Source organism: Podarcis erhardii, assembly GCF_964252035.2.
Source record: "Podarcis erhardii genome assembly, chromosome: 7".
NCBI classification, from domain to species: Eukaryota; Metazoa; Chordata; class Lepidosauria; order Squamata; family Lacertidae; genus Podarcis; species Podarcis erhardii.
The window spans coordinates 66715342-66859009 of record NC_138511.1 but is presented as its reverse complement, the minus strand read 5'-3'; the positions used below and the strand labels follow the sequence as shown (position 1 = coordinate 66859009).

Below are 143668 nucleotides of genomic sequence, written 5' to 3'. Positions count from 1 at the left end.
CATACCTCTGGACAACCATGGGGTCCACGTGGCCCTCTGCCTGGAAAAGGTTAGCCAACTCTAATGCAGGACAAAGAGCACAGATTCTTGCAGGCCTGCTTCTTGCAGTCCTTTTTGTAGCAAAGCACACCCCTCCTTTTCACCTGGGAAAAGGATCATGTTGCAGGAAACCAGCAGGTAGAATGACCCCGGCATTTGCAAAGCAGGGTGAGAGCTGCACTTGCTTCACATTCAACCTACACAATTCACTAGCCTCCTAAACATCAAAATGATAGGTGCCTGTTTAATCTCAGCTGATAACCGATTCCAGAAGGCTGTAGCTGCAAGACTCAAAGCCCAGGTTCTAGGTACAGGCTAAGTGCACCTCTGGGACATGTGGTACTCCCAGAATTCTCCAGCTGAGGGGGGCAGTTGCCAGCTAGGGATATATGGGGTGAAGAGGTCCCTTAGCAAACGGGACATGGAAATCAAAGGGAGAATCCTGAAAGGAAATTTCCCCATTTATAGTTCATGCTTTAGCATAAAACGCAAAGCTGTAATTCAAGAGCAGCTAACCTGCGGCCTTCCAGACACTGCTGGGGTATAGTGCCATTCTCCTTGACCACTCAAGGTGGGGCTGTTGGGAGCTGGAGGGCCATAGGCTGGCCACTCCTGCTGTAATGTTAGCAGTATGGGAAGTAGAGCTCTGTTGGATCAGACCAAAAGCCCATCTAGTTTAGCATCTTGTTCTCAGAGTGGCCAACCAGGAAGTCCACAAACCTCCCAGCAACAGATATTCAGAGGCATATCCATGGCTTAGGACTGGCACCTGCATGCAGCTTAACCCAGAAGCTGCAGCTAGTGCAGAATGCAGCAGCTAGGTTGGTTGTTGAAGTATTCTATTGACACCATATAACACCTCTGCTGAGGGAGCTGCACTAGCTAGTGGTACAGTTCAAGGTTTTGTTTTAGCATTCTAAGGCCTAAAAAACTTGAGACTAGGATCTGGAAGGAAGACCCTTGCCCAATATAGCCCTACCAAGCTACTGCTCTGCTCAGATGCAATAGTGTTGAGAGTACCAAATGCCTTAACTTGCACTAGAAACCAGACTTTTGGTTCTGCAGTTCCATTTCTCTGGAATCAGTTCCCAGCCGAAATCAGTCACCAGCATCAAGCTGCCTAGGCACCTTCCAAGTACATTTTTGTTTCAGAAGACTTTCTTTGAGGCATGACCCAGTCATTTATGCAACATCAGTTTTATATCTGAACAAGATTTTTGGAGCCCGTAGGAGTGGCTTTATTGTTTTTAAAGCTTGACATTGACTCTCAACATTTAGCCCTGATCTGACAGCTCCTTTGTTCACACTGGAATTCCAGTACGTGATGCAGGACTGTATATCTTCAAATGTATTTTTATTCTAATGGTTTAATGAAGAGAGATTTAGATTCCACCCCCCTGAAACGCAAAATCTTTCCTGAAACTGTACAACAAAATCCCCAGAGCCAAAGTGCTAAATTATTTCTAAACAAGACCAAGCAGAGCAGGAGAGGTGGATCTCACTCTTCCAACCTCATGGGTAATTTCAGTTCACTGTTACCTGCCAGAGCATGAAATCGCTAAGTCTGACTTCTCCGGAAGTCCTTATTAGGATGTCTGGATGAGGAGATTTACAGGTATACAGGCACTTGTCGATCAGCGACTCTGATACATCACTAAGAGACACAAAACTTAAATTAGGGAGCCAATGTTTATCTACAAAGTGGAATGCACATTAGGTGGACCATGAAGACCTTCTGGATCAGGCAAAGAAGAAGAAGAGGCCCACTTATTCCAGCATCCTCCTCCACACACTGCAGCCATGCAGATGCCTATGGCAAAACTCCATAAGTGGTACACGTGGGTATCAACCCTCACCTGCTGTCGCTCCTCCAACTGGTATCCAGAGGTTTACTGTCTCCGAATTCAGGGGTAGCCTACACTCATCATCATGGCTAGGAGGCAGTGGTGAGGCTCCTAGCCATGAAGACTAGAAAGACGGCACCATGTGCTTATTTCTGCACCTCTGGATCTTAACTTTAAATGATTCCATCCGAGTGCCAATCTCCTTAAAGAAGAAAAGGAGGACACAGAGAGCAGCATGGCCTACCCACTTAGGAAACTGCCTTCCCCAAGAAGCAAATTCCAAGCATTTTTCTGAAAGCACTGAGGACTTTGTTTGAACTTGCTTTGGGTGGTAAGGAGTAAACTGACACAAGATACATTTGATAAACATGTTTCATATACGATCAGACTCATTTTATTATTGTTTCTAAAGTGTGGAGCAGATTCTAAAGGGCACAAGGGAGATGTGCCCTTTATTTAGAGTTTCTAAACTCCAAAAAACAAACAAACAACTCTTGAATCTATACTAGCACTATGCCTAATTGCCCATTCTTTGTTTATGGCACTTATTTTTCTTTCTCATTTCAATACTACTTTTCCGCCAGAGAAGAATGCACCAAGTAGGTGAAGAAGAAATGCAACACAGTTACAACCACAAACACAAAAAGGCAATACAAAGTGTACCAGCATTTAAGACCATGACATCTGTAAGATCATAAACCTAAAATATATCCACTTGTGTTTTGTCCTCACGCCCTCCAGAAACTAGAAAGAACAGGGAAGTTCTAAAGAACCATCTCAGTGCATGGAAAAGCCTTGTGAATAAGAGTAACTAGCATGCAGAATGTGTCACCAGCCTCCTGGCAGAGAGAGAGATGGAGAATTCTGCTCATCCTCTTCCAGCCTGATTTGGTTTCTTGGGTTTCTGTGCCAGGTGTGGAGCTGCTCCTCCTCCTTCCCCAGTCCACATTTGCCTAAATGGAACTCCACGTGCTTGCCTACATGCAAATCCTTATCACCTATGGCTACCAGACTCATGCTTAAATACAAGGCTAGCACAGGAGGATGGCATGTGGTGAGCCTCTTGAGGAGCAAAATCCACAAGAACGGCACCACTGCTAAGGTGGTCCCGCTCCATGCATCCACTGATGTAAAAATTCCTATGGGTCTCAATGACCAGAATACTTTTGTATGTGGGGAAGGCCCTACTGCATCCCAATGGTCCTCCAACCCCCAAAATAGTAGTTTTGCAACTGTGCCCAGGTGGTGGGTGTAGAATGCAAGACATTCCCGGCTGACACTGATCAGTCAGCAGCTTTCAATACAATCCACAATGCTATCCTCCTGAAGGGGCTCTGTGAGGTGGAAGTCAAGAGGTGCAGTATTGTGGTAGTTCCAGTCCCATCTGCAGGACCACTTCCAGAATGTAGCACTGAGGGACTTTCACTTGGCCCTGAAGCAACTGTGCTGCCGAGTTCCATTCTGTCCCCCATGAGCTATAGGAAACAGCTAGGAGGGGGTCTTATGAGGATTTGAGGCTTGAATAGCTGAAAATCAGTTTTCATTTAGAGAAAGGATGGGGAACCTCAACCCTGAGGCCAAACACAGCCCCATTCAGGCCTCTTAGTGGCTCTTAGAGGCTCTAAGACTTGTATGGCTCAGGAAGGGGTGCAGCCTGAGACATGTCACCAGCACTGCTTAGCAACCTCCTATTGAGTACCCAGCAGTCTGTTTCATGTTGTTTGTTGTAGCATTTGCTTGCTATGTGTTTCTTTTGTTTTTCAAATAGTTTTGCTTGGTTTCAAAAAAGCTATATGGGCAGGTACAGTGGTGCCTCGCAAGATGAAAAGAATCTGTTCCGCGATTCTCTTCGTCTAGCGGTTTTTTCGTCTTGCGAAGCAAGCCCATTGACGGCTTAGCGGATTAGCGCTATTAGCGGTCTAGTGGCTTTTAGCAATCAGCTGTTAAGCGGCTTATCAGCGGAACAGCTGATAAGCGGCTTAGCGGCTTAGGAAAAGGGGGGGAAAGCGGAAAAAACCCGCGGGAACTTGCAATATTTTTTCGTCTTGCGAAGCAACCCCATAGAGAAATTCGTTTAGCGAAGCGCCTCTAAAACGGAAAACCCTTTCGTCTAGCGGGTTTTCCGTCTTGCGAGGCGTTCATCTTGCGGGGCACCACTGTATTTGGGACGGAAAGGTGGCACACTGATTTTTAGTACACGTGACTTTGGTTTGGTCGCACTGGCGCGGGCCTCAGGCCCCTGCAACTATGATTCAGAATGAAGTGTGAGAGGTGGAGGGGTGCCGAAATTTGGCATCACGCAGGGGACTGCTGAAATTTGAAACCCCAAGATCCACCACTGCTTCTCTAAGAACATTTAAGGGGTTTCAGAATGGCATTGGACTTCTTCGGGAAGGCCCAGAGAGTTGCAGTGGAGAATGTAGATGAGGAAGAGGTGTAGGTCACTGGGAGTAAGTCAGCGTGATGCTGGTGGACTACAATCCCATTATCTCTGACTGCTGGCCATGCTGGCAGGGACTGATGGGAATTGAAGTCCAGAAACTCCTGGAGGGCACCATGTAGGCTAGCCTTGCGAAAGTATTATTATGGCTGTGTACAAACAGACTGGAAAACTGTAATTGGCATGAGCTTTCCTCCTGCAGCCTGAGCTTTGCTTTCCCCAACCTTTCCCTAAGGGACTCAAGTCCTGACTGCCAGCTTGTCCTTCCGCTGAGGCTTCAGATTTCATGACTGCTTTGTTTGCATTTCCAAGAGCCTTGCGTATTTATGCCCTCCAATGTTTGCTTAGTGCTTTAAGGTTGCTGGTGTTTTTTGGATTATTTTTTTGTTTTTTTAAAAAAAGGTTTTCATGCTTTGAAAACTGCTCTTCATGATTGACACAATGGCCAGCCAATCAGTGTGCAGGAATGTGCTCCAAGGAGTGGCGGTGGCAGCAGCATGGGGATGGGAAAATCTAGCTTCATGTGGGCACAAGGGCCTGATAGTCAGCACTATGATGATCCAGCTCCTTCTGCCAAGCCTAAGGAACAGAGTTCAACCTGGGACTGAAGATGGTATGCCACAGAGTGGATGCTTCCACAGCAGCCCCATTGCGGAAATCAAACATGCAAGGTTACCTGGGTTGAAGCAGTCCTTCTTCGACTCCCCAAGCCAGCTCTTTCACTGCATTGCTAATCTCTTGTCTTGATGTGTATGCAATACCAATGTTCAAAAAACACCTTTTAAAAATAAAGAGAGAAGAAAAATGATGCACCATGTTAAGGAAGTTTTCCTCCCTCTCTTATCATACCTGAACTTGAGTTCATCCAATTAAACTGATAGTCTATTCTGAATCTCCTCCTAAAAGGAAGCTGAAAGGAAGTTTTTAATGCTCGATGCTTTATTGTATTTTATATATTCTGTAAGCCGCTCAGAGTGGCTGAGGAAACTCAGCCAGATGGGTGGGGTATAAATAATAAAATTATTATTATTATTATTATTATTATTATTATTATTACTACTACTACTACTACTACTACACAATTAAAGGAAGTACAAAGGGTACATAATGCACACAAAGCCAAGATATGGACAGGCCCAGGGTTTCTGATACAACTGCAGAGAGATTATGTACAGGGAGTGGCCTGACTTAATACCTCCCTGCCCCATTTTGACATTAAATACAGACATGCACAATGAGAGTAATGAATGATCACTTGGTTTTTGTTCAAACATCTGACAAACATGCTCCTACTGATGTTCTGTTTGCTTTTATGGTCTTGTGACAACTCCAATAAAAACCATGCTTTAAAATGGCAAGACTTTGCAACAGGACTCACGTGTTGTAGTGCCTTGTTGCCAGCACAACTTTGGCAATTAGTTCCTGGATATCTTTCGGCAGGAGGGGCAGGTCCCCAAGGATACGAACACACACACCGTGTCTCTCCAAGTTCTCCCTAAAAGGGAGAAGAGGAAGAGGATGGAGGAATTTGACTAACACAACAGACAAGACAAACCCCAGCAATGCCAGCACGTACAGTATACAGTCATTATTAACCGACACTCAGTTATTCAGAGATTCTGCTTACATCTTGCAACAGGACACGTGGAGGAGTGGGGGAGAGAAGAATACAAGTCACAAGGGTTTTCCACGCAAGCAAGAGTTGGATCTGCGGCCACGTGAACAATGACAAGACAGCAACACATTTGAAACTGTCCTGCCAAAAGCTCCAAAGATGTTTACTATATCATCCAGCAGCCATGATTTCAGCTTACAGTGGTACCTTGGTTCTCAAACGCCTCGGTACGCAAACAAATTGGAACCCAAACTCTGCAAACCTGGAAGTAAGTGTTTCAGTTTGCGAACTTTTTTCGGAAGCTGAACATGCCCCGTTTTGAGTGTTACGCTTCCGTTTTGAGTGTTATGCTGACGATTTGAGCGCCACACTTCTTTTTTGAGTGTTACGATTCTGATTTGAGTGCCACACTTCCGTTTTGAGTGTTACATTGTCTGTCTGGTTTTGCTATTTATTTTGCGTTTTTGTGGCTCTTTTTTGTTTTGTTTTTGTGACTGTGTGGAACCCAGTTCAGCTGCTGATTGATTGATTGATTGATTGATTGATTGTGTGACTGCAGTACATTGTTTATTGCTTTCATTTTATGGATCAATGGTCTCGTTAGATAGTAAAATTCATGTTAAATTGCTGTTTCAGGGGTTGTTTTTAAAAGTCAGGAACGGATTAATCCATTCTGCATTACTTTCTACAGGAAAGTGCGCCTTGGTTTTGGAACGTTTCGGTTTTGGAATGGACTTCCAGAATGGATTAAGTTTAAGAACCAAGGTTCCACTATACTTTAATAAGCTGTGAATGAACAGCAATGAAGTGTATTGTGTGGGTGTTGGTTTTTCAAACCCATTGCATGGGGAAACATTAATTAATTTAGTCTACTGACTTTTACAAGAGGGGACCAGGGTATCTACACAGTTGCACTTTGCTTCAGCCTAGGGTGGAAGGCAAAGGTGCTCAATCCTGCCATCGCCAGGCTCCACTGGCTAAGAGCCCCAATAAAAATTATTGCCTTCAGGGTCCCAACTGAATGCCCACTCTTCTTAGACGTAACCTGAGAAAAAAATCATATAATCAGGTTTACACTACAGTAGGAAGAAGGCTGTTCATACCCAAAGTAAATTATATTTACTTTCATCTTGGTCTAAATTGGAGAAGCTCCCCCAAGATTCTAGACAATTTAATATACAAATTAAGCACCTTAATTGTTTCACTTCAGAGGAAGGACACACACTGAAGCTCCAAGAGTGCTGTTTGGGTCTCTGTTTACTTCCTTTACTGGCTGTCCCTCTTATCAGTTACAGATAGGTAGCCGTGTTGGTCTGCCATAGTCAAAACAAAACAAATTCCTTCCAGTAGCACCTTAAAGACCAACTAAGTCAGTTCTAGGTATGAGCTTTCGTGTGCATGCACACTTCTTCAGATACACTGAAACAGAAATTTCCAGACCCTTCTATATAGTGAGAAGGTGGGGAGGGGTATTACTCAGAAGGGTGGTGGGAATGGGTGATTGGCAGATAGCTGTGATGAGCCTGTTGACGACTCTTAACGACTGCAATAGGTCTTACAGGAAAAAGCAACGGGTGAAAAGGTGAAAAATGGCTTTGTCATGTATAATGAGATAAGAATCCAAGGTCTTTGTTCAGACCAGGTTTCTCCATGGTTTTGAGTTTGGTGATAAGTTGTAATTCAGCAGCTTCTCTTTCCAGTCTATTTCTGAAATTCCTTTGTAGTAAAACAGCTACTTTGAGATCTTGTATAGAATGTCCTGGGAGATTGAAATGTTCTCCTACTGGTTTCCCTGTCTTGTGATTCCTGATGTCCGATTTATGTCCGTTTATTCTTTGGCACAATCTTGTGGAGTAGGTTACAGCGATTATCCCTATATAAACAGCGGTGGGAATGGGGTTTGGAGCTTCCCCCCAAACCACCCACTGAATTCATGACAGCTGACTAATCTGGGGATATCCTTGTTCACAGCTCATTCTCTTAACCATCATGCTACCCTCATCTCAATGATAAATAACTTCAGTTTAATTATTTACCTGTGTTTTATTTTGTATTTTATTATGCGATGAAGGACAGTATATAAATTTTATTATTAAATGATGATGATGATGATAATGATAATAATAACAATAATAGGTAGGAAAGCCTGTGCCCCTCCAGATTTATTTAAACCCCACCTTTCTTTTATCATGGCATACATGAGGTTCTCAGGTGGTTATCCATCCAGGCACTGATCAGAGCCTTGCTCAGAATCTGCAAGATGGTGATCCTCATGTATTTTCAGACCATACCCAGAGGCCCTGTGGGCACCAATGGTTGGGGCTGAGGGAACTGAGAGTCCAGCATCATCTCTAGAGAGACCTTCTATCAAGTATAGCCATACCTCGGGTTAAATATGCTTCAAGTTGGGCGTGTTCGAGTTGCGCTCCTCAGCAACCCGGAAGTAACGGAGCGCGTTACTTCCGGGTTTCACCGCTTGCGCATGCGCAGACGCTCAAAATGACATCACGCGCATGCGCAGAAGTGGTGAAAAGCGACGCGTGCGTGCGCAGACGTGCCATCGCTAGTTACGTTTACCTCTAGATGCGAACGGGGCTACGGAACGGATCCCGTTTGTATCTAGAGGTACCACTGTATTTCTTCAGGTCAACTGTGTGTTTGAGAAAGCAGACATTGTTGCAGTCTGTGGAAACTCGATTCCTAATGGCCATTTTCATCCCGATAATAGCACAAGGATATGGAATAATCCTCCAAACTCTCCATAGTCCAGCACAGAACTGAAAAGAACCCAGTAAGTACCCACTACTCTAGTTTCTTTCTGCTGCTCTATCAATATACACTAATAGTCTATTTGACCCAGTAAAATTCAAAACACAACCACATTTCTCTTTTTATCCTGGTACCACTAACAGCTGTAATACAGTCAAGCAGCAGCTATTCACAGGAAGACCCCTAAAAGCTCAGGCTAGTTTTATTTTATTTCATAGTGCAAAAATATGCAGAAACATGAATAATATACCTATAAATAATATTCCTCCAGCTTTCTTAGCTTAATTTGTTGCAGGAAGTTAACAGTGGGACAACGAAAATAGATTTTATGCGATTTAATGGTAGCCAAGAGACTGATAGGGATACATGATCTCCTTTTGATAATATAACACTTGCAACTGATGAACAGATATGTTTACAGACGTAGACTCTGCTTGGATAAATGATAATATTTGGAATGCATTTATATAAAATGTGGTAGGCTATTAATATTTACATTAGTGTTAGAACAGTATCAAATTTATAAAAGAATGTATGGGTCAGGGTATTGTTGTATATATTCATATATCCCCCCCTCCCTTACAGAGTTTTGTGCCTTTTTTTGTTTGTATCACTTTATTGCTTTATAATTTAAAACAGTTCAATAAAATATCATTAAAAAAAAGATTTGCTGGTAAACATCCCCTTGGTTTGTTGCAAGAGAATGGTATGTAAATAATTTTATAATTATGAATTAATAAATGTTAGAAATGATCACAAAAATTGTAATAATTTTATGCAGGTCTCTTTCTTGCTCTCATATTATCACCACAGGGGTTAATTAGCCATAATGTTTATGTGATCAGCACTGCTTTGTAACTGGCCCATGCATGTACATTTAAGCTTTTAATTGTCACAGTCTCTATTTTTTCCATTTTAATTCCCTCCAACGTCACTGTTGACCAGATTATCTTTACCTCCATCCACCATCACCCCACAATGTGCCTACTATGGCACTTCACAAAGTAGACACTAATCTGCTAAAGCTTATGCCCTTGAAATTATATACTGAAAATAAAATAAATGGATGAAACTTTGGGAAGGTATTGTTCCAAAAATAAGTTAAAGTGCAGCAATATTCCATATCCTCAGTTACTAATCTGTCAGTTCACAGAAACCTCAGCCATTTCCCTGTAGAATTATACAAAAATTTTAGTCACTAAGGAGACTGACAACTAGTGTGACATTTGTTTCCATATGTACCTACCAAGACTCTAAAGATCTTCACCTGAGGTCTTTCTCCAAATTACTAGGTGAAATGTGGCAGGCAGGTAATGAAGATGGGGCCTTTTCAGTGGTGGCACCTCAATTATGGAATAATTCCCCAAGATGTTTACCTGGCAACCACCTTGATATCTTTTTTTGGCAGCAGCAAAGACCTCTATTTCCCCAGGCCTGTAAATTTGTTTAAACTGCTAAGCTGTCTTTCTCTCTCCACCAAATGATTTTATGCTGCTTATATAGGTTATTATTGCTTTTATTCAGTGGTATCTTTTTTATTTTAATAAAAGGAATATTTTGCTTAGGTAAACTGGCTTGGGAACATTTGTGGGAATGGCAAATTATAAATATGTAAAACAAATAACCAAACCCTGCTTCCAACAGTTTGCCTTTGAGACAATACAAAAAAGCTACTTTAGAATCAAGTATATTTACTGCAACTTCCCCCACCAGGGGCAAAAATCATGTTCTAATGCAGGATGAATTCATGGGTTCTTTCCAACTGACTTTTACTCAGAATGGACCCATTGAAATGAACGGCTTTGACTCACTTAGGTCCATTAATTTAAATCGGTTTGTTCTGAGTAAAAGTCAGTTGAATACAATTCAATGTTTCCTGCTGGTGACAGAAGTGATGACTCAAGTCAGGCCTAACTTTTAAATGCATGCAGAAATACATCATGTTCCTTAACAGCAAATGAGGGCAACCTGTGGCCCTCCAGATCTTTGCTAGACTACAACTCCCACCATCCCTGACCATTAGCCATGCTAGCTGGGGGTGATGGAAGTTGGAGTCCAATGACAACTGGAAGGTCTCAGGTTCCCGGCCCTGGACTTGCAGGTTGCGACGGAAGGTTAGAAAGAATGAGCTTACTGTTCTTCTAGAAGACGGGTAAATTTTTGCCTTGCCATCTCCATCAGGCCTTCCACTTCTTCCTGGGATCGCTTGAAGTTCTCAATACTAAAGGCGTAGACTGTGACTTCCCGGATACCCAGACTCAAGCACCACTGCAGTGTCTGTAGAAAGGGAGCTATTTATTCAAAGCCAAAGTGACAACAAACTAGTCACTAAAACTAAATTTTTGCTTTTGGGTCGCCCTTCATCAAAGAGCTCTAGGGTGGGTTACAGAAACACACGCAAACCTCTCTCCCCATTTGATTTACGGATGTCTGCTAAATAGGTGGTTTTTGCTTCCTTTTTGCTCATCAAATGATCTCTCCAATGACCACTGGGGTGCCACCACTGGAAAGGCCCTCTCCCTTGAGATTACCCACCTCAATTCATCCAGAGAACCCAAAACAAACCCCCTGAAGCTTTTAAGGTTCAGGTAAGTACAGAGGGGAGAAAATTGTATATAAAATAACTTGGTCCCAAGCCATTTAAGGCTGTAAAGGTTAAAGCCAGCAATTTTAATCTGGACCTCAAAAGGAAGAAATTGAGGCCAGGCAGACAGAAAAAAAGAACAGGGAACAGGGTGATTAGACATACACATTTTGACCTAGCCAAGGCAAATGTGAACCAAGTCTTGAAGCCACCATCTTGGCCTTTGCATCCTAAACAGCCACTTGTCTAGAAAAGGTCCTCCTCACCTGTGCTAGTTTTGCAAATCCCTGTGAATGTCCTTCTATTTTTTTCACTTTGTGTTTTTGAGCATAACGGCGGTTGCCATCCATGATGAAGGCGATGTGCTTGGGCATTGGGCCTGCCTAAATGCAAAAGGGGGGGGGGAGAGAAAGCAGAGAAATGATAAGCTGTCAGAAAAATGATAATCAAACTCAATTTCACCTTAAGCATGTACAGTGGTGCCCCGCAAGACGAACGCCTCGCAAGACGGAAAACTCGCTAGACGAAAGGGTTTTCCGTTTTGGAGGCGCTTCGCAAAACAAATTTCCCTATGGGCTTGCTTTGCAAGACGAAATGTCTTGCAAGTTCCTGCGGGTTTTCCCCCCTTCCCCCCCCTTTTCCTAAGCCGCTAAGCCGCTTATCAGCTGATCCGCTGATAAGCCGCTTATCAGCTGATCCGCTAAAAACCGCTAATAGCGCTAATCCGCTAAGCTGTCAATGGGCTTGCTTCGCAAGACGAAAAAACCGCTATACGAAGAGCCTCACGGAACGGATTAATTTCGTCTTGCGAGGCACCACTGTATCATGAGCCAGGGCAGAGATCAAAGGTCAGCAGAATCAGGCACCTGCTGACAGCCCACATTCAAACAAGAGCCACCTGAACCGGATCCTCCTATTCTTGCTTGTTCACCTGTGCCTCATTCTGGCCCAGAAGGGATGAGCAAATAAAGACCTGCTGCCCACTGCTTGTCTGCCCACTGGTTCTGTCTGGCAAGCAAGCAGGTGGTAGCAATAATAAGTCACAGCAATAGAGGAGAGTGGGTAGACTGTATTGCTAATGGCCTCCCAAACCAGGACAAGGCATGAACTCAGGCTTGCCCTCCCTAAAGGTGAGCACAAAGTGGGAGGGGGGGCGGCCCGAAAATAACAGTTGTGTGCAGAGTGCAGGAGCAAAAGCAACACAGATTAAGTCAGCAGTACACCTTTACCCCCCCCCCAAATTACAGGTTTTTTAAAATAATAACTGCTGAGTTTTAGAACAAAAACACAGAAACTGAAAGGTGGTCCAGACCCTAATCCTGGCAGATCTAAGAGCACCATAGGACAGCCTTGTTCATATGCTCATAAAGGTTGGCAACCTGCAAATACACACACACACACACACACCCCAACCTGCTGAGGAATAGTGGAGGAGGAACAGGGAGTTCTGTCCTCCTTGCAGGAGCTCACATTGTTTCTGTGCTGGGTGCAGAGGACAAGCAGAGCCAACCAACCCTTCTCCACCATCCCACTCACTTATCTGCAGGAAGGAAATTCCTTCCTGCCTATGGCCAAAAGAGCTATCCTCTACGGCAGGGCTGTGGAACATGCAGCTCTTGGTCAGGCAATATATGGCCCTTAGCCTAATACCATGTCAGGTGGGAAGCCTGAAGGGAGGAAACATATGGAGTTCTGAAAGTGACCACTACAGAACTTAGAGAATAGTAATTTGTCTGTCCCCTCGGCAGTACACTATTGGGTGGGGGGAGACAGAGGTGGGTGCCCCTGCCTATATTTAGCTCTGGCCCATGAGAGATCACTGGCAAGAGAAGGAATGCCACTGCAGAAAAAAAGGTTCTCCAGGAGAGACTCTAGGACCAGAATTTCCAGAGGTGTTCCCCTATAGCAGAGGTGGGAATCTATGGCTCATGGGCTTAATGAGACCTGCCAGGCCTCCCCATTTGGCCCATAAGGCTGTTCTGACCAAGCATGCCCACCTAAATGTCATATATGACATCGCGATGTGCGGTGCTTTGCAAGATCTCATGGCCTACAAGATAGGGGATCTAGGTTGCTGGCAGGATTCAGCTCTTCACCCTTCAAGCCCTATAGCATCATACATGCAGCAATACTTCTAACACTCACATGCAAGCATCCAAATCAAATAACTTGTGATAGCATCAGCATAACACTTACCTTTATCACACTGGCACAGAATCTCTCCAAGATGGACAAATCTCCTTCTTTTATCCAAGACATGGTCCTCCCTTTTCAAGCAAACTTTTTTAAGTTGAAGAGAAAGGAGAGCCTGAAAGTTATAGGAAGAAGAAAAAAGTTTTCTTCATCCTTATTATTAATTAAATTTCTATCCTGCCCTTCATCCCAAAGAAGCCCAGGATTTGGGGGGTGGGAGTGGGAAACAAAGCAGTGAAACAAAATAGTAAAACAATAACATCAAGAACATCTAAAAACAGTCACATATCCTTCGAGTTAATACTGAAGGTCTACCAGGCTTGCACGTTGAGCACACTGCTTTATGGAAGTGAGTTGTGGACAACTTACAACTGCCAGGAGTGATGCTTCAACACCTTCTACATGAGCTGCATCAGGAAGGTTTTGGGTATCACTTGACAGGACAGAGACTCAAACAAAGATGTGCTCTCCCAAGCCCACATTCCCAACATGTCAACACTCTGGTCTCAGTGACATCTACACTAGCTTGGTCACGTCTACAAAATGGAAGATGGCAGAATCCCCTAGGGCCTGCTCTATGGGGAGCTGGCTTTAGGCACCAGGTCAGTTGGCAGACCATCTCTGTGTTACAAAGATGGCGGCAAAGGTGACATGGAGGCTGGCAACATTAATCCCACCATATGGGAATCCTTTGCAGACAATTGCACTATTAGGAGACAGTCAGGTCGTGTATCCATAGCAATGACCAGAGGAAGAATTACTGCTGGGAGGAGTGCAGAGAGAAGAAATGTTGTGGTGCACCTGCAGCAGCACAACCGGACAATTTCATCTGTCTCTACCCAACAAAACATGTCTCTCCCGTATTGGTCTGTACAGCCACAGCAAGTGCTGTAAGTCTCCAATGGTTTGACTTTACCCACAAAGGTGCACTCTTCCATTGTCTCCCAAGACAGGCGGATGCCAACTAGAACAACTAACTGCTGGGAACAGTTATCTTTCAGCCATCAAATGCCTTTGTGAACAGGAATGTTTTAAAATACAATCTGAAGACACTGGAATTTTGGGACACAGGGTCATCTTTGGATGAACATGCATCTTACTGATCCATAACAGATGAAAGTTCTCTGGTTCTCCAGCTGTTGTTAGACTACAACTCTCATCATGGCCAACTGCTCACTATACCGGCTGGTGCTAATGGGGAGTCCAGGATCTGGAGGCCCCCAGGGTCACCATGCCTTGTTTCACAGCAGTTATGGAGGAACCTTTGCAGTTTTATTGATTGTAATATGATAGAATATTAGCCCAGTGTATAACCACAGAGCCTAGGGCTTGCCGATCAGAAGGTCGGCAGTTCGAATCCCCGCAACAGGGTGAGCTCCCATTGCTCGGTCCCTGCTCCTGCCAACATAGCAGTTCGAAAGCATGTCAAAGTGCAAGTAGATAAATAGGTACCACTCCGGCGGGAAGGTAAACGGTGTTTCCATGCGCTGCTCTGGTTCGCCTGATGCGGCTTAGTCATGCTGGCCACATGACCTGGAAGCTGTACACCAGCTCCCTTGGCCAATAAAACGAGATGAGCACCGCAACCCCAGGGTCAGTCATGACTGGACCTAATGGTCAGGGGACCGTTTACCTATACCGTTTATTAACCTGGCTTTTAAGATCCACCTGCCTCTATGTGCTTTCAGGTTTTTTTGGATTTCTGTTTCAATTGCGTATTCTTACGCAAGGCAATTTTCATGGAAGAGCAATATATTTTAAAACCCTATAATAAAATTAATCTCTGCAGAGGATGGCCCTGCCATACTAGCATTGCTAATTGTGCAAGAGTCCATGGGCATGTACAAGGCTCATGGGCTCCTATATAGTACTGCCCACAAAGCTTTTGCCACCCTTTATGTGCAAATAAAAAAGAATTCAGAACTAACTCCTGCAGCAAAGCAGCAATTCCTCATGTAGCCAGCAAGGCTGAAGAAAAAGACGGTTTAATTGACTATTGTTGCACCAACCAGTTGCTGTGGAAAATAAAGTTTCAGGGTGCAATTCTGCAGTACTTACCTGGGAAAGTCCCACTGAACTCAATGGAGCTGAATAGACATGTACTGGATTGCAATGTCAGTTACATAACTCCTCCCTCAGTAACAGCAACCCCTCTAGCAGTACTGGGGCAAAGGGGGAGAAGGCGTTCTGCCTTCTCTCTTAGCAATAATTGTTTCAGTGGTTTGAAGGCTGTTTCTCTTCTCTTGGACAGTGCCTTGTCTTTATACATTTGCCCAGCAGCCATAGGAGACCTGGAACTCCACATGAAGTAGGAGGAGGAATGCAGTGCCCCGTCCCTCCTCTGCACTCAGCACAGAAATGTAGTAGGTTGCTGCTAGAGGGACGAAGCTATTCATCCTTCTTCTGCCAACCCCCAGCAAGGTAATAGGGTGTGCATTTGGTTTTGGGGCAGACTAATAACTTTAGTGGGGTTATTTGGAAGGCTGCTACTGGGGCAGTGGAAGGAAAAGGCTGAGGTGGGGTTAGAACACAGCAGAAATGGAGGGAATGCTGTACTCCATAAAATAAATAATGGCGGCTCCCTGTCTGTGGAATGCTCACCCCAGAGAGGCATGTTAGCACCATCACTATCTGTTTTAGGTGCCTGGCAAATACATTTTTATTCACCCAGACCTGTGGACTTGAATTTTTTGCTTCTTTTAGTAGAGCGGGGTTGAGTTGGATCTTCTGTTTTATACATAATACAGTGGTACCTCAGGTTAAGTACTTAATTTGTTCCGGAGGTCTGTACTTAACCTGAAACTGTTCTTAACCTGAAGTACTACTTTAGCTAATGGGGCCTCCTGCTGCTGCCGCACCGCTGGAGCACGATTTCTGTTCTCATCCTGAAGCAAAGTTCTTAACCTGAAGCACTATTTCTGGGTTAGTGGAGTCTGTAACCTGAAGCGTATGTAACCCGAGGTACCACTGTACTCTACAGGTGAATATTTTAGGTTATTTTTCCTCTTGTTTTTACACTAGCTTTTAAATTTGTAGGTCAATTAATGTTCTCCTTTCTGAGAAAAAGTGACTAATACTAATAAAAGTGACATAATGATAATTATGACTATACAGTAGTAATATAATATGAAGACTATATACACCCGTAACTCAGGATAACACTTTGTGCATCTGATAAAACAAACTGTGGTCCATGAAAGCTTATGCCATCATTAACTTTGTTTAAGGTGCCGCATGACTTTGTTGTTCTTGCTGCAACAAGATTAACACAGCTAGAAATATGATGGAGGTGTTAGTCATCAATATATCAGTGTTTCTGCCTTATTTTTTTAGCTCTGTTTACTGCTCTTGAAAGCCACTTTGAGAATCATTTGGAAAAGATGTCTAAAAATAAACTTGAAGAAATGTAGCCTAGTTTTCACTGAAGTGGCAAACCTAGGAGTGTTCCACTTCAGATTACAAGGCAAGATCTTTCACATTATTGACTGCTCCTCCCCACAAATAATGATGATACAAAACTCCTTGCATGCAGAAAAGTAGCACATCAGAAAGAAGCATTCTAGCCCAGCCCTCTTTCAAAATATATATTTTTGGAGTTTCTCTAGCCATTCCTTGTATGAGTTTCTGAACACACCCAGGAAGTTCCTGGTCTATGCATATGGATTATTTGGCAATATGAAAAAGGTAGTGGGAGGAACTTCTCTAAAGATGTCGGTAAACTCCCCCATCCTTCTCATAATTACTGAGGGTGTTGGGAAAAACAAGGTATTTCATCAAAAGAGGAAGATGTAATTATTGTCACCTCTCCCATGACAGGAGAAGGAGGAGAAGGTGAAGGGGGAACCCTACCTTTAAAAACAGAAATCATAAAGCAGGTTCATTTTCATGGCCCAACTAAATGAAGAGAAAACAAAATAAAAAAATTCCTTCCAGTAGCACCTTAAAGACGAACTAAGTTAGTTCTAGGTATGAGCTTTCGTGTGCATGCACACTTCTTCAGATACACTGAAACAGAAGTCACCAGACCCTTCTATATAGTGAGAAGGTGGGGAGGGGTATTACTCAGAAGGGTGGTGGGAATGGGTGATTGGCACATAGCTGTGATGAGCCTGTTGAACACTCTTAACGACTGCAATAGGTCTTACAGGAAAAAGCAAGGGGTGAGAAGGTGAAAAATGGCTTTGTCATGTATGATGAGATAAGAATCCAATGTCTTTGTTCAGACCAGGTCTGAACAAAGGTGCTACTGGAAGGAATTTTTTTATTTTGTTTTGACTATGGCAGACCAACACGGCTACCCATCTGTAAATGAAGAGAGTGGAAGCAAGACATTCCCACTTAGGCCCTACTTCCTAGTGCTCTCTCTCTCTGTGTATAGGTAAACAAATATACACATAACCACCACACATGAATGACCATACTTATCATCAATATTTATATCCTTCCTATAAAGTATCTCAAAGATGAAACCCTTTACAGTTGGAACAGATTCTTCCTTATTCCCTAGTATGTTCCAGGGTTTCTGAAAAAGTGCTTAACAGTTCAACCCTATGCATATCTACTTAGAAGTAGGATATGCTGTAATCCTAGGAACTTACCTGTAAAGTCCAATTAAATGGGGCTTACTTCTGAGTAATGTAGGATCATGTTATTCTTTCATGGGTTGTTTTTTTACATATAGTTGGACTGTTGAGGGGGCAGATTAGGGAGGGAGAAAAACTGCAACCTTATACCCACTTATCTCAGAGTGAGACCCAGAATGGGGATTACTTTCCATATAGAGTTGTTCTATATAGAGTTGTTCTCCAGCAGTAGCATCAACGAAAGAGTAAAAACAATAGGATCATGCCCTGTAAGAGACTTCAGCTGTCAGCCTAACCCCACTTACCTGGGAGAAAGGTCCATTGAATTCAACAGGACTTACTTCTGAGTAGGCATGCTTAGGATTGCAGTGTGACCAATTAGGAACAATTTACAGGAACCCAGAAAACAACCTCATACCAAGCCAGACCCTTGAGCCACCTAGCTCAGCTCGTCTACACTTGGCTGGCAGTGGGTTTCAGGGGAGTCAGTCTCTCCCAGCTCCACCTGAGGACACCAGGGGTTGAACCAGGGACCTGTTCCCATGCAAGGCAGATGTTCTACCCCTGAGCTATGATTCTCCCACTTCACCAGATTCATCAAGAGTCAAGCCCATCCCAGGGAACAGCGCTGTAGACCACAAAACCTCACACCGCAGTTTATTCGTTCACCTTTTAAGGCACCACCAAAACTCTTTGGGCACTGCAACAGGCGAATCCTTTTCCAAAAGATGAACATACGGTTCACCATGTCACCCACGGAAACAAACTAAGAAAAGCCATTCGACCTGGAAGAGGGGCCCTCTCTCTTCCCTCCACCTTGAAAGGGGTCCCTCCCAAGACGGAGGGGGCACTGGAACCCCCCAAACCCCCGCAGGGAGCAGAAAGAGCCCCGATCCTTCTTCCCGCCTAAGAAGGGCTCCTGCGTGTTTGTCTCTACAGGGCAGTCGCTCCAAAGGAAGCCCCGCTGAGCTTGACCAGTGGGCGCTCCTCTCACTCACCCGCCTGCCGGGTCTGAAGTTGCACCTCTTGGCGGCGGCTGCTCTGCAAAGGAGCGTGACGTGCCCTTCCGTATATGTCACGGCGACTCGACCCGCCTTCCGAGTTACGTCACCGTCTCGGAAGTGCGCGGCGAGCGCGCGCCCCTTCGCACGAGGGGAGGAGGATTCCAAGGCCTGGCCCCTCAGAGAAAGAAGGGAGTGCGCGTGCGCGCGTTTGGAAATCTCCGGGCCGAGCGTTGAAAGATTCGAATTGGAACGCTCGCGTTGCAGCTGCAACGGAAGGTGCTCGAAGAGGCTCGCGATATTCTGACAACAGCAACGGCGCTGGCATACAATAAAAATTTAGCTTAGCATATGCGTATGCATCTTATATCTATCTAGAGCTTTGTGTGTGTGACACGAAAATCGGTTCTAAATACTGCAGTGCAGTATTTAAATTCTGCAGTGCAGTATTTAAATTCTGATCGTAAAAATAATAGTGATGATAATATTATTCTGCTTGATTTCAAATCAGCATTAACACTTAGTCTCGATAATAACTGGAAGTGCAGCCAGAGGTGAAACGATAGGTATAAATGGCGGATAAATGGCAAGCTGACCTTTGTTCACCAGTCTTGAAGTACAGGCGAATCGCGTGGCATTATCTGTAGCAGCGACTGCCAGCGCCACCCGAAGCCTGGCTAGATCGTCGGTGGTTTTAGAAAAAGAGTATCGGGAACAGACAGCCCGTCAATCCCATAGTTTGCTCGAAGTAAGTCTCGTGGAGTTTAATGGTGAAAACTTGCATAGGGTTGTAGCCAGCAGTATTATCACCGCTATCGTTATTATTTACTGTGTCTTTTAGGTTAACTTCTTACAAGTCAATGTGCAAAATTCAAAATCAGTAATAAAAACATGATCAGTTACAGTGTAACGAAATAACATTAAACAGCGCTGCTAAACAAAAGTTACCTTAAAACATACCAGGATATAGATTAAAAACTACAAACAAACCCTAAAACCAAGCCAAGATATAACAAAGCAAATGCTTTGTGTGTGTGTAATTATTATTAAGGATTTTCTTTTTTAAAAAAAAGATTATTTACTATGAATAATTAGTTCTTCAGTTTGCTTGTTTTCCTGTTCATGCCCAATATTTTCTCCCTTTTTTATCGGGTTCATTCAGGAGTCACCAATCTTTTTACACCCATTGGCACACCGGGATTTTTCAGTGAGTGCTGTGGGCACCAACCCCTCTGGTCATTTCTTTCCCCCCACCACCATGTGAGACACAAAAAGAACATGCACACCACACACTTCACTTTTCAAAGGATTGAATAAAAGGCAGATCTAGCAGAATTAATCTGAGCACATGGAGCTGAAAGAAAAAGAAGTGACTCTTCCAACTTTTTTCTTCAACTCTGTTCTTTTTGAGGAAGAAAAACGTGACTATCCTTTAAGAGTGATTAGATGGGGCGGTTCAGAGGCTTCATGGGCAATAGGGAAGACCTCAGCAGTGGTGGACTTTGGGCTCTTAAATTTCAGTGTCGCCCTGTGTGATGCTAAAATTTGGTGTCCCCTGCCTCTTGCATTCTGTTTTACAGCATTGTTGTGCTGCTTGGCAGCACTGTGCCCAGTGCAGCAGCACTGGTTGTGCTACCCTAAAACCGCCTCTGACCTCAGTACAGTATCTTGAAACCCACACTTGCTATGTTGGCAACCCCCTATATCTGATAGCAAGCATATGTGCAGGACACTGGTTTTCTTAACATTTGTATAGGGCCTTAGAAAATTTGGCATTTTATAACTAATGATCTGTATTTTCTGAAGTAACCCAGCTGTCAGTCTGCGTTAAGAACATTGATAAGTGATAGCCTGAATTTGGCAAGCATGTAAGAAAGGATGTAAAATGTTTGGTTTACCTTCAATGAAACTTCAGGTTTCTGTCAGTCTCTGTCTTTGAAAAAGAGCTTCCAGTGGCTCCTTTTGAATACCACAGGGCTAGGGACCCTTTGACCCTCCAGACGTTTTTGGACTCCAACTCCCATCAGCCCCAGCCTGGATAGCCAATGATCAGATGACAGGAGTTGTAGTCCAACAGCTTCAGGAGGTTCATTACCTCTAGAAAATTATCAAAGTTCAGACTTAAGGCTGCTGGCAAGAAGGGCTCTCCACTGCCCACTCTTCTTCTGGTGCCTTAAACAGCCAGTAGGCAAGTAGAATTTCAACAGGGATAGCTTTTTTTCCAGCATGGAGAGGCTGTGCTATGGGGAAAACTTTATCTGCTAAAATCTGTCTGCCATGTAGTTGCTAATGCACAGGAGCCTTGCCAAGGGGGGAAATGTAAGAACTCTAATTATTATTATTTTAATTATCACCTATTGTTTGATTAATGTGTACTTCATTCATTAGCATTTTCAAATAACCTGCAATTATGCTTTACAATTCTTGTTATCTTGCATCCTCTTCCAGTGAAATCGATTTACTGGCTGGGTCATAAGACCAAATTCCAGAACAGTAACCGTCATATCCTTGTTATGATCAAAGCAACAGATAAAGCTAAGATACAGTGAGTGATTTCTTCAACCACTACTCCCCTTTCTTTCCAGTCTAAATCCAAATCATTCTGAAACACTCACTCCCCCTAACAACCTTGAGTAGAACTTAAGATGTTTCCCATTCAAGCCTTGACCTCTCTAAAACAAAGTGTTGTATACGATTCTAGTCCTCAGAGCAGACCCATTGAAGTTAATGGGCATGACTAAATTAGATTCAGTCATTTTAGTGGATTTACACTGAGTTGAACTTAGTTGGATACAACCCTAAAACTGAATAAATTATTGCCTCTATCACACTTTATTTAATTTATCCGCTACATGAAATAATGGCATTTCATCTAAGACATGGTAGGGATGGAATGAGGGATTGGAAGGGAAATGGAAAGCAAGTAAATTCAGATATTAATTCTTCGTAATGTTCAGGGCTTGCATTACAATTCAAGCAATTTTAATTGATTTATCATAGCAGTTTCCATTGGTTGATAAAATGGGGAGACAAAGACCAAACAGTACATATTCCAATTGTTCTATGCTAGTTAAACTTTAAAGAAAAAAATATGTATGTGAAGTTAAACATGAAGTTGAGGTTAGCTTTTCATTTTCATCATTATTAATTGTGTCACAGACAGGAAGTTCAAGGAGCTGAAGTTACAGCGGCGCATTTAAAGTAACTGTGTATAAGCAAAATTGTACGCAAAAATATTATATTAGGACAAATTCACACTAAAACGCAGGTGAATGTTCACAAGGGCTTTTTAAAAAAACAAACAACCCTGCAGATTAATGTGGAGAATTGAATTTAGAAATCAAAAGAAACTGAAATAGACAGATTTACCCATCCTTACACAGAACCTTCTATATAAGGTGCACAAAGTGGTAACCTCAGTGGACAGAGAGATGATGTGGGGGAGGGAATATTTTTACACAGCCCATAGGTGTGTCCCATTATGATGAAGAGCACCAGTAAAAGTATAAGCCACTCAGAAGAGTAAAAGATCCAGTCCGAATGGGTGTGTGGCCTGCTGTCATGCAGCAATGAATTGGGAAAGCATCTCATAAGCACCTAGAGAAGAACAATTATTTTCCGTAGTGAGTCGGCCACTCCTAGATCCTATTAAACTTCAGCCTGATTATTTCAAATGTGGGTGATCGTGTGTGTCACCAATATGAGCAGTGAAATCAGTGATTTAAATGGAATAGAATGTGAGAGCCAGTTAGCATTTTAGATTAGGACTGGGGAGACCCAGGTTCAACTCACGAAGCTTGCTGGGTGGCATTGGGTCAGTAATTCACTTTTTCAACCTATGTACCACACCATGTTTTGAGCAGGCATTGAAAACAGTACAGTGGAACCTCGGTTTTTGAATGTAATCCATTCCGGAAGACCGTTTGACTTCCAAAACGTTTGAAAAGCCTCAGTACAATAGGGAAACTCACAACGGAAGCCATGTAGCATTTTTGGCTTCTGAAAATCTTTCAGAAACCGGAGCAGTTACTTCCAGGTTTTCGGCGCTTGAAAGCCGAAACATACGACTACAGAGGAGTTCAACAACCGAGGTTCCACTGTACAATGAAGGTGCCTGAACAACATTAACAGGCAGTAAGTTCCAGAGAACAGGTGCTAGGGTTGCCATATTTCAAAAAGTAATGTTCCTGACACACACAAAGTGCATTGCCATACATCTGGCTTGCCATAATTCCTCCCTGGCGCCATTTTAGGCAAGCCTAACAGGTGCTGCCCCACTATGAACGTTCCAAGTGCGACAACAGGGATCATTCAGTGTTGAGCATAAGGGTTAATTATGTTAATGTTAAAATCCACTAGCCAAGGCCAGGGGATGGCTGGTGTTGCTTAGAGACCAAAGAGACATGGTCTCTGCCAAGGTAACACATGCTCCAATTGGATGTGTAGTTCTGATGCAATTTCCCCCGTATGTTTAAGCTAAACGGCTCACTGAACTAAGAAAGATAAAATCTTTCGGTTCCTTTCTCTTAATATTTTACAGTACTTTTGCTGTTTCCTCAGTAAAGTGTTTGTGTAGCCCTTGGAATCTAACCCATCACATAAGATGTGATTCCCCTTTGCTTGTGGGGTGGGGCTCCTGCACACCATTTACTGCTCTGCCAATTGCTTCATATGAAACGTCTCAGAGACATTTAACAATAAAATAAAAAAAATCAGCAATAGCAACCCATATGAAACACTTCCTTGTATACAAATAATTAAAACCATTTACGGTAATATATAATATACATATATATAAAATACAATTACAGCAATTTCATAGATAAAAGCACAATTAAAACAATTTGGTGTATAAGAACCATTTCAAATCCAATACAGATACAGACTTGAGCTGGCCTTGAGCATGAGAGTTTGGTGACAAACGTAATTAAAGCAACATCACTGCCACACAGACAGTGTGGTTTCTGTCCTTCTGGAGCTGTTTTAATAGATGCAATCTGTTTTGTAGCTGGAGCTCATAGAGGTGTCGTCAGCCCATTGGGTGATGGAAGGGGCAGGTTTGTCCTCGCAGTTTTGCAAGATGAGTTGCTTGGCAGCTGGGACTGCTTGGGGAAGTATTTACTCGAGGGTTACGTCCTATAAAACTGGCACATACCCCACCAGCAGAGTGAAGGAAACCTCAAGCACCAAATTATATACAGGTCAAAACTACACCAGAAGGCTGCCGTTGGTGAACACTCCCACATCATATACCCAAGGGTGCCAGATGGCTGTCTGCCAGTGTTGGCTCCAGGCTCTGGGGAATCCTTGAGCAAGGTGTTCTCAATAACCCTACCCTGCCTTTCTTCCTCATGACTGTTCAGGACAGGTCTAAGTTCAGGACAGGTCTCCACATTTTTACATCAGTCTAAAAAAATTTAAGTCCTCATGAAAATCCTGATTATTTTCACTAATATATGTATTTTTATGCACATTTTACCTTATCATGTGCATTTTTGTATCAGTTAGCTGGAGAACCGCGTTGCTAAATTCACAGAAGTGCACATTTCACAGAAGTGCACATTTCAAAGATGGCTGTGTTTTGATCCCCATATTGTTTCAGAAAGTGTGAATTAGTTAGCTTTACCTTCAAATGCAAACTTAATCAAATCTCTCTCCTCCCTACTTCTGAGACAGCCACCATTGCTGCCCTCTGCTTTTGGGGGTCTCTCATTTGCCCACTTTCCTCACTCTGATGGTCTTATTGGTGATTCTGGCCTCCTTCCCTCCAAATCCTGACAATTCCAGACCTTCCGCATCCTCCCATCCTCTTGCTTTTCTATCTTTGGAGTTCATTCTTTGGAACCTTGTAGATGGGTTCTTAGTATTATAAACAGATCATTCAGATTTCAATACAGTGGTACCTCAGGTTAAGTACTTACTGTAATTCGTTCCGGAGGTCCGTTCTTAACCTGAAACTGTTCTTAACCTGAAGCACCACTTTTGCTAATGGGGCCTCCTGCTGCTGCCGCGCCGCCGGAGCACGATTTCTGTTCTCATCCTGAAGCAGAGTTCTTAACCCGAGGTAATATTTCTGCGTTAGCGGAGTCTGTAACCTGAAGCATATGTAACCTGAAGCGTATGTAACCCAAGGTACCACTGTAAAGCAATTTTAGTGCTAAAACTGAAACGATTCGCCTTCATGTCTCTTCTCTCGCTCTCATCCTTCCACCTATGCATCTCTCTTCTTCAGTCTGGACTTAAGACTAGAAAAATGAGAAACAGGAATAAGCCAAGAAACTGAAATGGATCGATTCCTCCATCCCTAATCCTCAGACACTTTGCTCCCACCTTTTACTTTTCAAAGGCATCCGACTCCTTCTTTGCCACATATGTTTGGAGCAGCCTTCCAGAACACCTGTGTGATGACACCTCTCTCTTACTTCATTTAAAGCCCTACTTTGAACCCACGTTTCCCATCAAGCCTTTGGCACAACGCCTATTCTCCACACCCTATGTAACTAATCCTAATCAAGTGGAGCAGAAAAAATTGCATATTATTTCCCTTGCCTCCCATGTTGAATTTTAGAGATTGTAAGATCTTTAGACAGGCAACTAGCCTCTTGCATTCTGTGAAGCACTGCACGCTGTAAATACTATGGAATAACAACAACAACAACAACAACAATAGGGTATCAAATTGATGCATCTCATCAGAGCAAAGATTTCTTGCTGAACAGGACTTTGACCAGCAAAGCACTGGTGAAGAAATACAAAACTCCATCTGTGCGAGGAAAATAAGGTCACAGCCACACCATACATTTAAAGCTGTCTTATACCACTTGAGTGGGATGCAGGTGGCGCTGTGGGTTAAACCACAGAGCCTAGGACTTCCTGATCAGAAGGTAGGTGGTTCGAATCCCTGCGATGGGGTGAGCTCCCGTTGCTCGGTCCCTGCTCCTGCCAACCTAGCAGTTCAAAAGCACGTCAAAGTGCAAGTAGATAAATAGGTACTGCTCCGGCGGGAAGGTAAACGGCGTTTCCGTGTGCTGCTCTGATTCGCCAGAAGTGGCTTAGTCATGCTGGCCACATGACCCGGAAGCTGTACACCGGCTCCCTCAGCCAATAAAACGAGATGAGCCCACCCCACCCAACCCCACAACGCAACTCAACTCAACCCAACCCAACAACTCAACTCAACACAACCCACAACACAACCCACAACCCAACCCAACCCACAACCCAACCCAACAACTCAACCCAACCCACAACCCAACCCAACAACTCAACTCAACCCAACCCAGTCCAACCCAACCCAACACCCAACCACTCAGCCGCAACCCCAGAGGCGGTCACGACTGGACCTAATGGTCAGGGGTCCCTTTACCTTTACCTTTATACCACTTGAACAGCCATGGCTTCCCTCAAATTGTCTGTTTATTTGGTTGTAAGTTGCTAATAATAATACAACAACGGAACTGTAATTTGTTTATTGGGCTGGGCTGGGAATTGTAGCTCTGTGAGAAGTCTCCATTCAGCATCCTTAAACTACAGTTCCCAGGATTCTTTGCATGGGGGATGCCATGACTGTTAAAGTGATACGTGAGTTTTTTAAATGCATGACATGGATGTGAACATACAGGATTTTTTTTGGAAATTAGAGCTTGTTTGGTGACAGATATTTTCAGAGGGGGGAGTGTGTGGGGGTAGTAGTAAGAGTCCTTTCTGAAGAGGACACACAAAAGCAAAGGAAGCTGTGTTAGTCTATGGGGTGGGCAGGGGGAAAGAATCTAAAATTCACTCATGGTCAGGCAACAATTTAGGACTAGCCAAAGTGTCACAGAACAATGAGCTGCATTTTCCAGAAGACTTAATCTGGCTGGATGTTAAGCAAAGCAGGGCTGAGAGAGGAGGGGAAACAGTTTAATGAAAAACAGAGCAAGTAGAATGAGGGCTGAATTTCACACACCCCTCCACAAATGCTGCTGATCCAGTTTGCCTCCCTGTCTCACCGTGGCTGTTTTAAAAGCAGTTGAGAGGTGCAATCATGGATTTATTTTATTTTGCATTTATTTTGACTCTTGGATACTTCTCAACACCAGGGGGCAGGTGTGGCGGATTAGTCATCTATATGTGGATTTATTTAACAGGCTTTAGAAGCTTCTTTATTGTATAAACCTACAGGCAGTTTACATAAAATATACATTAAAATTATCAATAAAAGTCCAAAGTTAAAATGAAGCTAACCTAAAGAAATGAACAAAAATCAAAATATCAATAAAAACATGCATTATAAAATAAAACTGCATGTTAAAATACACGCTGACCTTACGTATCTGTGTAGACTTGCCTAAATAACAAAAAAAAAAAAGCAGTTAAAAAAGCCAGAACTTTTCCTATAAAGCAAGGCATAATCTCCTTGTGCCATGCTACCCATGCCTCAATACCAGAAGGCCATGAGAAATTAAAGCATTTTTAGAAGTGTGGGTTAAAGTCCTAGGCTTGTATATCCTCTAATTCAGGGGTCGGGACCATTTCCCAGCACAAATGGTTTCCTCATCGGAAGCCAGGGAGGAGGTGCATGCCAGTTGTGGGTGGGGCAAAATGTCTTGGATCAACTCAATTCTTTCATTTATTTGGGCTATTTATAGCCCACTTTTCAGCAGAGACTCTCAGAGTAGCATACAATAGGAGAATAATCACAATTTATAAGCAATAAAACATGGAAACAATAAAAACTGAAATAAAACAAGACACAGCTGAGCGATACAATAAGGTAAAACGGCAACATTTTAAACCCCAAACACGTAAAAGGCCTGGGAAAAGAAAAAAGGGTTTCAATGGCATCATCACTAACAAGAACCACCAAGGCTGGTTCTTGGGAGTTATTTCCAGAGTTAGTGGCTACGTAGACACCATACATTTAAAACACATTTTCACCAAAGAACCCTGGAAACAGTAGTTTACCCTTTACAGAGTTGCCATTCCCAGTGCCCTTTAAAAAAACAAACAAACTACAATTCCCAGAATTCTTTGGGGAAGTCAAGTCATGTGCTTTAAATGTGTGTTAAATACGTACAGTAATACCTCTGGTTACGAACCGTCCTCCTTGTGAACGCTTCGGGTTATGAGCTCCGCTAACCTGGAAGTAGGTGCTCCTGGTTGCAAACTTTGCCCTGGGATGCGCGCGCAGCAGGACGCCCCATTAGCAAAGTGCACCTCAGGTTAAGAACAGTTTCTGGATAAGAACGGACCTCCGGAACGAATTAAGTTCGGAACCCGAGGTACCACTGTATATGGCGTGTACGCAGTCAGCAGCTTCCATCCTGCCTCTTACTCACAGACTGCCGGGGCAGCCGTGACCCCAACATTTAGTCTGGTTGTGTCGGCAAAGACTCTCTCTTAAAACAAAGGGTGTAGCTCATTGCTGGGAAGAACGCAAACTGCCTGTGGGGGCTTGGTGAGCAGAGGGCGTTGTGCTGACCAGCTGCCCCCATTTCCCTCAGGATGATGGCCTCCACTAGCACAGCAGCCCTGACAGGATCAGGCTCTCCCTCCTCCAGCTGGTCGGCATGCGGGCTGAAGTCAAAGCGGTCAATCATGTCGTTGAAATGGCAGAGCTGGGTAGGCGAGCAGTTGGCACACGGGTTAAGCGGGCAATATCCCCGCCGGTGCACCTCCAGGCTAACCCAGTGGATGTAGGTCTTGAGGCAGCGGGGGCAGTGGTGTAGGCGCTGGTGATCGTGGAGGCGCTGGTGGAGTTTGAGGTGGATGTGCTGGGTGAAACGGCTGTGGCATAGGCAGCATGCATAAGCCTTGATCCCAGAGTGCAGGCGGAGATGGGTTTTGAGGTTGCTGGTACTGCTGAAGCGTTTGGGGCAGACCTAGGGGAGAGATTGGTTCCTTGTTAGCCCAGGCACTGGTGCACTATGGGAAGGAGAAAGCCCTAGACTGGCTCATCTGTGCTTAATTTCCAGAACGATGCGGTTCATATTTAGCCTTGAGCTTGCTCCTTTACTTGTTAAACTTCAGAAGAGCAGCCTGCTAGGAGCTCTTTAGCATCACTGAGGTGCTGCTTTCCAACAATCAGCTGGAAGTGGAATTAAAAACGGTAATTTCCTCATAGCGCTTAATAGAGCCAGGGCTCAGAATGAACTAGTTTGATTTAATTATGCTCACGGAATTACCGGTAGTTCAGAAATCTCTGAACTATACCTGAAAGTACTGCCCACATGCCAGGTGAACTGAATTTCAGTTTCGGCTAGAACTATGAATGATTTCTAGTTCATCTTCAAGTTTATTCTCTTACATGTGGTTTCCCCCTCTCTCTCGTTAGGCTCTTTGGGCCTTTAAACTTAAAGATCATAATCATTGGGAAAAGGAGATTAAACCATCTACATTCTACTGTATGTATATTTTGATGTTCCCTTAGTCTTCTTAAGCATACAGTGGTACAAACGCTTCAGGTTACAGATGCTTCAGGTTACAGACTCCGCTAACCCGAAAGTAGTTCCTCAGGTTAAGAACTTTACTTCAGGATGAAAACAAAAATCGCGTGGCGGCAGTGTGGCAGCAGCAAGAGGCCCCATTAGCTAAAATGGTACCTCATGTTAAGAACAGTTTCAGGTTAAGAATGGACCTCCAGAACGAATTAAGTTCTTAACCAGAGGTACCACTGTATTTTATACTTCACTGCAGTGACTTATAACATTCTGAATGCAGGGAAAAAATGAGCAAGGATTATTTGGATCAACTTGACTTGAATTGAACTGGTTTGTTTTGTAAAGGGATGTTCATGGATGTTCTCTTTTGGACATGTTGATTTTGAACTAGTTTCTTTTTAAAGTTTCCAAGCTCTGAGTATAGCGTAATTCAGCAGTGCCTTTCCTTGTGGTCATACGAAGAAATAAGACCCACATGACTTTTATTAGAAGCTTTCTCCTTTTGGTTTCTAGTCCTAATTGCTTACAAATTCAGTGTGGCCCCAATGAATCACTGGTGAATTGCATGATAATTTGTAGGTTTCTATTGCCTGCTGAGACTTTTATTTCCTGCTGCACTGTAATGCAACCAAAGCCGTGTACAAATATAGAACTTTTAAAAAAAACCATGGATACAGTAAATCAAATTAAAATGCAACACACAAATACAACAATCACATATGATAAAAGAATTAAGGAGGTCTGAAATTTGAAGAAAGATTTGGCATGCATTTCTTACACTTAGATATTGAAATATTAATATGCCTAATAAGCTAATGATAAAATTAAGTATGATTTGATGGCCTGTGTGAAAGTGAACCAGCTGGACAGACACTATCCCAGGCCCTGGCCCTAGAATCTACCAACTGTGTTTCCAGTATTGAGGGACCAGAGAACAGCTTCCCACTCCATATTTCCAGCCTTATGGTTTGGACAAATTCATATTGACTATCGGGAGAAGGAGAAAAAACTTCTCCCTCTCCACTCCATGTATAATTTTATATCACTATCACTTTCCTCCTTAAACACCATTCCCCCCCCCCAAAGCCCCAAATGCTTTCCATACACACATATCTCCAAGGGGCCAAATGGTCTCCTGGCCTTTTAATGAGGAAAGAAAGTGCCACCTACCAGGCACTTGTGTGGCTTCTCGCCTGTGTGCACCAGATGGTGTTTCTGCAGGTGAGCCAGCTGGGTGAAACGTTTTTTGCAGACCTGGCACTGAAAAGGCTTCTCACCACTGTGCACTCTCAGGTGGACCTGTAGGAGGAGGACAGTTCAGTGTGAGCTTGGAAGGGATGGAAAAAGGGGTGCCTAAAAGGGTGTCTTTAAGAAAGAGAGACATAGAGAAGGGAACAAAAGCGTTCAGTTGTGGTTTGGAACAGAGGAAGCTGCTTTAATACTGAATTGGACCAGTGGCACATCTAGCTGATAGGCAGCGGCTGGCCAGGGTTTTAGGCAGGGAACATTCCCAGCCCTACCTAGCAATGCCTCGGATTTGAACCTGGGATCTTGCGCAAACAGGGCAGATCCCCTGCGACTGAGTTATGTGTCTTCCCCCAAAAGAAGAGCAAACTTGAAGACAAAGAATCTCCATCTGCAATGAAGGGTATGCCACTCCCAGTGCATCAGGAAGGAGTGCAAATAAAGAAAAATGCTATTATTCCGCACCATTTTGAAGTTCCCTTCCTTTTTTCAGCCAAAACCCATCTACCAAGCTGGTCTCCACTAACAGAGAATCTAAGGGTAGTCACAATGTGAAATTCAGTAAGGTATACTCAGGGCCGGATTTAAGTTTGATGAGGCCCTAAGCTACTGAAGTTAATGGGGCCCTTTATATGTCCAGTTGTCCTTTGTCAACAACAAATTGTCACTGTTTTTTGTGTTGAATATATGCTATACGGTAATTAAATGGGCCTAATAGGTTTCTAAAGCCATTTGAACATAATTTTATTTGTTTTTTATCTTATATTTTAGAAATGTACATCCAGGTTTTTTCCCTTTAATTTTTTTGGGGGGCCCCCAAGAGAGTGGGGCCCTAAGCTATAGCTTGTTTAACTTATACGTAAATCTGGCACTGGGTATACTGAGCACACACCTGAGTGAACCCTTACTACACCCACCCACCCACCCACACCCCTAGCATATTACTGGGCTATGTCTGCAACCCCATCTCATAATTCTGACCCCAAAATAAAATTCTGCAGCCATAGTCAAACACAGTGTCACAATGTAAAGTCCAGTGTTAACACAGGTACAGACACCTAGACTGCAACTGCACGTGGGTTGAGCAAGTATCTAGGGCGGGTGCGCAGCTGGGTACAAACTGGTACTTGCCAGCTGTTTGCAAATGCTATTTAGTCACCATGCCCAGACCTTCCGGAAACAGATCTAGGCCATCATGTAAGGTGTGGAGAGAGGATTAGACAATTCTGGATGGGGAGGATAATTGGTAGGAATTTGTTCTCAACTGGATGTCCAGATGTACCTTGAGATTAGAAAGCTGCCCAAAGCTCTTGGAGCAGATATGGCACTCGTATCTGATTTTGCCATTCTTCTTCCCCAGAGGGTACGTCGCAGACTTGCTGCTTTCCTGGGAATCTGGTGGGTTGGTCTTTGGCGTACTGAGGTTGATGGTCTCATCCTGGCAGGCAAGCTGGGAGGGAGTTTTCAGCTGCTGAACTACGGAGCCACGTGAAATGGCAGGGTGCCCTTGGTCAGAGTCCAGAAATGAGAAGATTCTGGTGTGGAGGGAAGAGAAATGATTTGGTGGTTTCTGGTCCACTTGTTTTCCATGTGGCAAGATGGGAGGGAAGACAGCTTGAGACATCCCTGGAGAGGGAGGTTGCCTTTTCCCCAGGGAAGACAACTTTAGGGATGTGATTTCTCTAGGACCTGTTAGCGGCAATTCAAATGGAAATGAGAAGGTCTGAGGGGCCAGTAGAGATGTGGGGTGGTGGGCAGCTGAGGTGTTGCAGGCATAGTGATAAGCCTGGGGTAGGTTGCTTCTTGGCTGGCACTCTGAGCAGGAGGAAGATGGGTTACTGAGATGGAGCGGAATTTCCTTCCAGAGCGAGGTAGTTGCGTTGTATGGGTAGCAACTGGGGCCATATTGTCTCTCTGGGCCCGTGTCTCTTTGGCTTGGAAGACCAGGCTTCTCAGAAGCAACTTCTTCCTTGGATGAATTGTGGGGAAAGTTAAGCTCTGTGGCCTGTTCTTGCATGCTCCCAGGGGTCTGTGCCTTTGAATCCACTTTTTGGTTTTCTGCTGTCTTCCTTGGCAGCATGTCTTGTTCTAGCTCTTCAACATCAATGATCTCTTCCTCATCCTTGTCTATCTTTGTGTAAATAGCTGTGCATTTTTGGTCATCTTTGGAGGCATTCTGTGGTGGTCGTCTGACTTTCTCAGGGAAGGGCTGCACCAGGAAATCCCTTGAGATTAGATACTCTGCAAAGTAAGAAGCAAATCTACCTTTAATTGTTGCTCTTTATCTTGAAACGTATTTATTTTTATTTAGAGAAATGAAATACAACAGTAACAAAAAAAATCTGACAAACTTTAAATATATCTTCCACAATCATCACCTCTTTTTTTAAAAAAGGAAAGAAATGAAGAATGTCAAATATATATTTTTAAAACCTCTTTTCAGATTCTATGAGACAAACTAGTTCTGAGTAAAGATGGATTAATAGTTTCCCCAATCTTAAATCCAGTGCTTCACATTGCCACATCAGATTGCAATATAAAAAGTCCTTTTGAAAATCCACCAGCATTTTGGTTCCAGTTCCTCAGACATTTTTGTTTGCAATTTTTCCAAAGGCACACATTTTTGCAAAGCAATTTATCCTAATAGAATGCATTTTGCATGTTCTTTCCCCTAACATATGTATTTTTTATGCACACTTTACCCTAGTATATGCACTTTTGTACACATTACTTGGCTGGGGAAAAGTGCATTACAAAATTCAGAGAAGTGCACATTTCAAAGGAAAGCTGCATTTCAGCTGACATACTGAGAATTGCAAATTAAAAATGCACATAAAATTGATTTTCTCCTCTGTCGCTATATCTGAGTCTGTTTCTCAAAAATGAACTTTTTCCATCTCAGCATATGTAGCTGGGTGATGGGGAGTAGGAAGAGATGTATGTGTTTATGCTGCTGGTCCTGGAACAAAATGGCCCTTGCCTGAATTGTTGCTGTTCAAACTATTGACAAGTGTGGTGTTCACCACCTACAGTGCCCTCACCTGGTTTAGTTGCCAGCTCCCCTGAGAGCAAGCTTTGGAATTCTCTAGGTACGCCATGCATGTACCAAACCAAAAGTTCAGCTCCAGCCAAGATGGGTGTTATGGTATAGAAATAGATCTCCAGGTTGCACTGACAAGCCATTAAGTTCTGGGCTGGGTGGGTGGGAGCCGGATTCACATAGCACATCCAGTTACTGCAGTTGGGGTCATTCACGTCAAGGATGTGGTAGAGCTCTCCTTTTGCAGAGAGAACCTGGAGGAGGGCAAAGAGAAAGAAGATCTGGGTAATTGCTGGCATACATATATTTTAATGGGGGACCAATTATTATGTGTTCCTCTCTCCCAACAGTCTTAATACTTCCTTGAGCCTCATCCATTTAAGGATGCCGTCTCCTCCTAGACTCCATCTTACGACTGATTAAAAGCAAACTTCTGTGGCTTAAACATCAAGCCAGCTTTTCTCTTTCTCCTCACACCCCTGCTTTTCACCAAGCAGCTTAATGAAGAGAACTCAGAAGCTTACTCCCCATTTTGTGATGTTTTGCTTCTTCCTAACCAAAGTGTTGCCCATCTGAGTATAGAAAGGGGCTGCTCCTTGATCTCCTTGATCAAAATTGGGTTACAATATCTTAAGTGTCCAGATACGTAGAAAACAGACAAACAAATAACTTTTAAAAATACATTGTAGATTTTATCTGGCCAAAAGGGGCCATTGTGTCTTTTGCAGCTGTTACTCACCCTCCAGTAGTGCTTCTGATCCTTGTTTTTAGGGATATTCTCTCTGGTGTAGATCTTCCCAACCAGCGGCCCAAAGCGTGTTCCTTGCGGGATATACTCTCTGCTGATCACAGCTATTACCTACAGAAGCACCAAAACTATGTCAGTTCAAGTTAGGCCTGAGTCTTCATGTCCTTCGTTTGTACCTGCTAATATTTGGCTGATTTTATAAACACATATTTTATGGCAGGAGATACTCATGCAAATGAGCACACAAAGAGAAACCAGGAACATAATATTTTAGACTTGTAATGTAATGCTCCAGAAACCTAAATCTATTAACACCTCTGCATGGTGGAAGAAGAGTTCCCTTGTAAGAAAGGTAAAGGACCCCTGGACTGTTAAGTCCAGTCAAAGGCGACTCTGGGGTTGCAGCGTTCATCTCACTTTCAGGCCAAGGGAGCCAGCGTTTGTCCACAGACAGCTTTCCAAGTCATGTGGCCAGCATGACTAAACCACTTCTGGCACAACGGAACACCATGATGGAAACCAGAGCACACAGAAACACTGTTTACCTTCCCACCGCAGTGGTACCTATTTATCTACTTGCACTGGGACGCAAGTATCTACTCTGCATGGGACATGGGTGGCGCTGTGGTCTAAACCACTGAGCCTCTTGGGCTTGCCCGCGATGGGGTGAGCTCCCGTTGCTCTATCTCAGTTCCTGCCAACCTAGCAGTTTGAAAGTTCCCTTGTACAATTGATTGTACTGGTCTCCCAGGTCCTGTGCCATCATTGTAACCACTGCACCACGCTGGCTCTCTTTTTGTCAACCTTCCTGACCTAACCAAGACAGAAGAAGCAAAGCTGTTGGAGGGGTCATGGCTAAGTGGTAAAGCACCCCTGCTCTGCGTGCAGAAAGCCCCAGTTTCAAACCCCAGGTAGAGCTGGGGAAAGACCCTTGTGTTGAAACTACAGAGAGCCACTGCCAATCAGCGTTGACAATAAGCCAACTCATTATAATGTAGGGTTTTGTTCTGCATGCCTACTTCTAATCCCACTTCCTTTCCACAGCACATCTACGCTATAGGTCCCATCTGCACTGTACATTTAAAGCAGTACCATACAACTTTTAACAATAATGGCTTCTCAAAAAAAACAACCTCTAGGGAACTGTAGTCTCTTAAGGGTGCTTAGAGATGTTAGGAAACTCCTATTCCTTCCCAGAGCTACGATTCCCTGGGAAGAGGGACTGCCAGTTAAGCCACTTCAAAAAATAAATTTGCACCATGTATGGATTCTAAAAATCCATGTATTACCCTATGTATAGATTGTTTAACCAATATAAAACCTGCCCTCTTTTTTCTCCAGCTTCTGCTTCCCCCTAGTGGCTTCTTAAGGTTGTGAACATAGCCAAATGCCTTTTCTCTGTGTTTGGAGACAATGCGGTTGGGGTTGGTCGGTTTTAAGAATCACAGGCGGGAAAACACATGCCTCTGCATTGCAGCCTTGGCAGGGGTGGGGACAGGGAGGGCTCCATGTTTCCTTTTGCCCAGCCTTCGCTGACAGGGTGCCCTCTAAATGTTTTGGACTACAACTCCCATCAGCTCTAGACAGCATGTGATGGTTGGCCAAGGCTGCTCTTGTGAGGGTTTTTTTTAAAATAAGCAAACCGCAGCATCACAAAGAGCAGCAAGTATGCAGGGAAGGCAAGACAAAATCCTGAAAAAGATTTCCATGCCTTCCTGGCTGGGCACCTGAATTCAGGTTCAAGACAGGTGTAATATCTGCAGAGCTCTGAGGAGCCCTCACAGCCTTCAGTAAAAAGAAGCAGTCTACTGTATCCACAAATACAGTGGGGAATTGTGGAGGGTGATTTATGAAAACCCCATTTGACAAATTGTTGGCATGCATGGATCAGGAAAAGCAGGCTTTGGAGGAGGCCAGTTGGCCAGTGTCCTGTGTTGTCACCAGCACACCTCTCCCCAATCCCCAGAACACCTTTGCAACCATTTAAAAACCGTTTGAAGCTCCTTCTAATAAGGAGGAAAACACAGGCCTATAAATCTGATAGTGCTTGCAAAAAAACCCCAGTGCATTTGAAAGCATAGCAATAAAATCACCACCTTCATAATTACCAGTGCTTGCAAGAATATAGGTTATTGCAAGCACCAATGACAAGCTGTGCTGTGTCTTGGCCTGTGTGGTTGGATTTTAAACCACGTGGGCAGGGGAAAACGGGTCACCCAAGATCATTGCAATGTCAGTTGATTAACAGGTAAGTTGTGCACCCCTGGTGTAAATGGAAAAGTTTGGTAATATGAAAGAAAGAAAAAGGTGTGCTGGGCCCGGGGGTAACCCGTGAAACGCGGTCCAGAACCAGTCCAGAATCCAAAGGTTCCGCTGGGAGTCAGTCCGACAGGGCCGAGGCAGGAAACCAGGCAAGGACAGGTACAGGATCTCAGGCAGGATCTAGTATGCAGCAATGTTGCTTCCGCAACCTGGGGCGGGGTCCAACAGCCTTTTATCTTTGTTGGGGTAGCGGCCGGTCCTGATCCCCCAGCGACTCACCTCCCTGTTTCACCCAAAGGCGAGCACTCCTCCTGCGAGTACTCAGGTCTCTCCTTCTCTCAGACCTTAGTCTCTGCAGCTCGGGAGACGTCGGTGGGTTACTAGACCCAGGGGCTGCCTCAGCCTCCCCTGACCAAACCAGTAGTGGAGCAGCTGTGATGGCCCAGCTGAAGACAACGAGGTAATCCCCACATCTGGAGCCAGAGCAGGCTCAGGCCCCTGACTCGGCCCAGCTGGTGCTTGTTGCAGGGGAACCTGTGCAGACTGGGACTCTTCAGGTTCAGGCCCCAGACTTGGTTCAGATGATACCTGAGGCAAAGGATCCGGTGCAGACTGAGTCACCTCTGGTTCCAAGTCCAAGCCTGAGTCACAGGCCATCACAAAAGGCACCTTATACATAGACCATTTGTCCATCTAACTTGGTGTTGTCTACACTGACTGGCAGCAGCTCTCCAGGGCTTCAGACGGAGGAGCACAGAAAGAAGAAACACAATGGTGCACCTTCATCAGCACAACTGAACGCCTTCATCTGCCCCAGCTGCAAAAAACATGTCTCTCCCGTATCAGTCTTTACAGCCACCGCAGGAGCTGTAATTCCTGTTTGACTTCATTCCTCCATTGTCTCCTGAGAGAGGCGGATGCCAGCCAACCAGGAGATGTCAGGGAGTGGACCTGGGACCTTCTGCATGCAATGCACTTGCTCTGCTACTGAGCTCTGGCTCTCCCGAAGGGGTAGCTTGCCTGGAGGATGCAGACTGAAGTGAGACTCACACTGCCTGATATGCTGCTAGCATGCAAAGTTGGGCTCAAGCTGCGGGTGAGGAACCCACTTGTGACCCCTCCTTAAATACTACACCACCCTTCCCCTCTCACATACTCTGGCGAGAGGAAGCTGGGTGTGCAGAGAGGCTGTTAACTCTGCATCTCATATGCCTATAGTCAATTCCACAACGCTTGGAGCCCTCTTTCCTTTCCAGCAGTCATAGTCAGAAAAAGATGACAACTGTGCAAGGAGCACCTGCTAAAGATTCGGAAACCTAGGCGAAGGGATTTTCAGACACGGTTCTTCTGCCAGTCCTGTGAAGACCTGCCACAGTCTGTACCCATTCAGGGCTGGGGCTGGGGAAATGGTAGAGGCTGGCAGTGGTGCAGACCAGGTCACAGAGGATGGTCAGACCGAAGCTGGCCAGGTGGGTGGGCGGGAGGGAGGCCGGGATGTAGCTGGAAGAGAATGAGGAGGGATTGCTTTGTCTCTTGCAAGGATGGGTGAATATGTCAGTTATGATTTCTCTCAGTTGCTCATTTGTATAAGTTCAGTTCTCCAAATTTCCACATCAGTTTGTGGTGTGTGTGTGTGTATTTAAAAAAGTTATTGTGAAAATTCATCAGCATTTTTTTGCGAGTTTCCCCTATTATATGCATTTTATATGCAATTTTACACAATACACACATTTTTGCAAAACAAGCTCCCTTAATATGATGCGTTTTTGGATGCTGTTTTCACTAATCAGCATTTTTACTTTGTACACTGGTTCCTATACTTCTCTCTCCCCTACCCCACAGACAATCTGAAAATCCCTGAGGGTCTAGGCAGGCCACTTAATGATCTTTCTGCCTGTTGTAGCAATTGTAGGGGTGCTGTATGATTTCTCATTGTATTTTTACAAAGATGCCATGGAACTATCTGAATGAAGCAGTCATCCATGGAACACAGTTTGGGAACCCCTACTCTGGTATTTGCATTTTTGCATACATTATTTGGCAGGAGAACTGCCCTTGCACAGTTTGAAAAAGTGTGCATTGCAAAGGATGGCTGCATTTCAGTTTGCAGATTGTTTTGGAATTAGGTAGGTTTGCGAACTGAATCAAATTCCGTCCCCATCCCGTGTTGCTTGGGGTGTACGGACAGAGGAAGGGGTGCAAATCAGTCCGGGAGACCATACAATGAAAGGTCCGCCCTGCTGGGCTGGCCGGCCACTGGCATTACCTCATTGTTGCTGTTGCGCTGGAAGGCCAGGTTCCGGGGCAAAGAGGCTTGTGCTCGCGGAAGGTTGGCGTGTGGCTCGTACAGCTGGTCCTTCACAATGTAGGTACATTGATCCTCAAAACCCTCCCCTCTCCATGGAATGCTGGTCTCTTCCTTCATCCTTCTCCTCTCAATCCAACCACGGGATGGGGAAAAGAACCTGGCACAAGAGTGAAGGGTTTTATTTGTTTGTTTGTTTGTTTCACAGGAATACATAGCTAAGTCTAGGTACCAGGGGGATCTGTGACAATTCCTGGAATCACATATCCCCAGAGGCGTGCCTAGGGTCCCTTGTACCCTTGGCAAGAAGCTGTACTGGAGAAATTCCTGTCCCCCAAAAAGAATCTGAGAAACAGGCATGGTTGTCTGGACAGGACGAACGAACCTCCTTGGGGCTGGATGGGGACACCCATGCTGCTCTCTGCCTGGAAGATGCTCCAAAGACCCCTTTCCATCATCATCATCATCAGCAGCAGCTGGAAATCCTGGCAGATTCCCTATTCAGGCAAAGCAGGTGCTGGCAAGGTGGCTGCAGGTTCAGGAGGACTCCAATGCCTGAGAGGTGATTTTTGTGGCTCCCCCTGGGCTTGCACCCTGGGGAGGGAAGTTTCGCCAATCCCTAACTATGCTTCTGCACATTCTGCCCACCAGTGTTTTTTTTCTGGGGGGACGCAGGGGTACGCATACACCTAAACATTTTGTGAATCTAAGTTTGGTCTCATTGAGGGGCAGTAGTTCAATATGAGTAGGAAAATGAGTCCCCCTAAACATTTTTTTTTTGGGGGGGAAGCACTGCTGCCCACTAATATCTCACCCCTTTCTCAAATTATTTGTTATTTAAAGTGTTTTTTAAGTAAAAAAATTAAATAAAAGCCCATAGGAAATGAAAATAACATCAATGCATATTTTTATAGCTAATTTGGAATTTCAGAGGTAGAAATAAAGGGAACAAGAGAAGCGGAAAACAGTTTGTTCATATTTATTGTCTGTGGGCACTTCCACTTCACTGTTTTCTGGTGGGATTCAGTCACACACCAGCAAATTCAGGTAGTGCAATTAAAGTTGCTTTGGTGCTCTTGTGCGATAAACCTGCTCTCCCCACCCACCCCGACTTCCAATTGGAGCTTTTCGTGACTAGAAAAGTGATGAGTAAATGCACTGGAAAGTGTGGGGTAACATTTGCTTGATGTCACATCATGAACAAGTCAGAACAAATGCTAAATAAGTGGCCAGCATTGTCTATTCTCCCTGCAACCCTACACCAGTGTGGTGTAGTGGTTAAGAGCGGTAGACTCGTAATCTGGTGAACCGGGTTCACGTCTCTGCTCCTCCACATGCAGCTGCTGGGTGACCTTGGGCTAGTCACACTTCTCTGAAGTCTATTAGCCCCACTCACCCCACAGAGTGTTTGTTTTGAGGGAGGAAGGGAAAGGAGAATGTTAGCCGCTTTGAGACTCCTTTGGGTAGTGATAAAGCGGGATATCAAATCCAAACTCTTCCTCTGTGCAAGCAAAATCAGGATGAATTTCCTAAGTCAGCAGGTCGGCTGGGAGTGACCCACCTTCACAAATGGATATCTGTTGCTTGCTCTGCCTTTTGCAGGTTCTGAAGGTATATCTGTCCAAGTGGCGCTGAGCTACTGATCCCCCGTGTTTACATAGGAAAAGCATATGAACAGGTAAGTTGCGTCCATCCTAACTGCAGGTGCACTTCTGTACTGTTGTGATAAATGCAACCCAAGAACTGCTGCTTTATCTAATTAAATCTTGCTCTCATTCATGATTTTGGACCGGTTGCATGAGCAGTTTTGGAAACTAGGGCTGGGCCGGCGCTATTATTTAGGCAGAGCAAGGCAGCTGCCTCAGGTGGCAGATGCTGGTGTCTGTGGACTCTGGCAATGAGGTGCTGGAGGGGACAGAGTTTTGACAGAGCGGGAGGCGTGAGGAAGTCCAAAGATGTTATGAAAAGATGTTATGATATATGTTATACTGTTTTTTATTTTTGCATTTAAGTTTGAAAAACCCAAATAAAATATTATTAAAAAAAAGAGTTTTGGCTGCTCCACAGCCGGCTCAGCACCCCCTAGGCCAGCCTGCTGATTTCAGGTACTGTACAGTGGAGGACACTGTGCCATTTTGGGGTCCACCTCAGGTGCCAAAATGTCTGGGGCTGGCTTTGTTTAAAGGTACAGTGTGTACAACACCCAGTCCCCACTCCTACTACACATGTGGGGAGCTCCTGCTGCTGGTGTAATTTGGGGCAGGGTGGCTGAGTGACAAACCACTGTATGGGCTCCAGTGCTGAGGCCCAGGCCCACTGATGCTCCCTGGTCCGCAGTTTGATAAACACTGTTTCAATTCATAAACCAGTAACAAAAAATAGGGGGGAATCTTATCCTATCCTAGAGGCAGACTACAATTATACCCCTTCTGCAAGGATGTTTTTTTGTTTAGTAACTTTTTTTAACCAGCTCCTGTTCTCATGCCTCTAACAAACTGGTCTACTGCTATTAGCAGGTGGTTATATTTATTGCCATGCCCTGAAAAGCTTATTCTGCTGATTTTTCCTCCTCAGGGTTACTTTTAAAGGAACAGGAGCAGTCCATGCCATTTATTTATTTATTTGGGTCACTTGGCAATCTTAACCTTACATCTAGTTTAGCATGTGCTTAGAGGCATGCTTGCAGTTCCCTAGCGATAAAAGTAGCAGTTTTCCCCATAGTACAACAACAAAAATTTGTTAACCAGTTCATTTATTACAAAACTGGATTTTGTTTTCAGTTCATTTCTTACACAAGGACTTCCATTTCTATAGCCCTACTATTACTAGGAAGCAGAGTGTAGCTGAATCTCATCCATTCTGACAAAAGCTCTGTGAGAAGGGCAGGCCATCTAACAATTCCCATTTCACAGATTGGAGGACTGAGGCAGAGAGACTGCGGTTTGCCCCAGGACAGTGTGAGTTACAAGCTAAGCTGGCATATCAGCTCTGCTGTTCTATGAAAGTGGATGCAAAGTGTTGTCCCCTGGGCTGCTTTGGTCCTCATTTACTGTGGGAGTGCGCAGATTGCTAAACATGCACACCTCCTGCCTCCCAAGACAGAGATGAAAAATGTGCACTTACTTTGAATTGCCTTTTTCTGGTGTGGCTGCAGGGAGTCCATGGTGGCCCTGCCTGGCCTCCCGCTCTCACCATTCCATTCCCATCACTTCCCAGGACCACCACCAGCAGATGATTCTGACAGTATGTTTTTGCAAACGCACTTTGCAAGGATATCACGTGGCAGGGGATTACAGGGGATTAGCTGGAGATGGTTCCTGTTTCGCCCAGCAGAAAAAGCGGGTCCAGATGGAGGATTTGGTAGCCCCTCTACTTAGAAGGCTAAGATAATGTTAACGGCAGCAGCCTCAGCAGGAGGGATGCCCTGACCCCGGCATGAACCAGGAGGTGGCCTGTTGAGGTTTTGTCTGACCCACTTGGTGGAAATTAGCATTGCCCATCAGCCAACTCATCCAAGAATGAAACGTTTTCAGTTTGAATGAAAATCAAGATGAAATTAAAGCTTCTTGACCAACCAAAGCTTGCTCGGAGCTACTGGTCATGGCTATATTTTCTAACAGTAGTAAATATGCTTAGCATTTTTAGAGATCCGCAGGAGGAGAAATTGATTGTTAAATCACTGAGAATTGTAGCTCTGTGATTAGAATAGAGGCCTCCTAACAACTTGGACACGACTAAACGACTAAACAACAACAAAACAACTCTCAGCAGCTTTAACAAACTAGACTTCCCAGGATTATATAAGGGAAGCAGTGACTGTTCAAAGTGGCATGATACTGCTTGGAATGCACTGTTTCCCATTTCCTCTATGAGTGGTAGGTGCTTTTCAAAACTCAGATTACTGGATCCAACTTTTACCCAGATCCCTTGGGAGAGTGAAGTTTTTAGGCAGGTCTTTTCTCTCTTTCTGTCTCTCTGTTTGGGGTGGAGTGGGAAACTGATCTGAGGGAGGGGGGGAGAAAAGTGCCCACTTGAAATTCCAAATGTGCACACAGGCCAACATCATCATCATCATCATCATTATATTATTAAGATTAGTATACATTTGCTGGCACTTGGGGTTGAGAGATAGGTTCAAACATTTTCAAGCAGACAGTCTTCCCCAGAGAACCTTGGGTACTGCTGTTTGTTAAGGGTGCTGGGAATTGTAGCTCTGTGAGGGGTAAACTACAGTCCCCAGGATTGTTTTGGAGGAAGCTGTGTGCTTTAAAATTTGATTTAAATGTATGCTGAGGGTGTGGCAAGAGTGACTGGCCCAAGATCCACCTGGTAGGTTCTGTGGTTAGGTAGAGATCCGCACCCAGGTCTCCCTTGTCCTAGCTTGACGCTATAACCCAGGCATAGGCAAACTTGGCCCTCCAGATGTTTTGGGACTACAACTCCCATCATCCCTAGCTAACAGGACCAGTGGTCAGGGATGATGGGATTGCAGTCTCAAGACATCTGGAGGGCCGAGTTTGCCTATGCCTGCTATAACCAATATGTTTAATTCCTGGTGCAGAAGTACCTAGAAATCACTGGTCTCTCTGTGGGTGCTGAGAAAGAGACAGAACAGTATAACTACCCTGAAGGAATTGCTCTTTTGATGTGGGAATTGCTAGAGAACCCCACAGCAAAGAACATCTACACACTCTGAGGCCGTCAAGTGTTTTCATGCCTAAAATGTTATACAACAAAAGAGAGTCCTCATCATTTCCCACTCCCCATCTGTGGTGTCAGTAGAGGTCTGAGGTAGTTTCTTTTTTACTACTCAGGAGTCAGCCAACCCTCCAGCACTTTCGTTGAAAATGGCTAAGCAGCAGCAGCAGCAAGGTTTGCATTCAACAGAAAGCATGATGAGGACTAAATAAATATGTAACATTTCCAGTAAAAGATTGGGGCAGAGGGGTGGGGGTACGAGGTGGAGAAAAGTGTGACAGTAGCTTGCAGGCTTCTGGGCAGTGTTGAGTGAAGTGTTGAGGAAAAGCTTAACAGAGAAAGTAACTACTCACCAGGACAGTGCCTCAAATGTTCCTAGAATAAAAATAATACTGTTTAGCAGACTTCAAACATTCAAAATCATCTCACATACATGGTCTCAGTCATTTTAGGCCTACTGTTAAACAGAGTGAGGCAGCCCTCTCAGGCAACTGATTTGTGGGTGCTATAAAGGGGCAGCAAATTGTTATCTGTTTGATGGACTATTATTACAATTATTATTTTGTGAGATTTCCTGTCTGAGGTGCCAAATTAACTTGACTAGCTTTGCATATTGTTTGGGATGGGGCAGAAATGTTACTTTGTTTGCATTTTAATGAGAAACTACCTAATTTGCATTCTCAAACAAGTACACAAACCAAAGAACCGCTATCCAATGAAATTCTTTGTTTTCCAAATCTTGTGGTGCAGTTCTCCAACCAATCAATCTGTGCAACAATCCATATAACTGGGGGAAATTGTACATAAAAATGCATATATGTGTGGAAATAACATTCAAAGCTGCATTATATTAGGGGAAATTGCTTGCCAGAATGTGTGTATTAGTCAAGACTGCATACAAAAATGTGGTTTTTAAAAAGAGAAATCAACAATAAAATGCTGATAGATGTTCCTGATGTTTTTTTCTTCTTAAAAAAACCCATTCTTGCAAATTGCTGCAGAAATGAATTTAAGATTGAAAAAAATGGGAAACGGAGAGAAACTGCCCTATACCTGGAGGTCTCAGGGTGCTTCACAGAATAAAATCAAAATATAAAATCACAAAATACATAATCAAAATAAAAATACCAACCCAATAACCCCCCCAAAAAACCCACATTTTAAAAGGGCATAGGATGTTAATCAAATCAACCAAAGGCCTGGTTAAGAAGGAACGTTTTTGCCTGGCTCCTAAAGGTGTATGATGATGGCACCAGGCAAACTTCCCTGGGGAAAGCATTCCACAGACAGGGAGCCACTGTAGAGAAGGCCCGTTCTCATGTTGCCACCCTCCAGACCTCTCGAGCTGGAGGCACACGAAGGAGGGTCTCAGAAGATGATCTCACGGTCTGGGTAGGTTCATATGGAAAGAGGCAGCCCTTGAGATATTGCGGTTCTGAGCCATTTAAGACTTTATAGGTCAAAACCAGCACTTTGAATTGGGGCCGGAAACTAACTGGTAGCCAGTGCAGTCAGACCAGGATTGGGGTAATATGCTCAAACCGTCTTGTTCCAGTGAGCAACCTGGCCACTGAATTCTGCCCTAGCTGAAGTTTCTGAACTGTCTTCAGAGATAGCCCTACGTATAACACATTGCAGTAATCTAACCTTCAGGTTACTAGAGCATAGACAGTAGTTAGACTATCCCTGTCCAGATAGGGGTGTAGCTGGGCCACCAACCAAAGCTGATGGAAGGCACTCCGGGCCACTGAGGCCACCTGAACCACAAGCGACAGCAAAGGATCTAGGATCTTGATGTAACCCCATCAGGCGATCTCCCATCCATCCAGTCTAGAGAACCAGCCACTAACAGTGCCTCAGTCTTATCTGGATTGGGTTTCAGTTTGTTGTCTCTCATCCAGTCCATTACTGAGGCAAGACACTGGTCCAGCACTTCCACTGCCTCAACTGCAGATGTAAAGGAGAAATAGAGCTGACTGTCATCAGCATACTGCTGACAATGTACTCCAAACCTCTGGATAACCCCACCCAGCAGTTTTATGTAGATGTTAAACAACATAGGGAATAGGATTGAGTCCTGTTGAACCCCACATTGAAGGTTCCACAGGGTTGAAATGCATTCCCCAAGCAACACCGTCTGGAAACAGCCACCCAAGTAGGACTGGAACCACCACAAAGTGATGCCAGCCACCCCTAGTTTGGACAGTCGCTCCCAAAGGATACCATGGTCAATGGTATTGAAAGCTGCTGAGAGGTCGGGGAGAATTAACAGGGACATGTTTCCCTTGTCTCTCTCTTGACAGAGGTCACCATACAGGCTGACCAAAGCATATATTTTTTTGCCAAAACCAGGCCTAAATCCTGATTGAAATGGATCCAGAAAATCAGTTCCTTCCAAAAGTGCCTGGACCTGGTCTGTGACCATTTGCTCTAGAACCTTGCTTAGGAAAGGGAGATTAGCAACTGGCCGGTAGTTAGTTAGGTTTTCTGAATGCAGGGAAGGTTTCTTAAGGAGTGGTTTTACCACTGCCTCCTTCAAACAGACGGGGACCACCCCCTCCCATAAAGAGGCATTGATCACCTCCCTGGCCTAGCCAGCTGTTCCCTCTCTGCTGGTTTTTATCAGCCAAGAGGGGCAAGGGTCTAGAGTGCAAGTGGTCGCCCTGACCGATCCGAGCACCTTGTCCACATCCTCGAGCCTTACCAACCGAACTCATCCAACACAACAGGACTAGACTGTGCGCTGAACACCCCATGAGATTCATCTGCTATAACAGCAGAATCAATGTATTGGTGGATGCGAGCGATTTTGTCCTCAGAATGCTCTGCAAACAAGTCACAGTGAGCTACCATTGGTTCTACCACCTCCTTTGGACCAGCCTGTAAAAGGCCCCATACAACCTGGAAAAGCTCTACTCCATACCAATTCAAATGTCTTGGGGTGGCAAGATGACCCCAAACAAAGCAACGTGCATTGTGCTGTGTCAGTAAAAGGACACTTGCCTGCTTCCCTGGGTTGGTATTTGTTTGAAAAACCACATGGGGCATTTTTCCACCTAAAGAGGCTAAAACTGGCTGGGACAAGAAAACACTCCAACTGCAAAAATCAATAGATTTATCCCCTCCCCACTGTATTTTTCATTTACCAAATGAAAATCTAAGTGGTAAGTGGCTGCAGTTTGGGGATATTGAGGAAAACGGTGCAGGAAACAATAAATTAAGAGAACTATGTTGTAGGTCTACTTCTATGTAAATTCTGCAGGGTGAACAGTGACTCCTGAGTGAATTCCATCCCCGTTTTCTTGGAAGGTGGCTTAAGACTGATTGTAACAGGGAGCAGAGATGGGGGAGAGATTTTTCCTATCTATTATGTTTATGGTATAGCAAATCAATTATTTTATATCAGTAGTTGCGGTAGATTTTCTTCCTAGTTTCAGAAATATCATTACTCGTGTGATCATTATAGATTCCTAGAACCTCCATAATATTTACAGAACAAGATAGCTCCCACATCAGATGTCCTTTTTATTGTGCATTCATGACAATTGTGCTTATGATGGTATCGGGGTGGTAATATGTGATCCTTTCAACCCTGTTTGTCCCTGCAAAGGCTTTGGGGTGGGCCTACTGCTTCTTGATCTTTCCTCTCTGGTGATTTGTCCACTAAAACTCCTCCCCAACTGCTTCTCTCTCTGCTAGGAAAAGATACAGGTAGCCACATCTCACAAGGTTTGATGTCTCTAATCCCAAAGGAAATACTACAGATACTACATTTCTCAAAAAGTCTAGCGATATACTGTAAAGTTAAGAGGGAACTTACACTCTTTTATATCTCTTATCATGTCAGTGGATAAATTCTATACTACATTACCACCAACAATTAAAGCATTAAGAAAACTATATTTTCTGCATTATATATTTGTGTTTAGTTTGCTTTATTTCTCTGGCTACCTGTGTTCTCCTCACACCATGAACTAATAGCAACTTGGAGGGTGTAGGGAACAATTTCCGTTAGGGAAATTGGGGGGGGGGGAGTACAGGGAATGCTTTTAGGTCAGGGGTGAGTGACTTGCACCCCTCCAAATGTTGCTGGACTCCAGTTGATAATGGCGTTGTGTGGATCAGTCAGCGCTGGGTTCAAATTCTCCTTCAGCTGTTCCATTGGGGGCTCTAGATAAGCCCCTGCCTCTTATACCACAGTCTTATACCTTTCTAGTCAGAAGAAAGTCCCAATGAGTTCAGTGGGGCTTACTCCCAGATGCTTGCTCCTTTGTTGCTCCAGATGCTCTCTCATTCTATAAAAACAGTGATTTTCACCTGCCTTTGCTGAGGGCTTATTGTGACAAAGAATATTTTGCAAGATTAAGCCTTTTGCGCAAATTGCCACTCTCCCCAACAGTTACGGATTAAAAAATTAAAGCACCGCCCCCCCCCCCAAGAATCCTGGAAACTGTAGTTTGTTAAGGGTTCTGAGAATTGTGGCACAGTGGGGAGTAAGATGCAGCTCCCAGGATTGTTAAAGACGGGGGTGCACTTTAAATGTATGGTGTATATATGCAGCCTTGAAGTGTATGTTACGCCTTCAGAGAGTGTGGAATGGAAAGGGCTATGTCTGCAATACTGGCCATTTTTTTGCCTGATTTGCTTCATTCCATTCTGTGCAAAAGTTGTGCATTCTGTTCTATTCATATGTCTTTGTTTGATGTTCGGAGCTTTCGCCTGTGGCAATGTGCCGCTCTCCCAACAGGAAGAAATTTCCCCAGTACTACACCATTGCCCTAGTGCGAGGTACCATCATTTCCCAACATGTCTTCACAGGTGATTGGTATCACTTTTTAAAAAGTTTTGAGTGTCTTTTTAACTCATCCAGCCTTGTTCTAGGAACCCAGGAATATGCCTTATACAGAGTCAGGACACTGGTCCTTCTAGCTCAGTTCTCGGTCCACCATAAATTGCCCGTTGGAAGCACCCTTTGTTCCTTATTTACTTATTTTTTTATTGCCATGCTTGCTTTAATATGTGTATTCTTAGCTGCCATGGATTGGTATTTATTTATTTACAAAACAAAAGAGTTATGTCCAAAGTGGATCTTACTCAGAGTAAACCCACTGAAATTAATGGACATGACTAACTCCGGTCCAATAATTTTAAAAGGTCTACTCTGAGTAGAAATTGGTTGCCTACAGCCCATTATTTTTAAAATATTGCCTGCAGATCAAGGTGTTAATAAAGCCACAGGGAAACAGTTGGCAATCTATTTCTGAGCAATTAAAACAACTGAACTATCCCACCCATTTTATTTCCATTGTCCAGTTTCCATCTCCTTTACCTCCCCTCCCACCTTGCTCCTGGTTTTCAATTCCACATTTTTCTATTGTTACATGCAGTTTTTCTCTTTTAAAAATTGTTTCTATTTCCTTTCTTTTCACAGTTTTGCGAATGGGGTGTTTGAACAATTTCAGTTACCCATGGCACTACTGTTTGGAGAAGACACCTATGTATTTGGGGACAACAAAAAGTCTCAGCAACTCTTGAGGAGGACACACCATAACATCTGAGGTGCTTCCACACGGCAGTTTATGGTAGACTGGATATTGGTCATAGGATACTGGTGGGCAAAGATATCAGTTCTGATTCTCTGAGTTTCTCATTTTTCCAATCTTAAATGTAGTTCTCCACATTTTCACACCAATTTGCATTAAAAAAAACAAGACAAAAAACCTTCATGAAGTTTCACCAGGATTTTTGTACAAATCTCTCCTAATAAACTTATTTCCATATGCAATTTTGACTAATATACACATTTTCACAAGGCTTTCCCTCCTAATACAATGCATTTTCTAATTTTACTTTTGCTAGTGAATACATTTCTGTACACTTGGCAGGAGAACTGCATTACAAAATTTGCAGAAGTGCGGGTTTTGAAGCACTGTTGAGTTACGGGTTGCATACTGTTTCTGAAAGCACAAATTAGGCAGGTTCACTTTTAAATGCAAAATGATGTGACCTTCTCCCTAATTGCTCATGCATGCAAGGTTTTTGTGGCAATGTTTTACGATTTTCCATGGAAATCGTCAACCAGGGTAAAATGGGAAAATAATGCAGGGCAGAATTTTGAAGAGGATATCATTGTGTGATCACTGCACACAACATGCATGTGTGCACAGCACCAGGTCTGCAATAAATTGCCACCTACAAGGCCCCCACGACTCTTCAAATTCCGCCAAAACAAATGGCAGAGTGCACTTATGATACCTTTGCCAAATGATAGCTTGCCAAAGTACCCTTGTACCACAGCTGTTACAGCCCCTGGGCTTGTGAAAAGGTCATTCAGAAATCCAAACTTCCTATTGCTAAGAATATAAAATATGGCTATTTCTAATGGGATACCTGGATATAAAGGGAGAGCAAAGGAATGTTGCAAAACGACCCACCGAAAGAGTGAGGTAGGCACCAGAATGGAAAAGCCCTTTGCTTCCAGGGAGCTGGCAGGAGGACCAAAGATTGCCTACCTGGGTTTGGATTGCTGCTTCTTTATCTCTCAAGCCAAGAACCAGTTGTGAGAATGAAAGGGAATCCACTCTGATCTCCTTTTGGGCACGTTTTGAATGATTCAGCTGAAGCAACAGGAAGTGTCCTTAATTCTTCGGCTCTTGCTATATGCTGAGAGGAAAGTCAAAGCCACTATACCACAAGGAGGAGGAGGAAGAAGAGAATATTCTCTGAGGTGCTTAGTTTCTAAGAAGAGAGGTGCCAGGGTTCAAGATAGGTTGGAAGCTACCCTGTATGACACAGACAACCAGATGAACTGTATGACATAGACACTCAGGTGAGACACAGCTGCCCGTGATGATTCACTGGTCCAAAGACATTCTTGCATACTTGGGGGCACTCTTTTCTTCTTCTTCACATTTGCATCCTATGCTTCAGTTCAGCACCTGGGCAGAAACCAGCTTTCAGGGGCTGGTTTGGACCCTGCCCTGATAATAAAATGCAAAAGACCAGTTCCGCTCCCCTTAAACACAAAAAACTGCCCACTGTCCCTGGGCATCTCACTCACAGCAAGCACCGTGCTGTTCCACATCTTTACACTTCCAATGTGCGTAATTGTATCACAAGTCAACTTGTTAAAGAATCCAATGTACTCTTGGTCACTTACAGAGCTTTGGTTAAACTTTGCCAGGGGCAAACTAAGTCTTAGGTTAATCCTCAGTTTGGGTTTGATGGGCACAGGATTGCTGCTTGTGGACACAAAATGAGGTAGTCACATTTTGGTGGCAGGTAGAATTTACCCTGAGACACAGAGCAGACTCCAAGGATGGTCTATGGATACAGTGGTACCTCGCAAGACGAATGCCTTGAAAGACGAAAAACTCGCAAAACGAAAGAGTTTTTCCTTTTTTGAGTTGCTTTGCAAGACGGATTTCCCTATGGGCTTGCTTCACAAGACGGAAACGTCTTGCAAGTTTGTTTCCTTTGTCTTGCAAGTTTCTTTCCTTTTTCTTAAAACCGTGCATTCACTTTGAGGAGCAACTCATAGCACGCGGTGTGGTAGCCTTTTTTGAGGTTTTTGAAAACTTTGGTGATTTTTGAAGCTTTTCCAAAGTCCGTGCTTCGCAAGATGAAAAAATCGCAAGACGAAAAAACTCGCGGAACAAATTAATTTCGTCTTGCGAGGCACCACTGTATTTGTTGGAGATCCAAGACTCCCAAAGGCTGTTGCCCCAGCCATATTGTTATGTTCACTTTGAATGGAGCAGCCAAGATCATAAGGAGCAGTGTGGGAGAAATTTTAATTCATCTGTCTACTCCTGTGTGGATTTGCCTGACTCTTCAGGTCAGCACTGGAGGCCATCTGCTCTATCTCTGTGTGGTTAGGTGAGTAAGAGAGCCAGGTCCTGTTTGGTGGTAGTGCCTAAATATGGAATGCCCTCTCAGTGGAGATCTACCAGGCTCCCTCTTTGACTCCTCCAGACAACCTGTTTATTAAGAATTCATTCTGATTTGCTTGCATAAAACTTGCATCAAGGTTATAGGATCAGGGAGCTGTTGTGGAAAGAGGGAGAGGGGATGGGGAGAAAGTAATCTAAAAGTGGGAGAGAGGTGGGTGGGGGAGATCCGAATGCCGGGCAATCCCACTTTCACACCTTTATCTTCTTATTCCATGGCTGGAAATAAAGTCTTGGGTTATTGCAGGTCCAAAGAGGGACATGCACAGCCCCATCTGCATTACAGGGCATGCAAGCTTCCTTTCTCCCCCTTGAATCTCCTCTACTTTTGTGAAATGTGATATGGGCAACAAATGCCACACACACTTAACTCGGAGTAATTCCCACGGAGCTCTGTTGCACCGTTAGGTCGCTTCCAGACAACCTGTTCAATGAACATTCAGCCTGGTTTGTTCATGGAGAGGTTAGGCAACATCTTGCCCAACAACTGTTGCACCTTCCAGTGCCTTTTCCTAATGCTTTCTGTAGCTGAAAGTGTATTTGTTTCAGAAACCCACTTTAATGGCGCAACCAGAATGTGCTGGGGAAGTAATTGAATCCCACACAAAAATATTGATAGGCTGGAAGATACCTTTAGCATGCAAAACCTTAGAAGAAGAGCCTTGCTACTTATCTTTGGAGTAAAGCTTTTTGTCTGAGGCTCACAGGAAACCCACAAGTGAGCAAGACATCATCTAAGGATCTCTGAGTTGAGGAACACCACAAAGAAAGTGTGGCACTGCTGAGGGGAGGGCAAGGGAGAGAAGGGAGAGAACAATTGATCAGCTTGAACTGGGGCATCTTTTTAAGGGAAGAGAGAATTCATGGGAATGACATCAGTAAAAGAGCCCCCAACCCCGTCCCCAAGGGAAGCCAAACCATTTACTAGAGGACTGAAAGTCAAGGGCTGATGTATAGAATCCTGGAGCTGGTTTCAGATTCCTGGAAGTCACAGATGACACTGGGCACCTTGTGAGTTTTTCAGCCTTGATTCCAGTGCTTGCCTATAACATCTTGCTTACAGCGTGAAGCATGCACCATCATAATAATTAGTAATAATATTATATTTTTTTATACCCCACCCATTGGCTGGGTTTCCCCAGCCACTCTGGGACAGTACATATAAAAACATAGTAATACAGTCATGCTGCATCATTCTGATGCCAATTCCTGCCTTCATCTAAAGTTTTACTGTTTTACCAAGCTTTTGATAGACTGAAATGATGTTTTCTTATTAGCGTGCTTCCAATCTTGCTGTGGTTGTTATGGAAGTTTTGTTTTGTTTTTACAATACAATGTTTTATATTGTTACTGTGTTGTAAATCACTAGGAAACTGTCAGGTATCAAATGAATAGCAAGTCTAATTAATAATACTGGTAATAGTGCTTGTGATAGTGCAGGCATACCTGAAAACTACAATGCATGTAGGAGTTGTGCCAATCCCATGATTCATTTCTGCATTTAGCGGCAAAGGAGCTTAGCTTGAACTACCCCATATACTTGCCACTTCCTTGCAAGAGGCTGAAAATTTGTCTGGTTCTGCGTATAATTTTACCGACTGTCAGTTGCCTTTTAATCCTTCGAAATACATAAACCAAGCCTCCCTTCTCCTGAAATTCCCTTCCATTTATGTCATTAAGCAATAACAGTACTCCTGTTGGAATCCCTCCCCTCACATCCTAGGGTTGCCATACATCTAGAATTTCCTGGATACATCTGGAATACTGCTATCGGCAGCAGTTTGAAATATGGCAATCCTATCACACCCATGCCTTTTCCTGTTCCCCTTCTGTAGAGCAAAGCAAGACACTATTCTCAGGTGATGTTCATTTGATATCATGCATTTATTCCAGATGTAGGGATGGGAGAAAAAAACAAAGTCGGTTCACATTTAAAGCTGAACCTATCAAAGCCACACCTTCTGAAACCATATGAGAACCAAAACACAACCACCCTTCAAAATTCACACTTCTCTGAATTTTGTGATGCAGCTCCCCAACCAGGGGAAAGTGTGCATAAGGATGAATATATTAGTGAAAATAAACAAAAATGCAACATATTAGGAGACATTGCTTGCAAAAATGAGTACATGATTCAAACTCCAGACAAAAAAATGTGTTTATTAGGAGAAATCAGCACTAAAATGCTGGAGAATTTTCATGGGGATTTTTTTTTATTATTTTAAATCCGATTCCTCAAGAAATATGGACAACCAAATTTAAGATTGGAAAAGCACAAAACAGAGATCCGATAGTGACAGATCCTAACCAGGTGTGAGCAACTTCCAGACCATTTGGCTCACAAGGCTGTTTTAGCCAATCCACACACACCTGCCCTACCCCTGATGTCAGCTGTGGGGCAAGAAAAGACATGGTTGGACTGACGGAGGGTTTACAGTCGCCACTGGTCAGCTGGTACACATTTCAAACCATGTCCTTCAATACGTTCCATTTTCAGGGTGGCTTGCTTAATTTCAATAGAACAGAAAAGTTCAAACAACAACCTAAATGAGAAACCTCAATGGTGGAAACATCAAGGAGCGGAACAATTTAGGCAGCGTAAATTATACGGTGGATTAAAAAACCTGAGAAAAATTCTTTTTTAAAAAACATTGGTGCGGAAACTACCTGGGTAAGCACTCAGTAAACTATGCTACGAATTTCCATAGAGCAAGCTTCGGGCAGGCTGAATGTAGGTGATCTTTGGTTGTTTAATTGAACTGTTAAATACTGCTTAATCACTGGAATTTCTAAGCGACATGCAGAAAAATGTCAGAAACAATCAGGGTCTCGGGTATCAGCACTTTGAATTAGGCTCAGCGACACACTTGAGAATGAAGGTTTGCTGCTGGTCAAGCAACTGTTGGATGAAAAGTTGGCAACCCTGTTACTATTGATTGCATTATTTCCTTTTTTAAAATGTAACCTCTCGGCCTCCAAAAAAGTACTGGGTCCCTTTTTAATGAACTACCCTGCTCCAGGCCTAATGTGACCAAATGGGATGGTTTCTGACCAACACAGAAAGCTTGCTGGATCAAATGAAAGGCGTTTCTGCTTGAGCATTTTCTTTCACATAGTGTCCAACCAGATGCCTCTGCCAAGCCCATAAGCCGGTGAGGAGGGTAATAAGCCCTGCCCCATTGGTGTACCCTGGTGACTCAGGCATATACTGCCTCTGAGCCTGGAGGTACAGCCATAATGACTATAGACGCTGTGGCACGCTTTATCCTCCATTAATTTGGCGACCACATCTTTTGGCAACCCATTCCATATACATTATACATTTAAAGCACCCTTTCCCTGCCCCCGCCCAAATCATGGGAACTGTAATTTGCCGCTCATAGAGCCACAATTCCCAGCACCCTTTGCAAACTAGCATTCCCAGGATTCTTTGGGGTGGGGTGTGCATACATTGTAGCTCTGCAATGTGGGTAAGTGTATCCTTTTGTGTGTCCTGAATCTGTCATCATTCAGCTTCATTGGATTACTCCCCGGTTCAAGTATTATGAAAGTAGAAGGGGAAACGGCTCTTTCTTCATTTTCTACAACCATGTAGCACTTTATAAACTCAAACACGACTCCCCTTTGACCTTCAGTCAATCTCTAGAAGATGCTTACTTCATGCCAGATCATAAGAGTTACGAGCAGACTTTTTGCAGCTTAAACCCTCTGAGTTCAAAACAACAGCTGCTGATTTCATGGGTGAGTGGGCTTCTGGGTTATCTGCCCCATCTAGAGACCTTCCTTGGTAGGATCCCAGTTTCATTACAGTAATAAATTAAAGAGTTGAGCTCCTTACATTGTGATTAGATCAATCATAGGATTGTGGAACTGGGTAGGGAGACCATTCTGAGACCCTTGTTTTAATTTTTTTTGGGTCTGTCACTGTAGTCCAGAAATAATGAAATCCAACAGTAGAGCAACTGTGTTATGGTCCTGGCCACTTTGGGTCTCTTTTGAGCTGAAGTCTGGTGATTGTGTGAGGCACAACCTGATACAGCAAGAGAACGTACTAGGCCTCATGCTGGCAAGCGTGGAGACCTCTGGTTCGACAGCATACCTTCCAAATGCCCTGGGGAAAATGGGACATCCCATTTTTCCACGCAAGATTTTGGTGGCCATGTTTTCGGGGCAAGAGTGTCACATGGGGAAGGTCACGTGAGTTGCCCAGGAGTGCTTCCCAGCAGACATGCATCCTGGTTTTAAGTTGGAGGAAGTTGGACAGTATGGGACAGAAGACTGGTGATATCCTGAAATGCACCAGCCTTTGGGTCTGTCAGGCCTTGACGAACTCTAACAGGCTCAGTAGCAGGTGCTTTGTCAAAAGTGTCAAGTTCCCAGGCAGCAATCATGGTGAGGGACAACACATTTAGTGTCCTCACATTGTTGTCAGACTTTGAAGCAAATTGTGAAGTTAGGGCTTTATAAGACCTGAGGGGAAGAGATAGGACCTTGAAAATCAGCTGACTGAGCCTATGTACACATCACTGTTTATACCAGCTCCATTCCTGGTTGAGAGTTCACCAATACTTTTCGTCCTGAAATAAGCTGTGTGTGCTTAGCAGCTGCATAACAGGCAGAAATCCAACAGGGCAAGTTTCTTCAGTACCTGACATCTATACCAGGAAAGCTTGCACCAACTTTTGCTAAGGGCTGCAACTTCGTGTCAGCTGTGTGAGCGAGGGAGTGCCCTGAGCCTTTTTCTTATAAACTGCATAGTCGATCTTCACAAGTAATAGATTTGTTTCCGCCACCCCTTGCTGCCTCTTCCCCCACAGCCCAAGTGCATTGCGGGAAGGGGAGAAGCGATAAGCTCCCAGTGGCAAGGGAAACCATAGTGAGAAACCACAATAATTTGGAGCATAGTGGGGTTGTAGTGAAAGCTCAGGCTGCAAGTAACACCTTGAGAGCAGGTGTTGGCTGCGACAGCCTGCTGTCCTCTGTCCCTCGCAAGCACAAATGCAAGGGAAGATGAGACACCAATTTCGTACATGCTGCTTTTCACATGTGCCTCTCCCCTAGAATATCATTGGCTATGAAATAAGGTGTGTTCACAATTGCATTGTCAACTTTCCTTGTTGGGTCACCTTCGAATAGATGTGTTCTGTCTGAAGGTGCAAACATTTGGGCAGGGCTTCTCACACGTTTTAAGCTCTCCACCCTGCACTGAAGGGTTTCTTCACATTTTAACATATATTCCATGTACTTAGGGTGTTGTCAACAATAAGCACAGTCTGGTACCTGTGGAGGAACCCACAGGCAGGCCCTGGTGGTATGATGATGCATCCATCCATCCCATCCACCCACCCATCCATCCACCCCCCCCCCCCATCTCTCTCTCTTGCAGAGGGAATACAGAGTAAAAGAAATGAGCTTTTAGGGCTGGGGCGGCAGCTGCAGCACCTCCCTGTGGCTGGCAAAGGGATGCCCATGCATAGCCTGCCCCTGGGCGGTCAAGAGGGGATGAGGCCGCCGCAGCCGCCCACCAAGGAGGGAGGGAGGAAGAGGGAGATGGGAAAGCACTGCAGGAGCCACGTGCGTTGCCCAGAGTGCCTTGCTGCAAGGACAGGAGGGCGAGGTGACACCGCAGTGTTCCTGGCTCCATGTTTTCTGCCTTATCTCTGCTCCCAGGTTGGGGCTGATTTTCGAGGAGAGATCCCCTTGATTAAATGCTAGCTGACAAAGGGATTGACCACTGCAGGGTCCACACTTGCCCTGCCCTGGGAGCCAGCAACCCATGCTACGCCCTTGGTGCTCAGGTCCTGATTGCAGGCTTCTCATAGGCATCTGGTTGGCCACTGTGAGAACAGCACGCCTGGCGAGATGCACCACTTACCTGATCCAGCAGAGCTATTATTATATTCTTAACAGTACTGGCAGGGTCAAAAGGAGCGAGAGTCGCACCCTATTTCCTCCCTCTCGCCACTGTGGTTTCCATCTCCTCTGCCTCGGCCCCCTTTTGTGGTGTAGGTGATATTTTTAAATAAGCCCTGACAGCAGAGGTGAAACTGACAAGAATCTAGAGAAGCCCCTACTCTGTTCACATGAAATTAACTAGTAACTACTCTGACAAGAAATGCAGAGCGGAGAGGAACAAAAAGGAATTGTTTGCTTAAACATTTATGATCTATGCTCTTGTAAAGTATATCAAGGCAGCTTGCAGCATAAAAATATATATACAATATAATCAGTCCCTAAATATCCATAAAACAAAACAGTTGTACCTCGGGTTAAGTACTTAATTCGTTCCGGAGGTCCGTTCTTAACCTGAAGCACCACTTTAGCTAATGGGGCCTGCCGCTGCGTCGCCGGAGCACGATTTCTGTTCTCGTCCTGAAGCAAAGTTCTTAACCCAAGGTACTATTTCTGGGTTAGCGGAGTCTGTAACCTGAAGCCTATGTAACCCAAGGTACCACTGTAATTAAAAGCATCAATAGGACACCAGTGAATATTGGCTGGTCCACAAGGAAATTCATATTGTGAAGGCCTGTCTAAGCAGTGTTTTTTCAGAAGACATCTCAGGGAAGGCAGAGATGGCTCCTGCTGAAGCTCTACTGGCAGGGAGTTCCACAGGGAAGGGCCTGCCACATTAAATGCTTGGCCCCTAGTGATGGCCAACTGAATCACAGGGGAACCACCAGAAGCGCCCAGTCAGAGGACCTCAATGCTCAAGGGGCAGTCTAAGTTATCGGATGGTCCTCATGGTACTTTGGACCCAAGTTGCTTGAGGCTTTGTGAATTAACACAAGTACAGTGGTACCTCGAGTTACATACGCTTCCTCACGAAATCCTCATAGGCAGCTTGCTGGCCTGGCCTCCTTCCTCTTCCCGGCTGCTGCCAGCCAGGCCAGAGCCGGGCCAAGGAGCGGCCTTTCAGTGCACCCTGGACTCCAGGCTCCGGCATGCGTTTGCCAAAGCAGCGGCTGCTTCCCAGAGAGCACCGCCCGTCAAGGGGGGCTGTAAGCAGCGGCTGGCACGGGAGAAAGAGCAACATGGTGCTGGCTCTCCTGGTCCGAGGAAGAGCTATTGCTGAGCGGCCTTGCCTCCCCCTACCTTCAAATCTCCCCCTTCCTCTTGCCACCCTTCCACCTCCCCACAAAACAACCCTGAGCACTGGCTGTTGCCAGGTGCCCTTTCCAGCTCAGCATCCTTGCTGCACTCACCTTCCATGGCAGTGGTCAGGCGCAGCAGTGGCGGCAATAGCAGGAGCCCGAGCCAAAACAGGAGCACGCACAGGCCTGGCATCGGCTCCATTGCATGGCACTCTTGGGGGCTCTAGGCGGCCATGGAACTCTGAGGAGAGTGGCGAGGCCAGCGGAGGGGGGGAGCAGAAGGATGGGGGGCTGGAGTGGGGTTGGGGGGGAGGATAGGGGACGGGCATTGCCTGGCTTGGGCGCTCGCTCGTTCCATCCACAACCATGTCTGCTTGGCACTCTGGGAGAGGGAGCGAGAGCTACAGCTTCTGGACAGAGTTGCCAGGGCCACACCAGGAGTCTGGTGAGCATGAGGACTTGGGCACTTCACTGGCCTTTGCTCCCCTGTGTGCTCTTGTGGATTCTGCTCTCCCCAGGGGAAAGGGCTTGCTCAGCTGAGGTAAACCTGGTGCCGTGGCTTCACAGCAGGGTTCTGCAATGGCCGGGCAGGCCAGATCTAGGACCATGGCAGGCTGGATGCGGTCTGTGGTCCGTAGTTGGAAGACCCCTGACTTACGTCATAGGAGCCTACACAACACAAAACACTGTTGCTGTATGTAGGTTTTATTTTATTTGTTTTTTATCTTATATTTTGGAAATATACATCCAGTCTTTTTTTCCTTTAATTTTTTTGGGAGCCCCCATTAGAGTGGGGCCCTAAGATGTAGCTTGTTTAGCTTATACATGAATCCAGCACTGATACATACCCTCCACCATCCTGAGAAAATCCCTTAATCCCAATTTTGTTTTGTTTTGTTTTATTCTTTGGTAGACTTACAAAAAGGGAAAACACACATCAATACACAAATTTTAGAAAGGGGCAATGGGTTGTAGCTAATGCAGTGCTAATTTAAATATATTGAGTGGAGTACTTGTGCTGGCGGAACGTTGTCACACAAGGGAAAGCACATTACCAAATAATAATAAATAATAGCAGTAATAAAAAGACCCCTGTCCTTCCTTTGCAGATTCTGCCCCTCAGATCTGCTGCTGAGCGAGTGCAGCTACCTTTGGGCGCCTTGCTCTTTCCTCGTTATTAAAGGTGTGAAGTTTCAGAATGAATGTTGTTCTTGCCTCTCACATTTTATTTTCTTATTTCCCGCCTGATTTTGCCTTTTCTGCTGACACCTCGGAGCTCAATCTGGTCAGGAAGAGAAGATGTGGGCTCCAGATGAAAGATGAATCATAGATCAGACCCGATGGCAGCAGAGGAGAGACTGATTGTGAGGCGTGGGGGGGGGGGGGTTTGAAAGGAGGGAATACAATGCCTTGTAGCTCTACTGTAGCGAACTTTCAGCAGCTCACGTTCAGAGCTCTGTCTTCTTTGCTGCTGGTTTGCTGGGGCTGTGCGCTTAAGATTAGCTTGTGGTCAATGAAAAAGGTCCGTGTTCAAATATTGCCTCAGCCACAGGCAGATTAGGTGAACTGATTAGTGGACACAGTCTCAGCTTCAGCCTTCCTTCACCCCTTTGTAAGTCCGAGTGTCATAATACTGACCTACTTTATAGGGCTATTGTAAGGATATCCCAGTTAATGTAATAAGTGAGGTGCTTTGAACATTCTAAAATGCACTGTAAATGCAAAGCATTATGTCGCCACCTGCAAGCAATGTAAGAATTGCCCCCTAGCAAACTCTGCCTAACAGAGTCTCTCGATGCAAGTGTGTGGCATGTTCTTTGTGAGTGGTGTAGATCGGCTTCAGCCACAGCTGGTGCCCAGTCAGGCTGGCAGGATGAAAGGCAGGGAATTCCGCAGTAGGCGAAGCCAATGGCAGGCAAAGTCGACTGGTTCTAGCTTTGTCCCCACCTTCCTCCCTGCTGCATTCTGCAAGGGCAACAACTGAGGCAAGGGAGGAGGAAGTTGGCAGCCAGGGCCACCTCATCGGTGTGGTTGTAAGTAAGAAGGCAGGCAACTGGAGGGAGACTGAGCTTGGTGGAGCAGCGCTGCTTTCCCCCAGATGAACCAGCCTTCATGGATTGGCTTGTTCATGGGGTAAAGGGCCCAACCTGACATGAATTTGCATGTTTCCTGACTTTTTTTTTAATGAAAGGAAAAGAAGGCTTGGAAGCTTCTACTGAGAGCAGAAGAGCAGGCTGGTGGAGGGAAGATGAGCTGCTTCAACATCTTCTAGCTGTTGCAGCGCATAGTTAAAACATGCAGTGGCGTAGTGTGAGGGGTCCACAGGGGCAGTTGCCCTGGGCGCAAAATTGTTAGGGGGTGCAACATTTCACCCCCTGCCTCAATACGGCTGCACGCTTCTGTTGCTGAGCTCCATTGAAAACGGCTACTCCATACAAACCAGGAAGTGACTTCTCCAGATGATGGAACAACTCCTTTTATTATCTCTGTGGTTGCAGTCTCCCGGTTGACACACAGTGCTTCCCCCCCCCCCGGGGGGGGGGGTACGCAAGGGTATGCAGTACCAGTCCCTCTTGTTCTTCTTTTTCTTCTTGTTGTTAAAAAGTGTGGCACTTACTGTAACATGATGAGTACTGGTACTTATTTTTCTACAAAGAAAGCACTGGTGACACAGATGTTGTTAGGCAATTGAATACGCATGCATACGCCATCCGTTTCCCTCCCTCCCCACCCCCCACAACCCCTGCGCAGCCCAGGGTGCTGGCAACCCATGTTATGCCACTGAAACTATGGAACTTACTCCCATAGGAGGCAGTGATGGCCATCAACTTGAATGGCTTTAAAGTGGGATTGGACAAATTCATGGAGGATTGATATGTAATAATAAAAAAAAAATTCCATCAAGTCCCTTGGGCACAGCAGGTTGTGTTTGTCTTGGTGGTTTGCTAGTTGTCCAGGCCTGCTGGCAATTATTTATCTTCTTAAGGCAGGGGTGGGGAGCCTTATGTATCTCTGCATTGTCCTCATAACTCTCATCAGGCAGCATTCCCTCTTCCTTTTGGGAGTAAAGCAACAGTGCTTGCAAGAAGTTACCTGAACCAGGGGTGGGGGGTGGGGGGTGGGGAGTGATAGACAGAAAGGCAACCAATTCTTCCCTCACTGATTCCTTCAAGAGTAACTACCTGTAGATATTGTTTTGTTTTGTTTTGTTCAGGCTTTACTTCCTTCCTGCTGCTTCTTCAGTGTTGGGCCTTCCTTTCATTAGCCTCATAACTCCATGATGGCTGCATGGAAGCCTGTACAGTGGTACCTCTGGTTAAGAACTTTATTTGTTCTGGAGTTCCGTTCTTAACCTGAAACTGTTCTTAACCTGAGGTACCACTTTAGCTAATGGGGCCTCCCGCTGCTGTTGCACCGCTGCTGCGCAATTTCTGTTCTCATCCTGAAGCAAAGTTCTTAACCCGAGGTACTATTTCTGGGTTAGCGGAGTCTGTAACCTGAAGCGTCTGTAACCCAAGGTACCACTGTACTCAGAATGACTTTGCTTGCCAGGTATAATAGACCTTAGCTTTCTTTGTTCTTTCAACCAACAGTCTTGCCAGGCTACATGTTTCTGCACTCTGCTGCAACATGTATATCAGATTCGATGTTTTTTGCCTGGCTGGAATGTGCCCTGAAATTCTGTCTCTTGGGTACTTCAATGCAGTATTCAGAGTGGTGAGTGTTGAGTGTTGAGGTAACGTTTGTTGCTCTGCCCCATTTTCCCTTTGGCCCCGCCCACTACTGTTATGTGGCCCTTGGAAGACAAATGCGGCCCTCAGGCTGAAAAAGATCCTCCACTTCTGTCTTAAGACTTCACTTCACTGTTTACTTGCCTGAAAAAGGACGGCAATTAAACCACCACTGTCTTGCCCTAGGCAGCTAACTTCAGCTGGAGAACTATCTTATAGTTAAGCTATTTCTTGCCTCCCTTCTAACTTAAATGTTAGGGTTAAATGGCTTTAATTTAAATAAGGAGCTTCTTGCCATTGTAAGCATGTCATATCTGGTGCCATCTATTGGCTAAAAGAGGCAGCAGTTTATGGTTAGATTTCCATGTTATTTTAATTAGGCATTCACTGGATTTACTTTCTTTTGCTGCCTGCCATCACAGGGACTCTGCCCAAAAACAAACCTTGCAGATCAATGACAGTGTCCCTTATCCCTGCACTGTTGGGCCTGCCAGCTGCAGGAAGCTGCAGGCAGATCAAATAGAGACATTTCCCCCTCAGACCAGAATTTTCCTGGTCCAAGAAACTGAAGGACACAAGCAAAGGTGTAGTTGTTTGGGGTTGCAGGGAGTCAGAGACCTACTAATGCAAGGTGCTCTCAACTTACCTGGTGGTTATGTTCTGGGGATGGTGCATAAAGCCAAAATCGCGTATAGTTAAAACACATTCTCCGTGCACCTCCAAGCACTCTCGAGGTGAGTGCAATGGTGGGTGGAATTGCTAAAGGTCCTCCGCCCCCAGGGATGCCTACACCCTTTTTAGTTTTTTTAATTTACTTGTTTGCCAAACATGTAAAACTGAACCTTCACAAGTTAAATATGCAACAAGTTACAAGTTCTGCAGCAGGGTCCCTGTCTCCAGCATCTTACAGCCACCCAATCAACGTGGAATGGGAGCTTTTCAGATGCTGAAAAGAAGTGTTCTCACACTTTGTGTTGATTGGAGTCAATCAGAATGAACAGAGGAGGATGGCATTCTCCTTTGAGGGGCTGCATGCCAGTCCATGGTAGGGTAAAAAGTAAAAGTGAGCAGAGTAGCAAATGCACATTTTACCTGTATGCCACTAGGCTAGTACACTCCCACCCCTTTCTGTTTTCCATCCAGGCAACTGAGAGGCATTTATGAGAGTTCAAGGACTCATTCTAGGTAGGCAAAAACCCGGAAGGAAGGTGCATAGCAGGGCTGGTGTGGGCTGTGGCCGAGGGGGTATGTGGTCTGGGGAGAGTCTTGAGGTCCTGATACAGAGGTCCCTTCCTCTCCAGCTTTTATCTGTGGGGTGGGGCAGCTAAAATTCCTAACGTTTAAAAATTGGATGTACGAAAAGAAAAACACTGTCCCCAAGCTGGTCCCCAAAGCCTGAGGTTCCTTGTGCCTGCCTTGTGTCACTTACCAGAGTGAACCACGGCCACATGTGACCCTAATTCATTGTGGGAAAGAGAGAGATAAGGAAGGAAATGAAAGGAGGGGATGGATGACGCTGATAAATACAGGGTGGATGTTTGTGTGTGAGAGAAAGCAATGGATGAATGAGGAGGGAGAATGAATGCAGAGGGGAGAATAGGGCTGGGGGAGAGAAGTGATGCTCCATCCACCTTGTGCCTTCATGCTACCCACCCTCACTTGTCCGAGGCCTCCGAATAGTTTGTCCTTCCTTGTTTGAGCCTGGTTTCTCAAAGGCAAACTATTAGCAATGAAGCCATGAATGGAACTTCCATATTCAGAGGCAGTATATCTCTACGTACCACCCTCATCCTCTTCTGATGGCTTTTAGAAGCAGGTTACAAAATGCTGTTGTTTATATGGGACTTTGGCAGGGTTTAATATCCCCTGAGAATACCTTTCTGCTGGTGGTTTTCAACACCATCTGCAACCCTAGACCCACTGACTTGGGAGTAATTTAACAAGACTTTATTCTGAGAAGACACTTACGGGCTCATGTTGTCAAGTCTGCTTTTGTTGCTGCTGCCGCTGTTCCTTCCTTGTTCGGATGTTTAAAAATTGGATCTTATGTGCGCTGTTGTGAGCCACCCTGAGAAAATATTTGAAAGGCAAGGGAAAAAGATTTTAAATGAGTGTGTATGGAAGGGTCTGCTGTCTTCATGCCCTGGTTGTGGGTCTAGAGTCATGCAACTGGGCTGGGCTGGATTTCCGCTCTTGGACTAGATGGTTCATTCAAACTGGATTATTCTCATAATCTTGTACAGCAGCCAAGGCCCTTAGGGACTGGGGCCCCTGGGGAAAGTCAGTTGGGGGGCTGCATCCTATGGTGGGTGGCATTTGCAGTGCTGCATAGCAAGTTCTGTCTCTCTCTATTCCACCTTCTCTTTCTCTCCCCTCTGCACCCATCCTTTTCTCTCTGTGCCCCATCTCTCTCGCTGCACCCCTCTCTGTGTGTCCAGATTTCTTTCTGCAATTTCTCTCTCTCTCTCTCTCTCTCTCTCTCTCATCTCCCCCTGCCTCTGTTAACACCAGCCTGAATTAACAGCAGGGTGCATGAAACTAGGCCAAGGGCTGTAGCTTCCCCACCCCCTAGCCATATTGGTGCCCCCAAAGTCAGAGCATCTTGGTGAATCAAAAAAAAAAAAAAAGGGGGGGGGGAAAGGTGAGAAGCCCTGAACGGTTTGCTGGTGATGATCAAAGTCACCTACAAAAACATCGCCAGATTTGATGTTAAGAATAGATCCCACATGGTTAGGGCTAGGTGAAAAGCACTCCTTTGTAAATGAGTGTGTTTGGTTGCAATAAGCTGCTGTCCGAGTGCCATATTCAGGAGACTCATGGCAGCACACCTGTGACTCTTTTGGATCAATACATCCACTCCAAGCCATTTCCCCGGTGATGCGAACAGACAGCTGCCTGACAGCTCTTCAATCACTTTTGAGATTCATTATAGATACTGACCGATGCACTGGTCACTCGGGGACCCCAGGAGATGGGGAGTGGTGGACCCTGGCCTCCCATATTGATTTTTGCTTGTAGCCAAAGGTCACTGACATGCAAACAAAGATCAGGGCAGGCAGGGAGCACGGAGGAACTGGGCTTGAGGAGTGAGTGTCCCAGAGTTTAAACTTTCTGCATTGTAAAATGGAAGATAGGTTTTTAGAGTGATGGCGGTGAAAGTGGTGGTGTTCAGTGGCACCTAAAGAGGGCATTTGCCTGAAAGGTAGTATGCAAATATCGGGATCAGATGAATCCATTGAACTAATTCAGACCTGTTATTGAGCAGGCATCTATAGGATTGTGCAGTTACCTTTCTCCGTGTCTTGTTTGGTTTCTAAAGAACTTTTTAAAGCCATCAAAACCAGTGGCCATCATTGCATGTCATGGTCCTGAATTCCATAAAGCAGGACTGTGCAATGTCCTGCCCTCCAAAGGTTGCTGGAGTCCAACTCCTATGCAGCTCAGGACCTCAGGACATCAAGGACCACCTCTCTCCACATGAACCAACCTGGTCCCGGCGATCATTTCCTGAGGCCTTTCTTTGGAAGGTGCAGAGGGTGGCAACACAAGATTAGGCCTTTTCAGTGGTGGGCCCCTGCTTGTGGGATTCTCTCTCCAGGGAGGCACACCTGGCACCATTTCTATCTATTTTTTTCTGTACTTTTCTATTAAACCAGGCTTTTGACCCATAATTTGTATGGTGTCATTGTGACCTCTTGTAGTGGCATGGGATCTGTAAGTCCCGCTTTTTAGCTGTATAGCTGCATTTTTAGATTTATATTGGATGTTCATAACTGGTTTTTATGTATGTCATTTTGGGTCACTCTGAGAAAAGTTACTAGCAAATATAACAAACAAGCAAAGATCTGAAGGACACCTCATTAACTACCCCTGTCTTGTGCTGGACAGATCTGTCAATTTGTGTTTCTAGTTTTTCCACGTTTGTTAAAGTTGTCAACAGTTTGCAATCTTTCTTTAAAAAAAAAAATTGTCATAGCGTGCATTTCCCCTAATATGCACATATATAAGTCCTAATTATACATTACTGCAAGCATTTTTCTCTAATAAAATGCTTTTTGTATGCTTTGCTTTTTGCTAATTCATGCATTTTAATGCTCATTCCTCCCTTAATTTATGCATTTTCATACATACCTTTTGGGGAGCTGGGGAGCTGCATTGCAAAATTCAGAGAAGCATGAATTTCAAAGGCTTGCTGCGTTTTGGTTCAAGCAATGTTTTTGGAACTGCAAAGTGCCATCAATAGACTAACATTAATATGTGAACTGCACTGGATTTCTCCCCGCATTCTCCCCCTGCCGTAAAGTACCGTAACTTTGTGCTGTGTGAAGAAGGACCTTCTTTTTGTGTGTCCTGAATCCCACTGCCCATTTACATTGGCTGATCCTTGAATTCTGGTGTTCTAAGAGAGCGGGTGAGGGAAATGTATTCCTGTCCATTTTCTTTGCACCATTAAGGGGGAAGGAACAGGAGACAGATCTGACCTATGGACCACTATCCATCAGAACGCTCTCGTGAGCCAGCAAGCAAGCAGGATCTGTACAATAAAGCCACAGAGACATACCCTTTGGTGCTAAGCTGCTGCTGGAAACTGCAGTGCCCTAAGGTAGCACAGCACAGCTTTCTTCTGTGGTTACAGACTGGATGTCTGCTTGGCCCTGAGCCTTGGCTGCATTGCAGCGGTTACCTGGGAGTGTTGAGTCCCGAGGCAGAAGATTTACAGGCTGTCAGCAGGAGGGCGAAAGGTCACCGAGGGTCAGGAAGTCCATTTCAAAGAGGTCACCATCCACTTCTTCCAATCTAATGAAGCCATTATTTGAGAACGTGACCAGTGGGGTTGGCCAACCCCTTGAAGCAAGGCGGCCCCGAGTGACCACACCACCGTTGAAAGAACAGGAAGGAGCCTCCTTCCTTTTACATCGCTCGGACAAGACAGAGAAGCATCCCTCCGCCCTTGGTGCCAAACTCTCTCACACCCACATGGGCGTCCACACTTGCGCACGGAGGAAGGTTGCGCTGGAGGAGGCGCTGGCGTTGCTATTCAGGGTAGAGCTTGGCTTGCTTGCTTTGCAAAACCAGGGTGGCTTCTATTGGCAAAAAAACTATAGGGCGAAGAAGACAATAAAACAGCAAATCTCAATTCCATGAAATAGAGCCTGGGAAATGAAGGACTGTGCATAGCGCAAGGACAGCAATGTGGTGCCCTTCAGATATTGTTGAACTACAACTCCCATCATCCCTGCTGCCCTGCTGGTTGGGACTGTTGGGGGTTGTAGTCCAACAACTTTTGGAGGGCACCAAAACAACTACCTCCCCTCACTACTACTTCCTCCTCCTCTTCCTCCTTTTATTCTTATTATTATTGTTTTTAAAAATTCACTCTGCTGCTTCAGAGTCACCACTTGTCAGACGCCTCCTGAAGACTTCTTGGCAGGCTGGAGGAGAAGGAGAAATGGGATGAGAGTCTGGGGGAGAGGCCCAGCAGTTTGGGAAGTACTGATCTGGATGCTGGGGAGGAGTCAAGTGAGTAGTTGGGAGAAAGCTCCACCTCAGTGACAACAGATGTCACAAGTGCTGAGGGAGAGGTGTCTGAATCGGCCCCTGTCCCATCTCCTGCTAGCAAAGCACTCTTCTCCCCAAGAGAGGTGCATGAGCCTAGGTTGGACAGTGTGCTGGCACCATCAAATCCCCCTCCAGCTCTGAGGATGCAGTGCCAGTTGAGGTGGCTTGAGCAAACCCAGCCTGCACACAGGAGTGCCTCCTTGCTCTCTTGGTCCCAGGGTTCAGGACAAGACTCATGTAAATCTCTGTGCCCACCCTAATCTTCAAAAGGAGAGCACAGTGGGCATGTCAAGTATTGGGACAACATCTTAGCTCAAGCCATCTACCTTAAAGCCCTATGTTACCCTGCCAAGTGGCCACCTTGTAACCTGTTCTATGTTTAGGCGAACCACCCGAAAGAGTCTCCTGCTGCTGTTTTCTGCAGATGCAATAGAGGCGGTGAAGAAAGTCTTATTCGCCATCGCTATTGCCACTTGGTAGGCTTGACATTGAGCTCTAACCCGTGTCCGGTTAGCTTCAGAATGAGTTATCCGTCACCGGCACTCTAGCCATCTCAGCGATTGTTTCATTGCCCTCAGATCTGTGGGAAACAATTCCCAAATTATACAATTATCAAAATGCCAATCAACTTGCAATTAATACATGGCTCCCCGCATGGTGGTTTGGGTGCATTTCTGATCTCATATCACCAGCGTTTCATAATCCTGATTAATGTCAGTTACATTTCAGTTATAATAATAATCCCTTAGTCAACAGCTACATAAGTAATTATTTCCATTCGTGATGTGACAATATGTAAATTTATAAAGCTTCAAGGGAGGAACTCAAACTATTACCTTTATTCTTCCCTGTGTGTGAAAGCTGTTATGTCCATGGAGATTCCTTCTGTCCTTACATGGTGTTGTCTCTTTCACTTCCCAGCTGTTGTTTTCCCCCATCATGGCTTGGGGCGGAACTGAATCTCCAAGTTTCTCAAAGGTCTTATCTCTCCATCCCTTGTTTCGATGTCTCAGAACAGGCGACAGTCTGCTAGAAACCATTCTGTCTCACTAGTAAAACACGTCTCAGACCTTCGCCATTTCCCCCTCAGACTAGGAAAAGGTAGGCAATTTTCAGATGCATTGAAGATTTTATACTCCTTTCCAACTCCCAGAATCTCTGCAGTGTTCTTATCACAGCTCCCAAATTCTTTTCCTTTCAGCAAGAGATTTATGGCCCAATTAAACTTTATCTTAGATTACATTCCGTCAGTAGCACACGCAAATCTCAGTCTCTTTTTTTCTTGTCTGGTGTTTTTAAATGGAGGTGAGGGGAATTGCTCTTTCTTTCCAACACAGTCATACTTGAGCTTCCCTTCCCCCTCCTTTATTCATTTCAGATCACACAAAGTTTCTATTTTTGCTTGTTAATATCAATATTACTCCAACGTCCCTTCCTCACTTGTAAATATATTTGTATCTTGTTTTCCGGAGAGGGTTGCCAAATCATAAATATGTAAAAAAAAACACCTTAGAATAAACAAACTGTGGGCTTTCCTCTCCCCAACCAACTCTCACGCTGAAGAAAATCTTATCTCAATTAAAACTTTTGATCCATGTAGCTGGTATATTCTGCAGTATGTTGTTGCAACACTTTCCCATCATGCACCGGTACTTTAAAGCCAATTAAAGATCCAATTAAATGGAGAACATCTGCTTCTTAATGGGGGTTAAGGGTTTAGGAAGGTTTTCAACAGGCGAAGTGCTTTTGCACTCCCTGCCTCCCACAAACCATGCTGGAGCGAGAACTAGGTACAGAGACAAACTGCAGGTGAAGATCATTCTCCCTATACCTGGGGGGAATTTGCAAGGATGATTTACCCTTGTCATCCTTGTTTTTTGTTCACCGACCATCCCCTGCTATCATGGGGGCTGCCTCTATTAAGGCAGGTGGGACCGGAAGCCGTCTTGACTGGTTTTCCAAGGAAACTGAAGGCAGCTAACAGAATAAGTGTGACCTTTCCTGTGCTTCTTTTCTGCTAGATTTTTCTCAAGTTGAATTTCAAAGTGATGCATTTATTGATTTCTTTAGGAGTATTTATATCCTGCCTACTAACTGAAATTCTCAAGACGGCCGACAATAGATTTAAACAACAAAGATCCCCTGTGTTGCAAACAGAAAAATCTGACAATCCAAAAGCAACACGGTAGGCTAATAATATGATTACAACACTTTTATATCACTACTGAATTGTATCTTAATTTACAGCATACGATATATACATGGCATAGATAGCATACGATATATACATGGTGACGCCAACTAATGTGAGTTAAGAAAATGTCCCAAAGTAAGGGATTTTTTTGGCTAGCATAACATCACAAAGAATCACTCAAGCTTGAGGCAACATGCCTACCAAGGTAAGTGTAAGCACAACTTATGCAGTGTTTTGCAGGGAATAAGTTGAAGGATGTTGGTGCTCCAAAAACAGCAGCAGGACAGTCCTTCCAGGATAACCAACTATTTCAAATGTTCTTCCTCAGCTGATAATAATATCAAATAAAATCAATTACATTCAAATACAATAAATGAGATGATATACCAGAACATTCTACAAAGGGTTATTACAGAATATGGCTGCAATTGATTGCTACATCAGTTCCACTCAGGGCCGTCTTAAGCATATCCGGTGGCATGGTGCAAAGTTCCCTCCAGCCCCCCCCCCCCGTTTCCCAGAGTTTTTTTAGGGAGGATGGTGTGGCAGGGCTGGAGGAGGCAGGCAGCGGCTGGAGGGCAGCTCCTCCGGCGGGGAAGAGGCAGAGGCTGGATGAGGGGATGCGGCGCCTCTGGGCTCAGCTGGCCACTTCGTGCCATGGTGGCCATGGCAGACAGAGGCTCCGGGCACAGTGCTGCTTCGGCGTGGCATGGCGGAGGCGGGCGAGGGCGGTGAGCTGATGCCAGGAGGTGCCATGTCCAGCCTCCGCCTCTTCCCTGGTGCCCTGCGCCACTAGCCTCTAAGGCTAAGACGCCCCTGGTTCCACTACACGTGCCGTCGGCACCCACATTAGAAAGTGAGGAAGTCACCTTTGGTGGATCACTCTGTGAAGCATAACCATTCTGACACAGACTTACTTTATACAGTTTTATGGGACATTAAAAACAACAACAATAACCGGAATGAGGAGAGATTATGTCAAACTGTTACACCAGCAAGAAACTAGGTTGATTTTCCTTTTTAAATCCCTATATCCAGGAGGATTAAACACTGAATTATACCTAAATTGTTTTGTTTTAATTTTCATGTTAATGTGGCTATCGTCTGTATTCTCATTTCTGTATATATTGGATGCTGTACCTTTAAATTTCATGTTATCCCATTCACTTGCTGGTGGTCTTTGTAATGCAACCATGTTTTAGCTAACAGTGTCAGCCAATTACACTGAGCAAAGGTGTATCTAGGTTCCCACCCCCACCCCATTCTCCAATGTTCTAACAAATGTTAATCTGCAGCTGGAATTCCTGGCTGTTGAAGCAGCTAGAAATAAGTCCCACACAGGCCAGGATCTTACAAGTGGTAAGATAATCCTGATACTGATGCTATAGCTATCTCTCTTCCCACTAACCCCAATTATTGGATCTCATAGCTGATATGTTTGAATTACTTTCAAATCAGCAACACAACAGAGCTTTCCCTCTCCATCCTGCATGCATGGGCTCCTGCAGGTGGGCCCCATATTGCAGCTTATGGGCTGCCTCCAGTGTTCTCTGTCCTCTAGTGCAATGGCTCTTGTGCTAGTAGACAGGTGTGTTTTAATGCTGTGAAACAGAAGAATCTAATGCAACAGTCGCAAAAGCAGAAATTTGTTGTGCAACAAATTGTAAAATATGCTGCATGACCCTGTTACCAGCAACCTGCTTATGCGTTCTCTTGTGCAACCATGTTACACTTGTGCAAAATATTTAGCCAGTGGAACAAATACTCCTCTTAGTGTCTCCAATTTAGCGCTACTTTTGATACAACTTGATAGTTCTAGGTGGCCCCAAGAAGTTTGGTGTGTTTTAGAAAGATTCTTAAAATGTTTAGCAAGTTGCTTTGAAAACTGTGTGTGCACGCACTGTAAAGTGAATACAAAATTTACTGAATCTTATTCACTAATAGCATTCTTTGAGTGTGAGGCCTTAAGTAGCCAAAACTCTATTTGCTCCTCTGAAATGTTGAGGATACACAGACATCATCCCAATAGGGTAGACACAGGGGGAAGGAGGCATTTCCGGAAATACTGATGCAACTTCTCTCTTATCATTCACTCTGTTTCTGGTGTTCAGACTGTGAGTGCCATTGCTTATGTTGCCAAAACAACACCATCCATGCACAAGAGGGAGGTATCAGCAGGCTTGGAGGAATGCCCTAAATGAGTGTGCAAGGATCCAAATGGCTCAGAACCACAATACCTCAAGGGTTCATACCTCTTCCCATATGAACCTACCTGACCCTGAGATCATCTTCCGAGGCCCTTCTTTGTGTGCCTCCTCCATGAGGGATCAGGAGGGTGGCAACATGAGAACGGGCCTTCTCTGCAGTGGCTCCCCGTCTGTGGAATGCTCTCCCCAGGGAAGTTCGCCTGGTGCCTTCACTATACACCTTTAGGCGCTAGGCAAAAACGTTCCTTTGCCTGACTTGATCTACATCCTATACCCTTTTTTAAATTGCTGGCTCTTTGGGGGTTTTTTTTATTGGGTTGTTGGTTTTATTTTGATTTTATATTTTTTATATTTTATTTTATGTGAATCACCCTGAGACCTTCGGGTATAGGGCGGTATAGAAGATAAATAAATAAACAGGTAAAGGTAAAGGTACCCCTGACCGTTAGGTCCAGTCACGGCCGACTCTGGGGTTGCAGCACTCATCTCGCTTTACTGGCCAAGGGAGCCGGCGTACAGCTTCCAGGTCATAATTAAATAAGCAAGCAGCAAATCAGAACTGCAGTTTGCAGGAGTATGATGAAAATTAAAACTCTAAGCAGGGTGGGGTACAGGACTCCAAAACAGCTGAGTGAGGAGTGAACATACTTGGCTGTTGTGAGTGGATGTGGGCGGGGGAGAAAACCAGAGGAGAATGGGAATGGAATGGTGTGCCCTGAGAGAGGGCATGGCTGGTTGACTAGGACTCCAAACAGGAGCAGTTCATACTGCAACATTTTGCTGCAGGTCCCACTTGTAAACAAATGCTGCAATCTAAAATGAAGCAGTCCTCAAAGGGCTTAATGAGGAAAAAATGGAGGAAAGCATTTCCCCTTGTTTTCTGCTTGTCCATAGCTTCAGTCCCAGAACACATTTAAAGTGAAGCCTCCATGAGAGGGACGCGGGTGGCGCTGTGGGTTAAACCACAGAGCCTAGGACTTGCTGATCAGAAGGTCGGTGGTTCGAATCCCCACGACGGGGTGAGCTCCTGTTGCTCGGTCCCAGCTCCTGCCAACCTAGCAGTTTGAAAGCACGTCAAAGTGCAAGTAGATAAATAGGTACTGCTCCAGCGGGAAGGTAAACTGCATTTCTGTGTGCTGCTCTGGTTCGCCAGAAGCGGCTTAGTCATGCTGGCCACATGACCCGGAAGCTGTACGCCGGCTCCCTTGGCCAATAAAGCGAGATGAGTGCTACAACCCGAGAGTCGGCCATGACTGGACCTAATGGTCAGGGGTCCTTTAAGCCTCCATGAAATCAGTAGGACCTTCCTTTGAGCAAGCATGCATAGAACTATGGTAAGCTGTAAGATGCCAGGGCTGGAAACAAATCCTTAAGAGACTTGTACTGTCATTGTATACATGTCACTGAGTCCCAGGAAAGTTCATAATAGAATTGCAACTGGGAGGAGGCGGGAGCGGGGCGCGGGCATGTCCCGCACGGGACCGCGATAAGGTGGGCACGTCGGGGCTCCATCCGCCCGAGCGGAGCAGCGGAGGCTCAGGTATATTATATAAATTCCAGGATGTGTTGCTTTATTTCCCAGAGCAACCTGCTTCATCACGACTCTATGTCCCCATGCCTACTGGCATCCCACATGAAAATATCTTCATCAAAACCAAAGATGGTGTGTTGCTCAATCTGATTCTTCTCAGAAACACGGGAGACAATTCCTCATATTCACCTACTATCATTTACTTTCATGGAAATGCAGGAAACATTGGTCACAGACTACCCAATGCTTTGCTGATGCTGGTGAACCTGAAAGTAAACTTATTGCTGGTTGACTATAGAGGCTATGGAAAAAGTGAAGGAGAAGCAAGTGAGGATGGCATCTATATAGATTCTGAGGCTGTGCTAGACTATGTGATGACTAGATCTGATCTTGACAAGACAAAAATTTTCCTCTTTGGACGATCCTTGGGGGGAGCAGTTGCTATTCGCCTAGCATCTGAGAATTCCCATAGGATTTCTGCCATCATCGTGGAGAACACATTCCTTAGTATCCCACACATGGCCAGCACTCTGTTTTCTTTCTTTCCAATGAGGTACCTTCCTTTGTGGTGCTATAAAAACAAGTTCCTCTCCTATCGAAAAATATCTCAATGCAGAATGCCTTCACTGTTCATCTCTGGGCTTGCTGACCAGCTGATTCCTCCAGTTATGATGAAGCAGCTTTATGAGCTTTCCCCTGCTCGGACTAAGAGATTGGCAATATTTCCAGATGGAACTCATAATGACACTTGGCAGTGCCAAGGCTACTTCACAGCACTTGAACAATTCATCAAAGAAGTTGCAAAGAGTTATTCCCCTGAAGAAATGGCAAAAATGTCATCTAATGTAACAATAATATAACTAACTCCAGTCTTTGTGTCTGATACAACTGCATTGTACCTGGATTTGTAGAAAGTGATAAAGAATGACAATTTTTAAGTGTGTACTCTGTCTTGTACTTATCTAAAGAGCAAAATTAAACATTGAGAGATCTAAATAATAATAATAATAATAATAATAATAATAATAATAATAATAATAGAATTGCAACTGTATACTTGCAAAAGAGTGAGAATGGAAAAGGTTTTTTCTTCCATATTTCTCCATATGACCACAAGAGGGTGCTGTATCCAACACAGTTCTCATTTTGGAATCATCCCACTGTGATGCTTAAGAACCTAGAAATTGTAATCTAGTGGATCTCTGCAGTTCATGAAACAAACATCAGTTTTGTGTTTTTAAAAAGGAAAAGACCAGCTGTTTATACAGTAGAAACAACTGACAAATAGTTGCCTTCCTACAATAGTTGCTAACTTGAGTCCTTTAAATGCTTTACCAAAGCAAGCCCCCCCCCCAAATCCTGTGAGTAAAATGTGGCCCTCAGCTCTCCATTTGGCCCACTGAACTCTCCCTAGGCCACACCCCTCAGCAACCCTACGACACCATCATTCAGGGCTTTTGCTTGGCTGGAATTGATTCTTCAACTATGATAATGTGGCATAATGGGAAGAGTGCTGAACTAGGACCTGGGAGACCAGGGTTCAAATCCCCATTTGGCCATGAAGCTCTCTGGGTGACCTTGGGCCAGTCACTGCCTCTCAGCCTAACCAACCTCACAGGGTTGTTGTGGGGATTCAGTGTGGAGGAGGAGAACCATTATGCCACCTCAAGCTCCTTGGACATAGATTTCTTTGACCAGTTTAGAATAACTCCTGTAAGGAAATAATAGTAAAAGACAATGGAATTAGGTTACTGAATACATGGATGTGTTAGAAGGGGGCAGTTAACTAAGTAAAACTGAGGACCCAAGTAAGAAGGGGAGGGAAGTCAAATGCAAACGGATTACAAATGAATCAAATAAAAAAGTATGTATTCTGCTGTTGTTTTTCTTGTATAGTGGTACCTCGGGTTAAGTACTTAATTCGTTCCGGAGGTCTGTTCTTAACCTGAAACTGTTCTTAACCTGAAGCACCACTTTAGCTAATGGGGCCTCCTGCTGCTGCAGCACCACCGGAACACGATTTCTGTTCTCATCCTGAATCAAAGTTCTTAACCCAAGGTAATATTTCTGGGTTAGCGGAGTCTGTAACCTGAAGCGTCTGTAACCCGACGTACCACTGTAACTTCGTTTATAAATATTCCTTGCCAAGATAGAGAAGGAAAAGTCAGTCTCTCTCTCTCTCTCTCTCTCTCTCTCTCTCTCTCTGTGTGTGTGTGTGTGTGTATGTGTATGTGTGTGTGTGTGTGTAAAAATATCTGATTTCTGTGCAGCTGGCATGTGGCCTACCCCACCCATTTTTGCTTCTGGCTCTGTCAACCAATGGTATGTGGCCCTTGGAATGTTTCCCATGATGCAATGTGACCCTCGGGCTAAAGAAAAAAGGCTTCCCACCCCTATCCTAGAGCAGATTACAGAGCTGCTCATTCTGTGGTTCTGCTGTCAACACCTTCCTCTCCATGTCAGCTGGGTAATACACCTGAAGGCCTGCTAAGAAATGGAGGTTGACAGCAGGACCAAAGCAGGACCAGGCACAAGGAGCTTTGACGAAGGGCTGCAGCTCAGGCCTTGCATGCAGAAAGTCCCAGGTTTGATTCCTGGCATCTCCTGGTAGGGCTGGGAATGTCCCCTGCCATGAACATAGGAAGATGCCTTATATTGAGTCCGTCTAGCACACTATCATCTATATTGACTGGCAGCGGCTCTCCAGGTTTCAGATAGGGGTATCTCAGGTAGGGGACATCTCCAGCCCTACCTGGAGATGCACAGAGACCTGTTCTCTTGTACTGTCCAACATGCTGTGGACACTTAGAAAATGGTGTAATAATACCAGCAACAACAGCAACTCAATATTGTTATCCACCTGTTGCAGATGGAAAGGAGCAGGTGGTTTTCAGACAAATTGAAGGTGCTGGTATTAATCTTGAAAGCACTAAATGGCCTGCATCCAGGACACATAAAGGACCTCCTTATACCACATAGGTCTACTTGTCATGTAAGTTCTTCCTCAGATGCCCTGCTTCGGGTTTTTATTTTACTCAAATGATTTTACTCAAATGCTATTTATTTAAAGCATTTTTATCCTGATTTTCTGCCCCCAAAGGCCCCTGTAGCAAATGGCCAAATGACAGTCCCTGCCCTTGGGCTTACCATTGAAAAGACATAACACAAAAGGAAAAGTGATTGGTCAGGAGGAGGGGAAAAAGAACACTCAAGCACTGTTTCTTAGTTTTAGACTTTTTGTAATGAACAGCTGGTGTGTTCTTCTTAACTACACTATTGCTGACAAAGGATGAGAGCCCATGCATTATGTGGAGAGAGGAAAACTAGGCTTGTGTGACTCAGCTGCAAGGCACACGTGGCCATTTGGCACCCGCTTCCACAGCTGAGCCAGCACCTCCCCATTGATGCTCAAGCAGTAGCCCTTGTCAAGCCACACTGACCTAAGGGTTAGGCTTGTGGTCTCATTAAAGCAGTATTGAGCTGAGAGGAAAGAGGTGGTGACAGGATGCCTCCACAGGCACTTCTGATGAATTGCACCAAACACATAATAAGCTGCAGTGAGGAGGACCACATGGGTGATGCAGTAAAGCTGGGGCTGGCAACTCACAGAGAAACTGACAGCCCCCCTTAGCATGGAATGTGTGTATTTAACAGGGCAGTTTTGCTGACAAAGTTATTGGAATGTGATGGGAGCCGGGCAGTGGAGTGTCACCATTGCAGGTGGCGGATCAGCTATCTCAGACATTCCCCTGTATTATGACAATAACAAGACTCCATGCAAATAGAAAACCATCACAGAAAGTAAAGGGCTGCCCTGGAATCTCCCCCCCCCACTCTCTCTCTGACATGTTAATTCTCTATTTTCAGAGACTGCTTTTGTTCTGTTTTTCTGTAGAAGAGCATTCAGAGGTATAATTTGTCACCTGTTGTCTGAAGTGTACAGCCCGTTCTACCACCTCAGCCTGTTTCCTCTGGAAACTCAGCCAGTATTGTCCAAAGACACCTCAAACACAGCACTTTCCCACTTTTTCATATGTTCTCCAGGGACTCATCAAGTAATCAAGCAATGCCACACCTGCATGAACTGGCTTCTGCTAGTGCTGAAATTATTTTGTCCTTGGGAAGCTTTCTTATAAAATCCAAATCTGCTTTAGCTCTCGCCTGCTAGTCTCTGCTTCCCAAGTTGATTTACTGAAGAATCAATTGAACTGGTTCATTGTAATCACCTCATTATTATGTACTGTAAAATAATACATTTTCTATTTACCCCCTAGTGACCCATTTTTTTGTTAGCCTTGTCATGTTTTGTTATTTATGTTTGTAGAAATAATAATAGTTATTTTGTGAATTATTTGTTACTGATATTGTAACAGAAACTTAATTTAAAAATCCAGATCTGCTATTTTTAGTTTACACCAGTTGCTTCCTAACCTGTCCTTAGTAGGTAAGACAACCAATAGTTCTTTCTTTTCATTTTTTCCCATGCCCACCTTCTCCCCTTGCATCAAAAATATACCCTTTACCATGCAACATTCTGTTAAACTGCTTTTTATTTGTTTTTAGCTTTTTAATTGTTTTTAGCTGTTTTTGTGTGTTGGGGGAGGGTTATTTGACTGTTTCTGTTTATATTTTGATTGGGTATTTTGTGTTTAATGTTGCAATTTTATCGTGAACCACCCTGAGACCTGCAGGTATAGTGTGGTTAATAAATTAATTAGTTGATTAATTAAAAATAGTAACAACCCTCAGAGGATTAGCTATGGGTTACTTGGCCCCCAAAAGTTTAGCTACCCCTGCTCCAGCTAAATGATGAATTTTTAGTTATTATTTCCCTCCTCACCTTCCAACCTTTTAAGCACATCTTTGTTCATGTTTGCCTCTGAAATCATGAGACCTAGAAACTTGTTTGCTATATAGGAATTAAGATTTTAGAGAGCACGCAGGCACCTATCATTTGATGCTCACTGCGGCATTACTCTAAGGTGTAGTTGCCTTGATGATCCCATAGAGTGAAAAGAACAAAAGATTATTCTTTAAAACAGGGGAGGGAAGCCTTTTTAAGTCTCAGGGCCATATTCCCTTCTTGGAAACTTTATGAGGAGATGCATGCCAGTGGTAGGCAGGGTCAGGGCAGAGGAACAAACACAAATTTTACCTTCATACAATGGGTTAGTTTCTGTACTCACTTAACATTCCCAGTGGCGTAGCGTGGGTTGTCAGCACCCGGGGCAAGGCAAGTAATTTGCGCCTCCTAACCCGTGGATTTGCGCCCCCTAACCCTAACCCCCAGATGTTGCGCCCGGTGCGGCCGGCCCCCCCTGCACCCCCCACACTACGCCACTGAACATTCCCTCTCTGTTCTCTGCCCAAACAAGCAAGTGACATTACAGCCAGGCAAAAAGACTTGGGTGTGAGGCAGGGCCAGTGAGGGGTGTAGTCTGGGGAGAATTCTAAGGGCCAGGCAGAGAGGCCTAGGGGCCACATTAAGACCTGCAGCTCCCCAGCCCTGCAATAAAAGCTAGTGACTTACTTGATAACCCTTTACACCTTGTGAAGTTCTCATACGAGCTTTATTCATTAATTCGTTAGTGTATTTTTTAATACTGCTTTTCAATAATTTTTTTGAAGCAGTATTAGACATCAATAGCAAATATTAAAGGAAGATGACTTGCACATTCAAGCCTGGTGGCCACTGAGAATGGGGAGGGGGGCGGCTTTAAAATAGACAGTAGTTCTAAACCTTTAATTAATCAGATCAGATTCATTTATCACTCTATTCTGCATGGGCCTGCAACAGGGCTGTAACCACCTATAAGGGGTCTGCTCCCCTTGGGACTTCAGAGTATTTTCAGGCCCCCTCTTAGAGCAATGAGCTCTGATTGTTAAAAAGGACATCTCTGGTCCTTTTACTTGTACAGTGGTACCTCAGGTTAAATACTTAATTCGTTCCAGAGGTCTGTACTTAACCTAAAACTGTTCTTAACCTGAAGCACCACTTTAGCTAATGGAGCCTCCTGCTGCTGCCACGCCGCCGGAGCATGATTTTTGTTCTCATCCTGAAGCAAAGTTCTTAACCTGAAGCACTATTTCTGGGTTAGTGGAGTCTGTAACCTGAAGCGTATGTAACCTGAAGCGTATGTAACCTGAGGTATCACTGTATGTAAAAAAGCATGTGTGCAGCATTTTCCCCCAATAGTTCACCAAGACTGAGAATGCAACACAAACATCCCTTGAGTTCAATGGGGCACATATCTGAGTAGAGATATATTGTATTTCAAACTTTACCCATAGTTGGCTACCTGTGGCTTTGCTGCAAGGATTATGTGCTCCTTTGGCCCATCACTGCCATAGGCAATTTCTGACTGTAGCCTCACAATTTCAGCAAATAAAGGGTACGGGGCATAAGAGAGACCAACTGATTTTTATTTTTATTTTAGACATAAAAAGTAAGCAATGGAAAATGTTCTGCTGGGTGAAATTGGCTGGACAGGGAGCACAGCCCAGTCCTAGGCAGAGTGGCAGTGGTTTACTTGCAGCTGTGCCCAGAATGTAGGCAGATCTTCATCTGCATGTCCTAAGTCCTCCTTCTCTTTTATTGGCTGCAATGACAGAAAGAAACCAACAGGTGAAGATGGGCAATGCTGAGATGTGCAGTGGCAAGAACAGCTTATCCTGTTGATTTTGGCATGCCGTGGGCCTACTTAAAGTTCCAGAACCTTTCTCCATCCAACAGGTGACAGCACTGTCAATAATAAAGGGCATTACCAGTTACAACCCACATCAGTTGGACCTGCAGCAAAATGTTGCAGTATGGAATGTTCCGGTCTCCAGAATTCCCTCAACACTTAGTCAGCATTGTGTGACTGAACATGCTCAGTCCCCATTTGCTGTTCTGGGGTTCCCTCGTCTTACATTTTTCTCCACCTACAGATTTGTTGTAGTTCTGCAGGTTCGTCTCTATCTGGCTGATATCTCCCTCTTGAGCATGGGTGGTGCAGTTTTGGCTACTTCAGCACTCATTGCCTGAACACTGGAAACAGAGGGAATGATACTCTGAAAAGTCTTAACCATATTAGTTTCCCACTGGAGCAGGGGGTTGGGATGAGTCAACAGTGGAAAAAGATGCCCTTTAGACTCTGATCTGTGTGGAGCAATCCTAACAGGTTTCCCCTCCAATGTAGTAAGGCAAAGGACAGGATGGAGTCTGCCCAGTGAGCTCTTCAAGCTTCATCTTACTCTGGTTTACAGGTTAGGTAGCTGGCTCCCTTCTCCCTCTTCTTTCTTGCACAGAGTGACTAACCCTACCACTTCCTTACGATGTTTCCAAAATAGGATCTAAGCTGGTTCGATCTTGCCAAATCATTGATTGCATTCTTCAGACACTGAGAAGTGATAATAGCAGCCTACCTTATAGGGCTCTTGTGACCATTACTGGGACAACAAATATGAAGTCTGCTGGACGTTCATAAAGTGGGATATGTCAGTGATGAATATGATCATGCTCAGTGCCTCCCAGTCTTTGCAGGTCACATGACAGGATTGTTCAGCCCCTTATGATTCACTCCCTGACCTGATCAGCAGATGGTAATAGGCAGGGCTCCCCACCCCCACCCCCACCCCACCCCCCCAGCTAGAACTCACCAGAACTCAGTTCTAGCACCTCTTATGTGGGGGCCATTGCCATTCTAAGAGAACAAGGAAAGTGATCATGATGAGTTTTGGCACCTCTTTTTCTAGAAAAATAGCACTGGTAATAGGGTTCCTGTGGGGCTACCTTTAAGTTTGATCTGGAAGTTACAGCTAAGTTGTTCTGTGGGGCAACTATCTGACACCTTGGCTGAAGAAAAATGCACAGACTGTTTCTATGCCAATGAGCCAAGCTTAAGGTATTTTAGTTTATAAAGCCCTAAACAACTCACAACCTTTCAACCAGGGTTGGAGAACCTTTTTCAGCCTGAGGGCTTCATTCCATTCTGGACAACCTTCCAAGGGTCACATGCCAGCTATTTGCAAAACTGGGTGGAGCAGCAAATGTAAATTTGACCTTTAGTACAGTAGGTTATTTTCTATACACTCTACCCTACATCTAGGCAAGCAAGAGGCATTATCAGAGTTCAAGGATACATTCCAGCCAGGGTGCAAAGCTGGGGCAGTTAGGGATGTGGCCTGGAAAGAGTTCCGAGGGCCATACAGTATTTGAAGTTCAGGAGGGCCACCTGGCTCCTGGGCCTGAGGCCCTCCACCCCTGGTTTACTGAGACAATGTGAAGTTTGGAAGACTCCCCAAAGGCCTGTATAAGTGCTAATCGTTGTTATACAAATCACAGTGGTTCCACCAAATGAGCTAGTAAAGAGAATATTGGTGTGCTGTCTTTCCATTCTGTCTTCCCTCCACCCCCGCTTGAAATTACTTTTGCCAAAGGACTCCCTGCCTCACTCTCCAGGAACTGATTTATTCCTTGATGGGGTGTAGAATTCATTAGGAAAAGTGAGTGTCAGTTGACTGCTAATGAGAGATGGAGTGTTTCACCTCTAGGTCGCTGGTTCACACTGAGCCTAGGTCAGAAGTCGCAAGCAACCTGCTGGCCTTGGCATAACGAGTCCCGGAGCTCGCCAAGGTTCTTGATGAGCAGGACTTCATGTCACACGCAGAAAGCCATCATTGCAATTGTTGTTAATTGGCATCCTTGCTGGTGGCTGCAACAGTAAGGCCAATGAGTGAAATTGTTTGGAGGCAAACCTTCTCTTCCCTTCACCCACACTGTTGCATAAAGTGCCTTTGCTCTTGGTCAGGATTCATCTTTCCAAATGGCACGAAAGGGGTGGATCCTTGTAGACTGTCATGGACTAGTTGGGTGCAGAGGAGTGGTGGGAGGCACCAGCTTGGGCAACCTCCAAGGGATGAAGGCGCAGAGCCAGGGGACTGGTGGTGGGATGACAATGAGTGGTCAGAGGGGGAAGACTGAAGAGGTGACATGGCTAAGTGAGTGGAGGGAGTTAGTAGCAGCTGTCCGGAAATAGAGGCTGGAGAGGAGGGACACCAACAGGCAGAGAGAGGCAGGCTCATGAAGAAGCCAGGGGTTCTCCTTCTGCTGCTGTGACTGGCTCCCCTCTCCACTGGTTTCTCAGAACCTGCAGAGGTATGAAGAGGGCAAAGCAGAGACAGACAAGGTGACAGAGTCTCAGATTGCTTGGAAGGGTCCAGGAGAGGAGGAGATTTAGAGAGCTGTGGGAGAAGGGGCACCTTCAGACCTTGCAACTAACTGGGGCAAAATCTACTGGGACGAGTTGCTGTGCTCAGTAGGCTTGAGCTATTTTGTTTCTTTGAATAAAGAGTTAATTTCACTGACACCATGTGAGCTGTTGCTGACCTGCTCCTGACATCCGTCCTGACTTTCTTTCTTTTAAAAAATCTCCAAGTCTTTTAATCTAAGCTGCTTCATCTGCATTAGCCTCACACAGCTCTTTCTAGATTTCAGATCCTGCGGCATTTAGTCTGTAGTGTTTGTGGGCTCTTAAAATACTTATTATTCCTTTGATTTTCTATTCTAAGCTGCCCTGGGAATTTATAGGAAGGGCAGGGCATATATGCTGATCAATTGATCAATCAATCAATAGCTCCTGCTTTCAAAAGGCAGCTATTGTTTTGATGGAGGATGGTGTGGTTTTAAGGAAGCAGCGATTGTGATGGATCCTTCTCCTTTCTCCTTTCCCCAAACAGAAATGAGGCAACAGTCCTAATTCTGTGCATACATTAACTATTTGCGTAGAGTAGTGGGATTTGGGTTGCCCTGGATGGTCCCACTCCATTTCAGCACCATATATAGTGTCTGCAGAGCAGCTGTGTGTGTGGCCTCCAGTGATAATCACTATCACAGCAATGGCAATCTCAGTTCTCTAAGTCCACATACATTTAAAGCACTATTATGACACTGTTAGTCAGGACTCTCCATAAATAGTCATGGGGACTGTTGTTTGTTAAGGGTGCTGAGAATTGTTAGGCAACCCCATTCCCTTCACAAAGCTATAATTTCCAGAGTGGTTTACCGATCAATCACTCTTCCCAGGGACCTCTGAGAATTGTAGCTCTCTGACACGAATAGGGGTCTCAGCACCCTTAACAAACAACAGTTCCCAATATATATATTTTTGGTGGGGGCGGGGGTCATGTCTAATAAAAAAGAAAAAAAAATGGTGCTTTAAAGTAAGTAAGAGAGCTTTATTCAGGCTAACAATAGTACAGACAAAACAGCAGACATAGAAGACATGATTCAGGAGTTCAGGAACTAGGCAAGGAGTTCAGAACAAGTTTCCACACCCTGCCCACCAAGCTTTTAAAGATGAGAAATACCACATTCACTCACAAGACTTGCTTGCCTTACAGGAATGTTGGGGTTGCAAATGTGTGATCTTATGGGGTGGGTGGCTCTGTTCTGATCTGCAAAAGCAGTGCCTGGTTCTAGACTACACTCTCCTGTTCAGGTTCCTGTTCAGTCACTGCTGCCTCCTGCCTTGGTTGCCCTGAGCCCCTCCCCCAGCTTCCATTGGGATTCTCTGCTCTGCAGGAAGGTGGGGGGAGAACAGGCATCTGCTATCCCCTTCCAAAGTGGCTGAAGCTGGGGCAGAAAGGGGGAGACCCCCGTTCAACCCAGATTCACACCATTCAGGTCCCCATCCTCTTCTAGTGTGATGGGACTTGCCAATCAAAACCCAATCACTACAGCACTTTGGGGCACATGACGCATTCCATTTTGAGCCCCAACTGTGTTATCTCCTGCCCTAAGATCCAATGTTCAAGGACAGGCATAACATTCAACATTTGATATTCTCCTTTATGGAACATATGAGTCAGAGACTTAGAAGGTTTTTTTTTACTGGAAGTTCATTGCATCAAAGTGTACCAGAACACTTTCAGATTGCTGGGAAGGCCAGGAGAGCTTCCTGAGATTGTTAATATCAGACGATTCTGGAAACGTATTTAGTTAAAGGGAAGGAAGAAGTCCTGCCAAATATGGTTTTACTTTAATTTATGTTTATTCTCCGCTCAGAATCCTGGACGGTGTGTAACCATGGTGTCTTTCAGCACCCTGGAGAGTTACAGAGAGTCATCGAGCGGCGCAGATCAGCACCTTGGACAGAGCGTGCAGCTCCGCGCTGTTCTTTAATATAACCTTTCTCTTCCTTCAGTGTTTCTCAGAATGTGACACTGTTTACTGATACACACGCAGGAGGAGACATACACTCCGCCTAATCTAGGGAAAAGGAGTATAGAGTCAGGGATGTGTCATACAAAGTGGCTGGACATTCTGGAGACAAGTGCAATTTAAATCACTTTCCAATATTAACTGACTTACCTGATTACACTCCAGTTATATTAAATATGGCTCAGGGAGAAAACTTATCTGTCTTTACTTTTTAAACAAATTAATAAATTCCCCCCACACTTTGTCAGACTGTCCACTCTCTGGGAAACGTCGAGAGATGCATGACAAGTAATCCCTCGAAGATAACGTGGCAACGGGCCTCTTTTCAGTTTTCTCTCGCAGTGCAGCCCCATTCATGTCTACTCAGAAGTAAGCTCCTTTGAGTTCCATGGCACTCATGGGCGTCGCCAGAATTTTGACAGGCTTTTGTGGGAGGGGGCAGAACCTCAGATCTGTATTGATTTGTATTGATGATGGGACTTACGCCAAAGTAAGTGGGTCCAGGCGCTTGACGGGATGCAGGAAGACAGGCTATTCCTGCTGGATACTGAACTGACAAGACTCCATTTTGCAAGGACGGATAGGTTTCGTCTGGAGAAAACGGTGGGATGCTGCTAATTTCAGCGAATACGTTATGCTGAAAACGAACCTTCCTAATTAGGGGACCTAATATCCTTCTCTTTAATCTGCCTCTGGCCGCCCCTATCCCGTGCGGGTCCTCCTGGGCTTAATCCCAAGGAAACGAGCAGAGAATTGCACCGTCGGTCTGCCTTTTGCCCGGGGCTGAAAGGCAGCCAGCTCGTGCACATTTCACCAAGATGTCCACTAACACAGACAACTACTGTATAGGGAAAGCCCGAGAGTCCTACGTTTATATTTGATGGAGAAGCGATGAGAATGTTGTTGCCGTTCAGCCGTCCTAAGCTTCCTCGGACAGGAGGAAAACTTTGAAGTTTTGCTCCCACATATCCACTCCCCCCCCCCCATATTAATTGCGCGAGGGAGATTTGGTTCAGGTTTTTTTAAGCACCCTTTGGAAGCTCTTCAAATCACCTCTTTTAACTATGCCAATACTAAACAGTTTGACTTCCAGGTATAGCCATTCGGGATTTTTTTTAATGTTTGTTTTTTTAAAGCCCCCCGTCCCACCACACAGAATTCTGAAAGAGTATTTGTGGGGAAAATGGTTTTTTTGGTTTTTTTTACAGATTACAAGAAGACGATCCGTATATTCAGAATTCCCCTGCTCCGAACGGGAAATAGATGGGTATTGCGCGATTGTCAGTTCCTAAACTTCACCCTTGATTTCATTTGCAGGCCTATAAAGAGAGTAGGATTAGGCCAGAGACAATCAGGCATGTCCAAAGTCCGTTTCAGGGGCCTTCACTTCATCAAATCTGGCCCTCTTTGAAAAAAGTTTGGACACCACTGAGCAGAACTGATAGCTGTCTCCTGTTAGACGTTGTTGTTGTTTATGCCCGGAGAGATGCTTATACAGAAAAAGTTAAGATCTGTTTGCTGTTGCCAGCCCTACATTTTTCAGAGGCCTCCTCCATCTCTTTATTATAGCGTTTGTGCGCTTTCATGGTGTGTCTCTCCAATTGCGGATTGGATGGCGGACACTGACCTCCACACTGGCCACTCCTTGTAGCATCCGTGTCAACCCCTTAATCCTTCCCCCACCTTCGGCGCCATTTCAGCCTCGCAGCATCCAGTCCTAACTCCCTTTGCCACGCACGCGTTTGCACCGACGGCTACGGGGGCGCCCTTAAACACCCGAGAGTCCTGTGCTCTGAAACGTAATGTGTGAAGGGACCCATCCACGCTGGCAAACACGGATCTTACTTCTTCGTCCTGGAGGGGCCCTTGTGGCCTCGGGATTAAATCTATTCCGGAGCCCAGAGATGCGGCAAAGAGAAGGCTTGCGCGTGTGGAGGGGAGAGGAGGCAAAAGGGCTAGTGGAAGGTGCTGGTGGTCGTGTGTACGCTTGTGCACGCGTGTGCTCCTTCTGGAGCTGCCACAGCCGCTGCCCCTTTAACAGGGCTCCGCTTTGCTCCAGGGGAATAGCTGGCTGGTATTGTCCAGTTTGAACTGAGCACCGGAAATGGAGGGGCTATTTGCCTCCCGAGATCGCACTGGTCATTCGGCCATTGTCCTCGGCCAGCCGTGAAATCTCTCCCCCCAAAAGGGAGGGGGAGGGTTGGCGTTGGAGAAACGGAGCGCTCGCCCTTCCCGCTCCTGCTGCCCCCCCCCCCAATGATCAGATGCAGCATCCTGGGGTCAGGCGTGACCTCCCCGCCCCATCGCCAAGCCCGCTTGCCCCGCGGAGCCGTCAAGATGAGGATGGGGAATCCTCAGCCGCCGGCACCCCCCGGCCCTCCAGAGGAGCCAAATAGGCCATTTCCGCTGAAAATATGGAATTGACAAATATCAGCGAGCCGCAGGGTGGGGAAGGCCGCGGGGGTGGGGGGAGCAGACCGACTCCAAATCGCAGAGAGCCGGGCCAAGGCGAGGGTCTCCCTCCTCAATTAGGGATGGGAGGGAGAGAGGCAGTGCAGGGGAGGGGCTCACCAGCTCAATATAGATAAGAGGAGAGGTGGGTTTCCGCCCCCATCCGGTCCCCCCCCTGTGAACCCCCCACACACATTTCCAGGCCCCCCCATCACTATCCATCAGCACTTTGTGCGTATGGATCGCCTCTCATTTTCTCTGATTGTCTTTTAAGCAGCCTTCGGGCCCCGCCCCCGCCCCAATCAATCAGCCCTTCTGTTCCCGGGGGGTAATATAGACATCATCGGGATACATTCAGAAACGGGTGTTTGTAGAGGTGTGTGTGTGTGTGAGGTGCATTTTGTATGAAGGATGAGAAAATCTCCAGGTCGTCATAACTCTCCCCACCAGCACAACTATTGTATTAAAACCGGTTTGTGCCTTTTAAACAAAATGTATTATTTTGAGGTGAACCTATTTTGTTAGCTGCACAGTATCTCATTATTTTTATTTTTATTTTTTGGTGCGTGTAAAAGCGACCCTGAATATTTTATTTCATTTCATTTCGTTGCTGCTTTTATGAAAGTGTTCTAATTTACTGTAATGTGGAGGTAGGGGTATTCCCACTCCGTATTATTCCCTGCCCTGATTTTCTTTCTTTAAAAAAGCCATCACCTTGGGATGTTGGTGATATTGCTACTTAATATCTACATACTATATTATTTTGTTTCCCTTATGTGGGGAAATTTCAGGAAAAAGACGAAGTTGTCTTCTACTTCCCCATAGCTTGCTGGATGTATTTGAGCCCCTCTTCCTCAAAATAGCCGACCTTCCCATTCCCGATGATAGAGGCTTTATTAACGCCATGTAAACAAGAATTTCTAGCTTTAAAAAAATAAAAATAAGCGCACCTTTTGTGGTGGAATTCGATTTTGCAATGGGGGGGGGGAATCAACTTAGGACAATTATTTTTCTTTCATTAAAGATAAGCTGGGAATCGAACTTCTCATGATAATGCTCATTTTTAAAGCAAACAAAGGCTCCACACACTAAAAAAAAAAACTCGTTTGGCTTGGGATTCACCCTTTCCGGCATGTTTCTTTAAAGAAACAAAAAATGCATTAAGTTCAATTAATTGAAAATGTATTATATACTGCTTTTTCTTCTGCCGCTGCCCGCTCCAAAAGCAAACTTTTATATTTTTAGAATTGCACCAGGATAAATTGGTAACCTTCTGAGCTCACCAAACTGGGGAAGAGAAAGATAAAGGACTCATAAATTCCAATTTGAGATCCGATCTCTTTCTCTCTCTCTCTTTCTCTCTCCCTCCCACCCCCGAGTCATTGACTAAAGATGGTGGGGAAGGTAAGGAACCAACCAAACCGCCCTCTTCACCCCCCTCCTCGCATTCCCAAAGCTAGCCAAGGGAGATCCCAGGAGTAGCTGCGGATGGGAGCGGAAAGGGATAGTTTAGGGAAGAGGCTTAACATGCCAAAATGGAATGAGCGGGGAGAGGGAGGGAGGGAGGGAGGGAGGAGGGAGGGGGCGGCTCTCCTTTTAAACAGGTCACTTCGAGTCAAGCGGGTCTTGTCGCAGGCCAGCTTGCTAGGCAGGCGAACATGGGGTGGGGAGGGTCAATAATATAAGCTAATAGTGTGTGTGGGGGTGTGCTGGCAGAGAGAAGTCAAGATAGGAGATCTTGTTTCTTTCCTCTTGACAGGTAATCTACCCATCAATGAAGTTTCACATTCGCACATTCTGCTGCCTCCACTTTGGAAAAAAATTAAATCCCGCTTGGAAGGTATAATTACTAGTGTGGCATGTGTGATTGTGTATCACGTGGGAAAGCTGTGTGTGTGTGTGTGTGTGTGTGAGAGAGAGAGAGAGAGAGAGAGAGAGAGAGAGAATATGAATGAATGAATGAATGAATGAGCCATGTGTGAAAACTGCATATGGCGAAAGGTATCCCAGGGACGAGATCCCTCTGGGTTCTAGAGATCTCTCCAACCAACGAGATTTTTAAAAGCGTGGAAGGAGAAAACTGAGTTCCATAAAAGAAAGAAAAAGCATGGACACGAAGCAGGATCCACTCCCTCGCTTGCAGGATGGCAGGAGGTTACATTTTTTTGTCTCCTAGGAAGGGAGAAGAGCGCTTATATTGCGGCGAGGTGGGCGGGGGGAGGAGGCGGAGGGAGGGAGGGGAGGCCCGCGGGGGGAGAGGGGGAAAGCGCGCAAGGTTTGGCGTTAGGGGAATTCTATTGTCTCTTAGAAATTTGGGAAGCTTTAGCAGGCCCTGGGCCCTCCCACTGCTATTGTTGCAGTGAAGATGTAGCAAACCTTTCTCTCGCCTTCCCTCCGCTTGTTTTGAATCTTCCACCACCCCCTCCTCCCTTTCTCCCCCCCCCTCTCTTTTTTTTTGGGAGCTGCTGAGCTGCTCTGACACCCTCTCCAAAGACGGGCTGGCAGAGAGGAGGGAGGCTGTTCCAGCCAGAGTCCACCATTTCCACCGGGGGTGCAGAATGGGGTCTGTTTCTAACCAGCAGTTTGCAGGTTAAGTGAAAATTTCATACCCAATTCTTCCCTTCCCTTCTCTCTCCCCCCCCCCAAGGAAGACTCTTTCTTTTCCCTCTTTTTCTCTCTCTATCTCTGCCCTCCATCCCTGTTTTGAAAATCAGCGGTGTGCTCTGAAGAGCTTTCCCTCACCTCTTCTCATTTTAGGAATAGTTTTACAGCTGTTTTCAATCAATCCTCTTCATTTTTAAAAGGAAAGATTTGTGTTGATTCTTTCATATATTCTTTCCAAAATGTTACTTTTTGAACGAGCGGTCGGTTTAGTCACTTTCTTGCTTCACCATGTGCTTTTTCTTTATAAGAATTGGGGAGGGCGGAATTTTGGAAACTTTTTGGGTGTATCTAGGCAGCTACAAACTTAGGCAACGTTTTCCTGGGAGCAGGTCCCATTAAACGCGGCGAGGTTTCTTCAGAGTAGACATGCGTTGAATTGCACGAGTTGTGATTTTGTGTTTTGCTTTTAAAGAGGAACCACAGTATATACCTTTACGCTTAAAAAAGCGCATATATTTCCAAATGGTTTCGACAGACCAAGACTTCGCTTCCCAGAGTATTTCTCCCCAGTGTATAAATATTTTGTATTTCCACATAATCAATGTCCATACATACACCTCGAATGCTTTAGAATAGTTTGAAAATGGACTAGTGGTGTCACGCTGTCCCATCCACTAGTTTACTTTTACTCCCTCCCCCCATCCTGTGAAAATAGTGTGGGATCCACCCCGCAACCCGGGATGGCATAGATTTGGAATACACCGATTTCTTCGATGTTTTGGAGCTGCGTTTTCTATTTTGGGCACCCTACGGAATTTGGAAGAGGGAGCGAGTTCTTGGTATCCCTCCCCCATTAATATGTTTTGAATCCTGCCCTTCCTGATCTTCCATGGATGAAGACTTGCGATTTAGTCCTCTTTCTCCCCAACCCCCCCCCCCGGCCAAATAACCCCCGAGCCGAGGCTGCTCTCTGCATGGCTTCCTGCCTAGCCTTCTGCGCGCTCAGCGGTGCTGGAGCTCTCCGAGGAAGTCCATGGCGTTTCCCGCGGGGGGCTGGGGGGCCGGCCGGGAGGTGAGCCCCCTCTCGGGCGTCCCAACCCTGGGTGGCCCCCGGAGGTCCCGCGCTCCCTCTGTCGCGCACCCGCTGGCCCTTGGGAGGAGCGGGGAGGGGGACCCCCCTCCTTTGGCTGGACTCCGGCTGATGATCCTCGGCGCGTATGTTTCCAGGTGGCTGCGCCAAGGCGGGCGAGGAAGAGCCCACGGGGGACTCGCCCCGGCCGGACGAGGAGAGCCAGCCGCTCCTGCATGGCGCCGGGATCTGTAAGTGGTTCAACGTGCGGATGGGCTTCGGCTTCCTCTCCATGACCACCAAGGAAGGCATCGCCCTCGAAAGCCCCGTGGATGTTTTCGTGCATCAGGTAAGGGGGTTTTGGGGGGGGGCGGCAGGGAAGCGGGGCTGCCTTGGTCCTGAGCAGCTCGGGGGCCCCGAGGAGGCTTCCCCCGAGGGCTGAGCCCGGGCGACCCCGGCCTGGGGCCTAGGGCGCCGCCTTGGCGTGGGCCTTCCAGGCTGGACGCAGCCGGGGTGGAGTTTGCACGCGCGCGAAGTTTGGGAACTGGGGCAGGCCTCGTGGGGTGAGCTGATCCGGAGCAAAGCGGGGTGTGTGGACCGGGAGATCTGCCCCCCCTATGTAAAAAAGAGGGGGCAGCTAGTTTATCACGTCCTCTCTACTCTTTACTGAGGAAGAAATCCCCCCCCCCCCATTGGCTCCCTACTCGGTTCGGTGCCTGGCTGTATACCGGATTTGAATGCAGGCCGCCTGCCTGGTCCCCACCCCCGATCTTCCTTCCTTGCTGCTTCTACCCACCCACGGCACTAGGCCTCTCTCTCTCTCTTTCTCGAGGCCAGGAGGGTCAGTTCCTGGGATCCTTTTCTTCCCGTGATCTCAGGGTTCAAGAGTTAGGTTGCTGTAAAGTGATATCAGATTGATTTCATTCCCCCCCCCAACCTCCTTTTCAAAATGGGTCGCTTGGGGATTTGCCTCGAGAAGGGGGAAAAGGGGCGAGGGAGCGCGCGCCGGGATTATTGCTGTGTTAACCAGGCGTGAGGTGGTGTTAATGTAGCTTTAAAAGAAAAAGGAAAAAAGAGAACGCCGGTAAAACACGGATCAAAATGACGACAGGAAATTGGCAGTTGTAGAAGATGCTGAGATACAGTGTTCCACATGTTTAAAACTTTCCCTCTCCCAGTTGGAAGTGGGGGAGGCCTTTTGCTTTGATTTCCATGACTGTAATGTTGGGAAGGTCATGCAGGGACAGGGGGGGGGGTACAGTGTTGCAGCACAAAATCCAGATGGGACCAGACTTGAAAGTATGATAGCCGGGCATCTTAATATGAGCTTTAAACAGCTACCAAAATGATCACTTGATGCCTGAATGCATATTGTTATAATGCAAAGGATGCCCTCTTTTACATTGGGATATCAAAGCTCTATAAGGTTTTGTAATGTTGATTGCAAAATGCTTTGCTAAAAAAAATTAAGCCTCCCACTTTGGTGCCACACTCTTCCTGACACCTGTGCTGCCAATATTTCTCTTTAGCAAACCATCTTGTTGCACACCTGAGCCACTTTTTTTGGGAATAGTTAGCTGCAGTTTCAGAAGGTCCTTTAAGGATATGTTTTGTCCATGCCACCACCGGGATGAGGTGGTGGTACTTTTGTGGGTGTAGATAGCAAGGGTATTCAAGGGGGTTACTTTGGGGGTTAACCTTTGATGCAATATGGTTTCATCCAGTGGTTTAGAGCAGCTGAAGTTCATCAACTTTGGAAAGGGCCTCAGGTTCCCCCACCCTGGTTTAAGATATAAAAAATGGTTATGTGTAATGATGATAGAGGTTTATAATATTATGAATGGGCAGAGAGAGGGGAGGGGAAGAAATTGATGGGTTTCTCCACACTTTGAAATTAAATAATTCGCTATTCCAATATGTGATGATGGCACTGGAGTAGGTTGCTTTTAAGGAACAGAGAAACTCATGGTAGAAAAGACTGATTAATGGCTATTAGATATTGTAGCTAAATGGATCTTCCATGTTCTGAGACAGGCTGCCTCTGAATTCCTTGGTGGGACAAGCAACAGTCATCTTCATGCCCTGCTTGCAGGTTTCACATATTTTCAGATTAGGTGGACCCTCCTATAAGCCAAATCTTATGATAATGCTTTTAAATTTTTTTGGTTGCCTACATGAGATGGAACCACACATTGGATTAGCAGCTTCTTTTACAGCTGTATTTTGCCCTGGTATACAGGATCACTTTTTACATATATACTGAGGATTACTTTTTGTTACTAAAGATGTCACCTGAAATGAATGTCAAGCTTTGCTAATATGAAAACTGCTGTGTTTCTCATTTTTTTATGTTCTCTTTCTTGCAAGAGACCTGTGCATTTCATTTAGGGCTGGATATAAGTAACTAGTGGATGTTGATCCTTTCAAACATGGGGATCAGCTATCATTTGTTCCTTTGTCCCACCAAGTCTCTAGCATCTACTAGAACCTGTTTTAATATAGGCTGGGATCCTTTATGCACTTACCTGGGAGAAAGCCCCATTGAACACAGTGAAATTTACTTCTGAGTAAACATGCATAGGATTACACCAAGCCTCCTGTTTCACCCTACACTTCATTGTAAAACTGTGCTTTTATGTGTGTCTACTCAGAAGTAATCCCCATTGAGTTCACTGGGACTTACTCCAAGGTAAGTGCAACCTCAGTGCACTGTCCTGCTTTCTCTCCTCTAACCCCACTTTTGTTTAATAAGCAGCCTGATAGAGTTCTGGAGAACTTGAAAACTTGCTTATTATTTTGTAGTGCTTTGCTTAGGCCTAATCAAGGTAGCATCAGATTGTGGGTTTTTGGATTATTTTTTTTCAAATAGGTCAGCATAGTTTCCTGTTCTTTTTGAAGCTACCTATTAGTCTCCACAATGGAGTCAACAGTTGCAAAGACATTGCACAAGGTTCTTCAGATAGCTAACAAAGTTAGTTTCCCCCTCCCACCACAATAAATAAAATTTTGTTGAGCCACTTCTAGATCAGCCTACTTTTCTTTTGGACTCCATGGCAAATATTTTCATTTGTGTCTTTGTGGAGCCTCTTTGCAAACCTTGTAATGGGCTGGGGGGCAAGATAAGTTGTGAGTAGAGGATTTGTTTTTCCTTTTTGTGTGTAAATCTTTTTTCTTATCTCTCTGTCCCTTTTTGTACTGGCCGAGGAATTGATGGCAGAAACCATTTTGATGTTGTAGTAGAGCCTTGAGATTGGTGAGCTGATACTCCAAAATAAAGGAAATCAAGTACACACACAAACACACTTCCATTTCAGATGGAAGGCTAGATGCTAAGCATCTGAGCATGAGTAATCCTACTGAAATGAGGAGCTCCTGTTCAGAAGAAACCGTACTCACTTTGTCAATACTGATAGTCTGGAAGAAGCTTCAAGCACATGTTTTTCTGTGTGAGTTCCACTCAGTTCGGGGGCACAGATTCCCCATACAGCCCAATCCTGTGCATATTTACTCAGAAATAACTTCCACTGAGATTAGTGGTGCTTACTCTTAGGTACATTTGCAAAGAATTTCAGCCTTACAATGCATGTTTACTTAGAAGTAAGCTACTGTGTTAACCTGGGGTTTACCCACAAATAAGTGCATTTTGGATTGCACCCTTAATGAAAGTTTGTTGCAACAGAAGTGGACACATAAAGTTCAGAAGGTGCTTTAAATAAACTCAACAAGGAATTTAGCTTGGCAGGGAGGACGGCAGGGGCAAATGAACTTGTGTTGCATGTGTGTAAAAGTTTAAAGTGAATCACTGTTGATTCTGGGGTGGGAATTTGGATTTTTATAAGGTCTGTTCATGAGGTGCCAGGTGCTGAAATCCTAAAATCATTGGCTTTGTTGCCGTTGCGGTGGCATTACTCTAGAGCAAGTGGGTTGAAGTGGGTGGCTTTATATATGGAAACAGTAAATGACTTCTTTTGAGAACTTCTCTTGATTCCAACTACTCAGTTCTTCCCTGGGGTTTTGCTTTCCTTTCCACCAGGCAGATGGCAAATCTGTAAAAAAGAAAAGAAAGAATGGATGTGACCCCTGATTTCTGCATTTTACTCCCCCTCTGCCCTCAGAGAACGGTGGGCCTGGATATATTGATGGAAAAGCCCAGAGGGAATAAACATGGAATGCTGATTTCCTTGTTCCAGAGGGATGCAGATTGCAGCATGAGGACATAAGTGAAGAGGACCAATGCTTTGTTTTAGCTACACTGCCAATCACTTTGGTATGTGGCTGAATTTTTTAGTGTTGGCTGAATTTGGGAGAATGAAGCCCAATGCAAGTCCATTTTTTTGGAACTGGTTCTGCATCTATGTAGAAATGCCTGATTCCTGTTCTAAGGAAAGTGGCCTTCCCTTTTGTGCTTGAGTGAGGGTTTGTGAAATGCAGAGGCAACTTCAGGGACTGGAGGCGGGGTGGGAGTCCTCTGGTCTCCCCAGTATTTATTGCCCCAGACAGTCTAGTTTTCTGATTGCAGGCACTAACAGTCTTGCACCCTCACAGAAAATTAAACAGTTGGAGCGTCCCTGGTGTCCTAACAGCTTTGCTTTGCCTCGCACCCTCTGATTCAAGAAAAATAACCCAAAATTCCAGCTTCCTCAATTCATTCTTCACTGCAGTCCCTGTGGTGTGGGAGTCCTGAGGATGCACTTAGTACTATTCCTACTATTATAAATCAGGTTGCCCATATTTTTAAGGGGGGAAATGTAAAGGTTAAAGATAAAACCAGGAGCGGGGAACCTAAGACTCACAGCATGTTACCGGATTGCAATTCCCATCATCCCTGACCAATGGCCGTGGTGTCTAGGGCAGAAGTGAGTTAGGGGTCTTAACAGCACCTGGTTCCCCACCCTTGGACTAGAGAGAAGTGCAGGCCTTTCTATGTTTAAAGAGAATCTCCATGGCCAAAGGCAATATAACAATGAAAAACAAGTCAAGGGCGGCTCCAAGTAAGAGCCCCCCCAACAAAATGCCATTGGTGATCTCCTTTTGTCATCAGTTTCTCATGCACCCACAAATCTATTAGCTGACTAATCAGTGTCTCCAGACCTCTGATAGCATCACACTGAATTTCCCCTGCAGTTTTTGAGCAGATAAAGAGCAGCAGGAGTCATGTCTAAACAGCAGGCAGGACTCCTGCTGCTTTTTAACCTTCTCTGCACCCATGGAAATGAGTGAAGACCCTGCCTCTCTCCCAAACCATCTGGGCATGCCAGAGGGCATGGGGGACTGGATTGCTGGTGATCAGAAAATGATGAATGACTCATAAGTTGAGTCTCTCTCTCTCTCTCTCTCTGTTCTGGGACATGATGAGCAGCTTAAAATGGTGGCTTCGCAGCCATCCATTGCTCTTACCCAGTTGATTTGGCCCTGGAGTCGTAGCAGGTGGTAAGGCCTAAAGGAAGTACAGTCGTACCTTGGTTTTCGAACAGCTTAGTTCTCGAACGCTTTGGCTCCCGAATGCCGCAAACCCAGAAGTGACTGTTTTGGTTTGCGATCTGATTTTGGAAGCTGAATGTCCAATGGGACTTCTGTGGGTTCCGATTGGATGCAGGAGCTTCCTGAAGCCAATCAGAAGCCACACTTTGGTTTCCGAACGTTTTGGAAGTCGAACGAACTTCCGGAGTGGATTCCGTTCGACTTCCAAGGTACAACTGTACTGTATCTGCCCTGATCGAGCCAGTTGAGGTGCTGGGCGCCAGCAGCTGCCAGAGGATGCCAGATGTTGGTGCCAGGTCTGTCTAGGGCAGGGGTCGGCATGGTTTACCTCACCTGGGCTGGTTCACTCCAGCAGAGATCCCTCTGTGGGCTGGATTGTGCGTACGTATGAGCGTGCTTGCCCACGATTTCCGGTGTCTGTGCAGACGCGATTTTTGGCATTGCAGAAACGAGTCTCCCCCCCACCCCGCCTCACCGGTCTAGCACAGCATGTGGGGGCTTGCCTCAGGGGTGGCTCATGGGCCTGTTAAATGACCCCCGTGGGCCATTTGTGGCCCATGGGCCTTAGGTTGCCTATCGCTGGTCTAGGGCCACCATGAGACACAACGGGAGGCCATCACATCACGTTCACGCTACACTTGCAAGCTTCCAACTGCTGTTGGAAACAGTGCAAAACTAGATCTTGATCCAGTATGTGGTTGTTTACACATGCGTTAGAAACAAGTAGCACATCTCCAAATGTGATAAACCGGACTGTGCTGGTTCAGGCTGCAGGTGGAGGGTCACAGTTTTGAATGTTTCTCTGTGGAACTCCTCCCTACAAACTCCCTGCAAGTGGAACACTAATGCAGCAAAGAAAGAGGAGATGGGACAGAAAGCTGCTTCCTGGTGCTCTGCCTTTCCCCCATCCTTGTAGGATGTCTTTTATTTTTCTGAGTAAAATAAGGCATTCCCTCCTTCTGCAATCTGAAGCTCTGCAGACTATACCACCATTTTGTGCAACATGCAGAGCAGGACTAAATAGTGTTGCTTTGGTGGTTCTTACTATGTGGCACTTTCTAGTTGTGCAGAGTGCTTTACAGCCCTTCCTTAGAGTGGGTTGACAATCTGTATTCTGGGGGACCCTGGGGTTCATTGTGAGCTGATCAGTGTTTCCCCAAGAGTATCACTAGTTGCCTCTATATCTACCCCTATGTATCTTCACCAGCAGTGTACAAATGCAGAACAGTGCTGGCTGTGTTTTTAAGGTGTGTTCTTGCTTTACATGGGGCAAATGAGAGGCCATTCTGAGCTGAGTATGCAAACTACAACAGGCCCCTCCAAACCCTCTGCAGTTTGGGGGCTCATCAGCTGACAAGCTAATGTCCACAGCTTGAAAACCACAGGGGCAGGAGATTGTTATCAGTAAAAGGAGTTGAACAGAGGGCCACAACTCACCTTGCAATTGATGGTGAAATCAGTACAGTTCAATTTCCTGAATACTGTATTGAACTTGTCTTGGGAATACAGTATAGTGACTTGTGTATCCACATCAAGACTCTCTCTTCCTCCCCTCTGCCTTCCTCTCTCCCTCCGTTCTGGTGCGAGAAAGGTGGCCTTATCTGGGTTCGCTGGAGCTCTTCATCTTAGTCTTCTACACCTGCCTTGCTAACCCTTTGGCTGCACCTTTCCCTTCCTCTGCTGGACTGTCATGTTACAATGAATGCCCAAAACTTTGGCAAATGTCAGCATTCAAATGCCAGCAAATGTCTGCATTCCAGAGCAAAATTCTGTGGCTACAGCTGGACTGAACACTGACAGTCATAGGGATTGTCACCATTCAGTTCTTAATGCTGGAAAAGCAGGAGGGAAAATGGATCTCTTTGGGCCACCTGTATAATGTACAGTGGTACCTTGGGTTAAGTACTTAATTCATTCCGGAGGTCCGTTCTTAACCTGAAACTGTTCTTAACCTGAAGCACCACTTTAGCTAATAGGGCCTCCCGCTGCCGCGCAATTTCTGTTCTCATCCTGAAGCAAAGTTCTTAACCCAAGGTTAGCAGAGTCTGTAACCTGAAGCGTCTGTAACCCCAGGTACCACTGTATCTGGGATTATCAGCAATTGCATTCACATGTCCTTAAGGCAGGATCTGAAGGCATATGATGTAACAGCCCTGGCAGAGGCTGGTCAGTGCCTGGATGGGCCTCTACTTTTGTGCCCTAATGAGCCCCCTTGAATTTCATGAGGGAATAAAAAAGTATAATACTGTACATAAAATGTTGAGATTTTCACTGGACTGTACACACACCATCTTCTCTGTTAATTTAATTCTTGGTTGGGGAGCTGCATGACTGCAAGACATACCCAGCCTCCCAGGCTTCCCCTGAAACCACACCCACACCTGAGGCCAGCAGAAAACAGGGTGGGTGGGGAGTTCAGTCTTGCTTGGGCAGTAATCCCCTCCCCCAAAGAGGTGGTTGGATCTTGCCCATCTGTCAAAGTTGGCCTGTCAAGGTGGGGGAAACAAAGAACGGGCCCACTGGACCAAGAAGGTTCTCCGCCCTGGAATGTATCACAAGAGAAGTCTCTCAAAGTTGTGGCGGGGGGGGGGGGGAGCATCACTCAGTGGTAAAACACATGGTTTGCTAGCAAATGGTCCCTGCCATTTACAGCTAAAAATATTGGGTACCACCAACCCTTTTGCCAGAGGCTCTGGAGACCCACTTCCAGTCAGAGTAGGCAATACTTGATTAATGGGCTGCTATAAAGTAGCTTTCTATGATAAATTTATTCTCACAAGTTTTATCAAATGTATATCCCCCCCCCCCGGCTTAAGGAGCTCAGGGCAATGCACAGTGCTTCCCCCACCCCTTATTCACACTATAACTTTGTGAGGTAGGTTAGGCTAAGAGATAGTGACCAGACCAACCTTATCCAGTAGGTTTCATCTCCTCAGTCTTGGTCCAACACACTTCCAGGGGAAGGCAACTTGCAGTCTCAGGCCTGATTTTATGCAGGTGACAAAGAAGTGGGAAAGGTAACATCACCACCATCCTATATTTTTCTCTGTCTCTTTAAGACCACCAGCACCCCATATTCTCTCTCTTTCTCTCTCTGCCCCTCAGCACCACCCCACATTGCTCTCTCCCTCAGATCATCACCTCCCTATATTATCTCTCTTAAGGAGATTACTACCCCATATTCTCTCACCCATGTGAGGCTGGCACTCCTTCCCTCCTGTCTGACAGATTCCTTTGGGGGGGGGTGCAGCCCTTGACAGGGAAAATATGCCCCTTCTGGCTCTAATCACAGTATTTAATATGTGGTGACTCTCAGTTAAGTCAGTTTGCATTTAAGGGGGGGCCACAAGATTCTTTGTCTTCTTTCCTGCTTGCAAGAAGACCTTTGGAAGCTGTGAAGGGTCCCTATTTGGACACCCTGATCATTCACAAAGCCACAGTGACATGAGAGAGTGGCTGGTAGTTGGGTTAGCTGGTCCTAATGCCCAGGGCTGCCCTTTCTAGACATTTCCAAGCACTCTCATCTTGGCACCTTTAATGCTAAATTGGGGATGCAGGAAGAAGTGCCCGAAATTGCCAGTAAGGATGGGATTATTTTAATCTAAACTAACAAATCAGCAAGGCCCCATTAAGAATTGAGGAGAGACATCTTTAGCTTGCCTGATCACAATTCATTCATTCATTCATTCATTCATTCATTCATTCATTCATTCATTCATAACCATAGCTTGCCTGATCACCATTCATTCAGGTTGAAGATTAATTAGCACACATACACACGCAAGGCACCCTGAGAAAAAGTGACTTCCCTCATGCCTCCTGTCTTGGGCCATGGAATCTGAATAGTTTCCTAAGCTCAGATCTGCCCCTGAGGTTTATAGGTTCCTGCTTTGATTATGTGTTAAGTGGTTAAGTGAGAGTGCTGAAGAGTGAATGGGGAGCCATGCTTAGCTTCTCATGCCATAGTTGCTCTAAGGTTGAACAGCTTGAAAGGTTACAGGATGATGGCAGCAAAGCCATTGATATTAAGTAGGGAGCTGCCTTCCATGGAATCCAGGCCATTGGTCCATCTACCTCAGTTCTGGCTACACTGACCAGCTGCAGCTCTCCAGAGCCAGGCTGGAGGCATTCCTAGAGATGCTGGGAATTGACTCTAGGACCTTCTGTGTGTAATGCGGATGCTCCGCAGGTAGGGAATGGTCTTCCTTCAAGTAAGAAGTTAGAACATCAGGGGGAAAGTCTGAAATTCTTTGTTTGCCCTGCTGTGTTTAGTTTTTTTTCTATTTGGTTTTTAAATGTGATTTCCCACCTCTTGTAGTCTGAACTGGTACAGCCCATTCTACCTTTTCATTCTCTCTTTTGTGAACTACCTGTCCGTATCTGTAGATTGGGGGGAAAGTGTTGTACACTCCTCCAAGGAAGTTATCCTTGCCTCTTTCTGTAGAATTACATGAGACCATCCTTTCACACAAGGGTTGTCTCCAGCTGTAGCCCCTGAGCTTCATCCAGGTGTTCCAAACTGTGCCTATGCATTTGTGGTTGAAGATGGGAGATACCACCCTCATCACATTAAATATATTGATTTTTAAAATTGTATTCTGATTGCCTCTCTTATTTCTTACATGCTGCATTTTATTGTATTTCATGTAATTCAAACTGTAATATAATAAAATGCAGGAAATGAAAAGAAACAATCAAAATACAGTTAAAAACCATGCAGCAAAACAGGCATAACAACAACAACAACAACAACAACAACAACAACAACAACAACAACAAAATAATAATAATAATAATAATAATAATAATAATAATAATAATAATGTGATTATCAAGTGGTCCATGGGCAGAAGAAAAAGAGGCCAAGAGTGTGAGCTGAGAAATCTCAGTTTCAAATTTGCTCATTAGTCATGAACCCACAAGGCTCAGCTTAGGCTCAGCTGCCCTCCCTTGCAAAAAGGAGCAAACAGGTTATTATCTTACAGGACTATTGCAAGAACTTCTAGATGTAATGTACGTGGTGACTTTTGATCACTCTAAATTGCTGTGTAAATGCTAAACTTTTAGTGTGCTAGGACCTCCACTTATGTCCTGCAGGCATCTTCACTGCATATATCAGGCATAGGCAAACTCCGACCCTCCAGATGTTTTTGGAACTACAGTTCCCATCATCCCTAGCCAACAGGACCAGTGGTCAGGGATGATGGGAACTGTAGTCTCAAAACATCTGAAGGGCTGGAGTTTGCCTATGCCTGGCATACGTGCTATCAGTGTCTGCTTAAAGCTTCCTTAGGCAAGCATTTCCAGACAAGTTGGTGTGTATTTTAATATCATGTTAGCTTATTGTTGATTCTGAAATGTTTTTCCTTGCTTTGGATTAATAATCTTACATGTTTCATTTTACTCCCCCCCCCCAAACCACTTAGAGGGTTGCTTTTTTCAATCAAGTGATATATAAATTTTGTTAAATAAAATGATAAATACAGCAACTACTGCAGCTTTTGATATCATCATCGTCATCATTACGATTTGATAATTTTCCAAGTGGGTTGACCATTTCTCATCAAGTCATTGGTCAACCAGAAATGAGTAGACAAAACTGGGAGAGCATCACAGAAAAAGTGTGTGTTCTTTGTCCATGGACAATGTCCTCGAACCAGACAAGGTCTGCTTTAAGTGCAGCAGAGCCCATTGATAACCCTCTCCTGGTCATTTACACATGTGAATGATAACCCACAGGAAGTAACTGTGGGAGAAAGAAGGGAACTGGCCTCTTCAGATCTATTAAATCACTTTATTACAGGAACCAGCCCTGAATAGCCCTTCCTGGCAGGGGGTTAGTCTCCCTCTCCCTCTCTCTCCTCTCCAACCATCTCACCCCTCCCTCCTCCTCCTCAACTGATAACAAAGCAATCAAAATTTTGGCAACCTGGGAGGCCAACTGAGTTACCTTCCCTCTGGCAAGTTGTGATCTGGGTAGATAATATTTGGAGCCCCTGCTCTTAGGTGTTCAGAAATGGAGCAAACCTTTGTGGGCTGTGAAAATTGTGGAAAGAATGGTGCTTGTAGGGATAGGTTTTTTTGGCTTGAAATAGGATGCAAATAATTTTACATTGGGAAAAGCCAGGCTCTGGTTTGGTGCCTCCATTAAACTAATGGGCCAAATCCATTGATCCTTCAAGCATCAACAGAGCTCCAGTGATTGTCACCCCATTTAATTACAGATATTCCACACCTGCTTAACCATGTCCCACTGAATGCCAGCCCCAAAGAGGAAAGCCTTAAGCTCTTCTGGAACTTATTTAAGTTTGATGGACCTCTAATGGAAGGGAGTTCCTGCCAAGGAATAGCCTCTGCCAACAACCTCCCCACCCACTAAAAAGGTGTCCTGTTCAAATCCTATTCTGTGCATAGTTAAGAAGGCATTATCTATTGGTTTTAACCAATGTGATTCTGTTACTATTAAGGTGATCGTTGTTTGGGGAATATGCCAATGGTGCCTTAGCCAAATTGGTCCCCTCCTGGTGTTGTTGGGCTAGTACAATAAGAAGCCCCAGTCAGCATAGCCAATAGCCATGGATGATGGAAGTTGTAGTCCCTAGCATCTGAATGGCACCCCATTGGCACCAGCAAAGACAAACAATATTTATTACTATAGCATAATATGTTGTGGACCAGAGCTCACTTCATCAGATGCATGTATTTATGTCAACCTTCACCAGTTTGGTTCTCTTTTGATGCTTTGGACTGCAACTCCTATCACCTTTGGCCAGCATGGTGCTGGCTGGAGCTAAGGACAAAAGAAGAGTCCTGCTGGATGAGGCCAGTGACTCATCTAGTCCAGCATCCTGTTCTCACAGTGGCCAACCAGGTGCCTATGGGAAATCCGCAAGCAGGATTCAAGCACAAGAGCTCTCTCCCCTCCTGGGGGCTCCAGCAACTGGCTTCAGTCCACAAATGATTCTGCAACAATAAATCTGTTAAGTCTATAAGGTGCCACAAGACTCTTTGTTGCAGTAGAATAGACCAGTACGGCTACTCTTCTGGAATTTGTCACTATGGCCACCAATTAATTATTCTCTTGCTTTGCTTTGTCTTTCAATCGCTGAGACTGATGTGGCAGCAATAGTGAGTCAAACATCTCCCTGGAAATGAGGGGTTATGTACTTTGGAACCAAATGTAAAGAAAGAGCCCTTATAGATGGGCGAGTAGCTTGTTCCACAGAGAAATCAGGAGCATCATCAACAGCTAGGAGAAGCAAGCACTGCATTATGACATATAATTATATTTTGCATTATCTGGGGGAAAGGATTAATCCTAATCAGCAAACTTAAATTGATGAGTGTGGCCAATTTCTATGTTTTCAAGACCACTTCTGTTTTCAGACAGTATCCTGGGGGTGGGGTTTAAAAAGTGTATTGCCTGATCCCCCTCTGTAGAAAGCCAGTTCTCTGACCATTGTTCTAACCAATTTGCTATCATATAGCTATAAGGATTTTGCCCCTATAGAACTTTTGTGCTGAGTCCTAAGAGCTTTTCATGCAAGACAGGCAGAGCCAACTCACACTGGCCCAAGTCAGCATGGCCAATGGTCAGGGATGATGGGAGTTGTAGTCCAATAACATGGGTGGGTGGTGAGTTGGTGAGCCTTCAGATGTTGGACTGCAGAACCTGCTTAGTTTGAGCAAGGCTACTCCCTTAAACCAGAGGGCAAACTACTATCATCTTAATCCCATGTTGTTCCCATCATGCCTGACTATTTGCTATGCTGGCAGGACTGATGGGAATTATAGTCCAAAACATATAGAGGGTGCCTGATTGGGGAAGGCTTGTCTTTGGAGTGTGACTGCATTATTGTCTTGCTGTCCTGCCTTCGTCACCTTAGCTGAGTCCCTGCTATGAGTACAAGTGATTCCATGCATCATTTTCTCTCATCTGAATGATTTGAGAACACTGTGCGGTAGTAGCCACAATAGCACTTTAGTGTATATGAAAGTTGTGTACCTTAGCATATTGTTTTCAGAGTTTCTGCTCTTCTGCCACTTAATTTCAGCAGCTTGCTTTCTGAGAGTTGGGGCAAGCATGCACATTCATGGTTTTTTAGTTGAATTGCCTGCCTCAGCAGTTTTGATTGACAGTGGTTTTGCAAGGGCATTGGGATTGAACTGGCATGCAGTCACTGTTTTGATTTACTGATAAAATATTACCTAAGTCAGTGGTTCTCAAAGAGTGTGGTGCATGCCACAATGGTGGGGCAGGAGAGGATGGCAAGTGTGTCAGGAAGAGTCAAGAACAATCCAATAAACATTTCAGTATAGAATAGTTATAATAATAATAATAATAATTTATTGTTTATACCCTGCCTATCTGGCTGGGTTTCCCCAGCCACTCTGGGCGGCTTCCAACAGAATATTAAAATACAGTAGTCTATTGAACATTAAAACTTTCCCTAAACAGGGCTGCCTCCAGATGTCTTCTAAAAGTCAGATTGTTGTTTGTTTCCCTGACATCTGATGTGAGGGTGTTCCACAGGGCGGGCGCCACCACCAAGAAGGCCCTCTGCCTGGTTCCCTGTAACCTCACTTCTCACAGTGAGGAAACTGCCAGAAGGACCTCAGTGTCCGGGCAGAATGATGGTGGTGTAGATGCTCCTTCATGTATACAGGACCAAGGCCATTTAGGGCTTTAAAGGTCAGCACCAACACTTTGAATTGTGCTCAGAAATGTACTGGGAGCCATAGTTAGGTCAAATGAGTCCTAAATGAGATTCCCCGGCAGAAGAAAGCTCACACCTCTAATTCAGTTTGTATACATACTTAAGGCGCATTTAAGAGGCTCGGTTATATGTATATTATGGGAATGATTCATGGTCTTATGTAGCCGCATTGTTTCATACTTTATGAATGTCCCATGATCATATTATAAAATAGTTGTGTTCTATGTTATAAAGGAGGCCGAGAGCTCTTGGCTCCTTGCACGATGGGTGGATAAAAATGCAAATCCTTCTCTAAGTGACATTTTGCTCTCCCCATATTTATTTACCTACTTAACTTATATAGCTGCCCCATAGCAGTACTACTGTAGGAAGTCAGTGTGGCATAATGGTTAGAGTGTTGGAGATCAGGGTTCCAATTCCAACTCAGTCATGAAGCTCCCTGGGTGACCTTGGGCCAGTCACAGCCTCTTAACCTATTTCAGGGTTGTTGTAGGGATCAGCTGAAGAAGCGGGGGTGGGGGAACCATGTACTGCTTGGAGAAAAAGGAGAAAAGCAAGAAACAAGCTCTTCTGCTTATCTGCTTTAGAAAGTTGGAGGGACTGGCCAGATGGAGATGCCATCCTGAGGTCTCCACATGGTCGCAATTTGACCCGCACCAGTAGTAAAACGTACCTTGGACCTGGCGGATTTCAGTCACTGCCTTTCCTCCAAATATTAGGTTAATTGGGATACCAGTTCTAGGTTGCTTGTGTTATCATCAGCGCTGCTTTGTGCCCCCCCCCCGCCATTGTTTTGTTTGTTTGCTTTTTAATTTCACAAACTTATAAACTGCTTCACAGCCTGAAGCTATCAAAATGATGTACCAGAAAACAAGAACAAGATACAAATTCAAGGAACAACTAAACCTATTCTTACGGGCTCTAAAAGCAATAAAACAGTTTCTACAAATTCTTAAAAAAAATTCAACAGATGTGCAATTAATATTAACCATAAATAACTGTTGAAGAAGGGAAAGACTTCTTAAACAAAAACATCTTCAGAAATATATAATATAATATAATATAATATTATAATATATATTATATCATATGTCATCCATCTGACTGCATTACTCCAGACACTCTGGGTGGCTTCCAATAAATTAAAACACAGTAAGACATCAAACATTAAAAACTTCCCTAGTGTAGGTGCCTAAACAGTACCTGATTCCTACCCAGCCTTATATATATTTCATTTCCCTCTATCCTCACTGTTTACAATCTAACCACACAAACCTCAGTTATACTCCCATTTATTTATACTTTCCAACTTAATACTTCATGCATCTAATAAAGTCAGTGCAAGTTTATGCCACAATAAACTTGTTATTTATTTAAGGTGCTGCAAGCCTCATTGTATTTTTCCTAAGGGAAGCTTTTACCAATGGTAGAAAGAAAGTATTACAATATATTTCAATAGCTGTTGCTGAAAGAAAAACGGGGCACTGGCAACAAATTTAATTTGATTTATATTAAAAGACAAAGGCAGGAAATTATATTATATGGAGAAAATAAGGAAGAAGGAAGGTTGTCACTGCCACATGTAATGTAACAATTCTCAAGCTGTTTGAGTCAGTTCATTTTATGGTATCTTCATCAGAAAATAGGTACTTTTGTGCAGTGTTAGAAACTCATACAGTGGTACCTCGGGTTAAGTAATTAAATCGTTTCGGAGGTCCGTTCTTAACCTGAAACTGTTCTTAACCTGAAGCACCACTTTAGCTAATGGGGCCTCCTGCTGCTGCCGTGCCGCCGGAGCCCAATTTCTGTTCTTATCCTGAAGCAAAGTTTTTAACCTGAAGCACTATTTCTGGGTTAGCGGAGTCTGTAACCTGAAGCGTATGTAACTTGAAGCGTATGTAACCCGAGGTACCACTGTATATATAAGCTAGGCACCAAATGGCTTCTTTAACCAAGGTTATAGTTGCCGCAGCAGAATACCACATTTTTCCGTGTATAAGACTAGGGTGGGGGGTTTTTATTCAAAAAGCATGTTGAAAATTCAACATAGGGGGCATCTTATACACGGGGGCATGTTATACACTGAAAAATACGGTATCTAGTTGCCATTTTCGGGCAAGATGGCTCTAAAGTTGCCATTTTCGGGCAAGATGGTTCTAAAGTCTTATTTTTCAAATGATGGACTGACTGATTCTCAGTTAAACATCTGGCTAGTTCAGATGACAGCCTTAAGCTAGGTTAAGAGCTTTGAGAACTTAAAAGAAGAAAAATCATTTTATCCAGGGTCAGCCCACATATATATTGGCCTCTTCCTATCTCATTTTCTTAGTGGTGACACAGACCATTCATATACAGATAGGTAGCCGTGTTGGTCTGCCATGGTCAAAACAAAATAAAAAAATTCCTTCCAGTAGCACCTTAAAGACCAACTGAGTTAGTTCTAGGTATGAGCTTTCGTGTGCATGCACACTTCTTCAGATACACTGAAACAGAAGTCACCGGACCTTTCTATATAGTGAGAAGGTGGGGAGGGGTATTACTCAGAAGGGTAATACCCCTCCAAGACATTGGATTCTTATCTCATTATACATGACAAAGCCATTTTTCACCTTCTCACCCCTTGCTTTTTCCTGTTAGACCTATTGCAGTCGTTAAGAGTCGTCAACAGGCTCATCGCAGCTATCTGCCAATCACCCATTCCCACCACCCTTCTGAGTAATACCCCTCCCCACCTTCTCACTATATAGAAAGGTCCGGTGACTTCTGTTTCAGTGTATCTGAAGAAGTGTGCATGCACACGAAAGCTCATACCTAGAACTAACTCAGTTGGTCTTTAAGGTGCTACTGGAAGGAATTTTTTTATTTTGTTTAGACCATTCATAGCGTAGGGATATTTTTCACAACTGTGAGCAGAGCAATGGGATGGGTGAACACAAGCTACAACAGTTAACTGTATCATTGTTCACTGCTCCTGCTGCACAGAAAGTGCATTTTGTTTCCTGAAATTCATTCTGATTGTGCACATAAAATATAATCGATAGATTTCTACAGGATGCGTACTAGTGTGCAAAAGCAGTCCAGATCCAATAATCCCCAGGCGTGCACCTTCAAATGGTAGAGATGTCAGGGGCCATCCTGGTGCCCAGGCATCAGGTGCAAAATGCTTGGCTAATTTCAAACACTGCTTTTGCGTAATGTTGAAAACAGTTTACAAAGGGGAAGCTTTTAACCACCTTGCTGCTATCTGCATGGACTGGCATTGGTTTTCCAGGGTTTGGGGTGTGTTTGGCTTTCCCAGCCCTGCCTGGAGATTCAACCTGGGACATTAGCACACAAAGAATGTGCTCTCTCATTAAGCTAAGACCCTTCCCTTTCTGTTGCTGATATTCCACCCCCCACAAAAAATACACCTGCTGATACACTGGTTTTAGATGTGTACTCATTTGTGTGTCTTTGTTTTGTGGGTCTTCTTGAGTGTTCTCTATGAAGAGAATACCAAATACATAAACTCATTATATCCAGTAAACACTAAACATTCTGTTTCCGCATGCTGGTGCAGCTCATGGTTTGTTGGAAGTGAGATAAGCAGCACAACTGGCTCATGCAATGCTAAGCCAAACCATGGTTTAGCTTTGGGTAGTGTGGCAGCATCAGGACTAGGGGAGGAACGAAGTGGTAATGATATTTCTTTCTGATTACCCACATACTTGTTCTCACTAAGACATATTTTGGCTTCGCATTATGCAAACTGGGTCGCATGTGCACTTCGCACTTCGCACTTTGCACTTCGCATGTGCAAACTGGGTCCATGTGTGCGTAGGAAAAGTGCTAAATAAAGTGATATAATTTATAGACAAGCAGGGGCATCTCTGCAATGTCTCCTCTGTTTGCCAGACCATGCTCTGTACGCTTCCACGTTTAACACTAAATCTGGCTCGTACTGGTGCGCTGTAACATGTTTTGTTGCTATTTTGATTGGTTTGGTTACAACAAGTTTGAGCAGAAGATGGACTGGGAGATCTCCAATTTACAGTAGCTCAGAAAAGATTGCTTGCTTCCAGTTGTTTAAAAATAGCAACAACAACACTGACCTTTTATTAAGTTGAACCAAAGAAGCCCAAGCAGGAGTGGTCTCTGTGGGTGAAAAGACTGCAAGCTCTGTTCAGTTTTGGTACTGAAAGCAAATCCCTAGGCTCACAATGCGCTCAGGGGCATCTTTAATTCTAATGCTATGGCTCAGTTCACACATCACAGTAAGCCATAGTTCATGGTTTACTATGAAGGTGGCTTTTAGTCTGTTTTGTTTTTCCTGGCTGCTGCTAGGAGGAAACAAGCATCTTTCTTGGTGGTATGCCTGATTGTGATGTGTTTCATGTCTAACAACCCATTGTTTCATAGAATCATAGTGCTGAAAGTAAACCCAAAGCTGCAATGCAGGAATCGCAGCTAAAGAATCCCTGAATCCAACCTCTGTTTAAAAATCTCCAATGAAGGAGAGTCTATTTGTAGCCAAGGTTGTGTTCTTGGCTTACTGATTACTGTCTGATGGAGCAAAACAAACCACATTCTCTGGTTTGGATGTAATGCAATGCCCAGGAATCATGGTTTGTCTTCCCTGCATGCAAGCAAGAGAAGGGGCAAAAAGAACCCACTTGGGCAGGGTTCAGCAAACTTTTTCAGCAGGGGGCTGGTTCACAGTCCCTCAGACCTTGTGGGGGCCTAGACTATATTTTGAAGAAGAAAAAAAAACAAATTCCTATGCCCCACAAATAACCCAGAGATGCATTTTAAATAAAAGCACACATTCTTCTCATGTAAAACATGCTGATTCCCAGAACGTCTGCGGGCCAGATTTAGAAGGCGATTGGGCCGGATCTGACCCCCAGGCCTTCGTTTGCCTACCCATGCTCTTGGGTGTAATCAGTGTAAACCATTAACTGCTACCATGACAGTGAGAATGAGCTCTATCTTTTGTAACAAGCTCTGGTTGGTATCTTGGAGTCCTAGTGAAAAAAAAAAGAGGGGGGAAAGCCCAATACAAAATTAGTTCTAAAGAGCTTCCAAAAAGTTTGAGGATCTCTGAGTTTCAAGTGCAGGCTGGGGTGTTGGATCATATTTTTCATTTGATTGCTTACTCTGCCTATCACAGAGAGACTGAATAATTCTGGTCTTCTCTATGCTTTGCTGCAGAGATGCATGTCCCCCTGGGCAATGGGAAAACAAATCCTTTCCAGGAATGTTGCATTCCCATCTCTATGGGTTCATATGCTAATTCCAGCAATTAACAGGAGTAGCTTCCTCATCCTCCCCCCTTCACTTGCTCAGTGATTGAAAAAGGCCTGCTGCCTCTTTGTGGCGTATGCATACAGGATTTTTGGTTTTTTTTTTTTTAAAGAAGACTGATCTCTTCCTAGACTTGTAAATTTAATCAAGCGATTCCTTTTGTGCTCTTTATCTTCTGGAGAGCTGTAATCATCAGACTCTTAAGATTTTTTTATCTTCTCTTTTTGAAAGCAAAATCACATCTTGGCTGTGAAATCTAAAGGCTCAGAATCCTTGAAGGCAAACTTTCTGTATGTGGGTGGGGAGCTGTGACTCAGTTTCCAGATTTGTGATTTTTGTTGTTGTTTAAAAAAAGGAAGTGCTTCCTGTCTGAAATCGCAAAGCACCCATTGCCTCATCACTTCCTTTGAATTGATCAGGAATTGTGCATGGAGATATGGGAGGGATTGAAGTTGTGAGATGAAAGCTAAATTGTCTGGATAAATTTAATGTTTCTTTAGTTTAAGGAACTGCTTCATGTTTAAGAATGTTGTAGCCCCATAGAATATTGGTCCTCAGCTGGTGAGTAGCAGCCAACCATTAGGTTCTGACCTTATTTAAAGTAGGTCGCATTCATGCCACTATGATAATCTTTTGGAAAGTTGGGGGAGAAGAAGAGAGCGAATCATTCGGAACATTACACCAATCCATAGTTTGTGCTAATTATGGTTTTAAACCCAAACCCTGGTCTCGCTTTCCAATATGCAGACAAACTGTAGTTTAAACCAGAGAACCTGTGGCCCTCTCTGGATGTTGTTCAACTCCAACTTCCATCAGCCCCAGCTAGCATGACCAATGGTCATGGATGATGGAGATTGTAGTTAAGCAACATTTTAAGAAAGATGTAATTTATCTGCTCTAGGCTACCTTTCAATAACATTATTCTTGTGCTGTTGGATTTTGAATTCTGAACTATATTACAACCCAGTGTCTCTAGTGTGTCTTAATATGTCTTGTTGTGTACACTGCCTTGTGAAGGCAAGGCCATAAAAAGCAGTCTATAAATACTTTAAATAAACAAACAAATAGCTATGGCATGTGTGCTCAAATACCAGGCACTTGCAAACTCTCCTGTGGCAGGGCACATGGCACATTTCTCCCCAACTTAAGTTAAATTCATGGTATTTTAGATTGTAAACTCCTCCTGTACTCTGCAAAATATTATGGGTATTGATGATGTAACAATAACCCAGCATGCACCTACCTATATAGGGGCGAGAAAACTGGTCCGGGGGCCAATCTTGGTCCACCTGAAGGTCCAGTTGGGCCCCAAGGTTCATTTTCCCCAAAATACAACCACCTTCAACCATCTGATTTCACTAGATGCTGTCAGATGATGAGTGGAGTGGTAGCGGTCAGTCTTGCTGGGAGCTGCTTTTGCTAGTGCTTTTCCTGTGGGGAATGAACTGGTGAAGCAGACCCCTCTCCCACAGGTTAATTTTGGCAGGTTGGCGGGACCGCCCTATGCGTCACCTGATGTAGGCATGATGTCACATGATGGACAGGTGGGTGGACATGCCCAGATGACAAAGGTGGCTCGGGGGGGGTGTGTGTGAAAGGAGATAAAGATCTGACCCACCAGGTCCAAAAGCTTTCCTCACTTCTGGGTGGAATCTACACACATATAAAAACAGTTCTGAAAATGCTTTTTAAATAGCATTTTAAAAATTACGTTGAATTTTCCATTAGGCTCACCATCTCCATCCAATGTCACATTGTATATTGCATTTAAAACACACTTAAAACATTTTATTTGCAGCTGTATAGCTTAGTCCCTGGTTTAATAAATTCCTCATACAGGATAGGAGTTGTAATTAGCTTTCCTGGGGATTTTTTTTAATAATGCTCTGTTGATTTAGTAAATGTTTATCTGTTAAATATTATTGCCATATTAGCATTGACTGTTTCATTATAGCTGCATCTCTCCCATGAAGCTAAAAAGGCCAAGGTGGCCTTCTTTCAACTGCTGTTGAGCTAATTCAGTTCAGTTGAGAGGTTAAGTTAAAGATAAACTCTTGTGATATTGCACCTGGAGTTTGCTCACCATGTTCCACATTTGGAATGGCTCAAAAGGGAGAAGGTGTGCATTTGAATGCTGAGAACTAAGAAAGCAGGGGGATGATCTACTACTGCTTCCTAAAGGCTTCTGGCTGACCAAAGCCATAAACAGAAAGTTAGACCTTTGGTTTGCTTCAGCAAGGCTTGTTCCCAGTGAAAACCAGACAGATTCTTTCTGATGTTCATGCATTGCATTTGCTCAGTAATGCACGGCGCGCTTATTCTGTTAATGTTTTGTAGTGGGAATGAATGCTTCATAATCATTCCTCTTAACGGCAAACTCGGTTGGTGAGCGCCACCAGGATTATAGCCCAACCAGCTATAGTGAGAAACAGTGGACCTTAATGCTCCAGCATTGGGGGGGGGGGGCTGCAATGCCACCCCATTAGGATTGCGGTGCGCTCCCTCCCTCCCCCCCCCCGCACTTCTCTTCCTCTGCCACTGGTGAGAAACAGCAGGGAGGTATCAGCCAGGTTTTGCAGGAGTTAGATTTTTTTTAAAAAAAACCATTTAAGGGAGAAAAGAAATGCCAATGAGGGTTGAGCAAACTCAGTATTCACAGAATATAGAATGACAGAAGGAAATGTCAAATTGAAAGAGGAAAGAATGTCCTTCTTCGAAGGAATGGTTTGCGGAAACCCTGAGCCAGAAGTATTTATCCAAGAGAGGATACACTGCAACATTTTGTTGTAGGCCTCCACTTATGATACACTGTATTTACATTGCACTTTCTCACAGTGAAATGCTTTGTATGCTTTGGTGCTTCTGTCTTTATAATAGCCCTGCAAAGCATACTGGTTCTGCCATCTCCATATTGCAGGCAGGTGGGGGTGGGGAGTTGAGAGATTGTGAATCACCTAACAGAACATTCCTGAAACAAATGGCTCTAGATGTGGTGATTAGAAAAAAAACAAAACATGCTACCAAAAGATTTTTAAATTTTGCCCCCAAAGAAAACTAGTTTTGAAGCATGATGGGTATAGTATATGCTGTTTTTTAAAAGCACCTTTTGTCTGAGAGACCACCCAACAAATTCCCCGTTGGGGCTGTGATTTGTTCACAGCCTGTTCTCCAAACCACCACACTAGGCAGTATGGCTGTGGTTTGTGGCTACTGAGCAGCTAACAGCTCATGTGGAAAACACTCTGCTGGAAAAAAATATATGCATTGATCATTATTAATTGTATTTGTATCCTGCCTTCCTCTGTGGAGCTCATGGATTACTATTTTTCCTCCCTGTAATCATCAGAACAACCCTGTGGGGTGGGTTTTGCTGACAGGTTGTGGATCAGGAAATGTTATGGCAGAGTGGGCGATCTGAACACAGATATATCTGTCCTACCCTGCTTCCCCCCAAGCTTGTGCCCTCCAGATGTTGTTGGACTGCCAAGTCCCATCAGTTCCAGCCTGGTCACGAATAATGGGAGAAACATTGTCGTCTACCAACAACTGGAAGGCACCAGGTTGGGAAGGTCTGTTTAACCCAGGGGTCAGCAACCTTTTCCAGCCATGGGCCGATCCACCGTTCCTCAGAGCATGTGGTTGGCCGGACTATATTTTGGAAAAAATAATGAACGAATTCCTATGCCCCATAAATAACCCAGAGGTTCATTTTAAATAAAAGCACACATTCTACTCATGTAAAAACACACTGATTCCCGTACCGTCTGAGGGCCAGATTGAGAAGGCAATTGGGCCACATCTGGCCCCTGGGCCTTAGGTTGCCTACCCCTGGTTTAACCACTATGCCACACTGCCCCCTCCATTGAGGACTTGCAGGAGAGTAAACCGAGGCACGAGTAGGTAAAAAAATCTGGACACTGCCAGAGGTGCTGGGATGCAAGATGATGGAGTAGGAGGGGGGGGGCTTTTTGGTCTCAGGCATTCCACTCCAGAGACAGCACTCTTGTCTCCTAAGGGCAAACGGAGCCATCTATGCATGAGGCGGCACCTTTTCTTGAAAGGGCAGCTCTGGGAGAAAATGCTTAGATAATCGAGCCATTGTTTGTTGGGCTGCCTCTCCCTGAGACGGCTAGTTGTTGTCTAAATTCCTGGGAAAGGCTGCCAGGAGAGAAGGCCACCCTCTTACTGGGGAAGAGTTCATCTGAGGATGGATTTGCTCAGAGCCTCTAGACCCCCCCCAGGGGGGGTGGGCAGGCATCAGGCTTGCAGGATCTACTTTGTCCACCAAGGAACCTGGTGTGGGAGACATACACCTGGGGGCGGGGGACTCCTCTGAACCCAGGAACTAGTTTCTGAGTTACAAGCCTAAACATAGCTCACCCCACCAAAATCAAATCCTGCCTTCCACATGCTTCCTTAATTTCAGCAGTATAATTCAGGGTGGTGTTGTCTTCTTGTTGCTATTATTAAAAAAAACAGTGGATGGCAAATCTGCGGCAAATCATCCAGAGATGTTAAGGGCAGGGAACCTTTGGCCCTCCAGATTATTTGAGAATATTTATTTCACATATTATATCACATCTTTCTTCCAAGGGACTCGAGATGGCATACATAGTTCTCCTCCACAACAACCCTGTGATGTAGGTCAGGCTGAGAGCTGGTAACTGACCCGAGGTCACCCAGTGGGCTTCATATGGTTGAGTGAAAATTGGAACCCTGGTCTCCCAAGTCTTGAGTCCAACCTGCGTAACCACTGCACCACACTCTCCACTCTACACACGGTGGCCAGCAATGGTGGATGCTATAGCTCACCAGCATCTTGAGGGCTGGGGGGGTTCCCACCACTACTCTAGACTGCTGTTGTAGATCTGGAATTGACCAGGAGAGTGAATATTTGTCCATACCTATACAGATGGATGAAAAGAGAACCAGACTGATCCACTTTCATGTTAGGAGGGATCAGTGCAGGCTGGTCCACTGGGCAGGTGGACCACAGTCCCACCAACCTGCCTGCTAGCTGGAGTAGGCTAGCTGGACTGATAACAGGGGCTACTGATAGTTTGGCTCAGTATGTGTTCCAAAAAGCAGAATTGTAGCATTGGAAGGGACCACAGGGGTCATCTAGTCCAACCCCCTGCAATGCAGGAATCTTTTTGCCCAATGTGGGAACCCATGACTTTGAGAATGAGAGTCTCATGCTCTACAACTACTGACTGAACCATCTTAAAAGATAATGCATCATCATGCTAGTCAAGCTGCCTTTTCTCTGCCTTGTCCAGCATACCTTCCTAACCAAGGAAGATTGTTCATTATGCTTGCAGAATCAAAGAATCATATAATTGTCAAGTTGGAAGGGACCCCTATAGTCATCTAGTCCAGCCCCCTTGTGACGAGCTTAATAGTGGGATTACAAAACACAGCTGGTTTAGGCTGGTTTAAGCCTTCTTCAACTACCTGCCTTCTAGGTATTTTTAGACTACAACTCCCATCATCCCTGATCTATGGCCATGCTGGCTGCAGCTGTTGGGAGTTGCAGTCCAAAACCTCTGGAGTACACCTGATTTGAGGAAGACTGTACCAGACTTAAGTTCTGACCATAGTTGGGTGCTGTATAAGTGCTCTTTCTCCTCAGTAGGACTCACAATAATGTAAAATATATAAAGAAGAACTTCTGGAAGCAAGGGCCAAACTGAACATGACCACTGTGGGCAGAATTTGGCCAGTGTCTATAAGGGTTGGCTGAGAAATGTATGGCTATAGTGGGGTGGCCCATTCTACTTCTCCCCACAAAGCTTTTTCTCTTAATGGGGTCCATGACCTGATGTAACCCCTTTCTAGCAAACCATGGTTTGTCACTTTGCACTGTAAACAAATATTTGATTCCGGCCTGCAATCCTTGTTTTCCTAAGCAAACACAAAACAATAGATTATCAGTTTGGCAACATATGGTTTGCTAGAAATTGGGAAGGGGAGGAAGGAATGACAATATAGCGGAGGGAAAGGAGAAACCCAAGGCTTCTTATGGGCTCAAGCTTTGCAGTGCCAAACTAGGGTTTAGTGTTGCATCCATTTGACTTGCAGCATAGACAAAAGAAGGGAGTGCAGTCCTCAAAAGTGGACAAAAAAGAGGAACTTGCAACCTCAAGTAGTGGCAAGAAGTAAATTTCTGAAAATAAATGCACTCTCTTGTATTGAAAGATGTTTGCAAAGATACAGCGATACAGTGTGTGTGGAGTCTATTTTCACTACACAGGCTAATCTCTGGAACATAGCAGCTGGGACAGCTCAGTCAGTAGAGCATGAAATTCTTAATTCCAGGGTTGTGGCTTCGAGTCCCACCTTGCGCGAAAAATTCCTTCATTGTGGGGGTTGGACTAGATGACCCACGGGGTCCCATTCAACTGTACAATTCTATAATTCTACAAAATGCAAAGCAGATAATGCCTCTGGGAATGTACAGAGTGCTTTTCTTTGACCACTGAGTGAGAATTTCCACCTCACCCTTCTTTCATCTGGGTTTTGGGCTCAGGGCTTCAAGCTCATTGTAAGGGAACCTTGATCCCCAGAAGCTCTCCTTTCAAAAATGAACTCCTTGTTTTTATATTCTGTATATGGTACAAAGGGACGCGGGTGGCACTGTGGTCTAAACCACAGAGCCTAGGGCTTTCCGATCTGAAGGTCGGTGGTTGAAATCCCCGTGATGGGGTGAGCTCCCGTTGCTAGGTCCCAACTCCTGCCAACCTAGTAGTTCAAAAGCACGTCAAAAGTGCAAGTAGATAAATAGGTACCGCTCCGGCGAGAAGGTAAACAGTGTTTCCGTGCACTGCTCTGGTTCACCAGAAGCGGCTTAGCCATGCTGGCCACATGACCCGGAAGCTGTACGCTGGCTCCCTCGGCCAGTAAAGCGAGATGAGTGCCGCAACCCCAGAGTCATCCACTACTGGACCTAACGGTCAGGGGTCCCTTTACCTTTTTATATGGTACAAAACACTGCTGGTGTTTGAAAGCAAAAGTGATGGATTTGGCTCCGCCATGTTGCATGCTCTGTTGGCTGCAGAAAGCTTTTGGGTGTGCATTCCCAACACATACCGCTTCCTTTGGGAATAAGTGATAGTAAAGTGGTTTTGGAGACAACTGCCAAAGGATATATAACATGCCCCTTTCGGGTGAGTAGCCCATCAGGCTTGTAAAACAAGCAAGGAGCCTGAGCTTAATCAGGAAAGTCTTCTATGATGGTAAAACCCATGTCATTTCCTTCCCTAAATGGTCTGATCAAAGGTATGCAGCCATTAGTCACACCTGGTGTGGGGGGGGGCAGTGATTATAGATTGTTCCCGGACAAAGTCTATCTTGCTCATTTGATATTAGCTGACCATTCCAAGGCAGCAGCTCCTTTTCAGATCCCAGAGGCACCTATAATTCCAAGCTGCTATATGGGGTCCATTTTTAACCCATTACTTACCATCTCTCTTGAGAGTGAGTAGATGGAAATCAGAAAATGACTTCTTACATAGGAGATGTGATTTTTGCAGACATAGCTTGCCAGGCAAGGGTTAAAAAGTTGCACCGTAAAAAAGGGGAGGGCAGTGCTGCCACCAGGGCAGGACTTTGGGGCAGAGTTCAGGCCCCACAACTGCAGCCGGGCTGGCTTACCCTGTTTTTAAATAAGTGATGTAACACACACAGACTGCCATCTAAAGCAACTCCTGCTCTAACACAATGAAGTCCACAGTATGACTTCACACCATACATTTAAAAGATTCCCCAAAGAATCTTAAAACTTTAGTTTGTTGGGGTGCTGGGAATTGCATCTCTGAGAGGGATAAGGTACAGTTTCCAGAATTCTCTGGGCGGGAGAGGGATGTGCTTTAAGCACATGGTGTGGATGTGACCTAAAATTACCCACCTGTATTTTTTTTTTTTAGTCCAACAGAGATAGTGGAGCAATCAAGTGAAACCATAATGACAATGTGTGATTGACAGGTGGTTGTCCTACCCACTAACAATACGTTGCAGACCCTTTATATTCTGTTCTGGTAAACAGAGGCGATATATTGTAATTTTGGTGGAGCATCTGCTTTGAATGCAGAAAGTGCCGGGTTCCATCCCTGGCCTCTCCAGGCAGCGCTGGGAAAAGACTGTAGGTCTGAAATCCTGGAGAGTCAATGCCAGCTTGTGTAGGATTTACTGAGTTAGATGGGCCCAGTGGTATGACTCATGAGCAGGGAGCTTCTTATGCTCCAACACAGAAGCATCCTCGAACCTTTGCTCCTTTTCACTCTGACTGCTGCCTGTAGGCTATTGGGAACTCGGCATCCCACATGATCTTCATCTTGTCCACGCATGCTAGGTGCTGTAAGAGATATGGCAGGAAAACTGTGATTTGCACTAGGAATGTTTGGGAGTTTCCTGAGGAGAACAGTGGAGCCCTGATGGCAGCATCCAGCACCACTGCAGTCTCTCCTGTTGCTGGAAGCTGTGCTGTGGCCCTGAGTACCACAAGGAGGTCTGTCCTCTTGACAAATCTCCTCTCATCAAGCTTGGACAACAACAGGGCTGTGGCTAATTCCCATGCTTGAGAAGTCTTTGAGATGGTAGGCTGTGTACAGTCATGAAGGACTTCAGCTCCGTGGTAGATACTGTGTATTCTATACTGAGCTTGATGCACCAATGAAGCCCATTCAGTTTAAGGCTGCTTCCTATGTTTACAAGGCGAGAGTGTAAACCCCAGTCATCTTCTGCTGTCATGCCATGGGCTTCCTTGAGGAGACTTCTGTCTGGAGAACAATGACAGCTCTTCTTCTGTATTGGTTTTGTCATTGGTTTGGATTGCCCCACAAATCTAAGAAAAGAGGTCATATTATTTCTCGCCCAATCTGTGGATGGGGGCAGGAGGAGGAGGACTGGCCTTTGCCTTTAGGAAGGAGGATAGATGTATTTGTGTTTTAGGTTTAAAGGAGTTCAGATTTGTCTCCAATTTTGGGGACCCAAGATTGAAAAAAGCATCTGTTTTGTGTGCTGGAACTGTTTTAAATCCACATTAATAAATGAAGCCCACTGGGTAGTCTCTCAGCCTAACCTACCTCCCAAGGTTGTTGAGAGGATTATGGTGCAGGAGAGATGAGGAGAACAAGGAATCCTGCTTTTTGAGCTCCTTTGAGGAACAATGGGATCTCAATGTAATAATCATTCTGTTGATTGGTGGAATTCAAAACCTTTCACTTAGAAACTGATCATTTTAAGAAAGCCACTCCTGTTTTGTGTGCACGCTTCTATTGCTATCTCTTGTTGATTTTAAGGCAGTAGAGCAATCAAAATATTATCTCCCACCTGCTTTCTGAAGCAGTGTGGCTCATTGTAGCACCTCCTCCTTTCTTGCTCAATGTCCAGGTTAAATAGGGGTGTTTAGTTACAGAGATTGTCAGTCAAGAATTTGAAAAGCAGATCATATGTTCTGATGGAGCACTGCCAGGGTGGAGGAAGGTTTTCCATTCAAAGTTTTGGTCCATGCCGATCAGATGTCCGTGCTGTGTCTTACATCACAAGGAAGCCCGTAAGAGTTACTAACCTGCAAAACATTTTTATTAGCCTGCTAGAGACTTGCAGGAGAGGGAAGGAGAGAGAAAGAGAGCCCTATCTCTCCTGGAGCAGCATGCTACTGCATTTCTATGCTGGGTGCAGAGGAGGAATGGAATCCTTTGCTTAGTCCTGCCTCCATAGAATTAGAAGGGACCCCAGGGGTCATCAAGTCCAACCCCCAGCAATGTAGGAGTCCCAACTCGTATTTCAATTTGGTCACCCCCACATTCATCTTCAGTATCTGATTTCTTGCCTATAGCTACCACACTGGTGCTCAAATAGAAAGCTGATCTAAAGTAGGTTTGGATATCATTACCTGCACTGAGTAAGACTCTCCTTCATCATTCACCCAGGGACCTTTCGGGGTATGGGGGTTCTATTTCAGGCTGCCACATGTGGCTAACATTAACTATATATGCACAGGTGGGTTAATCAATTTTAAAGGGTTTTTTTTTTGTTTTCATAGAGTAGTAGCTTCTGTAGACATATTTGCAAGACTGCTCTTGCCTACTGTAGAATTGGTCTTGTATCCTTAGTCCAGAGGTCAGCAACCTTTTTCAGCCGTGGGCCGGTCCACTGTCCCTCAAATAAACCAGAGATGCATTTTAAATAAAAAGACACATTCTACTCATGTAAAAACATGCGATTCCCGGACCATCTGTGGGCCGGATTGAGAAGGCGATTGGGCCGCATCTGGCCCACAGGCCTTAGGTTGCCTTAGTCCTTTGGAGAGATCCAGTGCAGAGACACCTGGATTCAAGTTTCACCTGCGCCTTGGGTAGTCTCGGACAATCCAACTTATTTGAGGAAAGCAGAATTTTGTCACCTGTGTGGATGACGCAAATTAAGCACCATATCCAATGTGGTGTTTTGGTTAGAATGTTGGACTAGGACTACGGATGGAAACCCCCAATCAGACATGAAGCCTTAGGCTGAAGGATAGTGATTGGCCCAACCTATCTCACAGGGTTGATGGGAGGAGGATAAAGTGATTGTGAAAGAGGCTCATGTGTTTACACAGAACTAAATCCCACCATGTTCAGTGGGGCTAAGTCAGAAATAAGTGTGCAATAGTAATATAGTATTGAGCATAATTTATTCTGGTTCTTCAGTGCTCTGCAAATCTCTCTATCCTCTCACTAGTAATCCTGCCCAGCTCCCTGCTCCAATGTTTGGTTTCACCATTTCGAGCCTGCCATTGCAGCCTTAAGGACTAGAAGCTTGGGTGTTATCTTTTTTATATATATAAAAAGAAGAAGAAGAAATGAAATATGAGCTTTCCGGGTTCACTGCACTGTGCCCAGATTCAAATCATGCATTTATTTATTTAACTGTATTTATGGATCTCTTCCTAGAAAACCTTTCAATTTAACAATAAACACATCTGAAAACATTGATACAACAATTTTCACTTATGAAAATGTTTGCAAATCTAATATAGATGCAAACTGGGATAAAAAAGTGTATCTCAATTTGAAAGACTTGTTGAAAAAGGAAAGTTCCCCAAGAGGCTCTGCCCTCTGATATGTAAGAGGGAGGAATTCCAAAGAGTAGGTGCTGTTACATTAAAGGCCTGGATTCCTACACTGTATGGAATGGGCCTCCTGATGAGATGGCAACTGCAGGAGGTACTTGTTGAAAGCACACAGCTTGGGGCTATAAAGCAGTGCCAGTTCTTGGTTTCCTTTCAGCACTATACATATTTTGATCTGGAAACAAATAGGTTCTTAAACACCGGTCAGCTTTACCCAACCTGGTGCCCTCCGAATGTTTTGAACTGCAACTCCCTTCCGCTGGGGCTGAAGGGAACTGTAGTCCTAAACATTTCAGAGGTCATATTAATGAAGGCCGCCATAGGATATTTCTGTTGATACTGGTGATGGGTTTAGCTGAAGGGCTGTTCTTTTTCTATTGGCCTGTCAAAGGGGCAGAGTCTGAAACCGACCAGAACAAACAAAGAGACTGACACCCCGCTCCTAAACACATTAGGTAGAAACAACATCCAGGGTTTAATGCTGCTGGAAACACAAAAAATATATATGCATAGTTCCTATGTACAAATGCAGGGATAGCCATCAAATATGGCACTCTTTCTTTCTTTCTTTCTTTCTTTCTTTCTTTCTTTCTTTCTTTCTTTCCACACTTGATCTCCCCAAAAGAGGCTGTGCTGGGAACTGAGGAAAAACTGTACCCTTAAACAAGATTAAGAAAATATCTCTCATCAGTGGCGTAGCGTGGGTTGTCAGCACCCGGGGCAAGGCAAGTAATTTGCACCCCTTAACCCGTGGATTTGCGCCCCCTAACCCTAACCCCCAGATGTTGCGCCCGGTGCGGCCGGCCCCCCCCCTGCACCCCCCACGCTACGCCACTGCCTCTCATTTCAACAGAGTCCAGTTAAGGACAGGAGTTGTAGTCCAATAACATCTGGGGGCTCAAGGCTGAAGAACTTGTGCTTTTTGAATATGGCTGGATGGGAGACCATCTGGATTCAAATCCTCTCCCAGCCATGACTATCGGCCTGTCACTTGTTCACTCAGCCCTGCCTACACTACAAGATTGTTGTGAGCACCAAGATGCGAGTCACATTCTCAGCTCAGAGCTGCAAATTTAAGCAAATATGAAAGTGCATATGATGCAGAAAAATCGGAAATCTGAGTGTAATATAAGCATTTGTATAAACTTTTGTTACTTTTTATTAGATGCTATTGTTATTTTTGTCAGATGTTATTTTCCGTGGCTGTATTTTTTGCCGTCATAAGTTTTTAAACGGTTTTTAACGTTGTGTTTCAAATTGTTGTGACCCACCCTGAGACCTTAGGGTAAGGGGCCGACAATAAATAAAAACAATAAAGCCGAGGAGACAGTAAGTTGCCCATGGCTTTTTGGAGGAAGGGAGAGAGAAAAGGCAATAAATGGAATGCGGGGGGGGGGGGGGGGCAGCCAGTGTTGTGTAGTGGTTAGAGTGTTAGACTGAGACTTGGGAAATCCAGGTTCTAGTCCCTGCTTGACCATGAAGCTCTGTGGGTAACTTTGTGCCAGTCCCTAATTCTTAGCCTAGCCTACCTTCCAGGGTTGTTGTGAGGATAAAATGGAGAGGAGGAGGAAGAGGATCATGTAAGCCACCTTGTGTTTCTTGGAGGGGAAAAAAGGTGGGATAGAAATATAATACTGAAAACCTGATTTACAGGTGGTATATTACTCTCAGCAAACTATTCAAAATGTATAAAATGAGATCTAATACGTGCTGGAGGTATAAACAGAGAGAAGGGACACTGTTTCATATGTGGTGGGGTTGCCAAAAAATTAACAATTTTTGGGATATTATATATGAGGAATTGGAAAAAACGTTTAAGCAAACTTTCATAAAGAAACCAGAAGCCTTCCTCTTAGGCATTTTAGATTCCGATATTCCAAATGGGGGGAAAAAAGAGAACATTCTTATATGCTACAATAGCAGCAAGAACATTAATTGCCAGAAATTGGAAAGGAGAATTAGTATCAACAAAAAAGGAATGACAGGATAAATTATTTGAATATCTGAACTGGCAAAAATGACGGAGACAATTAGGAGGCAGCCAAACTAAAAAGGAGTGGGAAATTTATAAAGAATATTTTTTAAAACATAGTGCCCTTAAGTTAAAACCTAGGCATGCTTTGATTAATTTTCACAAACCACAATATGGATTATAAGTATAGTATTCAGATAACAGAAGAAATAGCGAAATGATTAAAGAAGCAGTTTATTAAACAGATAAGACAGACCCGCTTTGAGGAAGACAGAAGTCTATTGAGGAAGATAAGGAATTGAGAATTAAGCATATGGTGGCTTAAGTCCCTTTGTAAGAACGTATGGATTTATGGATGTATGTATTTTTGTTTTGTTATTATTTTATCATTTTTGTCAATTTCTTGTGTGTGTTTGTTAAGTAAGAAAACTAATAAAAAGCATATATAAAAAAAGAAATATAATACTGAAAAATTAAGTTAGAGAAAAAGATCCAGTTTTCAAGCAAGAAGGGTAATGTTGCATTGACAGCCAAATGGTTTCGTTTGGAGTGGCTTCTCCAGTCTTGTGTAAAAATCCTGTACAGATCAGTGACTGACATGGACAGGCTGTTTGAAGTACAGAATGTCCAATCAAGGTACAAGAGAGCTGGATGGTCAGCAAGACAACTTGCCCAGCACAATGTCAGAAGAAAAGGAATTGAATGGTGTTTGTTGAGGGGTAAACTTTGGGAGGAATAAAGGGGTTTCCAGCAGAAAAAGGAAGAAACTGGAGACCTGCAGTTTCTTTCCCTGCTCTGGAACGGAGGGAGGAGGAGCATCAGAATAACCTCCTATTGGTGTTTATGGATTGCTGATATTTTATGAGAATTATTAGGGATTGCTTATCCATACCAAGCAATAAGTGGTATTTATTTTGGTGTTTTTTTGGGGGGGGTGAAGCGAGTCAATGGGAAACATGATAGAAATGTATAAGATATGCCTTGCGTGGAGAAAGAAATAACTTTTCTCCCCCTCCTGTCATGCTGGAACCCGGGGCCATGCAATGCAGTTGAATGTTGGAAGATTATTCACACAGCACATAGAGTCACAAGTGGAAAGAGGTGCTGCTGCCACTCAGGGCCTGCTTCTGAGCAGTGTTAGAAACACAGCTATATAAGCTAGGTGCCAGATAGGACCTTAAACAGATGGTTGCCACAACGGAATAAGGTCCATTTGTCAGGGGTTTGGACTAGATGGCCCTTGGAGGGCCCTTTCCAACACTACAATTCTGTGATCTCAACTACGTTGCTTGACGGTAGCTTGCTCTTAGAACAATTCACTTGTCCCGGTTATGCAAGAAGGAGAAACACACACAGTAGAAAAATGGACGAAGGCAGAGGTTTTTAAACTGGGGTCGCCAACCTGGCGCCTAGAGAGCTCCACGTAGTTGCAACTGAACCTACGCCAGCAGCAAAACGTGCCTGGCGCCTGGCTAGTTTTGAACACTGCTTCTGAGCACCTGGTTGGCTACTGTGAGAAAGTGATTCTGGACTTGAAAGGGCCTTTGGCCTGATCTAGAAGGGCACTTCTTATATTCTTAGAAGCTTTTGTGGGCAGAGTGCATCCTTATCTATGTGCCCATATTCATTCAGTCTTGCCTCTAAAAAAAATTGTGTTTCAGAAAAAAATGTCATATAGAGGTCTCAAAATGCAAAAGATAAGGGCAGGTTGCATTGCAGAAATAGAAAGCAGAGCGTTAACTGCTTCCTTTTTCTCAGCAAACAGAAAATGCCACTGTTAGGTTAGGAAGAGTAGTGATCATTAGGTACCGGGGATATTTTTCTAACTCTGGCCTTGTTCCAGTATTTTACTTGCGTGTAATATCCAGGGGCCCTGGGTGGAGAATCCACCCCTGTCTGTGTCATGATGATACCTTCGGCCTGTTGACTGCAGCCTAGAAATATATAGGAACATAGGAAGCTGCCTTATACTGAATCAGTTCCTTGGTCCACCATACTCAGTGTTATCTACACTGACTGACAGTGGCTCTCCAGGATTTCAGAAAGGAGTCTTTTTTTGCATCCCTTCCTGAAGATTTTGGGGGTTGAACCCGGGACTGTTTGCATGCAAACAGATGCTGCACCACTGTGCACCAGCATGTGTGCATAGCACATCCAGATTTGACCATCATCCAGCTGTTGGTGGAAGCCTGCTTCCATCTCCAGACCTCCATTACAGACCTTGTTGCATTTAAGAAGCAAAACCAGGCTTTAAAAATGACAATAGGCAGCCACAATTATACCATGGGAGCTGCAGAACCCCAATTATTTGCACATTTTGCGCCACCATGGCAAAAATAGGCAGTCATTCGTCCACCGGCTTTAAAGATGGTAATTCCATGGATGGAGACAGACTCAGGTTTTCACACAGCCAAGTTTCCCCTCCTCCAAAGACACTGGAACTTCTGGAATTTGGCCATCCCTGTGGACCAGGGCAGCTCTTTGTTCCTTTTGCCCAGTTCTGGTGGTTAAAAGCCGAATCCCTTCTTTTTGCCGCCTTTGCGACCAGAATCTCTCCTTCTCCCACTTGTGCTCTTGTCTCTGTCTCTCTCCCTCTAACAGCTCCTGTTTCTCTTTTTCTTAAGTCCTTTTTGGGGGGAAGAAGGGGGGGAGGGGTGGTGGAAGAGTTTTTTGGAGAAGGCCTGGGAATGTTCCTGCTTTGTGTGTGGTGTGTGGAGATGGGGCATTGGGCCTCTTTCTTTCAGATGCAAGGGGGCTATTTGACTAATTCAATGGGCTTCAGTTTGATTACCTATCTGATAACAGAGGAATTTGAACAATGTGTGTGTTTTGTGAAGGAGGGGGGAGGGCTTGGGGTGCTCTGAAGACCACCAGCTTCTTTTGCAGGTCACTTCAAAAGACCCAGGGCCAAAGGGAGGGGGGGCGGACAGCCTTCCTTGCAATTTTCTCCCTCCTGTTCCCCAGGGGAAGAGAAGATTGCTTTTTTTTGTTGTTGGTGTTGGTTGGCCAATCTCTCAAGCACTCCTCAAAATAAACAGCAGTATTTCACATTTCACTCAGCGCTCCCTGAGAGGCAGCTGCTTCCAACACAGAGGGTCGGCTGCCCATATTTGCAAGGAGACACTGATCTAACTTGTCCCCTGGTGCAAATTGGTGCATCTCTTTGACCACTGGGGAGATGGACTTTTTAAAATGTGGCTCATGCATGCACCCACACGCGCACGCACACCCACCCACACGAGCCTTTAAGGTTTCAGTATCCTCAAGATCGGGTTGCGGGTGGCGCTGTGGGTTAAACCACAGAGCCTAGGACTTGCTGATCAGAAGGTCGGGGGTTCGAATCCCCGCCACGGGGTGAGCTCCCGTTGCTTGGTCCCTGCTCCTGCCAACCTAGCAGTTCGAAAGCACGTCAAAGTGCAAGTAGATAAATAGGTACCGCTCCGGTGGGAAGGTAAACGGTGTTTCCGTGCACTGCTCTGGTTCGCCAGAAGCGGCTTAGTCATGCTGGCCACATGACCCGGAAGCTGTACGCTGGCTCCCTCGGCCAATAAAGCGAGATGAGCGCCGCAACCCCAGAGTCGTCCACGACTGGACCTAATGGTCAGGGGTCCCTTTACCTTTACCTATCCTCAGGATCTTTGTAAACACCAGATCACTGAGTTTGAGGTGTGTATATGTGGGTGTATCTTAGTTTTATTGCTATAGTTTTCTGAACTGTATTCCCGGGAGTCCTTGGAAAGGCATCCTGGTTTCCTCGAGAAGGTCAGCAATGGCAGACAAGACAGCTTGCCCTCCTCTAGTCCTATCCCCTTACTATGTGGAGCTCTAAGAGTGTTGCTCAGCCGAGCCAGGGCAACAGGTGAGGCTCCACAGCCTTGTCTAGTGTAGCGCATTACAGGAACTGAGGGTGCCACCCTGGAAGGTGGGCAAGATTGTTATTTAGGAACATAAGAAACTGCCTTACTTTGAACCTCTCTGAATTAACTTACCCAATGTGGCTCTTTGCTTTTCTGAGAAAAGAATGAGACCACACCATGGGGAATGCAGGAAGCTTCCCTGTACTGCTTTGTATATGACTGGCAGTGGCTGTTCAGGGCTTCAGACGAGCCTCTTTCCAGCCATAACTGGAAACGCCAGGAATTTCAGCAAGGGCCTTCTGCGCGAAAAGCAAATGGCTTACCACTGAGCTATGGTGCTCGCTTGCTGTTGGCAGCCCTGGAAGTCCTTGTATTGAGGGGCATGAACTATTTAAGAAGAAGGTGAAGGTGGCTTCTAGCAAGTCTGGCTCCAGAATGTGGCAAAGTTGGGCATTTGTCAGAACCCCAATGCAGCAAAAGGCCCACTGCCCAACACAGAGTGTCCAGCAAGACAAAATACAGCCTAATTCTTAGTTTGCATGTCCTGCCTCTCCCAGGTTGGAGCCCTGCACCAAAGTTGCCCTCCAAATCCCAGGGCCAGCGCCCGTTTCTACTACTCCTGGGACCAGAAGTTCTTAAAGGTTTCCTTCTTTCACATGAGCCTGCCCATTTGCATAGGTCACAGTCTATTTCCCTATTCCCTTGCCTTCTGATGAAGCAGGTGGGTACTCTGGACAGGGTCTTATTGGCCGCAGCCCCCAGGCTTTGGAGCTCCCCTGACTGGGGGTTCCCTTGTCCTCTTCACTCCTGGCCTTCTGGTGCCATATGAAAATGGTTTGTTTGTTCCTGAAGGATGATGATGATGATTTAGCATAGGGTGTCTTAAGGAAGATTTGTGCAGTTGGAAAATCAGCTTTTAAAAACCTTGCACAAGAGCAGCCCTGTTTTCTTTGTAATGTTGTAATTCATGGGCAGCATTTCAATAAGGGGAGGGGGGAGGCAGCATTTCTGGAAATGCTGGTGTGAACTCTTCTATCACTCCCGCTGTTTCTGATGTTCCACCTGTGAGCACCAGTTGCACATGCTGCCAAAACAATTGACACCTACTCACATATGGCAGAGGTATCAGTGGGCTTGGGGAAAATCCCAAAAGGGCAGGATGTTCTCAGAACAGTCCATTGAGGACTGGGCATACCCAGTGGCCACATAATTCTGACTAATGTTGGGAACAATATGAGGGGGGATGGAGTGGCTGGAATCCAGAATGAAACATAGGATTAGCGCTTCTATATCAGGCCAATGGTCCATCTAGCCCAGCATCTCATTCTCATAGTGGCCAGCTAGATGCCTATAGGAAACCCACAAGCAAGATCCTCTCTCTGCGGTTTCCAGCAATCTGTATTCAGCTTCCAACCCTGGAGGCAGAACCTAGCCATCAGGAACAGATGGGTAGCCGTGTTGGTCTGCCATAGTCAAAACAAAATAAAAAAAATTCCTTCCAGTAGCACCTTAAATCTGTGGTATCTGAAGAAGTGTGCATGCACACGAAAGCTCATACCTAGAACTACCTTAGTTGGTCTTTAAGGTGCTACTAGAAGGAATTTTTTAAATTTTGTTCTAGCCATCAGGGTTAGTAGCCATTGATGAAGAAGAAGAGTTTGGACTTGATATCCCGCCTTTCACTCCCTTTAAGGAGCCTCAAAGCAGCTAACAATCTCCTTTCCCTTCCTCCCCCACAACAGACACTCTGTGAGGTGAGTGAGGCTGAGAGACTTCAGAGAAATGTGACTGGCCCAAGGTCACCCAGCAGCTGCATGTGGAGGAGCAGAGACGCAAACCCGGTTCCCCAGATTACGAGTCCACCACTCCTAACCACTACACCACACTGGCTCCCACTGATGGCCTTCTCCTCCATGAATTTGTCTAATCCTAACGCCATCCAAGTTTGTGGCCATCACTGACTTTAGAAGCACTAAAGTGGCCGCCAGGGGTACAGTCCATGCTGTGACGTTTTATTGCAGGTCCCAGTCATAGGCATTCCCAGAGTATCAGATAAGGCTAAATAGGCTTGTCAGTGGGGAGTTGTATTTATTCGCAGTACCTGTTTGAAAGTTTACAATTCAGTAGACCCATCTGTTCTCAAAATGGGCACATCTGGCATCTAGGATTAATCTGTCCTTCAGGATATGGCTATGATTCACATTTCCAGGTGGGAGACGCTTCTCTTGTGTTTCCGCCCCATATGGCTCCGTGCTTATGTGTGAATGGTGCAACTCTATTGAGATGGGGGAGAGTCTTCAGCATCCTCCCTCCCAGCTGCATGAGAAGACACCAATGTGAAGCATCTGTGGCCAGTGGTGAAATTGGATTTGGAAATCATTTGATCGAACCTCATACATTGACATCAAAGGAGGGCTTGTAGAAGCCCCAGCACTTTCAATCCATGCCAACAATAGATTGATATGCCAATCTGCAGCAAGGATTACATGCTTGCGTTGCCTCAAAATGTCAAAGATATGCCCCATTTGTGATTAGAATTGAACGCCGATAAGGGGTAAAGGTTTTGTTCTATCAGTCTAAATAGACTGATTACTGGGAGTGCTAAGGCAAGCTATCTGATGAAAGACCAGCAAAAAAAAGTGTGTGACTTTGGTTGGCCCTGTTTTTGCAAGGACAGAGCAGGTAATAATGCAAAGGGTGTAAGGGGCCGGGCTAGAGGGCTCAGAGGCAGATATGGGGCTCTGGCTGCTGTCAAACAGCTGCAAAGGAGAGAGGTGAAAGGATGGGTTGGGGAAGGGAGTGTTGCCACTTGACACCACAACCCTCTCCCAGGTGTGTGCTTCCTGTGTCAAGGGGGAAATGGCTGGGGAAGGGGTTGTAGAGGGAAAGTGCTGAATGGGGGAAAGCTGCATGCTTCTTCCTTCCCAGGTCTGGTTGAAAAGTACCAGGAGTCTGACCTGTTTGCTTAGTCAACAGAGAAGCACATTCTCAACTTAGGTTGAAACCGGTGTTTAAGGCAGTTTGTGCACCATACATTTAGAGCACCCTGAAAGAATCCTGGGAGCTTTCCTTTTGCCCCACCCAGTGCTACAGTTCCCAGCACTCTTCAAAAACTACAGTTCCCAGAATTCTTGCAGGGTGGTGTGTGCTTTAAATGTACAGTGGTACCTCGGGTTACATACGCTTCAGGTTACAGACTCCACTAACCCAGAAATAGTGCTTCAGGTTAAGAACTTTGCTTCAGGATGAGAACAGAAATCGTGCTCTGGCGACGCGGCAGCAGCAGGAGGCACCATTAGCTAAAGTGGTGCTTCAGGTTAAGAACAGTTTCAGGTTAAGAACAGACTTCCGGAACGAATTAAGTACGAAGCCAGAGGTACCACTGTATGGTGTGTACACAGCCCAGGTTTCTGGTGCGGTGGCCTGAGCTCCACTCGGGATGGGGCAAGTGGCATAACCAAACCTAAGGGTGTCCACAGGAATTTTCTTGTGGTGGGGGGAGGGGAAGGCAATGTAGAACACTGAAAGTGGAGAAGCAGGCTAGTTCCTCAGAAAAAATATATATATGAAAAGAATAGTGCCTGTCCCCTGAAGGGATCCCTCTATACTGCCTCACAATTCCCTCGGAGGCTAAGCGAAGGGCCTTTACCTGTGCCCGTCTCAACTGTTTTCCTACAGCAGTTCTGTCGGGTCGTTACTCCAGAGTTCCCATCGCAAATAGAACATGCACCTGCAATGACACGGCTCTGGAGACTATGGAACATGTAATGCTCTTCTGTCCCAACTGGACAGATGAAAGATCTCGGTTTCTAACTCCTCTCGTGAACAAGCTTCATCTCCCAATCCAGCCTTGGATAGTGTCCCTTCTTCTGCAGGATACTGACTGTTGGATTCCTGAGATAACAGCTAACTTCCTGCTTAGTGTGATGAAGAGGAAAGCGGCACCAACTTCTTCTTTAATACCACAGAAGTAGTCGATACGCCGCACAATCGAACTTGTTTTTGTATTCTCTGTCACTCGATGTTTTAAATCCCTTGTTACTTTTGTTATCCCCATTTTTTCAAAGTATTCGCCCAGGACGACATCCACTTTTATCTCCCCACCCCCATTTTATGTTGTTATTTCTATGTATATTATGCTATGGCCACATGGCTAATGCAATAAAATCGACTTGAATAGTGCCTGTATATTTTGCCTCCTATCTCAGGTTCCACAAATACTAGAACTTTACTCTGTAAAAAATCAGTTAAAGCAGGCAATTGTGGGTTATGGTTTGCCTGGGGTGATGGGTGCTTGGGCCCTTGCCCCTACCTCTGGACACCCATGCTCAGGTCTATGTGGTGAGGCCATGCCAAAGGTGAGACTTGAATGCACCTCTTTGAACTATCAACAAGGTGCCCCCAGTTTTCATTCCATTTGGCTGGTTTGCCCAGTTGTTTCTGTGGGTGCAATGATTGCAAATCAGGGAAGGGGAATCTTTTTCAGTCTGGGGGCTGCATTCCCTTCTGGGCAACTTCTGGGGGCCACATTCCAGGGGTGAGTGGGGCCAGAGACAAAAGAGGGAAGAGCTATGGATTTAAACTTTACCTTTGCATGGAAGGTGTGTTTCTGCACTCCCTCTCTCCCCTCCATCCAGCAAAGCAGGAGGCATTATTAGAGTTCAAGCACACCTTCCAGTCAGACAAAAGCAATGAGGGTTAAGTCTGATGGGAGTTATAGTGCAAAACATCTGGAAGACACCAGGTTAGCAAAAAAATGTGTTAAAACAACTGCACATCCTATGTGTGTTTAGTGCAAAGTAAGCCCCACTGTGTCTAGTGTTTAGGGTTGCAAATTAAATGTGACTTCTTTATCACAGCTTCATTCTTGGAATAACTTCATCAGCCTGTGTCTTACTTTGTTTTACTTTTAATACACTTACATTTTATTGAATTAGCAAACAAACAAAGTTTCTGTGCATTTATAATGGCCAAGGGGCCAATGCTTGTTGGTAGCAGAGAGGATACGGAAGAAGATAATTAAATACTCTCTGCTTTCCGACACTGACTGTGAGATGGCCAATCAACACAATGGCTCTGCACCATTTTTAAATATGGGCTTTCCCTGCAACTCGGCCAGAGGGAAGTTAAGTGCAGTCACATGATCTAGGTTACTGAGCAACTCTTGAATGGTGGGCATGCTCCATTCATTATTATTTTTTTAAAAAAACACCCTTCTGTTCTAAGGAACTGTTGTGTACAGCAGATGGCCTGTCTGACTAAGGAATGATAGTGGGAACTACTTCAACAAGTCTTGGAAATGGTTAACACAGGATAGGCGGAAATATATAATTTTCACTTTTCCCAAAACAGATTGAAAATGACCATAGGGCTCCTTTTAATCCTGAGATGGCACTTTACACCACAATTTACCACACACTGTATTTTAGCTGTGTTGCTGTTGTTGATTATGATTGCAATAGGGAGTTTGAACTAATAAGTCCCCAGTGCTAATCTAATTTTAACCATAACCTCACTTGCTATCTCTCACCAACATTCTTTACATCTTTTGTATGGGGAGCAAGTTAGAAGACCCCTATTCCCCTCACAGAGCTACAGTTCTCAGAGTGGTTAACAGTCCCTCTTCCCAGGGAACTCTGGGAATTGTAGGAGACAGTTCCCAGGATGCTTGGGGGGGCACACTAATGTTTCCATATGAATTTGCTAAAAAACCTCAACAACTTTGGCAAAAAAAAAAAAAAGCGTTCAAGATTTTCACTGTTTGAAATATGGCAACCCTAGACTATGAGTGTTAAAATTTTCATGATGCTGCTTTACAGTGCAGATGGGACCCAGATTACACTACCTCACTTTGAGGTGGTGTCTTTTTTTACTAGCAGAGTCTTATTTCAGCAACAGTGGAAAAGTCTTCTCCTTGTGAAAAACGTAGGAAGTTCCACGGTTATGTCACCTTAGATAAAACTGTTGTGGAACTCAGGATTTAAACAACAAATGTTTCTCTATCAAAGGTAAAAAGGAGGCGGTGTAATGTCACAATGGCAAACTGAGCACTCCAGGGACACACACATACACAACCATCGATCCATTTTTATTGCTGAGAAATGAATCGGAGCAAGCGTTAGAGGATGACCCTTAGAGACCTGATCGGGGCACTCTGCAGATGTTACAAGCACAGTGGTTCAATGGAGACTTTCAGTGTAGCTGATTGAGTTTTAATTAGTTGAAATCTCTGTGCGTGTGTGCGTGTGTTCTCTGGCACATGCTTTCTATTTCTTATTGTCCTGGGTTCTTCTGCAAATGTGCTATAAAGCAGAAGTTTGAGTTAGGCCTGAATGACTTCTAGAAGAGTAACCAAGTTAATATGTTGCAAGCAAAACCAGAATGTCTCGCAGCAATTCTATAACTGATTTCCTGACACAAAGCCAATAATAATAATAGTAGTAGCAGTAGTAGTATATGCAGGAAAACAGTGATCAGCTACTGTTAAAGAATGGTATGATAAAATATGGGGTTATGCATTGATGGAAACATTAAACTTAATTTATGAGACCCAGGGAACAAAATCAAAGGCAGGATAATTTTCTGTTTCCGCCCCCCCTGGCCTCCAGAGCAAGCTCCACATGGAAGGCTTTCGCAGCCTGAAGGAAGGAGAGGCAGTCGAATTCACCTTCAAGAAGTCCTGCAAAGGTTTGGAGTCCATCCGAGTCACTGGCCCAGGGGGAGTGTTCTGCATCGGCAGCGAGAGGAGACCAAAGGGGAAAAACCTCCAGAAGCGCAGGCCGAAAGGAGATAGGTAAGGCCTGGCTCAAGCAAGGAAACAAGCAGCTGCTGTGCTTATGAGACCTTGGGTGTTCTGCATCCTTTAACCAACTAGTTCCCAGGATGCTTTGGGAGAAGACACAGTGGTATAACAGTGCTTTAAATGTAAGGTGCCGTTGTGACCACAGTAAAAAACAAATCCAGTGCAGTATTACTAACGATTCTAAAAGTCCCAATATTCAATTCATCTTTCAAAATCAGCAATCATTAGTTTCTTGCATCAGAGGAACTTTCCATCCATGCCTTCTCCAGAGAAATACAGTTCCCTTCCATTCTTCAAGCAGTGGGCATGAGAAGAGAAAGCGAAATCCCAAGCCAGGTTGTTTAGGGTTTCTCCCCAGCAAGGCCTAATCTTCCCAGTCCTACAGAGGCCTGGTTTCCATATCAGCAACTACTGTGAGGCAAAAAGGCATCTATTTTGCTTCCTCCCCCAAACACATTTTGGGGAGGGTGGGTCTCAGGATTGTCCTTGGTCAAACCTGAGGCCCCTTCCCAAAGCAGGTTGAGACCCCAGGACAGACTTTGTGAGCATGCTGGGTTTTTCACTCCCCACTCCCCACCCCCAAATTCAGTGTCCTGGGCTATAGATCTATGGAATCTATTTAATAGATCTATAGGTTGTGGCATTGCATTTGGGGCAAATTTAGTTGGTGGTTGTCCACTGCAGGTGGGAGCCAAGCTTTGCTCCCATTCAAAAGTGGCAATGCTGCTAATAATCAGTGCCCAGAGGCCCAATAGGGAGAGTGGCAAAGAGGCAGTGTGGCTTCCAGAACCTTCAGCTGCTGTCCAACCTGCCTGCCTGCCCTCACTACAATTAAAGGGCCATTCCCCACAGTACAGTAGCAGGCATCAAGAGTTTGTTACTTTAAGGCCGGAGCCCAAGCAACTCAAAAGTGGACAGGGATTGGGCAGCAGCCTTTACATTGTGCTAGGGGCTTCCCTCAGCCCTTTAAATGAATGGCAGATGCAAATTTCCCAGGAAAGGGCAAAAAACTCAAAAGTGAAAGGTCAGAGGTCAGAAGCACCCAGGGGCTGAATAGCACGGGCTGGTGCTCCTGTTCTGCGAACGTGTGTTTGCAGGATGGAGCTGTGATCGGTCTCTTTTCCCCTAAGACCCCCTCCCCTTTGCCCCTAAGACCCCCTCCCCTTTGAGATCAGAAAAAAGAAAAGAGACACCATAATATGGGTCTGTGTTTCGGACTACAACTCCTATCATCCCTGACCGTGGGCTGTGCTGACTGGGGCTGATTGGAGTCGTTCTCCAAAACACCTGAAGGTTGCGGAAGGCTGAGTTCAGCCATTTGTCTGCTTTGTGCAGAATTGACTGCTTTTGAATGTCAGCAGCTTAAGATCTTGCAACCCAGGATTCTTTTAAATGCCGGTGGCAGGGAAATATGCTTGGCTGGATGCATACATGAAAAGCATGTTCTTTGTCAGTGAATTGTACGCCTCCTCATGAGGAATGCCCTCCTGTGTTTACAGATGAACATTGTTGGCATCCGTGTTTCTCAAGAGACAATGGAGTGTGCCTCCGGGGGTGAAGTCAAAGTGCTGCATTAGCAGCATCCAAGTGACCTCCCCGGGCACAAGCCTGGGCAGTGTGTCTGGAGGTCTTGGGCTGCCCAGACAACAAGACCTGCCCCCCTTGGCCTTGCTGAAAAGGTCCAAAGGAAAACAGAGCAATACGTTCGGCACCAGCTTGGCTGCAGGAGTTGCTAGAAGGAACCGGACAAGGCACCATCCAACTGTCTCAGGGACTCTACTCTGGATTCATCACTGTATGGATCTTGCCTTCCACAGGAGACCTTAAATAGCTGTCAACAGTGTGATAGCAGAGCAGGGTTGCCCCCTAGTGGCGTTCATGTGTACTCTCCACTCATGATACACACGGTGTGTGCCCTTAATTATTGTATGCTTAAATTGGAGAGAACTGTACTGGATAGCTCAGTTGGTTGCATGGTGCTGATAATGCCAAGGTTGCAGGTTCTATCCCTGTATGGGATAGCTTAGGGCTAGAATTCAGGAGTCAGCAAGCTTTTTCAGCAGGGGGCCAGTCCACTGTCCCTCAGACCTTGTGGGGGGCCGGACTATATTTTGGAGAGAAAAAAAGAATGGATTCATATTCCCCACAAATAACCCAGAGACACGTTTTAAATAAAAGGACACATTCTACTCATGTAAAAACACGCTGATTCCCGGACCGTCTGCGGGCCGGATTTAGAAGGCGATTGGGCTGGATTCAGGCCCCGGGCCTTAGTCTGCCTACCCATGGGCTAGATTTTCCTTAGGGTCCCTTCTAACTCTGCAGTTACAGTGGTACCTTGGTTCTCAAGCTTAACTCGTTCTGGGAGTCCATTCGACTCCTGAAACTGTTTGAAAACCAAGGTGTGGCTTCCGATTGGCTGCAGGAGCTTCCTGAACTCAAGCAGAAGCCGCGTTGGATGTTTGGCTTCCAAAAAACGTTCGCAAACCAGAACACTTACTTCTGGGTTTGCGGCATTTGGGAGCCAATTTGTTCAACAACTAAGCCATTCAGGAACCAAGGTACAACTGTATAGGATTCTTGTGTAGCTGCACCTGGTGGCACATTCTGCTTCCAGGTTCGGTTTATTAAAGGATTTGAAATTATTAATTCTTTTACATTGTGGTTGTTTTACTCTTGAGTATCCTGGACCCAGAGCACTTAGAACTTGTAAGTAAATTAATGTTAGGTTTTGTGGCTTAAAGGTGATGTCTTTCTTTTTGAAAAGAGAAGGCCGAAGGCTTCTTTTGATCTTTCACAAATTGCACCTCTCCCGTGCCTCATCTCCCCGTCTCTTTTCTCTTTCCCAGATGCTACAACTGTGGCGGCCTGGATCACCACGCCAAAGAATGCAAGCTCCCGCCACAACCAAAGAAATGCCACTTTTGCCAAAGCATTGCTCACATGGTGGCCAACTGCCCCGTCAAAACGCAGCAGTCGCCCAGTTCTCAGGGAAAGCCTGCCTACCTCCGGGAGGAGGAGGAGGACATGCACAGCTCACCCCTTGTTCCTGAAACCAGGGAATGATGTTGGGAAATCAGTAGGGAATATACCGGATCAACAGGCTTCAGGGCATCGAGTTGGCAAAAAAAGAGTGGGTGGGTGGGGGGAACAGTGAGTAGCCTCTGCCTCCAGGCTTAGGGAAGGCAGGCACCTAGCAAGAGAACAGCAGCTCTGAAAACGTGTAAGACTTTAGCAAAGTGAAAGCTCAGAGAGCCTGAATGTTGACACAGTCTTCTCCCCTTGTTTCAGCATGGGGAGGAGTTCTGCAAATCCTGCCCCCAATTGTTCAGTTCTGGGAAATGGGGAAGCAGCTGCTCCTTTCTCATTTTTGCTTTCTCCAGCAATCCAAATAATATTTTGAGGGGTTTTTTTTTTTAAAAAAAAAAAAGCAGCTGAGAAATCTGGTTCAGGGGTGGTTTGATTTTTGATTTTTGCACAGGTTAAAGTTGTCAGGAATAAATAGCTGCCTCCAGTTCTCATGTGGTTGCATGTTGTGGGGAGTGGGCCAGGCAGAAAAAGCAGTTGTTACATTCTACTTAAATCAGATCTTTAGGGCACAGGTAGGGATCCTGTGACCCTTGGGATGTAAATGGACCACAGATCCCATCATCCCTGACCGCTGGCCATGCTAGCTGGGGTTGGTGGGAGCTGGGTTCTAGTAACATCTGAAGGGTTGCAGGTTCCCCACTGTTGAATTAAGGGTGTATTCAGGACCCTGTTCTAAATAATACATCTAAATTTCCTACCTTTGGGGACCACAGACAGATACAATATTGTGGCCTCTGTTTTCTGCCCAGGTGTGGGTCACCCCCAAAGTTTCTTACTGCCCATATGTATGTGGGGACTCATCTTGGCCAAGTGGAAAGATTTAGTCCTCAGGTTTTCGAGGAAATGTAGGCCCGCTTGCAGATATGTAATAGGAGCATTTTAAACAATGCATGTACTGGGGTGGGCAGAATTTTTTTCCATAAGCCAAAGGCCTACCCTAACTGTCAAACCAGGCCTGAGACCTACACTTGGAAATATGGCTTGTTTTTCTTTGTTGTCTATGTGTTGCTTTGCATCAGGTGTGGGAAGCTGCTACTGAACTACAACTCCCATCAGCCCCAGCAAACATGGCCAATAGCCAAGAATGATGGGGGTTGTAGTTCAGCAACATTTGACAGGCCACATACCTCCTTCATATTACTTGGCTAGAATGTAACAGATACAAACACAAACACAGGACACTAAATTCGTATTGTTTGTGGTATTTTTAAATTTACACTTTCTGATTCCAAAAAGCCTGACAGGGAATTTAGTGCAGGATCTACTGTGACAATTTCAAGCACAAAGGTTTTGAGTTCGAGTCTTTCCCATTTTGTTTCTGAACTTTCATTCATCAGGTAAAGCTGCTGTTCCCTTGCCCCCTGCCTGCTTTCCCTACTGATGCCTTTAATTTATTTCATTCCCAGGACAGCTTAACTTGCCGTGTGAGACACATGGGGGAGGGTGGGTGGGTGTCTCTTTGCTCTGAAGCCGTGATGTGAAACCTGCACTACGACGTGCGTGTATGACGTATCTTTGGGTTTGCTTTCTTTTTGCTTTCTTTGTTTTCTTGGTTTTTTGGGGGATGGGGTCCAGTGTTCATTGCTTTTGTTTTTTTTTAAAGAAAATATAAATATTCTGTTTTGTATTTTTGTATATTTTAATCTTTAAGAGAAAAAAAGGAAGAAAAAGAAGAGGAAAAAAAGAGGACATGATTACTGCAATGTATTTCTCAGGTATTCTTGTACATCTCAGGGATGGAAGAACCTCAGCAGCCTTCTGGGGCTGAACAGATTGGAACCTTGTGGCTTAAAAACTTTGGGGGGGGGCATTGTTACATTTAACAGCACAAAGAACAAAAGAGTCTGTTTTTCAATTGTAGCTTGCTGCGTGTGGGTGGACTGATGTTTTTAGACACTGTATTTGAATAGATTGTCTGCGTCCTCCCCCAGCTATATTCACAAATGGATTTCATGTACAATCCGGTGGGACGTTTCTCCTGTGCATTGACACTCCTGCTCAGCTCCTATTCATTCCCAAGGAGTTTAGGTAGAACTTTCCTCTGGGTTGTACCTTTGGGCCATTTAGGGGTTACAGGGACAGCACAGCCAGGTGCATAAAGCTTGGGCAACAAAAGCAGTTTATGTATCAAGCCCATTTCACCTTTCTGGGGGTGGATCCCCTCTTTGCTTCCAGATATCCAAGCATTCCTTAAGATTCTTAACACTGTCTGTCCTCACCTGGTTACCATATCTGCATCTTGCTGCTACTGCACTTACACATAATTTTGAATGATTTGGCCCATGGTGGCTTTCTACAAGGCCCTGTTGTGAGGCAAGGGAATGTTGGGTGCTGCTGAATCAGGGTGGCAGAGTGGAAGACAGAGAGATCTTGACTCACAAGATCTCCTGCCTGAGCCTGGTTGGCTCCTTGTAATATGTTCAGGCAGCAAAATCCTTTTGGATTTCCATACCATCCTGGCTTTTTCTCCTTTTCCTGTGCCCAAGTTAGCCTTGTGGGTTCCTCTTGTAGTCCAACCACATTAAGAGCACCCCAAGAGGAATTCTGGCATTCTACTCTTTTAGCAAAGTGCTGCTTCTTCAAGGTTGGAAGTTTTTAAGCCTCTTAAGCCTCTACACTAGAGTAAGGGGATCAGCCTGGCCAGCTTTCCTGAGATGTGAATTTACAGGTCGATATTTGGGGGGAACTTAAAAACATGTAAGGTTGTTGGTTAATCTCTAGATCATCAGCCATTTCCCACAGATAGAGTTTCCTATCCAGTATATTTGAATAACTTATCTATGGTGGGCCCGTCCATTTCTAAATTACCTGCATTGCCAAGCATTTTTTCTTAAATATCATAACTCACATAGCAGCTCTGCATGCTTTCCCTTACTGGATGGACTGCAAACATTTTGTTAGTGGAAGAAAGTGTTGGTTGTGGGCTGATTATCAAGGGCCAACATTACCAGCTGCTACAGAGCCATGCAGTGGAATTTGAAAACTAAAAACAAAAAGCTGATATTAGATAACACTCACTTGCCTATAGCTGAGAGTGCTCTCTGCTTCTTCCCACCTCCCTCTCACTCCCTCTCCTGCAATGATTGCAGCGAGGAGGTGTGAAATATACAGGATGTTAGTTTTGAAATTGCTGTGGGGATCTTTACCTTATCTACCTCAGGTTAACGTGTCTTGTGTCAATGGGGCCAAATGCATTGGTTTATATAGCTTGCTCTGAGTTGCCAGAAGAAAAGGGATGCTTCCCTAGAGTGTGTCCAAATATTAAAATGCTACCCCTTCTAGTTTTGTATCCGTCTTAAAAATAAAGTAAAATACAGTAGCATTGTTTTCCCCCCTATTCCCTTCTTAGATATTTAGTATGTGTAAATATCTTATGTAAATCTTTCTGGCTTATTTCCAGTTTTCCTTTTTGATGATTGTTTACAAACTTGAGGGTGTGGGAAATAGCCAAAGCATGTGGTGGGCATTTGCACCAGAGGGGCATAGAGGGGGTGCACCCTCTTTGTACCTTGCCACTTTGCAACTTTGCCACATGAGACCTGGTTAAGGGGTGGGGGGAATTTCCCATATCTTCCTACAACCAGAGAGAATTGGACTTCTGAAATAACAGTGATTTATCTGCAAGCCAAGAGGAACAATGTTCTTTGGGGGGGTTGATTGCAGCTTCTTCCACCCACTAGTTTGCAGAATTGTTTTGGAAATTCTTTAGGTCAGTCTCCCAGGCCTTTTTTTTTAATGACAAGATGGTTTCTAAAACTCTTCAGCTTGGTCCTGCAAATAAATCACTGCTTGGAATAGGCAATATCATTACCATTTTAGACAGTGATGGACACTATGCATTAGGGGCAAGCAGTGTGCATTTCAGTCAGGCTGGTGCCAAGTCTGCACTCAGGGTCACTGTGGAATAGGGAGCACTGAATGTATTGGGGGTGGGAAGGGTGGGGGGATGATGGCGACTTCTTGCGTGGCTACATGATTGTGTACTAGGAGACAAAACGAATGTAACTCCCATGTTTACTGCTAGCGACCAAAGCTTGTTTTGTGTCAAACTCTTTGACTTTTTATGAAGTGGGTGGGTGGATGGGTGGGGGAGGGTGGGGATGAGAGGGTGACTGTGTGGGGTTATTTTTAGAGGGGGGGAGGGTCATGTCTGAGCTGCAGGACTCTGTTCAAGCAAGCAGCTATCCTGCTGATTATGTCTGGTGGCGACGTCAAAACTCCCCACGACTGCATTCCCCTCCCCTCCCCATTTTCATTTTTGTACCAGTTTTGGAAAACGATGGAAACCAATAAAGAATATGGATCATAACTTTCTGTGCATCTCTTCCTTTCAGCAAAGCATACCTAGAGGTGAAGGCAAATTATTTTGGAGAGCTAGATTTGGGAATCTAATGGTTGCTCAACCTTGGATTTACTGGAGAAACTTCTGAAAGACCAATTTGTGAAAACACTGTCTGCTTGCTAGCAGAGGTGGCCCTACCTTGAGATGAGGTGAGGCAGTGACCTCAGGTGGCAAATTTGGGGTATGAACCTCAGGGTAGGAGATTGGCTTAAGACTGGCCCTACTATTAAGCAAAGTGAGGCAAGGATGGGAGAGGCTCTTGTGGTATGCTGGCCTCTCACCTCCATTGGAAAAGGCTCAGCAGTTATGAGTAGGTTCAGTTTTTTTGATTAATGATCTGGACACACCATGCATCTGTACAGTACAGTACTTGCAATTACACACAGGTCCTGCTTACTAAACACAATGCATTCCGTGGAAATCATTATTTAGACAAGCATTCACATAACGAGCCTACAATTTCCATTATTTCTCTGAAAATATTTCTAAACTGGGATTTGTCTAATCTCTCCTCCCTCCCCTTTTTTCAATGGTTTCTCCCTGAAATGGCTGCAGCCAATCAGGAAGAGAATCTGATCTCTCTTCTCTTATTTGTTTGATCTTTCCTGCTCTCCAATGCATCCAATCTCCCTCCCTTCCACCCTGGTTTCTACATGAAAATGGCTATCGCCAACCAGCAAAGCAGAAACAAGCAGGCAAACTCTGGATGTTTGGATATCTGAATCTGCAGTGTTTTTAGCAAAGCTTTGCCATAATGCATTACATTTAATTTTAGCACAGTGAGTGGGCCAATAGTGGGACTTGCGTACATTGAACACAATTCACAATAACAGACTGTGTTAAGCACGTTTTGGGAAGTGGTGTTGCCTTTTTAGCCATTTATCAACTCAGACTCTGGGCAGATTAACACAACTAGCCATTGAGCGTTAGAAGTCTCTCACAGCAATGTCCACTTTGAGAATATCCGACAAGGTCCAGCTTGTAGTGGCCCCAAGGATAATGGATTGTTAGGTGATTAAGAGAGGATTTGAAGAACTTAATGGGTTTCTGAAGCCATTATCTCTGATCTCCAGCTGGGGTGAAGAGTTTCTTTGCCATTCCTGAAATTTGGTACCTACAAAAGCTACTTACGGCACAATCTAAAGTGTGTGTCTCTCCAGAAGTAAGTCCCGTGGAATTCACCAGGACTTCTCAGTTAAGAGTGCATAGAATTGCACTGTGAGAGACTGTTTCCAAAAAAAGTCTGAGAACTGACCCATTTATAATCACTTCTTCAAAATTCAAGACACTAAAGCCCTATTCATTCAAAAGACTGCATGTGGGAAGAGACTGGAAGTCTGCCCCATACATCTGGAGTACTGATATGCCACTTTTATTGTCATGGTTTTCCCCAAATAATTTTGGGAGCTGTAGTTTCTTAAGGGTGCTGAGAGCTGTTAGGAGATCCACATTCTCACAGAGCTGCAAATAGCAAGTTCCCTGCTGTGAGGAATTGACAGTTAAAGAACTCTAGGAATTGTAGCTCTGTGATGGGGTCTCCAAACAACTATCTTCACCTATAACAAACTACAGCTCCCAGGATTCTTTGGGGGGAAGCCATGACTTTAAAGTAGTATTAGGGTTCTTTTAATTTTA

General features: G+C 44.9%; 3 protein-coding genes, 1 long non-coding RNA gene and 1 pseudogene across 17 annotated transcripts in view; 3 read left to right on the top strand and 2 right to left on the bottom strand.

Annotated features, from left to right (window-relative positions):
• DHDDS (dehydrodolichyl diphosphate synthase subunit) overlaps positions 1 to 19178 on the bottom strand; it is a 23152-nt gene extending 3974 nt beyond the window's left edge. The window contains exons 1-7 of the mRNA XM_081869400.1: positions 19066 to 19178; positions 13488 to 13599; positions 11558 to 11674; positions 10842 to 10984; positions 5702 to 5818; positions 5000 to 5101; positions 1579 to 1693 (exon numbers count right to left, since the gene is read on the bottom strand). Of these exons, the coding sequence (XP_081725526.1) occupies positions 1579 to 1693; positions 5000 to 5101; positions 5702 to 5818; positions 10842 to 10984; positions 11558 to 11674; positions 13488 to 13550 (657 nt within the window). The 5' untranslated portion in view covers positions 13551 to 13599; positions 19066 to 19178. The remainder of the gene's footprint in view (positions 1 to 1578; positions 1694 to 4999; positions 5102 to 5701; positions 5819 to 10841; positions 10985 to 11557; positions 11675 to 13487; positions 13600 to 19065) is intronic.
• Positions 15112 to 49905, top strand: LOC309346161. Of its 13 annotated transcripts, none has more exons than XR_014158412.1 (5): positions 19523 to 19816; positions 21517 to 21613; positions 29384 to 29453; positions 32880 to 32982; positions 34125 to 34340. It is a non-coding gene; the product is annotated as an uncharacterized lncRNA (long non-coding RNA). The 13 variants fall into 13 exon arrangements; XR_014158404.1 differs by lacking the exons at positions 19523 to 19816; positions 32880 to 32982; positions 34125 to 34340 and adding exons at positions 20199 to 20489; positions 40692 to 40767; positions 49219 to 49905; XR_014158407.1 differs by lacking the exons at positions 19523 to 19816; positions 32880 to 32982; positions 34125 to 34340 and adding exons at positions 20199 to 20489; positions 40692 to 40767; positions 42735 to 43862.
• On the bottom strand, positions 28051 to 39209 carry ZNF683 (zinc finger protein 683; the record flags this gene model as incomplete). The annotated part of the gene is made up of 6 exons (XM_081868947.1): positions 28051 to 28931; positions 30660 to 30788; positions 32017 to 32975; positions 33776 to 34028; positions 34514 to 34633; positions 39051 to 39209. 6 exons carry the CDS (start codon positions 39207 to 39209, stop codon positions 28419 to 28421), a joined length of 2133 nt encoding a protein of 710 aa, XP_081725073.1. The 3' UTR covers positions 28051 to 28418.
• Positions 49906 to 70504: 20599 nt separating the features above from the next.
• LOC309347157 (protein ABHD13 pseudogene) lies at positions 70505 to 74987 on the top strand (annotated as a pseudogene). The gene is made up of 3 exons: positions 70505 to 70516; positions 71607 to 71670; positions 73933 to 74987. The product of its transcript is annotated as a protein ABHD13 pseudogene (transcript).
• A 15024-nt stretch (positions 74988 to 90011) lies between these two features.
• Positions 90012 to 138010, top strand: LIN28A (lin-28 homolog A). The gene is made up of 4 exons (XM_081869760.1): positions 90012 to 90292; positions 91535 to 91725; positions 134408 to 134592; positions 137451 to 138010. Exons 1-4 carry the CDS (start codon positions 90262 to 90264, stop codon positions 137665 to 137667), a joined length of 624 nt encoding a protein of 207 aa, XP_081725886.1. The 5' UTR covers positions 90012 to 90261; the 3' UTR covers positions 137668 to 138010.
• Positions 138011 to 143668: the final 5658 nt, after the last annotated feature.

Excerpts from the sequence above, each read along its gene's own strand:
- LIN28A (XM_081869760.1), top strand. The coding sequence starts at position 90,262 with ATGGGGTCTGTTTCTAACCAGCAGTTTGCAG. Across the intron at positions 90,293-91,534 it reads TTCTAACCAGCAGTTTGCAG|GTGGCTGCGCCAAGGCGGGC; the intron begins GTTAAGTGAAAA and ends GTATGTTTCCAG. Across the intron at positions 134,593-137,450 it reads CGCAGGCCGAAAGGAGATAG|ATGCTACAACTGTGGCGGCC; the intron begins GTAAGGCCTGGC and ends TCTCTTTCCCAG.